This window comes from Diospyros lotus, chromosome 13 (assembly GCF_014633365.1).
Source record: "Diospyros lotus cultivar Yz01 chromosome 13, ASM1463336v1, whole genome shotgun sequence".
Lineage (NCBI taxonomy): Eukaryota > Viridiplantae > Streptophyta > Magnoliopsida > Ericales > Ebenaceae > Diospyros > Diospyros lotus.
This window is the reverse complement of record NC_068350.1, coordinates 10,391,967-10,521,970: the sequence shown is the minus strand read 5'-3', so window position 1 is coordinate 10,521,970 and position 130,004 is coordinate 10,391,967. Positions and strand designations below refer to the sequence as shown.

General features: G+C 35.5%; 5 protein-coding genes, 1 long non-coding RNA gene, 1 other non-coding gene and 1 pseudogene across 15 annotated transcripts; 4 read left to right on the top strand and 4 right to left on the bottom strand.

Moving 5' to 3' along the window:
* The first annotated feature begins 8,754 nt into the window (after positions 1 to 8,754).
* Positions 8,755 to 23,991, top strand: LOC127789293 (CASP-like protein 5B2). The gene is made up of 3 exons (XM_052318169.1): positions 8,755 to 9,281; positions 22,159 to 22,291; positions 23,505 to 23,991. Exons 1-3 carry the CDS (start codon positions 9,151 to 9,153, stop codon positions 23,703 to 23,705), a joined length of 465 nt encoding a protein of 154 aa, XP_052174129.1. The 5' UTR covers positions 8,755 to 9,150; the 3' UTR covers positions 23,706 to 23,991.
* Positions 23,992 to 24,225: 234 nt separating this feature from the next.
* Positions 24,226 to 26,665, bottom strand: LOC127789294 (wall-associated receptor kinase-like 20). The gene is given in 3 exon segments (XM_052318170.1): positions 24,226 to 25,478; positions 25,736 to 25,985; positions 25,987 to 26,665. Coding segments are annotated over 3 exon segments (1,872 nt in total). The 5' UTR covers positions 26,530 to 26,665; the 3' UTR covers positions 24,226 to 24,399.
* Positions 26,666 to 27,388: 723 nt separating this feature from the next.
* Positions 27,389 to 29,300, top strand: LOC127789295 (uncharacterized). Its single transcript, XR_008020524.1, has 3 exons — positions 27,389 to 28,448; positions 28,641 to 28,698; positions 28,869 to 29,300. It is a non-coding gene; the product is annotated as an uncharacterized LOC127789295 (long non-coding RNA).
* Positions 29,301 to 46,553: 17,253 nt separating this feature from the next.
* On the top strand, positions 46,554 to 46,660 carry LOC127789382 (small nucleolar RNA R71). The gene has a single exon (XR_008020558.1). It is a non-coding gene; the product is annotated as a small nucleolar RNA R71 (small nucleolar RNA).
* Positions 46,661 to 55,634: 8,974 nt separating this feature from the next.
* Positions 55,635 to 73,847, bottom strand: LOC127788529 (ultraviolet-B receptor UVR8-like). 6 transcript variants are annotated; one of them, XM_052316926.1, is made up of 12 exons: positions 73,491 to 73,637; positions 63,400 to 63,624; positions 62,736 to 62,809; positions 62,559 to 62,643; positions 61,992 to 62,123; positions 61,662 to 61,904; positions 61,246 to 61,491; positions 60,859 to 60,902; positions 56,838 to 57,020; positions 56,449 to 56,539; positions 56,071 to 56,114; positions 55,635 to 55,992 (listed from the first exon to the last, which is right to left on the bottom strand). In XM_052316926.1, exons 2-12 carry the CDS (start codon positions 63,407 to 63,409, stop codon positions 55,876 to 55,878), a joined length of 1,269 nt encoding a protein of 422 aa, XP_052172886.1. In that variant the 5' UTR covers positions 63,410 to 63,624; positions 73,491 to 73,637; the 3' UTR covers positions 55,635 to 55,875. The 6 variants fall into 6 exon arrangements, with proteins under 6 accessions (XP_052172886.1, XP_052172887.1, XP_052172883.1 ...); XM_052316927.1 differs by having other exon boundaries at positions 63,400 to 63,637; positions 73,491 to 73,631; XM_052316923.1 differs by lacking the exon at positions 63,400 to 63,624 and having other exon boundaries at positions 61,992 to 62,117; positions 73,491 to 73,847.
* A 14,018-nt stretch (positions 73,848 to 87,865) lies between these two features.
* LOC127788702 (thiosulfate/3-mercaptopyruvate sulfurtransferase 1, mitochondrial-like) lies at positions 87,866 to 93,011 on the bottom strand (annotated as a pseudogene).
* Positions 93,012 to 93,149: 138 nt separating this feature from the next.
* LOC127788700 (pentatricopeptide repeat-containing protein At3g20730) lies at positions 93,150 to 103,309 on the bottom strand. 4 transcript variants are annotated; one of them, XM_052317286.1, is made up of 6 exons: positions 103,146 to 103,309; positions 102,716 to 102,941; positions 97,654 to 97,906; positions 96,227 to 96,966; positions 93,802 to 95,352; positions 93,150 to 93,696 (listed from the first exon to the last, which is right to left on the bottom strand). In XM_052317286.1, exons 4-5 carry the CDS (start codon positions 96,936 to 96,938, stop codon positions 94,259 to 94,261), a joined length of 1,806 nt encoding a protein of 601 aa, XP_052173246.1. In that variant the 5' UTR covers positions 96,939 to 96,966; positions 97,654 to 97,906; positions 102,716 to 102,941; positions 103,146 to 103,309; the 3' UTR covers positions 93,150 to 93,696; positions 93,802 to 94,258. The 4 variants fall into 4 exon arrangements, 3 of the variants coding, with proteins under 3 accessions (XP_052173246.1, XP_052173248.1, XP_052173247.1); XM_052317288.1 differs by lacking the exons at positions 97,654 to 97,906; positions 103,146 to 103,309 and having other exon boundaries at positions 102,716 to 103,139; XM_052317287.1 differs by lacking the exons at positions 97,654 to 97,906; positions 102,716 to 102,941; positions 103,146 to 103,309 and having other exon boundaries at positions 96,227 to 96,985.
* An 816-nt stretch (positions 103,310 to 104,125) lies between these two features.
* Positions 104,126 to 104,647, top strand: LOC127788035 (uncharacterized). The gene has a single exon (XM_052316157.1). It carries the CDS (start codon positions 104,126 to 104,128, stop codon positions 104,645 to 104,647), a length of 522 nt encoding a protein of 173 aa, XP_052172117.1.
* The last annotated feature ends 25,357 nt before the right edge of the window (positions 104,648 to 130,004 follow it).

Genomic DNA, 130,004 nt, shown 5'->3' with positions numbered 1-130,004 from the left:
AATATGAGGAATAATATGGCTTAGCAATAGTTTTTAAGAAAAAAAAAATTTATTATCCCAAAATTGTCCTAAGTTATAACATACCCGAGAAAATGAGGTGTTACACAAACCCGCTAGTAGCCAAGAGCAGGCTACCAAGTTAATCACATGAGCCCAAGTCTCTTATACCACACCCATAGATATCATTGGCTGCACTCTCACCCTGCAATTAAAACACAATAAAAATACAATAAAACTTTTATATTTTTTTTCTTTATTTTGGTGAGAGGTTTATACTCATCAGTGTACAAGTGCAGTTGTAGCCAAATTTAAATTTGTATTTTCTGGATGAGTCCAAGTCGTTTACTGAGAGATTTATTTATAGCAAAAAAAAAAAAAAAGAATGTCACACACACGCACACGCATTTAGACGAATTGGCAACAAGATTTTTTATGGATTCTTAGATAACAGATACTAGAAAATAAAGCAAGGCAGAAGTTGAAATAAAAGCTGAATGTGAGAATATGAAATTGGATAGCACTTGAGTTAAAACAATTTCAGCATCAACCCGTTGATTCTCAAATTTTAGCAGACAAGATTAGCAAACATTAATTTAATTTCAGATATAAAGGTTTGTTATTAAATGCAATTAGAGATGATGATAGTTCTAGTTTAAGCAATCCCCATACGTGATATGTGAGATTCTAATTTAAGCAACTACCATAAATTCAATTGCAATTAATACACAAAACAGCTAAATTAATCATCCAAGTTTGGGTATGATAGCGTTTCCAGTTCTAGTAACTCTCATGCGTGACATGAAAGCTCTAAGTTAGGCTTACGTTCCAATCCAAACCTAGTGATTTCTCAATAATTAATACACACTAATATTGAAATTTAAATTAATGTCACTCATTTAAAGCGCAACTTTCTTTGAGAATCATTGGCGTTGGACATTGTTCTTGTCTTAACCCAAGATTGGATTTAGCTACTCATCTCCATTTAAAAGTTAATTGTCAAGAATTTAAATGGCGTAATTTAAATAACAGAATTTAAATGACAGGAATTAAAATAGCTGAAATTAACCGGCCATTTAGGCAATGGATAATAAAATGATAGGAATTAAAATTGCAAAAATTTAAAGACATAAATTAACCAGCTATTTAGGCGGTGGATAATAAAGTAACAATAAATGACATAAGAATTCAAGAAAAGACAGAAATAAAGTAAGATCACAAGAGAAAACAATAGAGAAAACAAGAGAAAACAAGAGCAATTCTCAAAGAGAAAATCTAAGAAAACAACTAAGATTTGATTCAATAATAATAATCACCCTTACAAGTGCAACCAAGTGAGCTATTTATAGCTCACAAGATGCAATACAAACCACACAATTTTAATTATTCAACTAAACATAATTATATCTAATGAGTACTCACACACCTAAAGTTAAATGAATTTTAGCTAAAATACACACCTAAAGTTAAATGAATTTTAGCTAAAAGGCACACTTAAAGTTAAATGGATTTTAACTAAAATACACACCTAAAATAGCACTCATAAAACAAATATAAAAAATAAAAATAGATTTCTACAATTGGGTTTTTAATTTTCATTAGGATTAAAAATGCTTGGGCCTTCATTAGGATTAAAAAATACTCGGGCCTTCTCCAAATGATGTCTTCCATAGGTTGCTCAAGTTGGGTCTTAAACATACGCTGGGCCTTGAGCCTTCAATTTAATGGGCATGTGCTGGGCCATTTCTTCATTCTAACTTGCAATTAAATGTGGGTCTTCCTTAAACTTTAATGATTTGAGCTTCCAATTTAATGGTTCACGCATGCCTGCAATTCAAATGTTATTATATATTATATATATATATTATATGTTACATATATATGCTTCACGCATGACATTCAATTTATATATTATATATTTATATATATTGTAAATAACTAGTCAATTAAACCAATTTAAAATCAAAATAAGGGTTATAATTATAACAAAATTTTACAAAATCAACCACTAATCAATCATATCCATCACCATTGTCATCATGTGCCACATCACTCACAATCTCATCAAGGTCACAAGTTGTTGTGAGTCTCAAACCCCCTAATCTTACGCATCATAAGATATAGCTGTTGTGAGCCAATTTCCACCACCACTACTACCATACAATGCATCACATAAGGAATGCAATGGTTCTTGTAGCATTACCGTGATGGCGAGGCCCCCATAAGCCAAGCATCATGCCATGCTACACTTACGCAGAAATTCACACACACAATTGCTTTAATGCATATGCTCGCCTAACATACACAAGTTAGCACTCACAAGTTAACTGTGTCATGCTAATGCTCACGCTCCCTACACATACGATACATGACCCCCCAATAAATGCAACTCATGACCCAACAGTATAATGCAAAGCAATGTAGTAACACAATGCAATATAACGTAACCACAAGCAATGTTATAACAAGTAACATTCACACATTCAATTTTTGACCATTAAGATTCTTAGCTATTTCACACAATTCAACATTTAAATAGGTTCCACCATATCTAATTGATAATTGGGTCAAGGTGGAAGCATTTGATTTCAGAATTTAAGATTGAACAAATTTTAAGGAATGAGAAAGCTACAAAGCAAGCATACATTTAAAAAGAAGCCCACAGACTCAATAGTAGACCAAATGGTTCAAATCCTATACCAAATCAAATCTTATTGAGTTAGGGTCGCAACAAAAAAAAAAATGGATCTTAATTTCGATATCGAGACAAAAAGTTATGATTTAAAGAGTACAAAATGCGCAGTCTGAAAAAAATGGATTAGTCGACTAAATCTTAGTCGACTAAAGAAATGCATTGTCGATTGAGAAGATTGCTTAGTTGACTAGGCTGAGGGCTAGCACAAAAATTTGAGAAAGCTGGCCTCTGCTGAGTGGACTAAACCCAAAGATTAGTTGACTTGACGCACACATAAAGCACAAAATAAACCCGAAACACCCTAAACCGATCACCATTAGCTTTCTAACCCACAAGTGTCATTTCTTGAATGAAAAATAGGGTGAACAAGCCCTAACAAAACTAATAACAAGACCCCATAAAAGATTTAGACAAGCCACAAGATTTAAGGATAAATGAAAATAATCACACAACCAATACAAAAATAGGTTTAACAACAAGGATATGAAAAATAAAGACATATTTTGACATTCCAACCGAGAGAAGAGAAAAACTTGCACAATATAAAAAAGTGTAAGAGGAACTTGCCTTGTTAATGAAAATCAAAGAAGAAGATAAGCCTTCTGAATGTTGAAATCCTCACTCCTTAAAGTTTCAAGCAAGTAGAAAAATGGAGGAAGAAGAAGTTGCAAATGAGGAAGAAATAAAGAAGAAAAAGAAGCAACGAGAGAGAGAGAGAGGGCAAAAATGGAAGAATGAAGAAGGAATAAGAAAGTATGGAGAAGAAAAAGGGGAAGAGTAGGTTGCCAACCACTACCTTAGAATTTACCATTTTGTCCTCCCACATAAAATACGCACACACAATCAAATGCCCATTTGAGACATTTGTTATTTTCATTTTTCATTTCTCTTTTCTTTATTCAACTCATTTATGAAATTTTCACTTTATCCTTACCTTTTTCACACACAATAAACAAACCATAAACCCTCGTTAGACCTTTCATAATTTATTTTTTTATTAATAAAATACACAAATTTATACACATGGCCTAATGCCTATTTCCCCAACCTAACTCAATGGCCCCAATATATCCTTAAACCCAATGGACTTTACAAATTTACTTCAAATAAAACACAACAAAATTTACACTCAAATTTTAAAGCCCAATCCATTAAATTAAATACATAACAATAACATATGGGCTTAGGCCCGATTGGTAACCCCTTTTTGTTAACATAATTTTTTTCCCACATATGATAATAATAACTATAATTTACCTTCATAATTTAATTACATAAATTTTTTCACATAAAAATATTTCTTAACATTTAATTTAATAGGGGCAAAATTTTTAATTTTCATAAATAAGATATTAATAAACTCCTAAACTCACTAACGAGTCGTTATAATAACAATATGATTATTTTATTATTAAAATCCTCGTATGTTTATACAAAGGCAACTCCCACAAGTCTCCTTATTCGGAAAAACATAATCGGGTTTCAAGGACCAAAAGGGGGTTAACATGTTTGATAGTACCATTATGTTCGACTGGAAGAGTCAAAGCATATCGATTTTTTCTCAAAATTGAAACGATAGTGCTTTTATTTTGCATTAGCTAATTTTTTGACCATTTCGGTCCATATTGACCAAAACGAGTCGAAATAGAAATTCCAAGTGAGATGATGGAATTGGTTTTTGTCACTCACTAGCCACTTACCAAGTTCTACTTTGACAGATAAAAAAGAAAGACGATGACAACAATATGCAAGACGATGGATGATGAAATAGTGGTGAGTAGTTGGCGACACTAGCAACAACAATGAGGCGAGGGTCGAAGATAAGGGTTTCTTCAATCTTTCACTTTTAGAATCAACTAGTGGTGAACCTGTGTGATACACGGGAGAATTTAATTTAAAAATAAAAAGTAAACTTGTTATTTTAAATAATTTTAACAGAATTGATAATTATAATTTTTTTTAATTTTCAATTATTTATCAAAATTTAAATTTAATTAATTATTCGCTATTCAATATGCTAATGGAAAACACTTTTAATTCAATGTATTGCCATTCAATATGCTAAAGAATAATTAATACATTAAGTAGGTCACTTGATAAAATACTTATAAATTTTTTTATTTATTATATTATATTTATTTATAAATAAATATTATAAAATCTATAATATATTCACTCAAAGACGTTAGTTATTTTCTATTTATTATATTATAATTATAAATATAAATTAAAAATCTTAAATATAAGTAAGAATAAGTTTTTTCAATAATAAAAAAAATTTAAAAATAAAAATTTTGATTTCTTCCCTAAACTTAAAAATGTGATATCTTAAATATTAATTAGTATTGAAAAACCCTAACATTTGACAATCTTAAATGATTTTTTATGAATTTGTTAAGATATCACATTTTCAAGACTGTAATATAATTATTAAAATAATTAATAATTAATTAATCACTACCTTTGATTTAATGCAAGTTTTTGAGGGATAAAATTCACCATTGATTGACGGTTGGCAAAATACTTTGTTTGACTATCATATTTTAATATTATATAAATATATATAGAATAAAGTTATAAAGATAATATTTTAAATAAATTGACAATTTTCTATGACTTAATTAATAGTTTAAGTTGTCTATTAATATTTCTCATAAAACTCTTGCAAATTTAATACAAATTTTAGAGGCAAAAAATAGCTTGACAGATTTTTGGAGGGAACAAAAATTTGCAAACTATTATACTTTAATATAATATATTATATATTATTATATTATACAAAGATAAAATTTTATTTAATGAATAATTTTTCGTGACTTAGTTAATACTTTAAGTGTCTATTCATATTTCTCAAAAATAATATTTATTTTTGATTAATTAATAGCATTGAAAAATTCATGCAAGTTTAATACAAATTTTAGATGTAAAAAATAGTTTGGCAAATTTTTATAGGGAAGAAATATTTGCATACTATTCTACTATATATTATACTATTCTACTATAATATATAATATTTATATTATATTATATAAAGATAGAATTTTATATAAATGAATAATTTTCTATGACTTAATTAATAGTTTAAGTGTCTATTTATATTCCCCATAAATAGTATTTATTTTTAATTGATTGATGGATTGATTAAATATTTAATATTCACATAATAATGTATTGAAAAACCAGCAGTGAAAAACTCGTGTATTTAAAATTCATTATTAATTTTACAATAATTAGTACATATTATTTCAAAACAATTGAAAGATTTAAATTATTAATGCAAATTACAAAATATAAATTATTAATGCAATAAGTACTAAATGCAAATCATTAATGCAAGTTTTGGGGGAAAACTTTATTACTACTTATTATTTCAAAGAAATTGAAAGATTTAAATTATTAATGTAAATTATAAAATACAAATTATTAATGTAATAAATATTAATTACAAATCATTAATGCAAGTTTTGGGGGAAAATTTCTTTTTTCAAGACTATTTTACTTTTATATATATAAAGATATTTATATTATATTATATAAAGATAGAATTTTATATAAATGAATAATTTTCTATGACTTAATTAATAGTTTAAGTGTCTATTCATATTACCCATAAATAGTATTTATTTTTGATTGATTGAAATTAATTAAATATTTAATATTCACATAATAATATATTGGAAAACCCATGATTAGCATTGAAAAACTCATGTATTTAAAATTCATTATTAATTTTACAATAATTAGTATATATTATTTCAAAACAATTGAAAGATTTAAATTATTAATGTAAATTACAAAATATAAATTATTAATGCAATAAGTACTAAATGTAAATTATTAATGCAAGTTTTGAGGAAAAATTTTATTACTATTTATTATTTCAAAGCAATTGAAATATTTAAATTATTAATGTAAATTACAAAATGTAAATTATTAATGCTGTAAATATTAATTACAAATCATTAATACAAGTTTTGGAGCGAAATTTCTTTTTTCAAGATTATCTTACTATCTTACTCCCACTCCCGTGTATCACACAGTACTTTTATTTTCCATTAGCTAATTTTTTGACGATTTTGGTCCATATTGACCAAAACGAGTCGAAATAGAAATTCCAAGTGAGATGATGGAATTGGTTTTTGTCACTCACTAACCACTTATCAAGTTCTACTTTGACAGACAAAAAGAAAGACAATGACAACAATATGCAAGACGATGGATGATGAAATAGTGGTGAGTAGTTGGCGACACTAGCAACAAAAATAAGGTGACGGTCGAAGATAAGGGTTTCTTCAATCTTTTCCTTTTAGAATCAATTCTCTTTCTCCTTTCTTTTTTCATTTTCAAGTTTCGACAATGGTGCAATGGCCTTTTCTAGTGTCTTGTTCTCATTTTTTTTTCTTTTGAAAATATATATTATTAATATATTAACTAGTAAGTGATTTATATATACATATATATAATATAAAAAACGAAATATCAAAACTTCTTGATATTAAAATATCTTTTTTTAATGAAAAAATTAAAACTCTTGAGTTTCACCTATGCGGCTAGTGGCATGAAGTATAGCAACAAATATTCTTATACGGTAGATCTGACAGACAACCGCCATGCTATTGTCTTTTTCTATTTTTATTTATGAAATAAATCATATATCAACAAAATTACCAAAAGAAAAAAATTGAAAAATGCTTTATTTTGTTTGAACTTTTAAGTCCATCACATCAACCTCGTATTCAGAGCCGACCCTGGCCTAGGGCTACCAGGACTCCAACCTAGAGTCCATAATTGAGGGGCCTAAAATTTTTTTAAGCTATGTATATATGTGTATGTATATGTGTATAAAAAATAAAAATTAACAAAAGAAATCTTGTCAAAAGAAAATTTCATTACTATTTTTATTTTTTAGATACATGTGATAATTATTTTTGTTTCGATTAATTATTGAGGATGAAAATATGGGTGTCAACGGTTCGGATTGGTCCAGTTCTATAAGAATCCAATAACCTAACCATTTTTAATGGTTCCAAAAAAATAAGAACCATAACTGAAACATTACATATATAAAATCAAACCATGACTAATCCGTCACATCGGATTGATTTCAGTTCGGTTTCGGTTCTATCCAATTAACATTTAGCTTTTAAACATTTTTGTAAAATATGAAATTATAAACAAATTTATTAATAACTCATAATTTCATTAATGTTTCAAGTCTTGAAGTAAAAGTAAAACAAAATAATTCATATATTATCTTATCAAATGAGATTACATCGACCATTTATTATAGCAATAGTGCATAAAAGCCTAGAAATAAAAGAGTTCATGAATCTCATTAGTTTCTTAAGAAGCGATATTATTTATGCATATGTATATATATATACCAAAAAATTATATAATATATATAAGTATAATTTCAATTCCGATTCGGTTCAAATCAAGGTTTAAAAAAAAAAATTAGTAACCAAACCAAATATATTGGTTCTTAATTTTTTAGAAGCAGAACCTAACCATTGAACCATAGAACCAATCCAAAAGGTTCGAGAGGAAGCATTTAGAGTCAAATATGCAGTTTTTATTTTTTAATGCAATGTTTATAATATAGGGTACTCTTTTTTCTTCATTAAGGGTTTTGTCTTATTGAGTTTTTCTTAAACAAGGTTTTAATGAGATCTCAAATTATTCTTCCTTATCTTTTATAAATTCTTATAATTTTAATAAAATTAATTAATTAATAATTTTTATTTAATTTATATAAAGGGTACACTTAAAAAAAATTTGCCCTGACCCTAAAACACCCAGGACGGGCTCTGCTCATATTCCATCAAGACCTAGCCATCATATTCCATCAAGACCTAGCCAATCCAGACTCGGAAGCCGATCCCAGGAGAAAATTGGCCGAACGACAGCACTGGAACATTCCCAGCTGGAGTGAGTAGTACGGTTCCAGATCCATAATAATGCAGACAAAGGGCTTACGTTAAATCATCCACGTAATAATACGGATAAAAAAGAAACTCAAAAATCACAGTGAGATCTCAGATTAAGCAAAGATTTAAACCTGCGGGCCGTCACCTGTTATTGTAATTATAATTACCCGAGGCGAGCTGAGCTCCATTTGAAAATTGTTAATGCCTCCGAATATGCAAATAATTAATCGATCGGTTTGCGATTATACTATTGTTTCGGGCTTACTTTAAGCCAACGATTCGGTCGACATGCTTCCGGTTGAACGTGACCATGAAGAATGAATCATCATCTATCTCACCTTTCTCGCGGCTGGCGTATCCAATCCAAGCCCTAATGGTTGAGATTTGATTGTTTTGGACTGAAAAAATGGAGGGGATTTCGGGAGATTTGCGTCTGTGTTGGGTTCTCAAAACTAGGGTTTGCATTAGGATCCTTCGATTTTGAGGGAGAGAGGAGAGCTTCAGAGAACAGAGAGAGGAGGGGAAGATATGAAGGAGCTCTTGGGGAGGCCGGGGACTGTAAGCGGGCTGGTGTTGAGAATAGGGCAGTGTTTCTTTGCTGCTTCTTCCATTGGGGTGATGGTCTCTGCTTTTGGCTTCTCTAGCTACACTGCCTTCTGGTACACTTTTTGTGACTTCCTTGCACTGCCTAGTGAATACTTGTAATCCTGGTCTTGTGCAATTCTGTAATTATGTTGCCAGTTATCAAAGTCTTGAGCTGGTTTTATGTTCACATTTTCGGTTCTTGTTAAAATGTGGGCGATGGGTGATTTTGAGTTTGTTTGTTTGTATGTAGAGATTCTGTGATCCAATTACTTTTGCATTGGTCTGAAATTTCATGTTTGGTTATTTGAACTTGCCACTTTTGCTGATACGGTTGGCTATATGTTCCCTTTCTTGTATTTTAGGTTTTGTTCTGGGCTTTTGGAAGAGAAAGACGACAAGAAGGGGAAATAAACTGAAGAAAAAAATGTTGGGATAGTTATTATGTTTCCCTGTTTGCTTTTGTGAAAGAAAATGACTTTATAACCTTGGATTAGGAAAGAAAATAAATGAGTGAGAATTTTCTGGATATAGGAGAAAAACAAGAGGAAAATGACTTTCTCTTCTGTCTCTTTCCCTGCCCTTCCTTTCCTTTTACACCAGTTCTAAACAGGAAGAAGGAAAATCTCTTATTCCCCCTTCTATGCCAATTCAGTTTTCTAGAAAACATAGAAACATCAACTTGCGGTTGCAATGACCTTTGTGATTTAACTGAGGCCAAAAACAGTTGGGCAGTAAGGGAGAGTTATTGATGCTATATGAAGAACAATGCTTTACGTGGCTCTGTGCTGAATTAGCGTTTTGACTTAGTACAGGCCTTTGGATCACATATGGATAGAGAAAGAAACAATCACTGACTATTAGTTCAGAGATATGGAAAGTGTTGAATTACTATCTTCCAACAATTCTGTTCTTCTTTTGTACGTGCCATCACTATGAAATCCTTATTGAGATCATAAGTTAGTGGAAATAGAAAATCATTAGCTAGTGTGCTTTCAACTACTTAGCTGCATCTGGAAATGTTTTTGCATGGTTTTTTATTTTACACGCACATATGTAGAGACACTGATGTGAAAGAGGAGACAATTTATTTTGCCACCCTGGGTTTCATTTTGACAATTAACAATCTAAAGAAGTGGGGCCAAGTGGTTACATACTGGTGCCTGCATGTGCAAGTGGATGCAGAATTGGTGGAGCATCTTTTTTGACATTGTATCCTTGATTGCTGGAGTTTATGTTTTCTTTGGCAGTCAGTTGTTGTGCTACCATTAGTTTTGAATTTGTCTTTTTATTTAGGGCTGCACCTGTCTATGAGGAGATTAAGTTGCCTTTGGAACATTGTGATTTTTTGTCTTGTGATGTAACTAGCATAAAAGGAATTTGAGAGGTTTTGAAAGAGTTGAAGTTCAAGACAGTGTGTGAACGGATATGTTGTAACACCGTGAAAATTCTTAGAATTTTGGAAGAATAAATTTTCGTGGAAATTAGTTTTTGGGATAATTAATTTCAAGAAAATGAGTGATTCACTTACCACTTGAATTTTTGAAGAGTTAATTCTCGAGACTGAGAGAATGTTGTTAAAATTCCCTTAGATGACTTAGTTGAGATTTAGGGACTGTTTCAGTTCAGAGGGACTGAAGGTTACCCTTAGTCCAGAAGACTGGAAGACCAAGGGGTGACCTTGGCGCAGCAGACCGAAGGAGAAACCCAATGGTGAGGTCAAAATGTGATCCTCTTGAAGGATGAGCCTCAACCCGACAACCAAGGCTAGGGATTTTTTAAGAACAGGCATTGTATTTAAACTCCTTGCACTGGAATGAGTCTAAAGACAACTAAATATGTTTCAAAGAAGTGGCCGTGGGGGCGATTTCCAAGGAGAAAACAATGGGCACGAGAAACAAGGAAATTGTTGGCAGATGAGATTTAAATATCTGGAAATTGTACTTTGATGAGACTTGGCCTTGAGTGAGTTGATGTGAGGCAATTAATGCTAAGAATGATAGCCTATGATGGAGAGGTAATGCTGGCCTATAATTGTGACACATAAGAAAAGGAAAAATCATGGCTTTCCCCTGGGAATACAAGGTGGTTAATTGTATTTTTCCTTGTTCAAATGTGAACGCATTTATGGTGAAGGAAAAGAGAAAAATAGGAAATTCTAATGACAAAAGCTTGGCTTGCAAGTTGCTCGTTTAGCTTTTGGTGGGTGGAGCTTGAGCTTGCAACAAGGTGTCACGACCTTAGAGGTATGTTTGTAATTGGGGAAAATTAGTTAGGTATAAGTTGTTAGGAGGGCTAACAGAAAGGGTTTAAGAGGTTCGGCGGGAAAAGGGAATGACTAACTTGTACAACAGCTAGAATGGCTGTTAGGTTAGTTAGAGGATTGATAACAGCTAGAGGCTCTATAATAGAGACCTTTTGGCAAGATGGAAAGTCATGCAATGAATAATACGTATAATCTTTTCCTTCCTCTCATTCTCTCTCTTTCCCTGTTCTCTCTCTCTCTCTTGCTAACTTTCTTTCTTTCCATCTTTCCCTTTTTGTCTATCTCTTCCTCTATCTCGTTCTTGCAATTATTGAAATTGGTCAACCCTAATAGCTTATACCTAACTAATTTTCCCCAATTACAAACATACCCCTAGGGTTGTGACAAGCCCCACCCCTTCAAAGAATTCTTGTCCTCAAGAATTCACCACAACAACTACGATTCAACCAATTCATACCTTTAATACTTGTTGCTTTCGTCTCTCTTTCTTATTCTCTTGCTTCTCCCCTTTGAGTAGTAGATGTGTAGCCGCGTTCATAACCTTTGGCTGTTTTGCCACCGCCTCAGCCCCTCCTTCAAACCCATCAGTTTGTATAAACTGCAGCTATGATCTTTTCCCAATGATCACCTTGGACTCACCTGTTTCCTCATGGAAAACATCCTTTACTTTTGCTCCTTCCCCATCAGAACCCTCCATATTCATCAGCTGTCTCGTACATTGATGGCCAGGTCTATATTTGTCTCCACACCTAAAGTATTGCCCTAATTGTCTCCTTTGCTCCAACAGATTACCCTTAGTGCCATTATTACTGAAGGTGCTTTGGCGATCTCTTGATTAGGTCATGTAAGCAAAGGCCTAGAGTTACCACTCCCATATTGCCTTGCCAATAGATTCGGCTCATAGGGAACTTCATGCTTCTTAAAAATGGCCTCTAGGGTCATTTCTTGCAGCCTCATTTTTTCTGCAGCTTGCCTCATCAATGTGGGTGTCATCATTTTTACCATGGGCCGCAATTCCTCTCTAAACCCGTTGATGAAGTTGGATACCAAGTACTTTTCGGTAAGCCCTGGTTGCACAGTGCACACCATAGACCTCAATTCCTCAAAATGGGCTTGGTATTCCACTAGAGTCCTTTGCTTCAATTTACTGAATTCCTCCACTATAGCTGCTATGCTCTTTTCCCCAAAACGCTCACATAACCCTCCGAGAATTCTGTCCAACCCCCTTGTAGCCCTTTATCTTGGATCCACCCTTGATACCAAGAGTTTGCTATATCATTTAAGTAGGCCGTAGCCAAATTGATCTTTTGCGCTTCCAAAGTCCAATGGAATTGAAAGAATCTCTCACATCTCCTTACCCATGACCTTGGCTTCTTCCCCTCAAACATAGGAATCTCCAATCTTGGTGTAGAGGTATGGGTGTGATTAAAAGGTTGCGATTCCTCACCTAGTTTTCTTGAATTGCAGCCTGATCCACTTCTTCAAGAACCCCTTGCATCCTTGAACAATGGCCCTGATGCAGCAAAATTGGATCAGATGGCTGTCTTGGTGGAAATTTCGGTGATGGTCAGAATTGGGGCAAAGAAGATAATAGGGTTAACCTGTTGTCAATCCTTTGCCCCTGCTGCGCCACCATTTCCTGACACCTTTCAGTAGCTTCTCTTTTCTTCTCCATAGCTTCTTGTTGCTTCTTCATTGCAGCTTGCATTCCATTTTGCCAAGTCCTCCCGATTTTGGCACATGGTCTCTTGGGCGTCGACCATATCGAATTCCATGGCCTCCAACCTCATCTCCAGTTGCTTCAGTCGTGTACCCTCAGTCATGACTTCTTGCTCCTCAATCACAATGGGCCCCACGATTGCTGGATCTTCCCTTCCCGCATCGGAACAACAATTACCCGCTTCTTCTGCACCCTTTCTTGCTGCTTTCGGTGCCTTCTTTGCTATCAATTCTGATCCAAGGTTGTCGGAATTTGCTTAAAAAATGGCTGAACTTCTCAGCCAATAAGCATCGGTCTTAAACTTCGGTCAAGACCAATTCTTCATCCTTCGCCTTCAACTTTTGACCCTAGCTCGTCAGAATCTACTTGGTTGTGAACGCAATTGACACCAAAAAATGCTAGCACCAACTTTGCCTTCTATTTTGACCCTAGTTTGCCTTCAATTCCGACTCAAGATCGTCGACCTTGCTTGGGAACGCAATTAGCACCCCCGAGTGCTGGAAATCAACGTACCCAGAATTGTCGGTTCGATTAATTTGGAACGCCCTTGGGTTGCGCTCTTGCTAGCGTTCGTCGACCTGACCACCCTCGTGATTGCTGCACTTGTCCTCGTCAGCTTCGCATTTCCCTTGCTAGAATCACGGTGGCAATCACTGTGATTCCATGATCGCCCACCTTTGGAATCGCAAATGAACAGTGGTTAGGAGTCTTTGAAGCCCAATCACTGTCCATGGCCACTTCCTACTTCACCTTCACCATTCGACCGAGCCTGTTGAGTTAATGACATTGACTCGCTAGAATAATTTTACTACCGTGACTGCGCCGGAATTGCTATCGCTACCAAGTTTTGATTGTCTACCCTTACCGTGATGCTACCCGTCGATCACCCCACAGTTGGTTTGTCCGTCTCTGATACCACTTTGTCATGCCCTTGAATTAGGCCTGACCGATTTCAGTAATTGCAAGAACGAGGTAAAGGGAGAGATAGACAGAGAGGGAAAGATAGAAAGAGAGAAAGTTAGCAAGAGAGAGAGAGAGAGAGAGAGAGAGAGAGCAGGGAGAGAGAGAGAACGAGAGGAAGGAAAAGATGATCCGTATTATTCATTGCATGCCTTTCCATCTTTCCAAAGGTCTCTATTATTGAGCCTCTAGCTATTATCAATCCTCTAACTAACCTAACAACCATGCTAGCTATTGTACAAGTTAGTTATTCCCTTTTCCCGCCTAACCTCTTAAACCCTTTTTGTTAGCCCTCCTAACTGCTTATACTTAACTAATTTTCCCCAATTACAAACATACCCCCAGGGTTGTGACACAAGGTTTTGGAATTGCCAGAAGGTGAGAGAAGGGGACAACAGCAACAGTGGTAACAACGGTGGATGGCGGAGGCAATGACAGTAGTGATAGCAATAGAGGTGATGGTGGTGATGGAGAAGGATGGTATAGTCAACAAAGACGGTGGAGATGAAAGCGACTGTCGATGTTGACAACAAGGGAGATGAATGAACGACAATGGCGGTAGCAATGAAGGCAAGGGAGATGACTCATATTCAAGAAAAACGACTAAGGTGAGATTCGGGATAAACGGAGGAAGGAAGAGATTGGGGATTAAACCCCAATCTTGTGTAGAGACGAAATTTTTTCTATCTGTATGTCTATCTTAGAGATGGAATTTCAAATTAGAGACAAAAATATTTCGTTTCTATCAAAAAATAAATTTATAATTTGATTGTTGAGTCATATGGGTATGTTTATATAGTACGCTTAGGGTTAATCTTATGTTAGAGTCCGTGGCTCATGACCTATTTAGTATTCTGTATCTATATAGGTGTATAGTCTATGAGTTTTAACTAATTGAATATACATACCCACAGTTAGGGTTCTCTTTCTCTCTAAGTTTCACATGGTATTAGAGCCAAAATACAAACCCTAATTGCCGCTATACAAACCCTAGCTGTCGTCGCCGTCGTTGCCTACATCACCGATGACCACCGTTGGTCGCGTTGCCGCCAACTATCACAGCCTGCCGTGTCACTACCGTCACTGCCCATTGCGTTCCTGCTGCTCACGTTGTTGGTCTACAGCAGTTCTCCATTGTCTGGCCACTGATCACATGCACAACTGTCGCCATTGCATTCGCCGGCCTCCGATCTGTTGACCCTTGGAGGCTCGTCGTCATTGTCGCCGCCATGCACCGCCTCTCTCGCACTATTCACGGAGACGTTTTTGCTCCGAATTCTCTCTCCAGTGCTCCGATCGCAACGCCGTCTTCACCGTTGGACTCGGCTCCTTTAGTCCATCCCAGTCCTAGTGGTTTCATTTCCATCCGTCGCGGTCGGTCGTCGGCTCTGCCGTCGCTCTAGTGCGCCTCCATCGCTTCATTCTCTGTGTTGTTTCTGGATCATCCAGCCTTTTTTTTTGGGGGGGGGGGGGGGGTGGGCTTATTTAACCCCTTTTGTCTCAGATTTGTTGATCTTGTAGAACTCCCTTTCATCCAACATGGCTAGTACAAGTAAATCTGGCTCCTTCTTTGGTATTCTGTCTCCTTCTCCAGCCATTGCTATTGAGAAGTTAATGGACAGTTCCAACTAAATCTCCTGATTCAAGGCAATTGAACTGTGGTGTATAGGTCAAGGTTTACATGATCATCTGACTACCAAGGCTAAGAATGTGACCATAGACAAAATTGAGTGGCAGAGAGCTGATGCTCTGTTGTGCAATCTCTCGTGGCAGTTAATTGATCATTTTCTTCATCCGATTTATACTAACTATACCGCGTGCTGTGAATTGTGGGCTCAAGCCAAGACACTATATACAAATGACTTTCAATGCCTATATTTAGTGGTGTCTAATTTGCTTAGTTTACGACAGCAGGGTCTGACTCTTCCTGATTTTCTTGGTTGGATGGCCTCTATTAAAGTTGAATTTAACTCCTTGTTACTTACTGGTAAAACCGTTGCAGAGGATCTAACTCAGCGTGATAAGTTCTTCATGGTGTCTAATCTTGTTGCCATTGCTCCTGGGCTTGCTCCTGTTTGTGATCAGATTCTTCTTAGTCCTACTGTACCTAGTATGGATGAAGTGTATTCTCGTCTTCTTCAGGTTTTATCTGTTCCTACAGTACCTACCTTTTCTATAGGTGATCATTCAGTTATGGCTTCACAAGTTCAGAGTAGTGGAGAACAGGGAGGAGATCATGGTAATCGGGGCAAACGCCCCAAGTGCGACTACTGTCACAAGTAGGGGCATACTAAGGAACAGTGTTATAAATTGCATGGTTGCTTTCCTCGTGTTAATGTTGCTCATGTTAATGGTTCTCAATCTGAGTCATTTGATGGTCATCCATCGTAATCTGTCCTTCTCATTGGGGCTGGCTATGATGAGTATCTCAAGTATAAGGCGTCTCAACAATCTTCATCCACAGTTGCTTTTATCGCCCACTCCGGTGACTCCACTGCTTGTCTCGCTCAATCATCCTCTTTAGGAGCGTGGGTCTTGGACTCAGGTGTTTCTAACCGTATCTCTGGTAATCCCATTTGTTCTCTCATTTTACTAATTCTATTTCTTTACCTTTTGTAATATTAGCCAATGGGTCCAAAGCAGTTGCTAAAGCTGTTGGCACTGCCAAACCCTTACCTTCTCTGCCTTTAGATTCTGTCCTTTATCTTTTTTATTGTCCCTTTAATCTTGTCTTTGTCAGTAAACTTACGTGTGCCTTAAATTGTTCTATCACATTTGATGACCATTCTGTTACTATCCAGGATTGTGGTATGGGACAGATGATTGGCATCAAATGTGAGTCGCATGGTCTCTATCATCTCAACCTTCCTGTATCTCCCGTTGCTTGCTCGATGACTGAGTCTTTTGCTCTTCTCCACAATCGTTTGGGACATCCTAGTTTGGCTAAGTTTCCGAAGATGGTCCCTAATTTGTCTAGTTTGTCGTCTTTTCATTGTGAGTCTTGTCGACTTGGGAAACAATCTCGCACTTTTTTTCCAAAGTGTGTCAATAATCGGGTTGTGTTCCCCTTTGCTTTAGTTCATTCCGATGTCTGGGGTCCTAGTTGTGTCGTGTCTGTTTTGGGTTTTCAATGTTTTGTAACGTTCATCAAAGATTATTTTTGTTGCACATGGTTATATTTAATGAAAAATTGTTCTGAATTATTCTCAATTTTTGAATCTTTTTGTGCTGAAATCAAGACGCAATTTCATACTTCTGTTCAACTATTGCGCAGTGACAATGTCCTTGAGTATTTTTCTGTTCCCTTTACTACCTTTATGTCTTCTCAGGGGATCTTGCATTAGTCGTCTTGTGCCTATACACCATAGTAGAATGGGGTTGTTGAGCGTAAAAATAGACATTTGATTGAAACTGCTTGCACTCTTCTTCTACATCATCATGTCCCTTTTCGCTTTTGGGCTAATGCTACCCTCACTGCTTGCTATCTCATTAACAGGATGCCCTCCTCGGTTCTTCAGCACCAGATTCCTCACTCTCTCTTCTTTCTTGATCAACTATTATATCTTCTTCCTCTTCATGTCTTTGGTTGCACTTGCTTTGTCCATAATCTGTCTCCTGGTCAGGATAAATTGTCTGCTCGGTCCATTAAGTGCATTTTTCTTGGTTACTCTCGCCTTAAGAAGAGTTATTGGTGTTATTCTCCTAACACCCGCCTTTATTTTCTTTCAGTTGATGTTACCTTCTTTGAGTCGTCTCTTTTCTACTTTTCGCCTCATTTCAAGTGTCAACCCATTTATGAGGCAATCCCTCTTCGCTCGAGTCCTCCTGCACCTATTCTCCTTATTCCTTCTTCTACCCTATTACAGGTTTATCATCGGCGTCATTAGCCTCTATCTCATCTTGGTGGAGATGTTGTTATTGAGCTTTCTCCAGTGTCTCCTATTACTTCAGTGACTCTTGCTGCCTCACATCCTGCTCCAGTCTCTCCACCTACTGCGGCCCTGCCTTCTGAGGATATGCTTCCTGTTATCCTTCGGAAAGGTACCCATTCTTCTTGCAATCCTCACCCCATTTATAATTTTCTTAGCTATTATCGTCTCTCGTCTCCTTTTTGTGCTTTTGTGTCTTCCTTATCCTTTATTTCTGGACCTAAGACTGTTAGTGAGACACTTTTTGATCTGGAGTGGCGACATGCAATGGTCGATGAGATGACTGCTTTGCGTTCCAATGGTACTTGGAATTTGGTTTCTTTACCCCTAAGGAAATCTCTTATCGGCTGTTAGTGGATCTATACTGTCAAGGTGGGTCCTGATGGGCAAGTTGATTGCCTTAAGGTTCGTTTGGTTGCCAAGGGGTATACTCAGGTTTATGGTCTTGACTATGGTGACACTTTTTCCCCTGTTGCTAAGATGTCCTCTGTGTGTTTGTTTCTCTCTATAACAGTTATGCGCCACTGGCCGTTGTATCAATTGGACATTAAGAATGCTTTCTTATATGGTGAGCTTTAGGAGGAGATTTATATAGAGCAACCTCCTGAGTTTGTTGCTCAGGGGGAGTCTAGGCTGGTTTGTAAACTCTGTCGCTCACTGTATGGGTTGAAACAGTCTCATCGAGCCTGGTTTAGTCCCTTCAGTGCTGTCATTCAGGACTTTGGTATGACTCGTAGTGAGTCTGATCATTCGATTTTTTACAAACATACATCACAAGGGAGGTGTATATAATTGGTTGTCTATGTGGATGATATTGTTATTACAAGTGATGATCTGGATGGTATTGTTCAATTGAAGATACATTTTTTCCATCATTTTTAGACTAAGGACTTGGGGTTACTTAAGTACTTTCTTGGCATAGAAGTTGCTCAGTCCAGTTCTGGTATTGTTATCTCTCAGGGAAAGTATGTGTTAGATATTCTGGAAGAAATTGGGATGCTTGATTGTAAACCTATAGATTCTCCTATGGACCTTAATGTAAAGCTCTTACTAGGACATGGGGAGCCTCTTGTAGATCCTGGGAGATACTGTAGGCTAGTTGGAAAACTTAATTATCTCACTTTCACTCGACCTGACATCTCTTTCTCAGTCAGTTTTTATAGTCTCCTCACGATAGCCATTGGAATGTGGTAGTCCGGATTCTTAAATATATTAAAGGAGCCTCAGGTAGAGGACTATTATATGAGGACAGAGCCTCAAGTAGTAGGATATTCTGACGCTGATTGGGCAAGTTCTCTCTTTGATAGACAGTTTACTTCAGGATATTGTGTTCTTGTTAGAGAAAACTTGGTATCTTGAAAAAGTAAGAAGCATGACGTTGTTGTAAGGTCGAGTGTAGAAGCAAAATATCGTGCTATGGCTTTGGCAACATGTGAATTTATTTGGTTAAAACAAATGCTTCAGGAACTCAAGTTTGGAGAGATATCATAGATGAGATTAATTTGTGACAATCAAACTGCATTACATATTGCCTCTAATTCAGTCTTTCATGAGAGGACCAAATATATCGAGATAGATTGTCACTTCATCCGAGAGAAGATTTTATTTGGTTGTATTACCACAGATTTTGTCAATTCCAATGACTAGTTAGCAGATGTCTTCACTAAGTCTCTCAGAGGTCCTCGAATTGAGTATATTTGTAGTAAACTTGGTGCATATGATATATATGTTCCATCTTGAGGGAGATTGTTGAGTTATATGGTTATGTTTATATAGTACACTTAGGGTTAATCTTATGTTAGAGCCCGTGGCCCGTTTAGTATTTTATATATATTTAGGTGTATAGTCTATGAGTTTTAATTAATTGAATATACATACCCACAGCTAGGGTTCTCTTTCTTTCTAAGTTTCACAATAATTATATGTTTAAGTAATATATTTACAAAATTAAAAATAAATTTATTTATGTATTTATCAACGAGCCTGTTCACAACCCTCTTGGTGAGTTTTTAAACAAACATGTTCACAAGTCTCTAATCAAGCATGTTCATGAGCCTTGACGAGTTGAGCTTTACTGAGCTCAAATTTAGGTCATTTACAAATCGAGTTTTAAAGTTAGGTTCAAGCTTGTCTCGCTTATTTTAAGGAATAGATTTGAACAAGGTTTTATCGAGATTAACACTGAGTAACTTGCGAACGGTTCGGCTTATTTGCAACCCTAACCCACGCAAATGCATTATGGATGCCTTTTTCTCTAGACCACTTGACAAGATTAGAACGTGGGTCTCTTGAGAAATCTTAACTGCTTAGATGTCTCCTAACTGTATCTCAAAGAGTTAAAGATTGAAAAAGAAGGCATACTATTGACAAGCAATTAGTATGAAATACTGGTTCCGGATAATTTTTTGAGCCAATCCTAACGATGATGGTTTTTGTTGTTAGTAGTGTTTGCAATTTTCTTAGAGTTCTACTACAGGCCCAGAAAGCCTCACTGAGAGGCTTATAGAATAGGGTTGAAAAGACCAAAATTCCCTCTCCCAAAATACAAATTTGCAAGGGATGCCACTGCACAGCCCAACCCTCGCCTTTCTCCTCTCTCCCTTTTCTCATGGCTGTGCGCCTAGCTCTCACCTCCCTTCTCTCATGGCCGCTCGACTGTCGACTGCCGTGCCTTGCCTCGCCGCCTCGCCAACTGTTGCTAGCGACGGTCGGCGAGGTGGCAAGGTGACGATGCTGGCGGCGAGGGGAGGCGAGGGGAGGAGGTCAGCGGTCGCGCGGCCATGTGAGAAGGGAGAGAGGAGGGAGGCGAGGGCTGGGCGCGCAGCCATAGGAGAAGGGAGAGAGGAGAGAGGCGAAGGCTGAGCGAGGGTATTTGGGTCTTTTTGACCCCATTTGGTAAGCCCGTCTGTAAGTGCATTGGGCAATGTAGAATAATCCATTTTCTTAATCATCCAATACCCTTGATGGGATGGAATGTGGGTACTTAATCACTGGCTTGTATGGAAGAACTCTTATATGATAATCTAGTATTCATGGTAGCTGGTGGCTCAATATCTGGCTGTGAAATCATTGATCTGTGTGGAACTCTTTTGCTAAAAGTTCCATAATAACTGCAACTCACTCGTAGTATGTCTTATGTTTTCATTTCAAATATGTTTTATTGTGGAATAAAGCATTAACAGTTAAAGAATTGAAATAAGCAAGATAAATTAAACTACATTCTTGAAAAGAAACAAAATAACCACCGGGGTGGTAGGCCAGTTGGTTTGAGAGTTGAATGTCCAGGTAAAGCATCAAGTGTTTGATCTTGCTTGAGAGTGTACTCTCTGTTCATGCGTGGTCCCACTCTATTACCAGTTGGGTTTAAAGGGTGAAGGGACTAATGAAGTGGCCACTGAGACCTAATAGGGGTCTGCTCAATCTTTTGGACAGTCTCCATGGTAGGTCAAGCCAGGTGATGCCATGAAATTCATAAGTCGCCCTCCAAGTCTCAACATGGAACTGACTTGGGCTACCATGGGAAGTATCCCTCAAAATTTGGCTTACCTTTCTGTTCGCTTTGCCCCCCCCCCCCCCCCCCCCCCCCAAAAAAAAAAGGAGCTGTTACATAGGGGAGAACAGCAAGTATAAGATCCACCTAGTAACTTCATATATGCAGCGCTTTTGTATTTATATTATCAGATTTGGCTTCTATAGGTTTGCTCTTTGTGATGTGGATTTTATGTAAAGATCCAATGGAGGATTCCGCCTTTGTCTTTTATGCAGTTTGCAAGATACATTTTGGAAAAGGTTTTGATGGGGTTTTATTTGGAACAGATTGGATCATAGTATCTGGCAATTAAACTTGTTCTGAATAAATTTGCTTGTGCATTCATGTGCGTCATGTTTGTCTATGTTCTCTCATGCACTTATGTGATAGTTCTGCTGCTCAAATCTTAGGGACAATAATTTCCAGTTATAAGCTTTTACAGCATATATTTGTTGATTAATTCTCTCTTGTTCTCACTTTTAATTTTTGTTGAGACGTCTTCCTGTTAATTCCACAGCACAATGTTGATCAGAGTACATGTTTGATGCAGCTATTTGATTGCGTCAATGGGGCTGCAGGTATTATGGAGCTTTGGACTTGCATGTCTTGATGTCTATGCTTTGAGGATAAAGAGAGACCTTCAAAATCCAGTCCTAGTGAGCTTGTTTGTTGTCGGCGACTGGGTATTCAATATTTCCTCAGGACTTTTGGAAGCATAGCTACTGCCGTTTTTATTGAAAATGCATGAATTTCATCATAAGATCATTGCATGATTTTACACTTGGAAACATCTATGCTGAGCTACTGTAGTCATTATATTCTCCTTAATTCTATCTTTATCTTTGCATCTTTTTTCCTTTCAGTTGCTTTGTGCCATCTCATAAATATAGCTTGTATTATTATAAGAGATCCAGTTGCTTCCTAATTTTCTGGATCTAATTAATGTTCTAAGTGAGCTTGTGGGGGCTGAGCACAGTAACCGTTCTAATTTCTTATGAGCTTTTCTTAATCTGTCTAATCAGTTCTTTAATATTCAGGTTCGTTTGTTGTTTTAGCTTTAGAAGTATTTCTTAAACCTTTGGTTGGACGTCAATTTGTGGATTCTGATGTTTGGGTCATTGAAACTCTAGTTGTAGAAGTGTTTATTAAACCTTTGACTGGGAATCAACTTGTAGATTTATTAAATCCTTGATTGGGCATCAACTTGCTTTATTGATGTTAAAGCTTGGTACCATCTCATAAATATAGCTTTTATTATTATAAGAGATCCAGTTGCTTCCTCATATTGTAGTATTCTAATTAATATTTGAAACGAATCTGTGGGGGTTCAATGCAGTAACCCTCCCAATTTCTAATAAACTTTCTTAATCCATGTCTTATCAATTCTTTGATGTCTGGGTTCATTGATGCCTTAGCTGTAGAAGTATTTATTAAACCTTTGGTTGGCCATCAACTTGTGGTTTGTAATTCTTGAGTATTCTGATGTCCTAGCTCTTTTGTCAAATTACTCTTGAATCTGGCACTTATTTTTCAGAGTGCAATACCCTTATGATTGCATAGATTAGAATCATGTTATCTGTTAAAAAGCATGACTAATTTGGTTTTTCAAACAGTTTCAACTGTCTTGTAGTTCAATTGGTGTTGTCTTCCTGTCTGTCAATTGTTGTCACACAAACCCTTCAGATTTTTATGTTCTATTCCTTTTGCTTTCTCTTTTGTAGCAGTTTTTCTTTTTCTGCTTATATTTGGAAAGCTGCCCTCTGCAGTTACATGAGTTACGACAGCATAAGGATATGAAATTTAAGCATGGAACCCCCCAAGTGACCGGTAGTGATAGGGGCTGCATTTTCGGATGTGTGTATTAATTAGGACTATAACAATTTGTTTCTCATGCAGGTGACTGCTACTCTATCACTCGCAGCTGCATGCTCATCAGCAGGAATTGCAGTTCTGTATGCAAGGGACTTGGACTTCTGCAAGGATCAAACGAATCTCCCGTGCAGCAGATTCCAGGTCTCTGTAGCTCTGGCTTTTATCACCTGGCTCCTCATTGCCATATCTTCTCATGTTATGTTTTGGATTTTAGCCTCGGTTTGATAAAAGTTTTGCTTTCTTCCGATCTCATTGCGCACATTCTTCACTGTCCTCTGTTATACATCCAATTATTTTAGCCCCATACAGCAAGCTTCTGGGAAATATCTTTTTACTTTTTTGCCTTTCAACTGCTATATGTATTTACCGTCTTGGAGCAATGGCTCTTCCAACTAAAGCAGTTGTCATGACACTCCTTCCAGCCTCATTTCTTTTGTGTAACTAAGCCAATTGAGCTAAAAAGCTTTTATAATTTTATATGCTCCTGAGATGCGGCCTCAATTCCAGCTAATACTTCTTCAAGTGACTGTAAACTGTATCAATGTACGTACTCAAGATTTTGATGGTACTTTTAGGTGAAGAAAACTTTAGTGGTGACATTCGTTGAATCTAAATCTTTGTTTTCAAAATGTGTATCATATCATGGCCATTGTTGTTCTTTTTTGTTCTCTGATTCAAAACTCTGTTTGTTCAATGATTGATATATAAATCCAGAGAAACTGGTTAAGTTGAGATTGAAAGAGAAACATGCACAACCATACCCGAAGCTTAGGAACACAAAGAGAAAGGCCTTGCAATAATCCACCTTCTGGCTTACTGCTAATTCTCAGTTTATGCCAAATGCTTTTCTACATTAGTTCTACAACTTGGGAGCTAACTTGTCAACTATTAATAAATCAACATGTTGGAGTCCTAGCTCTTAGAACCCACCCGTGACAAGACTGATAATGCACTCAATCTCCTCCACAACTTCCTTCATTGATGGCCGATTGTGCCGCCGCTCGTCCAAGCACGCTGCTGCCAAGTTCCCTAATGCCTCCATAGTCTCCAATTCAACCTTTGTGGCTCCCTCTTTCAGGTTTGAATCAACAGCCTCCATCAGCCTCTCTTCAGCCATGATCCTCTTCGTGTACACCACGAGGTTCACATTATCTTCTTCCCTATTGAAATCAATAGCCTTCTTAGAAGTCAAGAGCTCCAACATCACAACCCCAAAGCTGTAAACATCGCTCCTATCGGTCAACTGAAGGTTTAGGTAGTATTCTGGATCAAGATAGCCTAGGGTTCCCTGAGCACTGGTGTGGATATGGGTGCAGTTGGTCTCGCTAAGCTCAACCAGCCTGGAAAGCCCAAAGTCTGAAACTTTGGCGTCCAGCTTTTCATCGAGCAGGATGTTGCTCGACTTCACATCCCGGTGGTAAATGGGTGGCACCGCCGAGGAGTGGAGATATGCCAGGCCCTCGGCCGTCTGTAGGGCGATGAGGAGATGCTGCTGCCAAGTAAGCGGCTGGAGGTTGTGCTGGTGGTAGCGGTGAAGATGATCAAAGAGTGTGCCATTAGAGACATATTCATTCACCAAGAGCGGCTCCTCAAGCTCGGCACAGCAGCCGAGAAGTCGGACAAGGCTGCAGTGGTTCACCTGGCAGAGGATTCGGACCTGGACCGTGCCCTTGGTGTTGCCGGGCTTCGCTCGCTTCACGGCTGTGACTGTGCCGTCTTCGAAAATGGCTTTGTAAACCTCACGAAAGCCGCCGGAGCCGAGGAGATTGGCCTTGGAGAAGTTGTTTGTTGCCCTCTTGATCTCCTTGCCTGTGAAGATCTTGGCCGATTTTCCACTACTGTTGGCGTTTAGGATTTCTTCCCTCTCCTTGACCAGCACTTTCCGGGCTTCCTTCTTCAGTTGGCTACGGCGTCTGTAGGCTAGAAATCCTCCCAGAAATAGAAGAACGATGGCAGCCATTGAAGCTGCTGGCATACAAATCAAGCGTATATATTTTTCTCGTCAATATTTTCTCTTGCAAGAAGAATTAGGATTGTTTCAGTATACATACCGAAGATTGGCGTGTGGTTATTCTTAACCTTGCAGCCGCTCCCATGGCGACACTCTACGCCATTTACAATCATCAAAGCGTAGAATTAGAAACATCATTCATATTACTAAGAACTATCACATTGTTTAAAATTAAAATTTTAATTTGATTCAACATATATATCTCCAATAATTTTGCGGCCAAATTAAGGCTGCTGCCACTCACTTTTACAAACTCCGTAAACAGCATCCCATTGCCAGCCGGACTTGCACAAGCACCTCTTCACTTCCCCACTCGCTGGATCCGGCGAACACCTGGAGTTCCTCAGCTCCCCGCAGTCCACCGCCCACCGGCAAACTGGCTCCTGTGGCAACGCCCACTCCAGCTCCACCCTTGGAGCCGGCCACTTGACCACCGGCAAGGAAGTGTCCAAATTCACAAAGCTCTGGTACGCGGTGTAGCCGCCACCGTGAACCCCTCAGAAAATAGGAAGTCTGCGATCCCCCGGTCCTGAACGAGCAGCATATCTGGTCCCGCTTGCACGGAGAAGCCGCCGGCGTATTGTCAACGTAGGAATGGCAAATGCACGTAGATGAACAGTTTATAGGCGCTTACAGCTGCAGCATTGCGTCGGTGCAGTTCATGAGCAGAACCGTGTTGCTGCCGGTGATGTTGAATGGCAGCGAGCTGTCCAGCTGAATTCCCTGGCTGTGAAAGTCGACGGCCAGGCAGGTGTTCGGGGAGAAGCCTGGAGGACGGATGATCATCCGTTGGGTCTCCGTCTGGATGGACGTGATCATGTAGGACGATTGGCTGAGAGCATCCAGCCAGAGTGTTCCGGCGGTGCAGCGGATCTTGTAGGCTTGGTCGCCGCAGTTGGGTGCCGTGCTGAGCGGGTACGGCACGGGGGCGGCGCCGCATTTGCCGTAGCGGAGCGCCGCCCGTGCGCAGCCGAGGCATGAGAGTAACGCCGCCACGATAGCTATCAGAATGCAGTGAGGAATGGTTTGGTTCTCCATGGAGCAGCGCAAGATTGAATGATGAGCAGAGAAAGAAATGAAGGCTTCTAATATATATATATATGGGTTTTTGTGATCAAACTCTGAGTATTCCAATGCATTGAACGAAGAGAGACTGAGGAGTTGGCAATTTGGACAGTCGTCAACTCCATGACAGATTGAGGAGTCGTCTTGGTTCCTTACAAACCAGACAAACGTTTTCTCAAAAGTATACCTTGTTCATAGGAGCTTCACTCTCCCTACATATAACACAATTATTTCATTATATATACATATAGGACATGCATACATGCGCGCGCGAACATGATAATGATGATGAATCAGCATCAGCAGCAGACGAATTGGCACGATTACGATGCAATTAATATAATCTTCTTCCCTGATTCTTCTTCTTCTTCTTCTTTCTTCCTCTTCTCTGAGTCGATCGGTTCTTCTTTCTTCTACTACTTGGTTTTTTTTTTCCTTCTCTGTTGCTTTCTCTGTGTTTTAATTAGAACCCACTATTGGATGGTTGTCGGCAACAAGCTGGAGCTGGAAGGAACTGTCACCTGTGACAGATTCCAGTCGGCACCCTTTTTATTTATTTAAATTTTTGATTATTTTTTGTTTCTATTTTGATTAATAATTAACGTTTATTTTGATTTAACTAACATATAATTAAGTTAATTTAACAGAATTAGCAAAGGAGGGGTGTCTTTTCGAACACTAAACTACGAGTGCTGTTAAAAGTATTTAGAGGAATGATGACCCAAACAACAAACAACAATAACAAAGACGTGAGTGCATTTTACTCGGAATTTAAACTATATATGTGTGCTCTGCTGTTCATAGTGATTTCCTAGCTAGGGAAAAACGGAGCTTAATCCTCGTTAAGATAATAAAGAATAATTTGGGTGTGGGGGGTTGGGTTGTCATTCACGAAAATTGCATTAGAGCTTCCATCCCATGTCGATCCGTAGGAGTAGCGAGATCCAAAGTGACGCATCTGTAACTTTAGCTTCCCAAAGCTTAATCCCAGCTATCAAGATATATAAATTAATCTTATTGGCCTCATTTTAATTAGATTTGTCTTAATCAGTCTCAGTGGGGGATCAGTGCAAATGCAACGGTCTGAATTGACGAGCTTTTTGTCACATAGGGAAGCATTAATGCACCAATGCTGTGTATTTTACCAAAACTTTTGTACATAAACTCGTATATATTGGAATGGCAGTGAAGTTACAATTTTATTTTTTTAAAGATTAAATTACTAAAAACAATACTAAATTTGATGTGATTATTAATTTCATATTAAACTTTAAATGCATCGTACCTAAATACAAATATTAGAGCATTAGTTATATAAATTTATTATTAACTTTAAATGCATCTTACCTAAAAATAAAATATATTTATTAAACTTTAACCATTGTCCTGTCCCAATTTATTAGAGCAATAGTTAACATTACTCTATTGGTATATACTACACACACACAAATATCAATACATATATATAGAATTATAAGGGAAAACAAAGATCCAAAATTCGTTAAGTTTTTCGATAAATAAAAATCAAATTCATGAGTTTTGTGCTTCTTAATGTAAAAACATATACATATATAGAGTACACATATTCATACATCTAAATATATAAAACTCAACACCAATTGGTATTAAATCCCTTCTCTTTAGTTGAGTTCTATCATCTATACAATATAAAGTGGTAAACTTCAATAATATTCATAACATAAATCCATGATGTATGTAATTGTGAATTTAATTTTTAATGTTGTCTTGGAAGATGTGGGGGATAAGAAGATGGTTTTTTACTTACCTTTTTCCAATAGATGCTATCTGTATAGGAACACGTTAGAGTGTCACAACCATTTATTTTTTGCATGTTTCTTTTCTGGACAAGTTGTTTCTCTGTAAGGCGGCAGGTAAAATTTTTGTTGCTTTGGCAGTGCTGGGTGAAAGGGATTTTTTGGGTTGCCCATAGATGGAGTGATAAATCACTGTAAAATATGGTTGTCAGGCTTACTCTGCAAGTGATTGTCTATTTCTTTTGGTAAAAACTTAATAGCAGATGCTTTCATAATAATTAGTGCTCCCCTATTCAAATTGCTTATCAGATCCACACCTCTATTTGGACTCATCTATCCTCGATGTGCTTCCCTCATTCATTACAAGGTTTGGCTTTTGCTCATTACTGGCATCTTTCGTCTTCGTGTATAATCTAGCTCCTTTTCCTTTTTATTCCCGCTTTGTCTAAATGTTTTTTCAAATGCTATTGATCTTTTTTGTCTGTGAGTGTGGCTTTCATGCTGGGTTATCCCATGTTCTGCTTTGCTTTCTGGCAGTCTCTCTGTGCTGTTGTTATCATCAAGAGCAAGTTTCTCCTGTATTAGATGTCTTTGTGGGAAGAGATTGATTTCGATGCTTGGACGCACCCGCTACTTAGCCTTGGGGCCCTCTGGAGGCCTCGGGTGGACCAGTTGTTGTTTCCCTCCTCCTTTGCCCGCTTGTTCGGTGGTTTTTTAGAGACTTTCTCATGTTCTCTCGTGCCTTTCATCGATACGTGTGCTGCTACTTGTTCTCTCACATTGTATTTTCACTTTTAGTTTATTTTCTTTTCACATTGCATGTTTTGAGTAGGTAGCGGATTCGATTCCTCTTCTAGGCTAAATGTTGGTTTGGTTTTGTGTGTCTTTGCGAGGTATGCCCCGTATGTTGTTTTGTAAACTATCGTGGGTTTGGATGCCATTAGATTTTCAATCTCGATCATTTATCTCTTTTAGTTCTCCTTTTGCTTCTTTACCTCTTCGTTCTCCTTTGACTCAATCATTTATCTCTTTTAGTTCTCCTTTTGTTTCTTTCCCTCTTCATTCTCCTTTTACTTTCACAAACGGGAATCAGATGTTTTGTTTACCTAATCATATATAGAACAAAGGATTATCACGAAATAGATATTGAAAACCTTCAGCGCAGGACGTCTGATTTGGCAATTCCAAAATCTTAAGTTATTACCAGATGTTTTGTTTGCCAAACAAAATATATATAAAAACCTGGCTAGTTAAGGATGTTACAAGTTAAGAAAAAGCCAGATCTTAGACATACATAAGATCAAAAAATAATAATAACAACTAATAATAAAAAAGCAAGATCAGATTGTTATGGTGCAACTTAAATTATTAATAAGCTGAAGAAATCGATTTGGTCAAGTTGGTGCCACTTTCTGGTTGAGCACACCTTTCAAACCAAACCAGACAATTTGCATTTCCATGCTTGGTTTAATCTTTTATTCATTCATTCACTCACTTTGTGGTGGTGGGTGCTGCAGTAGTACTGGAAGAATGATATTCATGGTGTACGGAAATTTTAATTTCTTACCGGCGCGCCTTAATTAAAATTTTATCACATTATCCTTTTAAAAGATTGAGTTGTCTTTTTTTAATATTATGTAAAATATACTACTACTCGAGAACTAATACAAGAGCAGTTGAGGGTCACTGCCTCAGATTTAAAATTTAGACTTTATGGGTCACTTACCATTAGAAGACTAGACCATCAATGGTACTTTTATATTGTCAACATAACTGTTAATTTACATTATAGTAATATCCTCGTTAGGATAATATACAATTGGTGATGATAATATTAATTAATGATGATGATGGAACATAAAAAATAAAAATAAAATAATCAAGACTACGTAGCCAAAGCTACAGCCATAACATCTATCTGAAGTACCACATCGCATTCAATTAATGATTCAATCAACACCATTCAAGAAAGTTACAGTGCCTTGGGTAATTAATATACTTGTTTAATATATATATATATATACGTAGCTGTTTGTTGTTTATGATTGATTTTGTCCATTTGCCTAGTCATTTGACCTCAAATCTTAGATTTTAAGCATGAGAAGAGGCAGATGGGCCATATCCATACCATATCCAACTTTTTCTTGAGAAATTTCCTTTTTTGTTGAGTGACATGACTAAATCTTTCAAATCAAACTGATTCGATGTGTGACTATGAAAATTTTAGATAGAATATTTTTTATATGTACACACTGAGAGCTATCATTAAATAAATTTATATAATTTGTGTAAGACTTTCTCTTAACTTAATCCAATGATGCTATTCTAATACTAAAGAAAAAAAAAATCCTAAAAACAAGGAATTATGAAAATTATATTGAATGTCATATTTTTATCTTACCTTTCAAAATCTTTTTAAACCTTTTAGAATGAATTTTGTGATTAGGAGTCACCCCTTCTCATGTCGCAAAGAATTAATCAATTATTTTTAAGTTTGAAATTGATTTAAATTATTATTTTCTGAGTCGATGTTACTTAATCTGATCTTGAGAGCACATGACATTAAAAGGATTTTAAAATGTCAATCCCCCCTAATTTTTCTATTATATTTGAATTTATGATAAATAGAAATTATCTCGGGTCAAGAGTTTAATATATATATATAGAAATTGTCCTAAAATGACGACTTAATTAATAGGTCTTTGAGTGTGAATTTTAATATATTGAATAAATAATACTTACCTTTATCCTGCTTGGAGTACATCTAAGAATTCATTTTCTACCTTGAATGGATTCCTTTGCAATGTGATATATTAGATTTTTTGAAAATATGCTTGATTTGAAGATCTAATCCCTATAAGAAGTGTTTGCTAAGTTAGTTATATAGTCAAAATCAAATGTACAAATTAACTAAACATAACTTCTAACGTGACCCTAGTAACACTAATAACATGACTTTCTAAAAATAAATGTTTCCATTTTGCTTAAGATCTTCAATCTCTATCTTATTAATATAAAAATTAAAGTTTATGAGTCTAATTAATGGCTCAAATTAATTCCAACATATCGTTATTAGTGTCATCTTTCTTGTAATAATTAATATATAGCTAACTAGATATTTGTCCCAATTATTCATATATATTGACGACAATTAATGAAGACAGGCATAGAATCTTGATCTTTTTGCATATGCTAAATTTTTCACTCAATTATGAAATTCAAATATTGCCTTTCTTGGAAATTAAACCCACTAATTAATTTAGAAACAAATTTGATTACAAAAAGGAAGACTTTCTAGTTTTTTTTTTTTTTCTTAAGGATAAGGAATTCGCAGTGTCACAGAAGGATTCATTGCTTCTGGTTTTAAAGAGTTTCAGGTATATTGGTAGACAATTATGATAGCAACAGTTATTAGTTCATACCTTAATATAATAAAAGCTAAGATCTAGGTATATAGCACGATGGAAATGAACAAAACCAAATTAAAAGAAAGAAGAATTCCAAGACCAGCAACAATTGGAGATTTGATATACAATTTCCAACTCAATGGCCCCTTTGGCGGGCCATATGCCAACAACACAAGATTTTCTCACATAATACAAGCAATATTGGTCATTTATTTACCCAAAACCTATATATATATATATATATAATATTATTCATTTGCTTCACAATTCAATCAATTTGCACTGAAGAGCATATATATATATATATGGTCTTCGTGGTTATCCACTCTTATTGAAAAGGAAAGAGAAGAAACAGGAAAATGATTACACACAGAATGAAGTCCGAGTTGATGACATATATAGCCCACCATGTTTGACAAACTTACGGCGCCGTCAGCTTTCTTCCAGCCCGCAATTGCAGAAACAAACATTAATTAAGGTTATCAGTTACTAATTCGATCGGGTGATCGTCAAGCAACCACTCGACGGCGAGCCGGCGACTGGGCAGCAGCGGAAATGCTCATCTGAGGGGCGGAGGGAGGTGGTGCGCAGTCCGGCCGGAGAAGTTGCATATCGGGTGACTGGAAGCTACCGGAATCACCGCCGGGAAGTCTGGAGTAGGAAGCAGAAGGCGAATCGTTTAGCCAGCTGGTGGATCCGACGTAGTCAGGTTTCTTGAATTGCATTATGGCTCTGTACACCAATGGAATAAGGCCCTCCATTTCTAAGAGTGCCGAGATATTACTGGACATTTCAGAGAGAGAGAGAGAGAGATTTGGTGTGTTAATTGGATAGATCAGTTTGATTCAAGGGGTGGAAATAGTGTAAAAGAGGGGTTTTTTTAGGGTGGGGGGTTGGGGGGTGTTGGAGGGAGAGAGGTCGTGACGTGGCGAAATGGGTTGGACGCCAGCTGTTTACGCTTAGCCAATGGAAGATGGTGTGGGAGGAGACTTGAGGGAAACCAGCATGAAGACATTCAATTAAAAAATATATACATGAAAGCTCTGTCTAAACCACATCCACCTTCGTCCAAATCTCACTCAAATATTATGCATTTTTTATTCTGTAAATTAATCTGGTTATTAAGTATAGAACTAAAGACTAGTGGCTATGGGTTCTAAGACGGTGAGATTATATTTTCTTCTACTTCTTTCAACCTTTATCAATACTTTATCTATATTTTTTAAAATAAAATACATTTAATATATATTGAGATTTGATAGAAAAATAGAAACATCTTTAATATTTAAGAAATGATAATAATCTTTTCTAACTTTAGAACCCTATCTTTGTTTAAATTGTTGATATGGAAAAACTACCCTCCTATTTTTCCCCTTATCAAACCTCTACCTCCTATTTTTCCCCTTATCAAACCTCTATTGTTGAACGAATCAAAATTTGATAGTTCATAGATAGTTTTCTCTCTCTAGTTTGATAATAGCTAAATATTGTCGAATAATAGAGAGAGAGCATGGGAAAGAGAAAATATAAAAGTATTTTTATTATATTAAAATTTTAATATTTATAAAGTAATGATAGGGGAAAAGTGTAGATAGAGTTATAATGAGTAAAGTTTCTGTCCTTTTTTAAATATAACGAGTGTTTGTCTTTTTATCAAATCTCAAGAATGTTAAAAATGTAATTTAATATTTTTTTATAGCTTTAGTCAATTTTTCATATAGGGAGGTTTATTTTTAGTATTTTGAGTTTTTATAGTTTACTTTTTTAAAATGACTCTTTTTATTTAATGGAAAGTTTGAATTAGCTGGCTTTAATGTTAAATTTAAACAATGACAAATGGAACTAGATTGGGTAAACTATAGTATTAGCTCTTGAATTTTGTATTTTATAACAAATTAATTATTTTATTTTAATTTTTGTCACCATAACCACTAAAATTTAATTTTTGTCATAATTTTTGTTAAGGAAAACGAATGTAATATACATTAATAAAAACTTGAAAATTACTTGATTGTAGTGTTAATTGTAGCATTAAGTGATTTTTAGAAATAATTTACATTAATATAATTTCATTAGTTTTCGTTAATAGAACTTGAGAAGAAATATTCAAAAATCAGATTGAATTATAATAAAAAATAAATTTTAATAACTGCCATAACAAAACTTAAAGTACAATAACTATTTTATTTATCATGAAGTATAAAGTTTAAAAACTAGTAGTGTTATTTATCCAAAATAATTTATAGAGTTGTAATAAAAAAAAGATTATAAGAGTCATATACCAAAATAAAGTTACAAGAGACTTAATAAAGGCTCTTAATTTAATAATAGAGGGGATTGTTTAGAAAAGAGTGCGAGGTCCTAATAAATTACAAAAAAATTAAATAAAAAATATGTAAAAATAGTCTGAATTGCAAATAGGAGAGGTGAAATTTACCCTTTATTTATTTATTTATTTATTGACATATGCTTAAGCTGTGTTATCGAGTAAGGATTGGTGGAGATAACACTTAAGAAAGATAGAACTTTGAAAGTAAAATATGATTTATTAAATATTTATGTATTAAAAAAGTAATGTTAATTATTGTCAAATGATAATAAGTGTATTTTATTTTTAGATAAAGTACATTTATTGTATTTTTTTAGTATTCAATTAGTTTAATTAATTCATGATAAATTAATGTATCTCATTTTAAAATATTTAATTAACTAATAAAATTATTTGTACGTTGAAAACAAAATATAATAAAAATACCTTATTTAAAAATGGAATACAATTATTACCCTTAACCATGGGCATTACTTTTAAGAAAATATTAATTAAATCACCTATATCTATTCTATTATATAAGCATACACACCATTTTGGTGTTAAATTATGCTAATAAAGTAACTTTTTAAAGTACTCTTGAAATATTTTAGTTAAAAGAACAAAATATTTTTGTGTAAATAATTAAGATTTGAATTCAAGAGATTTTATATTTAACATAGAAATAATTTAAAATTAATTTTACCACTATACTAAATTAAATTCATCTTTACATAAATATTGTTTAAAAAAGCTAAAAATCTAAACATTAATGGTCAAGTACATCTTTTAGCTTGCACATGCATAGGACTGATCACACCTCTAATAGTATTTTATATGTAAATACTAATTGGACACTCGAAAGTGGCATTTGGTGTGACACTTCTACATTGATGCATTAGATTGTGTATCTAATTAATGTATTTATACAATACACTAATATAAGAGTATTACACCAAATATCTCTCTGGAATGTTCAAGTGACATTTTCATATTTCGGGTTTATTGTTCAAACTCTGTGTATCGTTTTCCTGGTAGATGTTAGAAGATCTATATGTACATATATATATATATATAGATATAGATATATAGGCATGCAGGTTGTTTCTTGGTGTAACAGGTTATCTAAGGCAAAACTAATAATTGAATAACTAAGTTAGGTTAGTTCATCTGTAACTCTTCAACAAGCTGGCTCTTGTGGATTTAGCAAAACCAAGCCAAGCCATCCAAAATCATGAAGTTACAAGTAATTAAAATGTGCAATTAAGATCTTAACTTTTAGGATTTAGCTTAAGGTGGTGAACACAACGTGCATTATTGCATGTTTTGCTTTTGGCAGTTGAGCTACAGCTTTCACTGAATGTATTCTGATAATGAGCAACTTGGAGAAAACTTCGATGGATGCATTCTACCTTGTTTAGGAATATTATTTATATAAAGACAATGAACTGCCACCAAATGCCTTATCCAAACCTAGAAATCAGTATAATCTTTTGTTTGGAAGATTGGAAACATAAAATAGCTAGGAATATATATGGAGGAGTGAAGAGAATTGTCTAGGTCGACTGTGAAACTAATTAGTTATTTAGACATGTGTAGTGAGGGTGTTTAGATACATGCATGCAAAAGTGCTTATGGTGTAGTTAGTATGTGCCATTAAAACATTTACTCCGGTAAACAAACTCAAACGCCAGGCTTTACAATTCTCAACATCGATCTGTGTGTAATGAGTATATATAAGAGGTCTATAAATATACCCAGATGGTTCGTATGCTTGAATTCTCTTATCTTTACTACACGATATATAATTGTATTCAAGCCCACCATTCTTTTGCCGACATCTTTGCCCTCATTAGCTCTAATCAACTTTATCTTATTCGAATTTGTGGGGTCTTCTCTTTGTTGGTAGTGGTTATTGGGATTGTAGTTTTATTTTTATGGGTTTGGTTTGTGGTTTGTAGTGCCTTTATACGTCCGTTTTAATTAACTACGTCCAGCACAATTGTCTTGTTATTGTGGTGTTGACCTTATATGGTTTTCTTAACAAAGAAAACAAATAAGGAAAAAGAAAATTTTGATCTTTTCTTCAAATGAAAAACTAGTGATCTTTAGGTTTCTTTCTTTCGATCATTGCCTTAATTGACAATGTTAGTACATATTTCAGAAATATTATTAAACACAAATATGCATGTCCCCTTTTTATTGGTGACACTGTCACGGCAGTTTGGAAGTGAAGGTAAGAGTACTTTATCATTCTAAGAGCGTGTTTGATTGTAAGTATGAAATTTGTATGAAAAAAAAATGAGTTCTAAGTAATTGAATTGCCTAAAAATAATTTGTATAGAAATTGTCAATTAACAGTGTTTGATTGACTTAATTTTTTACCTAGAATTTGTTATACTATTCTAAGTTTAGAAACTATTTTTCCATGAAAAATATTCTTTTTTTCATGAAAAGTGTATCTATTTTTAACTTAAAATTTGAAATAGGCTCCATTCATATGAATAATTCATCACAAAAAAAAAAAAAAAATCATTAAAGCCCAAAATTCACAAAAAAATAGAAAAAAAAATAATAATAATAAAAAATATTGAAGAAGCTGCAGCTGCCTCAATTGTGGGTCAACTACAGGCTTTGGAAGTTGGAACATGGAAGGATTGAGAGTTGAGAGTTGCGAGGGTGGGAATACCAAGAAAGAGAAGAAATCGAGAAAATCATCAAGGATTGAGCCTACAAGTGTCTTCTTCTTCTTCTTGAATCGCTTCTTCCCCTTATAAAAACAAAACCCCAGAAATTCAGAAATTGAAAATTATTTAAGATGAGTGAAAGAAACCCATCTGGAGGAGCAGTGCAAGGAGGATGATTGTGTCGGAGGGGTGACAACCATTTTTCATGAAGAAGATGAAGATGCGCCGGTGGTCTGAAACTCGGAGATGGTGACGAACACGAACTTTGATCCGGACTTCGACGAAGATGGCGACGAAGCCGAAGTTGGAGCTCATCTTCGGCGGTGGATGGCCACGAACTGGAAGCCAGAATTGTTCTTTTGTGGAGATGGCAACGAACACCAAGTTTGATGCTTCCAACCTCAGCTTCACCGACCGCCAACCGTTGGCCTTTCTTCTTCTCCTTCACGCTTCCCCTCAACTTCGCGAATTGCAGTTTCTTGGAATTTCTTTTCCAACACCCTCCCCTAAGAATTTCTTTTCCAGCAAAAGTGAGTAAAAACCATCACGTGACCATCAAGTGGGAATGTAATTTACCTAGAAAATTAGGCAATCAAACACTACAAAAGCTAGAATTTATATGAAAAATGGACATTTTCCATAGAAAATGTGGCCAATCAAATAGGCCCTAATTGTAATTGGGTTTATCGCTTGGAGTTTGAGTCCTACTTCTAATGTCAAGACCTAATTAATTTATGTAAATTCAGGAATCTAAATATATTTTGAATTCTTGAACCATTTCTTGTTCTAGAGGTACATACATATTCTATCGATCTTCTGCAATTATAATATGTATAAGATAGGAGGAGTCATAATTTTGATTTAGTGGGGTGAAATTAAATATAAAAAATATAATTTTAAAAATACGATAATAATGATAATATTAAAATAAAAAAAAATTACAATTGCTTCTTATGACTTTTCATATTAAAAACTGCAATTGTTCAAGAAAATTATCTTAATTATTTGAATCTTTAGACTTGTCATGACCACAAAAGACTAGTTCTTTCCTTAGAAGAAGTCGAACACAATTAATTGATACATTTAAACAAATTTGATAATCACACAGTATTTGTTCTAACTATCTGAAGAAAATTATCTCAATATTTTGCTTTTGATTCATTAAGGTTCCACAATTGTTTCGAGTTTAATTGTGTGCACTATTAGCATCTTCAACATGAATATAAAATCTATCTTTTTTAAAAAAAAAAATATTGAACCCTTCTTTCACAAAAGAATCACCATCTCATTGTTCCCCATTATTTGTTTTAAAAAGATAACAACATAAGCAAAATACAACATCTTTTCTTATACTATATTCCAACCAATCACCAAATTCATTAAACTGAGCTAAAATGAATCGTCTTGATTTCGAGACTAACACAGACTTCTTTGCAAGTAGGCTTTTTTAATTTGATCTCGAAAATTAACATTATAATCTATTATTATAGTTCTTAGCTTAGGATTCATAGGAAGTTATGCAACATCAATTTACTCAATACTTGCTTTGTTAATTTGTTCATTTTCTTCATTATAAATTTCCTTCATACTTGCTTTCTTTGCTTCAGAATTTTCTTCAATACTTAGCTTTATTTGCATCATCAATGTAAAAAAAATAAAATTATGAGCAAATTATAAAAAATGCTGTGATGGTTACTGTTACCCAGAAAAATACCCAAGAGGAGGTGAATTGGGTTTTTTTTTTAAAAATAATAATTTTAACTCTTTTAAAAACTCTTAAATTTGTGATCTTAATATGTGGTGATTGCAGTAGGATTAATAACAATAAAATCACACAACCACAAAAGAACAAGAGAAATTTATAGAGGTTCGGTTCAAACTTAGTTTGAGACTCTCAAGATTTAGCTTGAGGTTCCACTAAGGAGAATCAATACTAGCTTTTAATTGGAGCTAGAACTAATATACAATACCTTGCTTAAGCAAGAACCACTAGCATACTAGTAGCAAATATAATACTCTCACATAACAAGCGAGTAAAAATAACAAACTTACAACCAGAGACAATAGCAAACAAGTCACCAACGGTTGATAATTTCACCAACCAACACACTTTTAGCACTTCGAACATTCTCACTCTTGTTTGAATGCTCTATCAAGTTTGTTCTATATTGAGCCTCCATACTTACAATATATATATACATCTTCTAAACATACTAGCTATTAAAGAAAATGGTTAATATGAAGTTTGAAATTCAAAAAATGTTTAGACTTTTTCAAATAATAAGAAAACATATTTCACCTTTAATTCAAAGTAAATTTACTTTTTGCATGAAAAATTAATATTTGAAAATTTAAATATAAGTTTTTGAGACATAAGTTTTTAAAACAAGAAAACATGTCTAAAAGCAATTCTTCTTTAATTCAAAATAAATTTATACTTTTTGCATGAGTAAGAGAAAATATGTTTAAAAATAATTCTCCTTTAATTCAATATTTGAAAATTCAAATATAAGCTTTTGAGACATAAATGATTGAAACAAGAAAACATGTCTAGAAACAATTCTCTTTTAATTCAAAATAAATTTACTTTTTGCATGATAAAGAAATACATATATCAAGATATAAAAATTTAAATTAAGCTTTTGAGACATAAATTATTAAAACAAGAAAATATGTTTAAAGATAATTGTCCGCCTATTCTATCCCGTAAGTGGACGGATTGTGACAAGTAATATAGTGATGAATAGAGTGTCGTATCCACGAGGACTAACTTTTGACGTTTACTCTAACTGATTTAACCTTAATCTAACACACACATTGATATAACTATTAACAATGACTTCAACTGTAATGAAAACTATTTTACTAATAAAAGATGCAACTAGAAAAATTTATTTGATTAATTAAAATTCACAAGACTAAGGTACTAGGGCTTGTGAATCCACTGTCGGCCTTCTATGATTCAATTATTCATTACTCGGATCTTTCTATTCCTTATCATATGTTGAAAATCGATGATCCAATTACAACCAAAAGCCTCTCCCAATGGTCATTCGATTCTATGTATATATATGAGATTAACTATCTCCAGTTAACCTTCAAACATATAAACATGCATTCAATCACAGTGATCATCACAAAATGATTTCATAGGGCATAACGGTATCTCTACCTATTATAGGACCCTACGTTGTTTGCTACCATGTCTAATCCGTATTGAATCTCTTGAAAACAATACAAATCACAAGTATGTTTCAATGGTGATCAGGCATCAAAACAACATTATGAACATAACAAACAATCAACTCGAATAAATAAGAAAATAGCAAACCAAGTAACTTTAAATCAAACCATTAGAAGTCGAGATTTCATCATTCACCCTAGCTTTAAACAGTTAGCAATGCATTCTTACAATCAAAAGAAAAAGAAAAGAGTTGGAATCCATAGCAAGGATTTGAGAAAGAAAAGAAAAATACAACCCAAGAGTATAGTCTTCAATCTTCCATCGGCTCCTCCTCCATCCAAAAACTCCCCAAATCCCTCAAGAATAAGTCTTTATATAGTGTTATTTAGGTTATTAAAGTCGTGCATAGTAAAAACTCTCGTTTCACATTGATTTGGATGGAGACGGGCCGAAATCGCACTTTGAATATAAGTTCATAACTCTACCACAGTCCTACTGCGGTGTGCTTGTTGCTACAGACCCCTGAGCTCTAGATAGCAATTCCTAAAACAGTCTTACAGCGGTATGCATTTCGCTGTAAGATCGTGAGCTCTAAAAACTAATTCTTATAGCGGTCCTACAGTGGAATGCATACCACTGTAGGCCACTAGATTTTTTCCTTAGCCTCTTTCTTCTTCGGCTTCCACTTTTCGCTCTTATTCCACTTTCACTTTTTCCACCTCATTTCGAGTTGATAGCTAACCATGCCTTCAAGTTTTATTTCCACTCCTATCATGCACCGAAATCGTTTCTTTTTGCTCTATGTCCGCTTTGCATGTGATGTGTACCTATATTGACAATATTGAGCCCAAAATGAGTAGCAATCATGTTCATTGAATACTTAAATGCTAACCTTGGACAACTAAATAAGAGTGCAAAATATACTGATCAAACACCCCCAAACTTAGCCTCTTGGTCGTCCCGAACAAGATTATCACTCACGCACACGTTGGATAGCCTTCCCATTAGTCTCAGATTTTGGTATCTTTCAAAATTCACAATGAGTTATCAAGTAATGCTCCACCATAGTTTTGGACTCATTCCATGCTTGACGTGTGTGTGTGCATAGTTGGATTCTTTATCACGCATCAGATTGTTGCTATCCAACCCTTCAATGGTCATGTTTTCCTTTCCTTCTTATGACTTGCACTCCACCCCCAAACTTAATACTTTTATTCAATCCTTAGGTATCCTATGGTTACTCTCAGTTACATTTCTATTTTATTTATTTATTTTTTAGTCTAGTTGGGTCTAGCTAGAGATAATGCTACCTCGGTTGGTGAAGGTTCTCCTTCATTTTGAGTGCTTTGACATTCCAACCTCTACCAAGCAGTCAAACCCACTAGTTTTCTTCATCCTCCACAATATAGGTGTCAACACAATCATCCTTTGCTTTTTTCTTTTTATTTTTTTATTTTTTTAGCAAAGCCTCTCCCCATTAAGCTTTCTAGAAGAATCTTGTAGCGAGCTTTTAGCTGATGACTCCCAAGTCAGATGACCTTAGGGCACTAGGTGTTGAGACACCCCTACGTGTTGGAAATGTATGCCCTAAAGACACGTTTTGTTTAATTTATGGTAATGATGTTTCTTTTATTTAGTTTATGGCACATATATTAATTGCATTTAATTGTTGGAAAGGTGTCCATGCTATTAAGTAAGTGATTCATGTGATGGGTCGTTCTTCACAGTTAGGCATGAATCATGGGTACTTAATAAGTAAGAAAATATAACTCTTGATCTTTTGATAGAACTGGGCATTCTATCATGATAAGATCATTGTGCAATAGATCCTAATGGAGGATGGCTTGCCTTAGCCAGTAAACAGTCCGTTTACTCTAATTGTACAAGCGCATTTGGAATGCGTAGAGTGGACCTGTGATAGAAGCTAATGACAAAGTACTAATTATCATGGAGCTAGTCTATCACTGCTACTACGTGGACGAGTACTCTAATACTTGAGTATTAGTTGGTGGTCTAGTGAACCTAGAGCTATATTCTTAGATTCATTGTAGGTGAGGTCTATCAAAGATCAATATCCTTTTGAGTTGGGAGTATGGTTTCTAATTAGCTAAGACAGACTAATACAAGATAGTTTCTGTGATTCACCCCCTTGTGATTGTCCAAGAATAATCGAATAATCCAGGGCCCTGGGAACGTGACTTAAGAGTGTGTGCTTCTGGGTAGCTCCCAGTGATAAGCAAGTACATTCGAGTAGTCACGGATTATTGGACTAGTGATCTAAGGATGGTAGAAGTCATTTAGAAAGGTGTTAGTACATTATTCCTTTCTAAATGATGGGTGTTACGCAGAGGGGTATTTTCGTCATTACACTAGTAGGTCAAGGACATGGCATATGCAAAATTATTCGTGGGGTCAGTGTTACCATATGGTGATAGTTGGAACACTTAGAATGACAAAATATAGCTACTAGGTAGCAGGGATATTTTGGTCATTTTAGTAGCCGTGAATAATTTGTCTTTTGGTCCCCGGGGTAGCTCGATGTAACTCATGTATTTTTTAATACATTTGGCTTGTTGGATGAATTACATTGAGAGAGAATTATTTTATTCAGAATGGTCCATTGGGCTAGAATAAAATAATAGTTCATTAGGGTTTTTAATTAATTAATTGGGCTAACCCAATTAGAAAATTAATTAAAAGGTCTTGGCCCATTAGGGTTTGGCCCACTAGGGTTTTAACCCTAGGGTTCTCCCTATATATATCTCTCTTTAGTTGTTTTTTCATCTAAGTCGTTTTTCGTTCTTCTTCACCGAAGAGAGGCCACGAGTTCGAGTCATACTCCGGAAGATCGAAAGGGGGCGTTTGAGTTCTGATGCGACGGAGCCGAAGGCTAGCAGGACAGCCGTCGTCTCCTCCACGCGAAGAAGCTCCCATCGCTCCATTCCGTCCGGTAATCCGCCGTAAAAGTAAGTCTCCTAGACTCTAACCAATACGAGGATCGTTTTTATTTTAAAACGCTTCCGTTGCATGCTTTTGATCCTCGTTCATGATCCTTCACTACGAACTTAATCACCCGATTCAACTGGGCTACGAAGAAAGGTGCATAATATATATATATGATGATTGGTATAGTGTGCATGACATAACAATAGGGGGATAAGATTTCTAGCCTTTGGTCATTGCTCAGTTTCCATTAGTTTGTCTACACACTCCACAAAAATTTTAAACATGCACGGAATCAACACATTCCTTAGTAGACACTACCATAGCTTGACCTTTCCTAAACTTTTTTTTTAAATGAGTTACAATACTAGGTCGAAGGAGAGAGTTCACTAGCCATCTAGGTAAGTGTATTCAACCTATGCAATGTGTAACTCGACACACGTGCTCAATAGAAGTCATCACATGGACATATGAGTAATTCAAATAATGTGAGGGGCATCACTATCAATTACTCTATGAATCATAAAATACCATGTAGTTTTCATTATTGCTGGTAGAGCTATCCAACCATTTATATATATATATATATTATTAAAGCATCATCTCAACAAAATAGAAGACATCACACCCCAATGGAGTGAACCCTCCCCCAAACTTAAATGAGACATTGTCCCAATGGAACAAAGAGAAAAAAAAAGAAATAGTGTACCCGGTGCACAATGAATGTGTGATGGCAGATAGATCAACATGTGCTTGTTTTGAGGTATTAGAACTTTTGGCCATGGCTTTGCCCTTGCAAGCAGTTGGTGTAAGATGGGTCTTCAACGGCATTATCACTTCCGAAAATGTACCTATAATGCACAAATTTGAACATGAAAGAGTAACAATGAATAGGAACGACATGAAATAGGCAGAGTCACATGGATGCCCAAACTCCCCCCCAAACTTAAACCTCAAAATCCCTAACTTAAGGTGCAATGTGCAGGTGAACATTGGTTGGGGCATTTTATCAAACACTTAGTATGCATGTTGTATATAAACACATGAAATAGGGTATTTAAGGTGCTAGAAACCCCTCAAGAAAAAACCACAAATTCCTTCACCTATGCACATACAATCATTCCCCAACTCCCATTCATACACCATCATAGCTGAAAAATGAACAACAATGCAAAGATTTCCCCAAAACATAAAGTTTCACAATACATACCGTAGCAATCCAAGAATGTAAGGTTGGAATGTGCGATTTGGGGATGAAATCAATGCGTCAAATGTACGATGGATTGGAGGGTAGATTGAAGGTTTGGTGGAGCGGATTTTTGGAGAGACTGAGAGAAAAGGTGACACAAATGAAAGGAGGGGTCGATTTTAATAAACCAACCCGTACCGCGGTCCTACCGTGACATGCTTGTCGCGGTGAGACCGTGAGCAACAATAAGCCTTTTCTTACCGCGATCCTACCACATCATGCTTACCGCGGTTGGACCGTGAGCAACAACAAGCACTTTATAATGCACTTGGGTCATACCATGCTTATCGCGGTTCAACCCCGAGCTTAAGAACACCTTTTTTTTTTACCAACTCAAATGATGACCTCAATATTGTTGTTTTTATGCACAAAACAATTCCTAAAAAAATGACACTCTAACCTAACTCAAAATCAAATAAACCAAATGCAAGAAAGCAAAAAAAAAAATGCAGAATGACAATAAATGAAAGGGTGAGAAAATTGAGTTGCCTCCCAATAAACGCTTGTTTAAAGTTGTTAACTTGACTTTGTCTCCATCTTTAAGGAGGCTTGAATCCTTCTTCTATCAACATTTTATGGGTGCCAATTAATGGACTTATTGCTTGAATGTTAGAAACTTTCAATCCAATCCCTTTTTTTTGTTCTCTCAACACCCTTACCAACTTTTCCTTTTCATAACTTGGCGGTTTGGCTTTTAAAGAAGAAGACACATTCAAATAACACAATTTGTCTCTTTTGGATGGACAACCTTTTTGCTTCTCTCCCAAAGAACCCACGTCCACGACCTTGTTCTTGGCATTCAAAATTTGTTTCTACTAATCAAAAGAGTTAGTAATGCAAGTTTTTGTAGGGTCATCGGGTCTCTCTACCAAATCAACAATGTCATCTCTCATTAAGACTTCTTTTTCGTTGCCATTAGAATATTTCATAGCCTTAAATAGATTAAATGTAACCGTCTCATCATAAATTCTAAGGCTAAGTGTTCCTTGCTGGACATCAATCAAAACTCTCTTTGTGGCAAGAAAAGGTCTTCCTAAAATTAAAGGCATATCATAATCTTCTTCCATATCTAGAACAAAGAAGTCAACAGGAAAAATAAATTTATCCACTTTTACCAAAACGTCTTTCACTACTCCCCTCGAATATTTGATACTTCTATCAGCCAATTAAAGAGAAATAGTGGTGGGTGTTGGTTCTTTTAATCCAAGTTTCCTAAAAATAGGAAATGGCATCAAGTTTATGCTTGCACCAAGGTCACAAAAAACTTTATCAAAATTAATTTCACCAATAGTGCAAAGAATAGAAAAGTTCCCTAGATTGTTGAGTTTTGGTGAAGCTTATTCTGTAAGATGGCTGAACACTCCTCCGTTAGGTTGACTGATTCATTCTCCTCTAGTTTCCTCTTATTTGATAAGATTTCCTTCATGAATTTCACATAGCTAGACATTTGAGTTAGAGCATTAGCAAATGGGATGTTTATGTGGAGCTTCTTGAACACCTCTAGGAACTTCTCAAATTGCTTATCCAGTTTGTGTTTGCGCAACCTCTGAGGGAATGGAATTGGAAGAACATACAGCTTAATTGGTGGCAGAGCAACCTTTTTTTCAACTGCTACTTCGAGCTCATCATCTTGATCAATTATCTCGTTAGTTGTACCATTTTCTTTTGCCACACTGGGTCTCTTAACATGGATTTTTGGCAGCTGCACCTCGCTCCTTGTTGTGATGGCATTAACTTGCTCATTTGGGTTAACTTCCGTATTACTTGGCCATGTGTCCGATTGCCTTTCAGTGATAAGTTTTGCTAGCTGCCCAATTTGATTTTCTATATTCTTAATGGTTGCATCGGTTCGGTCACTTCATTCTTGAAGCTTTGAGACTGCTTCTTCCCATCTTCCTTTTTCTTCTTGTGGTCTTCCCATTTTTGGTGGATTTTGATTATTCTAATTGTTTCCATAGGAAAAGTTAGGATGGTTTCTCCAGCTAGGATTGTACGTCTGAGAAAATTGGATTATTTTGTTGTCACTGAAAATTTTGTTGACATTGAAAGTTCTGTGCATATGCAACATGCTCTGTGAAAGAAGGATCCGTGATGACTAGTGAACATTCGGATGACAAATGATTTGCTCCACAAGTTACACAAATAGGATGAGATCCTTACACCATATTAGCAGATGAGGAGTATTTGAATGCTTCCATCTGTTTTGGCAAATCATCAATCATAGCTAGCATTAAAGTACTCACATCCACTTCATGCACTCCTACTACTCTTTTATTTGAATTCTTATTCGACCACATTACAAACTACTCACTCATTGTTTCAAAAAGATCATGAAGTTGCCCGGCTGATTTATTTCAAATAGAACCACCTGTTGTAGAGTCCACCGCTGAACGATTGTAAGGAGTTAAACCAGCGTAAAAATATGATTTTGGGCTGGCAATGGAAAACCATGACTTGGACACTTCCTCAAAAACTCTTTGAACCATTCCTATGCCTCATGAAAATTTTCTAATTTGGCTTGTTGGAAGGTTGAAATTTCATGCTTGAACTTGTTGATCTTAGCTGGTGGAAAATATTTCAACATAAACTTCTGAACCAAATCCGCTCATGTAGTAATGTCGCCAGCTGGTAATGAATGCGACCACTCCCAAGCTTTGTCTTTCAAAGTGTGAGGAAAAAGGCGCATCTTGAGTGCCTCTTCATTAATTCCTTGCTACTTGAAATTTCCACAATACTCCAGAAACCGAGACAAGTGGTAGTGTGGATTTTCCTTGCTCATTCCATAAAAAAGTATGTTGTTGGCGAAGAGATTGATCACATCCAGCCTCAACTGAAAGTTTTCATGCCTGTAAGGAGGATAGATTATGCTTGATCGGTTCTCAATCATTGGGGGCATCATGAAGTCTCCTATCAGAATGTCTCTTTTGTTAACTTCAACGGGCTGTGCCATTTGAATGAGTTGATTAGCGTTGTCACCCATATTATTCAGTTGCTCTTCCCTCTTTGCTCTCTGTTCACAACGTCTTTGATGGAACGTTCTTTCTATCTCAGGATCGAACTCACAAATATCCAAATGTTCTGAACAGCTCATGCACTATTTCAATCCCTGCACACACACAAATTGAAATAGCTCAACCCAGAAAATAATGAGAATAAAATTTGACGGTTAAAGCTAATATCAATCAAAGTAATAATCAAAAGAGCTAGTCCCTAACAACGGTGCCAAAAACTTATCCAGCTATTCTATCCTGCAAGTGGACGGATCGTGACAAGTAATATAGTGATGAATAGAGTGTCGTACTCACGATGACTAACTTTTGATATTTGCTCTAACTGATTTAATCTTAACCTAACACACACATTGATATAGCTATTAACAATGACTTCTATTGTAATGAAAACTATTTTACTAATAAAAGATGCAACTAGAACAATTTCTTTGATTTAAAACTCACAAGACTAAGGCACTAGGGCTTGTGAATCCACTGTTGGTCTTCTATGATTCAATTATTCATTACTCGGATCTTCCTATTCCTTATCTTAGGTTGAAAATTGACGATCCAATTATAACCAAAAGACTCTCTCGGTGGTCATTTGGTTCTATGTATATATATGAGATTAACTATCTCTAGTCAACCTTCATACATATAAACATGCATTCAATCACGGTGATCATCACAAAATGATTTCATAGGGCATAATAGTATCTCTACCTATTATAGGACCCTACGTTGTTTGCTACCATGTCTAATACGTACTAAATCTCTCGAAAGCAATACAAATCACAAGTATGTTTCAATGGTGATCAGGCATCAAAACAACATTATGAACATAACAAACAATCAACCCGAATGAATAAAAAAATAACAAACCGAGTAACTTTAAATCAAACCATTAGAAGTCGAGATTTCATCATTCACTTTAGCTATAAACACTTAACAATTCATTCTTGCAATCAAAAGAAAAAAAAAAGAGTTGGAATCCATAGTAAGGATTTGAGAAAGAAAAGAAAAATACAACCCAAAAGTATAGTCTTCAATCTTCTATCGGCTCCTCCTTCATCCAAAAACTCCCCAAATCCCTCAAGAATAAGTCTTTATATAGTGTTTTTTAGAGTATTAAATTCATGCACAGTAAAAACTCTCGTTTCACATTGATTTAGACGGAGACGGGCCGAAATCGCGTTCTAAATTGAAGTTCAGAACTCTACCGTAGTCCTACCGCGGTATGCTTGTTGCTGCAGACCCGTGAGCTCCAAATATCAATTCCTAAAGCAGTCTTACAGCGGTATGCATTCCGCTATAAGACCGTGAGCTCCATAAACTAATTCTTATAGCGGTCCTACAGTGGAATGTATACTACTGTAGGCCACTAGATTTCTTCCTTAGCCTCTTTCTTCTTCGCCTTCCACTTTTCGCTCTTGTTCCACTTTCACTTTCTCCACCTCATTTCGAGTTGATTGCTAACCATGCCTTCAAGTTTTATTTCCATTCCTATTATGCACCAAAATCATTTCTTTTTGCTCCATGTCCACTTTGCATGTGATGTGTACCTATATTGACAATATTGAGCCCAAAATGAGTAGCAACCATATTTATTGAATAATTAAATGCTAAGATTGGACAACTAAATAAGAGTGCAAAATATATTGATCAACAATTCACCTTTAATTCAAAATAAATTTACTTTTTATATGAGTAGAAAATACATTTATCTCATAAAAATATTTTTTTTAATCATCAAAACTTAATTAATATAAGCAAGTTTGCTCAACAGTTACTACTGGGCCATTATATACTTGTTTTTTTTTCAATACTTACTTTTTTTTTTATTTCTAATAGTAAAATATAATATAATATTTTTATTTTTAATAATAAATTATTGTAAAAAAATAAAATTTAAAAAAAAAATCTGACACAATAGGGACAATTGGGCCTCACGTGGCTTCGCCCCTGCTCACCACTTGCAAAGATTAATATTGAAGCAATCCTGGTGCAGGCCAAGCAAATTAAAATAACTGGGTATGGAAGTTTATATTTGAAATTTGGTGAAACAAAAGATGTCACAATTACCAACTAGTAGGATTCTAAGACTCGACAAGCAATTTTTCTTCAATTCTAGAGAATTAAGGTAGAATTTGGGAAGAATATGATATATATATATAGAGAGAGAGAGAGAGAGAGAATGTATGAGAGAGAAATTGGGAGAGAGAGAATGTCTAAAATATCTAAATTTTGTTAGAATCTCCCTCTTACCTACTGGCTCAACTATCTATATATATCCAAACCACTACACGATACAATTCAAGCAACAGCTTGAATGTACAATTGTCTATAGCTAAATTACCAAAAAAAAAAAAAGAATTAAGGAAAATGAAATAGGAATCCCTTTATAGAATATGAAGGTTCCTAATAAATACCCCTCCTTTTAAAATTTCTTATCCTCAACAAACAGACAGCAACCTAGCAGCTTGAGGAAATAAAGTTAGCGATTCCGATAGGTATTCTCGTGTATTATTATCCGAGTGTAGGTGAGTCCATTTCACCAACACCTACGTTATAGGAGCACTATGCTTGAAGATGACGCTCTTTTCCAAAATCAGAGCCGGCTCCATTGGGGGTGAAGGTTCACAAACAAAAGTAGGCAGGGGTGAACTAACCTGCTAAACTCCTACCGATCTCTTAAGCGTAAAGACATGAAACACCAGATGAATTTGACTAGTAGGAGGCAACCAGAGCTTATATGCCATTGCCCATAGAATTTAAGACTGAGTTTGGAAATTGGCCTGTGGAGAAAATCTTCTAGTGAGAATTTTTCAACTTTAGATATACCATATCCCCCACCTTAAACTTCCATTCATTTCTTTTTCTATTAGCAAACCATTTCATTCTATTTTGAGCAGTTGCTAACTCTTTATGTAGCATATGTAGAATTTCTTGTCATTACTGTAAATGTGAATCCACTGCAACTACTGTTATAGATTCCAAGGTGGCAGGTAGGAAAGAGGGCTTGTATCCGTATAGGGCCTCAAATGGAGACATCGTGGTAGAGTTGTGATGATAAGAGTTATACCACCATTGAGCTAATGAAAGCCACTTATGCTAGCCCCTAGGTTGTACAAAGCAAAGATAACATACGTCAGTCTCCAAGTATTGATTCATTTGTTCTGTTTGTCCATCAGATCCGAGGTGGTATACGGTACACATCTGCTGTTTTACTCCCAAAGCTCTAAAGAGTTCCTACCACAACAAACTCATAAAAACTTGGTCCCAATTTGAAATAATGGACTATGGCACTCCATAAAGCTTAACCACATTATCTAAAAATGTCTTGGCCACCTCCTATATTATAAACTGGTGCGAAAGACTTAGAAAATGAATAAATTTGGTAAACTGATCTACCACCACTAGGACATGGTCCTTGCCCTCTGATTTAGGTAGACCTTCCACAAAATCCACAGATATGCTTACCCAAGCCTACGGCGTTAATGCCAATGGCTACAATAACCTATGAGCAGTCACTCATGTTACACCTCTAACACACCTCATAGGCCTGCAAAAAGTCTATCACTAACTTTTTTAGATTTGGTAGTAAAATAGCTTATTTACCTTATGATAGGTTTTCTGCATACCCAAGTGACCTCCCAAGGGGGACCCATGTAGGAACTATTGGGTTTTATGCTTAAATTGGTCACAATCCCCTATCACTATCCTTCCTTGAAATCACATTAGGCCATTGGTTATTGTATACCATGGTCGACCAGAGGGATCAATAACTAGGTGTTCCAGCAAGTCTTTAGTACAAGAGGCCATCTCATAGTTGGTTGTAACCTCTTGTAACCAATCTGGAATGACAACAAAGGCTATGATGGCTCCATTTTCAAGGTATCAAAATAGGGCATTTCAAGATATCAAAATAGGGCATTTGCAGTCAGGTTCTCTTTTCCTTTTCTAAATTGTGTAGTCTAAGCCCAACAATTTGGTCTTCCATTTCCCTTGGAGCTGGGTTTGTCATTTTTGTTATATCAAATATTTCAAACTCTCATAATCAATTTGAATGATGAACAAATTTCCTTCGAGATAATGTCTCCCTTATCAATTGTAATGAGTACAACCAACTACTCCTTATCATAAACACTTAAACCCCAAGTGTTTTGGAGCTAAGGTCTAGCTTATAAAAGTAATAGGATGGCCCTTTTGCATCAGAGCAACCCAAATTCCATGATTACTGGCATCCGTTTCTAACACAAAGGGTTTACCAAAATCTGGTAGAGCCAAAATAGAGGCTTCACACATGGCCCGCTTCATTTTAACAAAGCATCCTTTATCTATGCATTCCAACAAAAGCTATCATTTTTCAATAAATCAATCAAAAGATGACTAATGGCACCATTGTCTTTGACAAACCTTCTGTAGTAACCAGTGAACCCCAAAAACCCTCTCACATCCTTGATAGTAATGAGTTTAGGCTAATCAAGCATGGCAGCCACCTTTTTAGGGTCTGTACTTACCCTTGATTTGAAATGATATGCCCCAAGTTGGGCAAAGTCACACTTTGACTTCTTAACATACATACAATTGATTGAGTCGAAGAACCTCAAATGTAGTTCTTAGGTAGGCAATATGTTGAGAAAAGGTGGAACTATACACTAGGATGTCATCAAAAAAGACTAGGATGAATATCTACATGTATGGCTTGAAGATTTGGTTAATGAGGGATTGAAAAGTGGCTGAAGCATTGGTTAGCCCAAATGGCATAACCTTAAATTCATAGTGCCCATGATAGGTAGAAAAAGTCATTTGTGTATGTCTTCCAATTTCATTCTTATTTGATGATAATCAGCTTTAGGGTCAAGTTTAGAAAAAAAAAAACAAAGGCATGCTTGAGCTCATCCAAGAGGTCTTCTATAATGGGAATAGGAAAGTAGTCCTTGATGGTTATGACATTCAATTGACAATAGTTAACATACAATCGCCAAGAACCATCATTCTTTTTGACAAGAAGTATGGATGAAGCAAAGGGGCTATGGCTAGGTTGAATGATAGGTTGCTGCAACATGTCTTTTACCAATCTCTCGATTTCAAATTTTTGTCTTGGAGGATATCTATGCTTGGGGCTAGTTGCTGATAATCACCCTCATCTCCCATGTATACTCCTACATGCCTTCTATTTCCTCTTTGGCTTGTATTGAGAATAACTGTGCCACCTACATCAGCTTATTCTTCAATAACTTCTACAATTTCTTCTTGGTAATCATTTTACATAAGCCTATTTCGAGGTTGCCAACAAGGGTCAGTTTCTTCCTATTCCTTTCAAAGGTGACCTCCAACTTATTAAAATCAAAGCTGATTGGACTTATGGTCTTCGTTCAATCTACCCCCAAACACTATATCACATCCTCCCAATTTCAACACCCTCAGGTCTATCACAAATTGTTCCCCCTACATATCCCATTGGAAATCAACACAAGCAAACTCACTAGTCATTTTCTCCCCATTAGCCACAGTCACTAACAATGGTTGTGTAGTGGTGAGTTGGCATCCTAGTTTTTGTGCTTACATCCAAGAAACTATGCATGCTTTCGCTATCAATCAACACCACCAACTTGTGATTTTGAGCCTTCCCTTTCACCTTAATGATTTTACTGTTAGTTAATCCCCTCAAGGCATTTAAGGATATTTGACCATCACCAATCTCCTCAAAATCTACCTCTGCTACTGGAGTTTCCTCTACTTCCTCTATTTTCTCATCTCTTTCCAGCATTAGCAAATGCTTTTTACATTGATGGCTTGAAACATATTTGTCCCCACACTTGTAACATAGGCTAGCTTGTCTCCTTTATTCCACCATTATCAATCTACTTGTTGCAGGTTGATTCAACATAGCCATTGGTTGTTGTACAATGTCCTTGTTGGCTCTCGGATTCACTATCGATGTTTGGCCTCCTTACTAACTTGAATTCATGTGTATCCCTTTCCAAGGATTTTTCTGTTTTTGTTTTTCATTATGGCTTCCACTAATAATTCCTATAACCTTGCGTTATCCACTGCTTGTTTGACAATCCTTGGATGAAGCATCTTGATTGTTGGTCGTAACTCTTTGCTCAAGCCATTAATGAAGCTTGAGACAAAGTACGCCTTAGTTAAATGTGGATTGAGGTTAGGCATCAAGGACTTCCAAGTCCTCAAATTCACCTGATATTGTTAGGTTAAACCCTATTGTCTTAGTTTGTTAAATTCTTTGACTATATCTGTCATGCTCATATCTCCAAATCTGCCACATAATTCTTCAACAAAATATGCCCAATTGTTATTACATTGCACTTGGACCCAACTCTGAAACCATGAGTCTATATACTGTTAAAATATGCAGAGGTCAGGTTGATCCTCTACTCTTCCAATATTCGATATAGCGAGAAGAGTTTCTCACTATGTCGAATCCACCATCTCGGGTTCTCCTCTTCGAACATCGAAAGGTCTAGCTTTGGCATGGGAAAGTACGATGAGTTATGCATCTTTGGTAACTCATTGCTTGCCAACAGTCTTTTCCTTCAAATTATCTCTAGTTGCAATAGGTTTCACCTCTAGTTCTTCGAAACTCGAGCTGGTCCAAATCCTAGGAGGATCAGATTAGTCTGTTCCCTAAGAGGAAAATCAGGCAACAACCTCACTTGGTTCTGTTGAGCAAACATCAGCATGAAATTTCGTATTCAGTCATGAATTTGATTACCAACTTCCTCGCTTAAAGTACTAACCTTTATGGGTGTCTACATTGCCTTTGCACACATGTTTCTTTTCATCGCATCGACCTTCTGCTCCATCATCTCTTCTATCACTCATTCTTGACCTTGCAACTCCGATATAGAGGCGATCACCTATAATAGTTACAACTCCATCTGTTTCATCAAGGTACCAACCACCATTCATGTCGTTGATTGATTCTAGAACTAAGCTGAGAATCGTTGCTTTGATACCAATTGTCAGGATTCGACAAGCAATTCTTCTGCAATTATAGGAAATTAAAGAAAAATTTGGGATGAAAAGGATAGAAGAACAAAGAAGAAAGAGAATGTCTTAAATATTTGAATTCTACTAGGATCTCCTCCTTAGCTGACTTAGCTATCTATATATATTCAAGGTACTACAGGGTACAATTCAAGCAGCAGCTTGAAGGTACAACTGCCTATAGCTGAATTATAAAAAAAAAAAAAAAAGGAATAAGGAAAATGAAATATGAATCCCTTTATAGAATATGAGAGTTCCTGACACAAACATATTGATACTGCTGCCTATAGCTATGGGGATGTAAATGGCCTTAATTAGCTTTATTTATATTCAACTTAAAAAGATAATTTATAAGATCCAGTTATATTCTTATTTTTACATAACCTCGTGTAAAAAGATTAATTGGGATTTATTAAAAGCCCATTTCATTGTCTTGAAATCTATGCGCAGGACAAAAGGATAAGAGCACAAGATCAATTACCAATTAACTTAATCCAAAGGAGATTAAAATTATAACAAGGGATCAAAAAATTTTTATGAATTGGAATTAGATGAGTTTACTCAAACTACATTACCTCAACCATGGCTAAGAAAGTAAATAGAAAAAGTATATTGCAAATGGCTGGTAGCACCATCGTTGCTCAAAATGTAGCTAGTACGTAGTCATTTAAATTAATAAAGTCTTGCCAATATTCTTTTTTTTTTCTTTATGACTCAGGTGTTCAAATTTCGTTTGATTAATCCTGGGGAAAGCAGTCTCCCCTTGATTCGTCTTTCAAGTAAATTCAGATACAGTCACAATTTATACACATCTGGAGTAGACTTTCAAAAAATGACTATTCTCTTTGTGGGCTCCACCTTTATATTGTGCAGACAAAATTTTTAAAAAGACGACAAAGCGCATCATGACCCTACCTCTAAATGAGTGACTTGCCTTTCAATTAATGCTATTTTCCAACAATAATTATTTCTTCTAAAACTATAAGAATTCGAACTTTCAACACCCCTATTATTCTCATTATGCATATATAACATTAAGATAGAAAGGGAATTGACAATGCATGTCCAGTGTCTTGCAATGGTGAACAATGAACATGAACACACTCAATAAACAACTTAGGTTAAAACAATAATTTTACTTAAACATAGGGTAAAACTGGTGTTTTACACCAGTCCACTCGTCCCATATATAGCATTATTTTGTTGAGTTATATAAAAACCACAACAATAATTTTACTTAACAAAATTCTCCTTTATTCTATCTTTAAAACTCCTTTTAATAACGTCTGCTAACTTAAAACATAAAAAATCTTTGCAATTTGGAAGCTTTACAATAATTATTTCATTGCAGATTTACTACGCATTCCAATCACTTAGAACACTAATCAAGTGTCCATTAGCTCGCTACAATCCACATCACCCTCATCCATCCCAACTACTACGTTTGCTAAGTGAACATATTTTTACATCGTCAAAAATAAAATAAAATACATCAGGCTGCTACAGTGCTCGCCCGTCTCATTTTGTTACGGGTTAAAAGACATGGATCTTTATTTATGTACAAAATTCAGGCAAGTTGAATGAACGCTAAAATATCATTTCACAGATACACCAATCTGCAAAATGTAAGGAAAAGAAAGCTCAAAGGCGAAAGTTCAGATGCAATGTTACATAGAGCAGCAGCAGAATGATACAAGCAAGTTGCTATCCTAACAAAACTGTGCCCGCCCCTCCTTCCCTGTGCGCTTCCCCGTTACAACATTTAAGTTTCGGCCAGCAGTAGGGTGTGCCACCAACCACAGGCCAGATTCTTAGGCACATAGCCTTCTATTGGAACTTCTGAAGGAATGTTCCAATCAACTGGTTCACCCACGCCAAGCTGCAAAGACGAGCAAGAAGCGATATAATTATTTAGAAAGTTTAGGTAATCATTGGCATGATGGGTTAAAGTTCACACCTGACCATACTTGTTCCACCCCCAGCTATACACTTTTCCATCCTCTTCAAAAACCACAAGCAGATAGAAACATCAGATCAGGTATTCGTGTGACTATTTCATACTCAATGGTTTAGATAGATTAGTTTGTAATTGTGATTTCCTCTTAAGTTTAGCTCTGTGCAATGTATTTTTCCCTCTTCCGTATTGTTTTGTTATCAACTATAAACAAATCCCTCCCAACACACCACCCACCCACCCCACAAAAAAAAAAAAACTAACAGGAGATACGTGTCTTATGGTAAAATCTTGTGAGGAAATAGATGGAAGAGTTCATTGATCCTGGTTCTACTAGGTGCATACATTTCCTCGAGACTAGGACGTTAGTTGGAGTCCTACCTGTGAGTATGGCACTATGACGAGCTCCACAGGATACTACTTTGGCTCGTTTATTTTCCAGTGATGGGACATTCAAAAGCCGGGGTAGATCCTGTGGTACGCAAAGCAACGGTCACGGTGAATATAAATTTCTGTAGCCTCTTAGAAATGAAGTCTTAAAGATAAAAGGGAAATGAACACAATGTATTAAATCTTGAAGATTGTGTCCGCCTAAATTACAAAAAGATTGAGCAGCCCAGGTGATCTGACGGTAGATTATATGGTTAATTGGTTATATGGTTGGAGTACTACCTTGATGGTCATGACCGCTTATTATATTTGCCAGTTAGAAAATAACATAAAAGGCTCTTGTACGGGTTAACATTAGGTAGATGGCATCAATAGTATACCTCAGACTGATCACTACCAGTTCCCAATTGTCCAAACTGGTTTCCACCAAAGGCATGCACTCGACCTTCAACTGATATGCACAATGTGTGCCATAGTCCAGCAGCTATTCCTTTTATTTTAGTGCCCAAAAGAGAAGATACACAAGTTGGTTTCAGCACATCATTTGTATCCCCTTGCCCACACTGTATTACACACAAAGAAGAGACAGAGAAGAAAAATCATTTGAAAATCGTAACAAAGATCCAACAACAAAGACAACAATTTTGTTTCCAACTAGAACAGGCTTCAGAATAGGAAGCAACATAATTGCAACTAGTCCATTGAGTCGAAGCCTGTTTCTACACCTCAAATAAATTGTTCATACCACTGAGAAGAACGAAGGACCAAAGAAAAGAAGATAATGGCAATGGGATGAAGAGTAAGAAATAAAACCATCACTTCTCTAGTTCCATTGCTTCAAGAGTAATCCAAAGCCTAAACTCAGTACGTATTCCACTGACAATGGAGAGTTTGGTTTGGCAATAAATACCATCCCTTCCAAGTACATAACAGGGAGGCAGCTGATTTTTCATTTAATCTAGCTTTTTTAGCATAAATGCAATGACATTCCATTTCTATACTCATCCAAACAACTTCAAGGAGAAAACATTAACACTTAAAACACCTACACATGCTAAATTTTCAGAGAAATCCTGCTGACCTAGTGTTTTTTTTTTTAATCTATGAAGATAGTCAAGTTTCATGAAGCATAATTAGCACAAGTAATAGAATACCAGATTTTGAGAAGCATAGAATCGATGATGCCAGACAAAGGCTAAACATTCATGTAACAGTCAGGAATGCTGTGACCATAGAAAGGCTACAACAGTATCAGTAAAATAACTTGTACAGGAAAAAAAGCTTGATTCTTGACTGTAGAAGGTTTTATTTCTTAAACTATATCACATAATTCATTCTATTCAAGCATCCACATAACGATAGCTGGCAAGGCTTATGTGATGCTGCCAAGAACAAGAGTCCCAATAATGTATAACAGAATCAAGTGAGGAAACCATCCTACTTTCCCATGGTAAGCAGCGCTTGACATAATATTGCCTGGCCCATCTATAGGAGCAAAGAGTGCATGATATAATATTGTCTAGCTCATTTGCTAATAAAATAAGCTTTTAAAGCAACCATGAGCAACATTCATACGAGTCTGCTACATTTGAGGTTCAATTCTTTGTCTCCAAGAGATAAAAGCAAGGTAAGAGACATTGATAACTTCTATCTCTTTTTGTTTGAGTCTCCACATAGTGTTGCCTGAGATGGGAGTGGGAGCAGGAGCTTAATAAATGTGGTCCACCCATCGCTGGGAGGCTTCTTCATACAATCATTCTAATTCATAGCCACATCAATGAGCTGTGACAAAATCACCTTCCTTCAAAGTTCTTCTGTTAGAACTTTAGGATAAAGAAATTATTGAGATTAACACAAGGTTTAGAGGTACATAAACGCTTCTTGAATATAGTTGAAGCCTCTCCCTGACCAAATGGAAGAAATAATCGCAGCACTATCTCTGGGATTCAACTAGGCCCACACTGAGTGTGTACATCAAAGGGAATTATTCTTCTCTAATTGCACTAATCATCTCCAATTGATGTCTCAAAGGTGCAAAGAGATAAAAACGTTGTATCAAAACTAGAAGACTTACTTCTCATTGTTTGACTTGATGTCCTGGAGAGACAACTTAGGTCCCCCTTTATAGACCTCCAAAGAAAGCAAAAGCCAAAAGCCTTCTTGAAATTAATACAAGAATATATCTACGCAAGTATAGAAAAATGTCCAAGAACTGAAAACAGATATTTGACCAAATTCATTTTAGAAAACCGAGTACATGAATTCATTTCTTTTCTTGAAAATATTATGAACTCAGAATTGTTGGAAATTGGAAAGCCATTTTAATTGTATGAGTTTTGGAACACATTCCAACAGCTTCATACCTTATGAACAAATTTGAAGTTCGAAAATTAGTTACTGGTAAGATTATACCTCCAAGACACTTGCTAATCACCTTGAACCCTGTCTTGCAGTTCTATTTGCTTATGTGGTAAGTGTTTTGATTCTCTTTTACTACTAGGTAATTTTGTGTTATTGTTGCTTGAGCTTTTTTACTTTTTCCACTCCTTTATCAATATTCTGTAAGGATATAGGTGAACAATCCCATGGAGATTCTATACAGTTAAAGTTGGATTGTGCAACGGCAATCATTTTAGCAAAATCCACATGTAATGAAACTTTTTGTTGGGTCCCATCACTTTTTTTAATCCCAAAGAATGAACAACATACATGTGATTAGGGATGTATGGTAGGAGACATCATGTCAATCTAAACCAGACAGACATGTTATAGACAAAAGAGACATCCCTCTTTTCTTTTTTAACTGTTGTGAGGGCAACACTGTACATAAAAGAAGCGCCTTAATGGGGAAAACACTACCAAGTATTTAAAATAGAAAAAAAATCCCTCTAACCAGAAAAGTAAGGAAATAAGAATGCTTCCATTGAGAAAAGCAATAAAACTTACAAAAGCTCTCTCTCTCTCTCTCTCTCTCAAATATTCCACTAAATACAAAAGGGAATAGGAAACCAAAACCTATAACACCATGACTAGGACAAACCTGACCCTAATAAAATAAACACCAAACATCAAAGCTAGAATAACCCATCGAACACCAAAAGAGAGAGGAAACGACTCCAAATACACAGGTCATTGAACCATGTACAAGTAAATGACCAACCGGTTCCCCATTCATTTACAGATATAACACCAATTAATCACAAAAAAAACCCTCTTCCTCAAATTGGCAGCCGTAAGAATCACACCAAGTGTAGCAATTCAAATGACAAAGACCACTCTGGGAGGAGTTTTCAACTTCCATAATAATTTCCAAGGGAAATACAATTGAACTTTATAAAAAAGAGCTTCATAAAAAACATTGACGGATAGTTCCCTGATCTGATGGGTTCCAAACCTATTTTCTTTCTCCAATGCAACCTCGGAGTGAGACTGAAGGCACCCAAAATAACCAAAATGTAGAATCAAATTCACACTAGGGAAGATTGGGCCTAGAAAGAGTGGGGAACAAACCAGACTACCCAAGCTGAGCCTGAAGTGACTATTCACACAGGCCAATATATTGCAAGATGACAGATACAGAAGGGCTGAGCCTAAAGCACAGGCCAATATATTGCTAGATGACAGATACAGATTTGAGAATGACAAAAAAGGGGCATCTTGTTTATCTAATATCTTTCCATGGTCTAAAGTTTCTTGTTTATCTTGTTTTATTAACAAAAAGGAACCTATTTGTTTCTATTAGATTATATATAACCCTCTATGGATGTGGTCCTGCGGACTATTGCAAGGATCTGGAATTCGTAAGTGCAAGTTTAACTCTCCAGTCCATCAGATATGTGAATTAGGACATTAAAGCCCGGTTGTCAAAGTCACTCTATCTTGGGGAAAAAGTAATGTTTCCAGACGTCGTATTTCCTATATGGAAAGTCTATCTTCTTTCAGATGTGTCAATCTTGCAGAGAGAGATATAACTGGAGTAATTAATCTGGAGACAATACTGTTTCTGTTTATTCAGATAGAAATACTCACTTTAACTGCAAGCATCTCCCAACAAAGGTACAGACAGCAATATTATACCCTTGCATGGTATGCTACCTTTGAGAGTACGTGCCAGCGGCTACATTTGACCAGCCTAATTCCCTAATGTTCTCCACATCCTAGGCTCTCTCAATACTGTTTGATGCATATTTGTTCATCTGGTAACCATTCCAGACCACTACAAATTGACAAGAAAGGTTAAGCCAGACATCCATTCTGTTCTTTATTTTAATAATGAGACTTTCCATAACACCATACAAACAACTCTCAAATTGGAAAAAAAACTCAGAACTAAAGATAGTAATACAGTTATTGAATCTATCACAGCACATATGTTAGACCAACTGATTTACAGAAGCTCACCTGTCCATAAAGTCCCCATCCAAAAGTAAGCAGCGCTCCAGCATCTGAGCATGAAAAAATTGATAAATAGAAGGAGATCAGCACATGGATAAATGAAATAGTTACAATAAATTTGAACTGAACAAGTTCACAAAAATTGCTAAGATGCAGTTGTTAAGTTGTGGAGCAGGTTAATGAAATGGGATGGATAATTTCATCAAGGGTAAAATATAACAAAACAATAAGCAGCTCAAAAAAAATATTAATAAAGAAAAAAACCAACAGCAAGTCCATTGCAAAAGGTGAAATGCACAATCCAGGATCATCTTCAAAATAAGGAAGAAAAGGTAAAAAGAAAACCAGAAAATCATCCAATGCGACTGTTAATAACAAGTTTCAATTGCTTACCAGTTATTACTGCACTATGCCGACCTCCACAAGCAATGAACTTTATGTATGTTCCTGAAGCTTTAAGTGTCCGAGTTGTTGAACCCACGCTTCCATGCTTAACTACTGAATACCTATCTTTTTCAAGAGAGGATGGCTCCGTACAAGGTATTAGATGAGGATAAGACACCATTTTTATACGAGAACCCAAACCTAGCTGGCCTTCACCTCCATAGCCCCAACCCCACACCTGTCCCACATCTGAAACTTCGGTAAAAACATGATGCATCAGGAGTCTTGCTTTACATTAAAGATCTGCCATAGCTTCGTACTTCTTATGACCTACAAAACTATATTGTGTAACCACAAAGAATATGCGCTTGACCTAAAACCTGTCCTTTGTGGGTTGCAGTACCCAGGAGAAAAAGGAAATTTACCTGAAAGAGCTAAAGTATGACGGCCACCAGCAGCAACAGATGTAATTTTTACTCCTGGATCCAGAGTTACAAGACAAGGTGGTGCTGAGAGAGTTTCATCAGCAGATGTCGAGCTTTCAGGTTCTTCTTTACTGGATGCTATTCTTCTTCGCTTTATTCTTTCCTCTCCAGACTTTCTAATCTCAGGACTGTATTCTGTGGCTGTGGCAGTATTTTCTTTTGATCCTTGAGACTCTGAACTTGCTGAAAGAGACAAAGACACTATATTAGTCTCTCAAAATTCAGAAGTTCTACAGTCTTTCATAGGTAAGTATGTTGTCATCAACTTACCTTGGTCATTCAGGACGGGACTTTGCTTTCCATAACTTTCCTTCTCAGAGCTTCCTCCAGAAGAAAAATCACAGACAAATTTCCCTGATGGAACACATTCCTTCCAACCCCATGTGTATACTTCACCTGTATCTATGTGTGGAGGATTCAAAACAGCATGAGATTACAAGGCTCTGAAATGTAGATAGACAAATAATCTGATCAAATCTATGTTATTTTCCTCTTCCTTCTTTTCTTTTTTTTTAGCATTGCTTCACAACTCAATTCAATTCAATTATACTCAATTCAATTCTATAAAGCCTTTTCCACCTACTTTGCAGCATATCAAACATATTACAAATTTAATATAACTTAATTTGTTCTCTGACAGAATGGAAAAAACAGAAGAAAACAAAAAACTAATTCTTTGTATTGATGTAATTTACAACAAGAGGAAAATCCTTTTCCACTGAAGTGGGATTATTTTAACAGAAATGCTCAATTAAGTTATATCCACTTCTCCAGAGTTTGTGGAAAAAAAGCATGACAAAAAGTTAGGTACATACAGAAAATTATGAGTAATGGTACCTGTTACTGAAACACAGTGGGCCCAACCAGCTGCTGCCTTCACTATAGGAGCTTCAGTTGGAAGTTGAAATGGTTCTGGAGTTTCCTTAACAAGGGTAGTGGGATAGAAGATGCAAAATCAATTCAAATAGAAGTAAAGAGAAAAGGAGTTAATAGATTACAGGGTTACTGCAGTACCCCATGCTTCCCTGAAGTCAGATAGCTTTGACCTTGATCATCTGATGAACCCCAAGTTAAGACTTTCCCTTTTTCTGATTAAAAAATTAATAACAAAGGAAGAACAAGTTATTATCAACGAAAAAGTTTTGCCAAAAGAAGACCTTTGGAAGAAAGTAAAAGTTCAAATAAGCAACACAAAAAGTTTTATTTTCCATGATTCAATAATTTTTCATTCAACTTTGTTTTAGTTCTTGGAGTAGTACAAAAGTTTTATTTTAAACACAATCTATGAAAAGGTAGTAAATACAGATTTCCTTTCCTAGTAGTTTCAAGCAAGGCCTAGTTGTTCAAAATATGTAATGTGTACCTAAAAACCAGAAGGAGGTGGTAGAAGTATTTGTCAGCTTGTCGAATGGAAAAAGGAAAACCATTGTAATGTATTTTTAGCACATTGCTAGTATAAAAATCTAGTTACTTAAACTGGATTTCAAAGGAAGCAAGCTTCAAGGCTATGGCAGTAGCTGACAAGTTAGCAAAATGGTTTCAATTCACAAGAGATGAGTTTTCTCAAACATTTAAAGCAATGCACAAGTTAACTGAGATTGCTTCTCTTTTCGTATAGATAATCATACAAATGCAGAACTTTGAACAGTTCATGAGGTTGGCAAATTTTAGGATGTACCCTTTGACATGGTTCTGACCTTTTGTCAGTTCCCCAACCTACTGAAATTAAGAGCTTCTATGATCCTCAGATGTTGTATTGTGCAGCCTCATCAACCAATCCATGAGTATTTTTCTTAGAATAGGAATTTGAGTTTATTGCTCTTTATCTGCTACAGTTTTGTACGGTTATACCTTGGTATTCTTCTCTTGTATGGCTTCCCAGTTCTCACCACATAGTATCATCCTGGCAAACAGATCTATTACAGTAAAAGCAAATATATAAAGTGGTGGATTATCAGCATGTGTCAACTAGGAATCTGGTTGCACAATTGGATTAAGTAGGTAGCATGATTCGATAATAACCTAGGAACATGATAATGCTAGAGAAATAGGCTTGTCAGGAGGTAAAGGCGTAGGAGAGAACATATTAATTCAGCATAAAGGCATACTTTGGAAGATAGAAATTAAAGTAAGAAGTGGTAGGTGATAACTTGCAAGCTTCATTTGTTTTTTAAGTTCATTAAGTGACCTGGTGGATTCTTTTCAAATTGCTGTAATTATCGTGATGGCTTTTTGAGAAAGGTAACACATCCAGATTCATGGGAGCTACCATTTTCTTGTACACCACCTAACATCCATATTTGTCCTTTGTGACTACAAATAACTTGTAATTTCCATCTGTCTGCCTTAATCTAATCATTCAGTTCCCAAATTTCATTGGGCATTCCCAGTGCACAAGACTTCCTGCTTTATGAGGGTCATGGGAAGGTCATTTTTGTATGCTACCTTACCTAGCTTTGCAAGGAGGCTAGGCTATTTCGACACCTTAGACCCATGACCTTTCAATAAGAAAGGAGCAACCTTACCGTTACCAAGGCTCATCCTATGCCCAAATTCATCAAAATGATTTTTGTTGCCCCGATAAGGAGAAATTAATCAAATATTATTTAGGGGATCTCACCCCTAATCAGGCTTGTAGATGTAAGAATAAATATTAAGTTTAGGGCTACCTTGATGCTTGCTTAATAATTCTAGAAATATCATTGAATCTCAGTTTGCAAAGGTAATTGATGACCAACTTATTAACTCTAGACCTTAAAGAACTTTTAATACATCAGTCATGGAACCAAAAATAGTCCAGCACTTCAGCCCAGCCTAACGGTGATAAAACAACTTCTTATGGTCTTACATCATGTAAACAGTACCCTGCCTCGGAGAGCGATTTTAGGGCCTCAGCCCCTTTGGACTAAGGTGGGATCATCATAGGCAAATAAGCTTGAGATCTTACCTTAAGTCCTCAAGCGACCTTTCTTCTTTATTTTTCTTAAGTGAGTCAAAACTCAAAAACAAAATTTAGAATACATCATCATATTTAGACGTGACATTAGAGCTATCAGGTACACCCAAGGTTCGAGGTGGGTGCTACAATCTTCATAGCATGTCAACCAAGGAAATCTAGATAGTAAAATTATCATCTGTACCAACATGTCAAGCATTAATCCCACTATGTGGAGTTGGCACAATTGTCACTTGTACAATTAAAAGAAAATGATTATTTCCATATTATAATTTATCTATGCTTCACTTTAACAATGTGTTAATGAGACAGAGCCACAGAGGTGTAAGGCATAACTTAAAATCAGAGCATCACATTTACATTAATACTGAGCTCCCAACCACATTCACCAATAAGCAATGCAGATACTTCCTAGATTTCAGTGCCAAACAATTCCTAGAAAAATTCTCTTCAATATGTTTATCTCCTTTCAATCAATTGCTCTCAACATTAAGCTTTACTGGCCTACAGACATAGCGTGTAGCGCATGTGTGAAAAAACACACTAAAATAAACTCTTGAAAGAGCAAACTTCAATGGCCGAAGCTTGACTTTCAAAAAGACGCAAAAACAAAACTGTTTTGCTAAGAAAACCCAAATAGGTTGTTGAAACTTGATTGAGAAACACTTGATTACAAACTCTAGATCTTAGATATATTTATAGTATTTAGCTAATCCAAATCAATCTAATATTTGTAAACAAAATCCAACTAGAATTCTAATAGAAATAAAACCCTAATCAAACATGAAGTAGAATCCTAAATCAAGTAGAATCTTAAAACATATGAAGTATTAAAATACTATTCTGACGCTACTGTTCCGGTATGGTTGGGTCGGCCATGGGCCAAGTCTTGATTGGTGACCGCATCATTCACCTCCACTTGAAAAAATATTCGACCTTGAATTTTGATCCGAGTAGGACAAATTCACGTCTGGTAAGTACAAAGAGAGATTAGCCACATTAAATGTTTGGAAATACCCATATGATTAGGCAAATCCACAACATAAGCATTATCATTTATCTTCTTTATAATCTTGTAAGGATCATACTTCTTTGGCTTAAGTTTGTTCTATTGTCCTGCTGGAATCCATTCCTTCTTCAAGAATATCATGACTTTATCTCTAATCTCAACTATCTTATGCTTCCTATAGTTGTTGCCTTGTACTTCTTATTTGTGCAACTTTTGCTTGACATCTTCTTGAACCGCTTGAACTTTTCTGCTAAGAGAACATGAGCAAAGACATTCCTCCCCCTCTTAGCCTTATCTTTGTTAGCATGGGTCCAACCATCGCCATGTTTGTTGCTTTCTGCCTCCATTGTATTATTACTGTTAGATTGAGGATGTTGAACATTCCATTTTGAGCGCTTTTCTAATCTAGTAGATCTTATCACAGGTCCTTCTCCTTTCATAAACTTTTTTGATTTTGACTTCTCAACAACTTCTGAATTCATCTGTAGATTTTTCTTGTCTGGAGAAGCATTCTTTTGCAACTGTTTCGAATAAAGGCTTATTCCATAACTACCAACAGTCTCTCCATCACTTAAAATATTGATACTTGAATCCTCCTCTGGTCTAAGCACTTGATCAACTTAGCAGCAGCTGTTACAACATTCTTAATTTCGGAATTTAATTTCAGATTAATATCAAATGTAGTTGCACTACCCGAGTTGACTAGCCTAGGAGATCCAACACTCCTATCCACAAAGAGACCTATGTGACTATCTTGCTTTTGCAATTGCGAAGATGAATATGTTCCTATTGCCTGTGATTCAACCATGCCAGAGCTTGAATAAACTGTAGAAGGATTTGCTACCATAACCTCCATCTCCTTTACAGTTGCAAGCCGATCAGAAGAAACACCACTATCCTTGGGTTGCGAAGCAATGCCTGATCCCTCGAGACTAGAAAATACCCCCGTATGAGTCAATAACCTTGGAGTTTCTATCATGTTAGCAGCATAAATCAAACCTGAGTTTGCAAACGTTGAGGTTGCTGGGACAACATAATCTTCAAAATCAAGCTCCAAACTCATCGAAAAGTCATTCTTTAGTTTATACTCATCGTTTCCCCAATGGTTGTGTTGTTGCGCATTCCTCCTAACCCCTTTACCACTAGGGTTGGCTATCATAAGACCAAGATCATCCTTATCGTCGCTATCATCCATCATTGGTCTTCTAGGATTAATGAGGACAGGATTAATGGCTGATCTTCTCGGTTTAACGTAGCCAGCTTGATTCATGCCATTAGTCCAGTTCCGATTATCCTTAACTCGTTGTAAAATGCCCAATTGGTTGTGGATTCGCTCCAATTGTCACTCCATTGTACGAATTATTTCCCATTGTTCTTCGATTGCTCTCCAAACCACGGGCAGCCCCTGATCACCGTCATGAGGCTGGTTGCTACTGTTACCTTCAAGATTGTCCATCTGATTAGTTGATGAACCGCTCTGATACCACCTGACGCAACGTACAGCGCGTATGTGAAAAAACTACTAGAGATATGCTCAAATTAAGGAAGATTTGGCTTTGATCCTAGAATATTCTAGGATTTATGTTTTATGTAAATATTAAGTAAATATAGTATGTAAAAGATGTAAATTAGGATGTTGTCTATATTTAGTTTATTTCTTTCCTTCTTTGTTCATAATCCTCTCTTTAAAAGAGGATGTTGTTCTTGCTTAGTTGAATCAATTAAGCTATATTATCCTTGATTATTTCTAAGATGGTATTAGAGCCTCAGATTAAATCTCAGCCATCCATTACCTAGGCCCTTAGCCCTTTGCCATAACTCATGACCATCGGAGCCTCTCTTTTAGCCGCTGAAGCTCGAAGCTGGCCACTTTCAGTCAAACAGTTGCGGCCACCCAGATCGCCCAGCCGTCACTGATCTCGGGTCTACTAGTCGCTGCTACCCAAGATCTTTTCTACCTCCTGTGAGTGCAAGTTTTCTTTGGGCGAGATCGTTTCAATCGCCAGATCGTTTCAGGAAGGTGACGCCCACTTCGATTGGGTCGATTGTGCTTGCTTCAGCCACCGATTGCTTGCGGCCTCTCTGCCTTGACCGCCTACTGCTTGCTTCAACCACCAATTGCTTGCAGCCTCTCTGCCTTGACCTCCTACTGCTTGTTGGGATCTTACATCGGCAGCCATCTCCCAGATCTTGGTAACCCTATTTTTCTCCTTGTTTTTTTCCACTCCCAAGTGATAAGCTATGTCGGAAGTTACTTCTGAAACTACTCTAAACCCTACCGTTGCCATCCAAACAAAAATTCCAGCAACCCAGCCAAACCATTCTAGCACCCATTCTATCCAAATCACCACCATTTGTTTAAATGGTGATAATTTTCTTCACTGGTCTCAATCTGTCTGGATATATATCCGCGGGCAAGGAAAAATTGGCTACATCACTGGAGACAAAAAGGAACCTGCAATGGATGACCCAGCACACTCCATTTGGGATGCTGAAAACTCTATGGTCATGACATGGCTGGTCAATTCTATGGATAAAGATATTAGTTCCAATTATATGTGTTATCCTACTGCTAAGGAATCATGGGATAATGTAAATCAGATGTACTCTGACCTAGGTAACCAATCTTAGGTTTTTGAGTTAACTCTGAAGTTGAGAGAGATTAGGCAAGGAGATGACTCTGTTACTAAGTAGTTCCATTCTTTAAAGAAATTGTGGCAAGATCTTGACCTCTTCAACACTTATGAGTGGAAATCTACTAAAGATTGCATTGCAATCACCACAAGAAAATGGTTGAAGATGGTTGTATTTACAAGTTTCTTGTTGGTCTTAATATCGAGTTTGATGAGGTGCGAGGATTATTGGCCGATCTCCCCTTCCTCCTATTGGTGAAGTATTTGTTGAGGTTAGAAGGGAAGAAAGCCGAAGGAATGTCATGCTTGGCAAAAAAACTACTGGTGAGTCGATTGAAAATTCTGCGTTGTTTACTGATTCTACTGCCTTTAAGGCTGCAAATTACTAGCATAGGAGCAATGAACAGCCTCGAGTCTGGTGTGACCATTGCAACAAGCCACACCATACTTGTGAGACCTACTGGAAAATTCATGGCAAACCTGCCAATTGGAAGAGCAACAAGCAAGGAGACAAGGGCAACAACCATGGGGTCCCTACTGCGAATGAGGTTGACACAAGTCCCTTCAACAAAGAGCAAATTGATCAACTCTTGAAGCTGTTACAATCCAGTTCCTCATCTGGTATTCTTAGTGTTTCCTTGGCACACACAGGTAGAAAACCTAAAGCTCTTTCTTATCTACATTCCTCTCCATGGGTTATTGATTGTGGAGCCTTTGATCATATGACTAGTTCTCCTTATTTATTTAATACCTATCATCCTTGCTCTGACAATGAAAAAATCAGAATTGCCGATGGAAGTTTTTCATCTATTGCAAGAAAAGGAATTATTAAACTAACAATTAATCTCAATTCTATCCTTCATGTTCCTAACTTGGCCTGCAATCTTTTGTCTATTAATAAACTTTGCAAAGATTCTAACTGTTGTGTTACCTTTTTTGAATCTCATTGTGAATTTCAGGACCAGAACTTGGGGACAATGATTGGGCGTGCTAGGATGATTGAAGGTCTTTACTACTTTGATGAAATCTCGTTTGGTAATAAAAAAGCTCAGGGCTTTAATAGTACTAGTTCAATTCCTGTTCACGATACAATTATGCTATGGCATCTTAGACTAGGACATCCTAGTTTTGCCTATTTGAAACGTTTATTTTCTGAATTATTTAAAGAAATGGATTGTTCTTCTTTTCAATGTGAAAGTTGCATCTTAGCAAAAAATCATCGTTCTACATATTTACCAAAACCCTACCAAGCATCCAAACTTTTTTATATAATTCATAGTGATGTTTGGGGTCCCTCTAAAATTTCTACTCTATCTAGAAAAAAATGGTATGTTTCCTTTATAGACGATCATACCCGTTTGTGTTGGGTTTATTTGATGCACAAAAAATCTGAAGTGGAATATTTATTCAAAAACTTTTACACTATGATTGAAAACCATTTTCAAACCAAAATTGACATTTTACACTCTGACAATGGCATCGAGTATTTTAATGAACACTTGGGGGATTTTTTGAAAACCAAAGGTATTCACCACCAATCTACTTGTCGACATACTCCTCAACAAAATGGCATTGCTGAACGTAAAAATAAACATTTATAGCACGTGTCATCATGTTTTCTATGCATATTCCAAAATACTTATGGGGTGAAGCTGTTTTAATGGCATCATATTTGATAAACAGGATGCCTACTAAAGTTAAAGTACCAAACACCCCTTGAGTGTCTAAAGGACTTTTTGGATGTACTGTATATGTTCATATCCCTGCTCAATTTCGCTCAAAACTTGACCCTCGGGCTATCAAATGTGTTTTCTTGGGCTATACCTCTCAAAAAAAGGGCTATAAGTGTTATGATCCTCTCACAAAAAGGATCTACGTGAATATGGATGTCTCCTTTGTTGAAAACAAACCCTATTTTTCCAAAAAATTCCTTCAAGGGGGAGAAACATGAAGATAAAGACAATTTTTGGGATGTTTCTGTCCCTCTTCCAAGCGCAATCTGTCCTACTCAGGAATCGCATGTTTCTGATAATGGTCACTTAGGAGATTCTGGTTTTTTGATGCCAAGTAAAGGGGTTTCTCGAGCAGGGGGAGAATTACTACAAACTGATCATCATGATCTAAATTATGAGCTTCAGGTTTATACCAGAAAGAGATTTCATCAAATGAACAAAGACTTGAATGTTAATTCTGCACAAAACCAGTCTGAAAACCCGAGAAATGGCACTATAAGTTCAGGAAATCCCACTTCAACATTTAGTCCACGTCCTTCCACTTTACCTAATAGTTCTCAAGTAGATTCTTTAACTATTTTCAATCATTTACTTACTATTTCTGATCTTGATGTTCCTATAACAATTAGAAAAGGTGTTAGAAGTTGCACTAAATATCCTATTGCTAAATATCTCTCCTACCACAAACTATCAAAGAATCATAAGTCTTTCACATATAGGATTTCACACTTGTTTGTGCCAAGGAATATACAGGAAGCTTTGGATGATCCAAAATGGAAATTAGTAGTTATAGAGGAGATGAATGCTCTAAGAAGAAGTGGCACTTGGGAGATAGTTAACCTGCCCAAAGACAAAAAAGTAGTAGAGTATAAATGGGTGTTTACAATAAAATGTAAGGCGGACTGGAGTGTTGATAGGTACAAAGCCAGACCGGTGGCTAAAGGCTTCACCCAGACTTATGGGATTGATTATTAGGAGACCTTTGCACCTGTTGCAAAAATAAACTCTATTAGAATCCTATTGTCTCTTGCAGTAAATTCAGATTGGCCTCTACACCAACTTAATGTCAAAAATGCATTTCTTAATGGTGATTTTGAAGAGGAGGTCTTCATGAGCTTGCCACCAGGATTCGAAAATAAACTTGGGAGTGACAAAGTATGTAGACTAAAGAAATCCCTGTATGGTCTCAAACAGTCCCCAAGAGCATGGTTCGAACGCTTTGGAAAGGCAGTTACCAGTTATGGCTTCCTTCAAAGTCAGGCAGATCACACTATATTTTATAAACACTCAAAATATGACATTATTTTAACTGGTAATGATGAGACAGAATTAGCAGTCCTCAAGCAGAAACTTGCAAAAGAGTTCCAAATCAAGGACCTGGGGATCCTAAAATATTTCCTTGGAATGGAGTTTGCAAGATCCAAAGAAGGCATCTTTGTTAATAAGAGAAAATATGTTCTTGACCTTCTTGGAGAAACAGGTTTACTCGGTTGCAGTGTCAGAAACTCCCATCGAGCCTAATGTGAAACTATATGCTGCCAAAGCTGAAGAAGTAAAGGACAGGGAACAATATCAGAGACTTGTGGGCAGATTAATCTACTTGTCTCATACGCGACCTGACATTGCTTTTGCAGGTAAGTATGGTGAGTCAATTCATGCACTCACTAGGGCTAGAGCATTTTGAAGCAGTCTACAGAATCCTAAGATATCTGAAAGGGACTCCTGGAACAGGCTTACTGTTCAAGAAACATGGCCATCTGCAAGTTGAGCTCTACACTGATGTAGATTGGGCAGGAAGTGTTAATGATAGAAGATCTGCTTCAGGCTACTGTTCTTTTGTTGGGGAAACCTAGTCATCTAGCGAAGCAAAAAATAAAATGTGGTGGCTAGAAGTAGTGCAGAAGCAGAGTTCAGAGTTGTTGCTCATGGAATTTGTGAGGGAATGTGGATCAAAAGAATACTTGAAGAACTGAAGTTTCCTCAGTCGAAACCGATAAAAGTCTATTGTGACAACAAGGCTGTCATCTCTATTTCTCATAATCCGGTGTTACATGATCGTACAAAATATATAGAAGTGGACAAACATTTCATCAAGGAGAAGCTCGATGGTGGAATAATATGCATGCCATATCTTAAAACAACTGAACAAATTGCTGATGTTCTAACTAAGGGTCTTCACAAGAAGCAATTTGATAAACTTATTCGCAAGCTAACTATAGAAGACATCTACAAGCCAGCTTGAGGGGGAGTGCTGGAAATATGCTCAAATTAAGTAAGATTTGGCTTTGATCCTAGAATATTCTAAGATTTATGTTTTATGTAAATATAGTAAGTAAAAGAAGTAAATTAGGATGCTGTCTATATTTAGTTTATTTCTTTCCTTTTTTGTTCATAATCCTCTCTTTAAAAAGGATGTTGTTCTTGCTTAGTTGAATCAATCAAGCTATATTATCCTTGATTATTTCTAAGAAAAACATACCAAGATAAACCTTTGAAAGAGTAAACTTCAGTGGCCGAAACTTGGCTTTCAAGAAGACGCAAAAACAAGACTATTTTGCTAAGAAAACCCAAATAGGTTGCTGAAATTTGATTAAAAAAAACTTGATTACAAACTCTAGATCCTAGGCATATTTATAGTATTTGGCTAATATAAATCCATCTAATATTTGTAAACAAAATCCAACTAGAATCCTAATAAAAATAAAACCCTAATCAAACATGAAGTAGAATCCTAAATCAAATAAAAATATGAAGTAGAATCCTAAATCAAGTAGAATCTTAAAACATATGAAGTATTAAAATACTATTATGACGCTACTATTCTGATGATACTGTTCCGGTTTGGTTGGGTGAGACTTGGGCCGAGTCTTGATTGGTGACCGCATCACTTACTATAATCATGCAAGATAAATCCTTACACTCGGAAAAAAATCAAGAAATTTCCTCCAGAAAATTGCCGCTTCAACCTGCATTATATTCTCTATTTCTTTCCTTTTCCTACTGTTTCTCAGCAGCCAAACGTAATTTTGGACTTGACAAGAAAATGATGTGCCCGCTGAATTCCAGAGAAAACAGTGTATCTTTAACCCCAGCCAGGCTAGACAATATGCAAAAGTGGAAAGAAAAAATAAAGAGAATAAATGAAGTTCACGTCTACGTTCTCTCGCTTTCTACAGCTCAGTAAACTACTTTTACGAACCAAACAGATGCAGGACAGATCTGAGACGATATCAAGCTTTATTGAATCAATAACCAAATTTAACGAAATGCTACATCAGTTCTAGTAGAGAAAAAAGCTTTCTTTACAGGCAAACACTGAAAAGAAACAAACCAAAGAAGATTTAAACATCTCAAGCCAAGAGTTCCGTTAATAACCCAGATTTAACAAAACAGAGAAGAATAATACAAAAGGGAACAACTCAACTATCGGAGAATTACCTGAAATGGCCATGGCGAATCCACATCCACCACCACAGACGTCCTTCCATGAATCACCAGTCGCCGGAAACCGCACGGACGCAGGCGAAAGCAGCGGCGATCGCTGCGGCGAAGCTCCGGGAAGATATCCCCACATCAACACCACAGCCTCGTTGGCCTTCTCCATATTCTCTTCCTTTCCACTTCCATTCATTGCTTTCTCAGATCACCGAAACCGGGACCAGCAAAACCAGAGATCTCCGAAATCCGCTTCACTTTCCGATACCTCACGGCTCCTCCTTTCTGGCTTGGCTTTCGAGTTGCTTCCGGAAGCATATGGAAGCAACCGACTATTTGTTTTATGATTTACTCCTAAGAAAAATGGCGTAAAAAAATGAGCGTATCATTTCCAAGCTTTTCGTACGTGCCACGTAGGATGGCGGATGGTCCAAGGAAAACACGTGTTATCTTCAGGTCCTCTTGAGCACTATTATATTGTGAGCCACGAGTTCCTCGAAGTTTCTGGAAAAAAATTGTAAGCGCCAGTGGGAGTTAGTCGTGCGTGCTGGCGTGGCACCAGCGTGTTTTATTTTCGTGATCTGTTCCGTTTCAGATCGACGGCTGTGGGAGTGCCAGCGCATGGGACAATATCCTATGCATAAGACACAATGGCACTGCCCATTGCCTATTCGAGTCAGGGGCTGAAGTGTCATGTGGTGGTAAATTTTTAATTATATATGTATAATTAATATGAACAAATATGTTTGAATTTCATTCTTAAAAAAACTAAATTTCTATATAAACAAACCACTTAACTATAGACCCTGGCCAATAAATTAAATTAGAGTTGACAAATGGGTAGGTCGGGCCGATCTAACTTGCCTCTTGCTTAACTCACTCATTTGGTGGGTGAAGTCAAATTTAATCTACAAGAGAGATGGGTCAAGCCGAGCAACGGGAATTGGGGACCTAGCATGGCCCTAAGCCCCTTAATATATGAACCAAGGCAGGACGGGTTGTGGGCCATTGATTTTTAAATATTTTTTTATTTTTTTCTTAAATGTAATAAATATTTTTCAAAATATATTTATAAATAATTACAAGTGATTGTCGATTTTGTATTTTTCAATATTCATCTCTTTGAAAAGCATCCAACTCCTTCATATGCTAAAAATATGGGCAGGCTGCAAAAAACTACTCTTGGGGTTGTCTTCGAGGGCATTCCAATGTTTAAGTGGTTTCAATAACAAACATATATTAATATGAAAATAAATAATAAGTTATTAAATATTTTTTAAGTGTTGCCCAATCTCCTTGATTCCTTCAAACGGTACAAGTACCTATAAGACTTCGATACTTAAGTTAGTATGATTTGAAGAAAAAATAATAAAATCTAAAATACGAGAAAATAATTTACTATTAAAATACATAAAAAATCTCAAACTAATAATTGTTGGGCGTATTCCCTTTAAAAGGAAATATCATTGTGCTATGGATGGCCTTGCACTATTATTATGTTATGATTCAGTAGATTCATTATACAAATCTATCTCTTGTTCGTCAAATTCAGTATCCAACCAATCCTTAAAACATATACACATTTCTAGTATCGTATGTTACAATCTCGATCTCTTTGGGTTGAACACCTTATTTTCTTCAGAAAAAGTTGATTTCGATGACACTGCGAACACTGGGAGGGTTAGTAAATGTCGGGCCATGGCAGCCAACACCGAATACGTGTGTTGATTTTGACGCCACCATGACAAAATATCAAATGTATTAATTTGGTCATCAAAAAATAAATATCTCCTATTTATATAGAATTCAAGTTCATTAAACCTACTAGATGTTTGTGGACCGCCCTTTGATTTTTTCAATTTGAGGTATATGGACCACCCCTATTTTAAGAATCCCTTAGAAGTCCTTATGAAGAAGAATTTTCACTACTTAGTTTATTACCAAGACAGAACTCATGTAAATTATACATTTCAAAAATTAAATTTCAAACTTTTATTTTATTTCTTGTGTGTCAACCCCATAGTCGTTTTGTAAAACTCCAAAAAATATTCAACACCTTTCCACTTTTGTGTGGGATCTATTACAGCTACCATAAGATATAATAGCGGTATATTAGTCTAATATTTTCTTCTTCTTTTTTTTTTTTTTTTTTTGAATCCTTATGCTCTGCAAAACAACTAACAATAGGAAAGATTTCAAAAATAAAAATATGTTTGGTAGGATATTTACAACCAGAAATTTTTTTTGTTGCACTATAAAATGTTTCTAATATATACATAATAACATTTAGTTATTCTCAATCACTATCCCTTAGTTGCCATGCTTCTACCATTTTCCTATTAAAAAATAATTCAAATTGTTGTCTATATGATTTAGTTTTTTGTAACAACAAATAAGTTGAATTCCACCTACTTTGAACATATGTTGGAAATCTTTTATATGGTAAGCCAAATCCATTAACAAGTTGTTTCCACTCTCGGGAACGGGATTCACTACATTGAATTAAAGTCAAAACACCCCTTATTTTAGCTAATGTTTCATTATATACTTGTAAATCATCCTGTACACATAAGTTTAAAATATGACATGCACGTCTATTGTGAAATAATTGTCCATCTAAAATTAATGGAAGTTTGCGTTTTAGTCGTTTAATGGCAGAGCTATTATTACTCGCATTATCAAATGAGATTGTCATTATTTTATCACTAATATTATTATTATAACTGTTCTCTCTAATTTTACTTGCAATTAAATTACCTCTATGTTATTCTACTAATTCTATGAATCAAATTATTATTATTATTTTTTGAATTTTTCATTATTCATCAATCCAATGTATGGTGACACATATATAGTAGTTATTTGTCATAACATCATACCAAATGTTTGACGTTAATGTCATCCTTCAATTAAATGCATTAAATATATTTTTCAATTGTTCTAAATATTCTAGATATACCCTCATCGCTTCATTTTTTATAGTCTTTTGTGAAAAACCCTAGCTGCAGGTTGTAATGCATTTTTACAATACCATTTAAACATTGCGTTCTCCCCAAATAAAAAAGAAGATTCAGTTTTAATTATTAGTTTTGTTAAACTAGATTTATCAAGTTCTCCACTATATCAAAAATCAAACCATTATCTTATTGCAATTGTGTCGGAGTGGCGTCCAGGTCGCCATTATCATATTTTAAGGCATGTCTCATCAAGTGTCCAGTCCCACCCCCTGGTTGGCATGAGTAGTCTTTTTTTGCAAAATTTACATAAAGTTATTTGACTCTTCCTAACTATATTAATGATCTCGAACACCTGCGAACACATTATTAGTTCTTTGTCGCTTGGAGTTGCTTTGTGAGCTGAATGGATCCTCATTCAATTGTTTTGAGGATGTATGACCCTCATTTGGTGAGGGTTGCTCAATTGGTAGAGATGGGGGGTTAACAAACATTTGCATATTAGAATCTTGTGATTTGGGAGGTTATGTTTCTAATTCAGTAAATGATGGGTGTGACCATGCTCATTGACTGCCACTCCAATCGTTAAAAAAATCATGGGGGAGTGGTCTCATTGGGGATGAAATAGAAGGTCGTTGGGGGTTTGCAGAAGATGTATTGGCTCTAGGGGGCTCCATGGAAAAAGCACTGCGAGAATTATTTATGTGAGTAATGAGGAAGCGACAAATGGAAGACATGGTTGTAAATGTAGAGTAATGAAACCAATCAAAAATATTGAAACACTAGAAAGTATAGTAATTAACAAAATAGTAACAGAGCATGACAACTTATAAAATAGTGTATCAGCAAGAGAGTAAAATAGTAAAAGCAATTTTTGTAATTGAACAACTTCAATAATCGCTTATATAGAGACGCAAACATTTGAACGTTTGCAATATGAAATGATTCCTGCAACTTTCTCAATTTAAAATTTCAATTTGATTCCCCCATTTCAAATTCCCTACCATATTTCCTACCATCAAGTTCAAATAAGGGTTGAATCATGGGAGCCTAGAAAATGCTTGAAAATCTTATCGGATATTATGAAAATTTAAACTTTGAATTTTCAAGTGATCAAAATCACTACAAAAGCCATCAATTTAATGCCATGGTTCCTTGCCATATTCTCTGTTGTCAAATTCAAGTTGGGGTTGAATCATGGGAGACTAGAAAATGCTTGAAAATCTTATTAGATACATTATAAAAAAATTGATTTTTCACATAGGTTTTTTTACAGCAGTTTCTAAAACCGCCACAAAATACGTTTTTTGCGGCGGTTTTTTTTAACATTTAGTGGCAATTTTCAAAAAATCGTCGCTAAATTCAAAAAATAAATAATTAATTAAAAAATTAAATTAAAATTTTCGACGATTTTAGAAAAACTATGGCTATTTTCAAATAAAATTAAATAATTAAATTAATATTTACGACAATTTTAAAAAATCGTCGCAAAATACAATTTTTTTAATCAATTTAGTGGCGACTTTTAGAAACCGTCACTAAATTTAAAAAATAATTAAATAAAAATAAAATTAATATTTGCTGCAATTTTTAAAACCGTCACAAAATATAATTTTTTAATCAATTTAGCAGTTATTTTTAGAAATCGCCGCTAAATTCAAAAATAATTAAATAATTAAAAAATAAAAATTTATTAAAAATTTAATTTTAAAAAAATAAAAAAACATACAGCAAAATTTTAATAATTTTAAAATAAAATTTTAAAAAAATATATAAAATCTTCATTTTATTTTTTAATCAATTAATTTATTTAATCTAACCTAATTAATTTATTTAAAATTTATTCCATTATCCTTTTAAAAAATAATCCATTAATTTATATTTTTTAATTTATTTTTAATTTATATTAAAAAATATAGAATATAATTCTGAAAAATGGGATTGGTTTAGTATATAATTTATATGCATGAATATTTAATAAGAAGACTTCACATATCAGATGGTTTCTCGCGTACAAGAGGTTGTGGGTTCCAATCTAGGAAAGAGAGAGGCTAGGGCCAGGCGCAAGCATGTGGGTCCGTGGTCGGGCACTCAACATTGTCGTTTACTTGTGCACTGGTGTGGTAAATAGCGGCGGTTGGTTTTAAAATTGTCGCTAAAATTCTAAAATTTTGAATTTTTTGCAAATTAAATATTTTGCGATTGTTTTGTAGCTGTTTCTAACACAGCCGCTAAATATTTTAAAAATTACTGCTAAATCACTTAGTTTGCGGCGGTTACTCATGCGGTTGCTGAAAACCGTCGCTAAATGTTTCGCAACGCTTGATATAACGTCGGTTTTCAAAATTGCCACTAAATTACTTTAACAGCCACAAAATCCAAAAAAATCGCTGCAAAATGCAAAAAAAAATCGCCGCTAAATGCTGATTTTTTTGTAGTGACTAAAAATTCAAACTTTGAATTTCAAAGTGATCAGAATCACTGCAAAAGCCATCAAGTTGATGCCATGGTTCCCTGCTATATTTCCTACCATCAAATTCAAATGGGGGTTGAATCATGGGAGTCTAGAAAATGATTGAAAATCTTATTGGATACTATGAAAATTCAAACTTTGAATTTCAAAGTGATCAAAATCACTACAAAAGCCATCAACTTGATGCCATGGTTCCTTGCTATATTCCCTGCCATCAAATTCAAGTAGAGGGTTGAATCATGAGAGCCTAGAAAATGCTTGAAAATCTTATTGGATACTATGAAAATTCAAAGTGATCAGAATTTTGTCGGGCTGGGCCATTTTGGTGGGTTGAGCCAAGCCAAGCTACCGGCGACAAAGCACTGCCTTGGTATAGCCCTCATTCTTCGGGCTGGGCTGGGCAGGCCCATGGACCGTCCGACCCATTTGCCAACTCTAGATTAGATTCATAAGATTTAAATTTGTTTGAATCCACATCTATCTATAATGTGGACTATATCTAGATTAATTGCATAAATATTTACTATAAAATTAAATTTTTATATTTTTAAATTGCAATATTTAATTACATATTTTTAAAATTATCTTATTCTCATGTGTATTTGTTAAAATATTTATACATACATACATTTATTTGTAAGCATACATACACATGTATGTAATACATATATAGTATATGTGTGATGTTATCAAACTATAACAATTAAATTTATTTGTCTTACAATCAGGTAAAGAAAAATCCTTCACAGCAACTGAGGGTTTGAGATGTTGTAGGCGAGGTCAATCGAGTCTAGATCAAATCCTCAATCCTAGAAGGCAGGTGTTTCAAGAGCCCGAATGGGGTCTTTGTGGCCTTCAGGGTTGCTAGCCCAGAAAAGTCTTTGGGGAGTAGAGGTTTCAGGCTAACCCTGAAGGGTCTTCAAAGAATTGCTCTTACCTTGGTTTGCGAACACAAAGGAAGTTAGAAAAGTACACGTAGAGACTCCCCCACGCGAGCCCTCTAATGCCTAAGTCAAACAAAAATTAGAGATGTATGTGCAAAAGTATGCAAATGTATATTCAATGGGTGTCTTAAGATGTATTCCAATGTCTCGAAAAGTAGGGTAATGGTTGATGGGTCTTAGAAAGGGAAATGGTAGAGTCCATGTAACGCCCCGCTTTCTCGAGCGCGTCATAAATTGGGACAATTCTGGGACAATAAATTTTTTTCCTTTCAAACTAATCCTAAATCACATCATTCCTCGAATCCATCCTAGAATTCCCATTCATTTATCTCGAAAGAAAATCATTATATACATCAAATGTGGAAGTAAAGATCGAACCTGATATCTTAACATTGATCATAAATCAATCATCGTTCCTCAACATAACTTAATACATAGCATAAGTTATCAACTAACATTAACCCTGAATAAGATTATACATCATTATTCTTTAAAACATTCAGAATTCAAAGTAGCAGAACTTAAATACATGGGCTATATAACATAAATTTCATTTCTCATGCACTCTGCTAAGTGTTATTTCATGTCTCATTTATCCTCGTATCTGCTACAATCTCCATCTGGAACGTTTGAATATTCTAGGGGCAAAACCCAAGTTAGATGATGAATCATCTAAGTAAGGGTACAGAAAACATATTTCGTGCATGAATGCAATGTCTTACTCATCGTAAGGGTTAACTGCACCCCTTCATGCTACTCACCATTTTTGCGGCCACCTCTTTCAAAATCGGGGTGTATGGGTGCACCCTTCGTAAAGCAGCGGTGCCAGTTCGTACTCCTTACGGCCACAATGTGCGTGATCATTGATATCAACGTGTACATATGCATTTTATAACATGTCATGTATGCAGTCTACGTGATGGATACGTATCAAAGTATGTTAATATGATGAAAGCATCCCCAAAGATCGGGATTTGAAACATAAATCATCCACAACCAACCATTTTCTATAAAACTAAATCCAATTAGGAAGTACCACTTATCTCGATATTCGTGCCTTGCCTCGAAATACGTGCATCGCCTCGATTTGCTTGCCAACCTCAAAATTCGCACAAGTCTCTTCAACTTTAAGCTCAAAGAATCATAATCACCATATTTATTTAAATAAGTATTAAAACTTATTTTTCCATAATTTCTTGGATTTTCTTTATTTTTCTCCCTATTTCTTCCTATTTTTTCTCAATAAATCCAAACTAAATATTTCTCAATTATTTCCTCGAATATTTTACTATGAAAATTCATAAAATAATATTCTTGAATTTCTGGAATTTTCTAAAAAATTTTACTTACCTTAACTTAGCATATTCGGTTTCCTCGGTATGCATGTCCTGATCTCGAAACGCGTTGTTGCCTCCCTCGTCGACCATTGCCGCCTCCCCCGACCGCTACATCGCTCGCCGCCACGAGCTGCCATCACAGCAGGGTCCCTTGCCTCGCAACAGGCCACGAAGCTCGTGGCCATGGCCGCTTGGAAGCTTGCGGCTACCTCCACGACCACCATCGCGCACCACTGCCTCGGCCGACCTCTGATTGCTGGCTGCTCGATTGCCCCCTTGCTGTCCGGCATCTAGAGCTCGCGGCCATGGCTACCATGGCCACAACTTTGCTGCTTCTGGCCATTCCTGTGGCTTCAGCTCTCTCTCTCTCTCTTGTTGCTTTGATGCCTCTCAATCGACCAAGACCATTGCCAATTTATAGTCTCCACTGCCTTGGCCGCTATTCCATTCGAATACATATATATATATATTATACATCATATTAATTACTCAATCCCTTAAATTTTGCTGCCATATCTTCCTCAAATCCAGCTGCAATTATCTTCCTCAAATTCCTGTTACCATTATCTTCCAATTTGCAGCAAAATCTCGACCAAAAAGATGGCCTCACACGCAATTCTCTAATTACAATTACGCCATTAAATCTCAAATTAATTTGCATCCCAATATCGAAAATGCATAATTAATAATTCTACTCGATAAAGATGATTTCGTCTCAGTATCCTTACCGGGCTATCGTTTCATCTTGAAACCACTGAAGGGTTGCTCATTACGAAAAATCAGAGCCCCTTCAGGCTTCCGGTGACTTCCCGAAAGTCCCCTACGACAATTCAGTTTTACAGCCTAATTAACAGCTATATTTTAACTGTACCGAAAATTATTCCCGATCCGATTTCTCTCGATACAATAAATCCTATCTCAAAACGCTCAACGAGACCATATCATTTTTCTTAGACAATTTCACTCCGAGGCATTCCCTCCAATCGATTCGGTACGTATAACTACTATCAAACCAATTTTTCGGTATTCTAAACTTGCCTAAATTACATGGCAATGTTACAAAAATATGGGTTCTTACAGTCCGAATGATTCTTGAAGGTCTAAAAAAGATCATTTTGAGAGGCACATATTTATAGACACTAGGTGGGGCCCGCGATCGAGTCTTTAGACTCTTTTGAGGAATGTACCGGGTGAGGCCAAAAGGCCTAGAGATGTCTTCAAAGCCAAAACGCCCCGATAAGTATCTCCAGGTGGCTCAAAGAGGTCTTCGGGGCCATTGGGAATCCTTCGTCTTAAAGACTTTAAAGGAGTTTCCGGACTTATGCAAATAAGGTTAGACCATCTCGGGGGACCTTCTAGAGGGCCCGAGTGACATCTGTCTCGAAGATTCTCCAGGGAGTTCAGATTCAACAAGAGATTTGCTTATGACTTAAGGCATTTTTAGAACACCCCACAACAATATGAATATGTACATTGTATATATACATGCAATTATGTATATATATACGCATTATATGTGTACTTATGTTTATATATATTTAATTTTGTACTCAACCATATAGATAATTAAATGATACATGTATGTATATATGTGTGTGTCTATATATATATGGCATTAGGCATAAATATGCTTTACAACTCTTTCCTTAAAGTTTTCTAATCCCCTCCCCAACTTAAAAGTGGATCTATTATGTCCCGAACTTTCAATTTTGATACAATCACACATCTCATATCTCAAATGAGTGCGCATGAGATACACGTGCACTGTCAGTGGGTCACTAGCAAGGGAGGGGGGGAGGAAATAGAGATCATCGACGATGGATAAAGAGGAAATAGAGGTCGCTGGCAAGGAAATGGGGGAAGGAAACAAAGGTTGAAAGTGGGAGGACAATGATCGACTGATGGAGCTTCCTCGTGTCGATGACCAACAGATGTTTCTCTTCACTTGGTGGGTCGTTTGACCAAGGCAAGAAAGGCGATGAGTGGGTAAATCGACCGATGGGTCAGTCAGCTAAGGCAAGAATGACAATGGGTGGGTCAATCGGCCGATGGGTTAGTGGGCCAAGGCTATAGAGTCAATGGGTTAGTCGACGCGAGGTTAGTCGATTAGCGACGCAAGGAAATGTGAAACAAAGGTCAATCGGCGGTGTAAGGAAAGAGGAAACAGAGGTTAGTCGTCAGCACATGGAAGAGACACATGTTGGTTGTCGGTGTAAGGAAGCTTCGTCGGTCGATCATCGTCCTCCCACCTTCGACCCCTGTTCCTCCTCCTTTCCTCTATGACAATCTCTATTTTCTCTCCCCCTTTGCCGGCAACCCACTAACAATGTGTGTGTATCTCACGCATACTCATTTGAGAGATAAGGTGCGTGATAGTACTAAAATTGAGAATTTATGGGTATGATAGGTCTATTTTAAATTGGGGGGCCAAATGATTATAAGATAAGAGTTAGAGGGCATATTTATGCCTTATGACATATATAAACACTAAAGAAAGTTTAAAAATAGATCTCAAGGATCTTGTCCAAATCCATTAAATCAGCTCATTTTAAACTTGATCTAATCCAGTGGAGATCCAATCTATTGATAAGCCTAATTATATCTGTCAATTTAGATTTTTTTACCCTTATTTGTAACACTTTCATCTTAATTTCATAATTAAAAGCACCAACTCCACAGATCTATTACAAATTGTATGTTAAATAAAAAATATTAAAGCTGTCAATAAAACTCTAAAACCAATTCAAATCAATAGGATTCATTTTAGTTTTTTCTAATTTAATTTTGATTAGAAGAGTCTAATTTTCCAAACTCGATTGACATTGACTTAATATTAAGATATGTTATCATGTTTAAGAATTCAACTACACTCAACTCTTCTAAACAAAGTAATAACATGTTATTATATTAAAAATTAAAATACTAGCAGCACTTAAGTAAAAATATGAAACATAAAAATTATAAAATAAAGTTTATATACTTATACTAAGACATATATATCGAGCAAAATAAACTAAGTTAGAACTTAGTTACTAGTTAATGGAAAAGAAATGAAAGTAATTGGTTTCTGATGCACTCTTAAGGCAAATAGTGATCTCTTAATGTATAGGCATTTTTTTAAATAAGAAAAATATTAGATGATTAGTTTGGAGATGGGACCATGCTATTGATATGTCAATGGGTTATATCTTGTGTTACACACATACGTATAAATGATAAAAATATATCTTGCGTCTCATCGTATCTTTTCACCTCGCACCGCCTCATCGCTTTGGGTGAGGGATAGTTTAGTCATGTATCTTACTGTCTCGCCTCATCACTTTAAATGAAGATGTATTTTTATTATTTTATATATATCACATAATTTAAGATGCAATCCAAATATATCAATACAGCATTTTTGTTCGAGAACATGATACTGATTTCAAGAGTTTTTTTATAAGGTTGAACAAGTTGACAGACAAATTTATAGAATGAGGGCTAAAAGATTAACATACTTTTACCTACATGGTATTGAAAAAAATACAATATAATATGAATAAGGACATTTTAATTTTTTTAGCTCTTATTTTGTAAATTTATCTATTAACCTCTCTTACTTTGAACAATTTTTTCAGGTTTCAAATTAAATTACTTGGCTTCCGCTTGGTGACTGACACGTGCAGGGGGGGGGGACGTGTTATGTTGGCAATCAGTGCTTGTTTTTGGCACCTGGTCAGTGGCCTGGCCCCCAAAACTTGGGGCCCACCGCCCACAAAATTTATACCTAGTTTCCAGTATTGATTTACATGATGGCTGGTCCTGTCATGGCCAGATAAGATTAAAGGGAGTGACATAATACTTGAAATAATTAATACTGTATGGCATCGCATTTAGCATGGATTGATTTGTTATTCTTAACCATGGTTTAGTTTGGGAGTGGGATTGATGGGATTTGAAAGGCAGATAATCGTCCAAATTCAAGATTTGTTTGTATTCTTTTTATATAGTTGTTACATTTGAGATTGTTTTAAGTAATTAATTTTCAAACTCAAATCCATCTCAAATTGTCCCTTCTTATAAAAGAAAAGAAGATCAGTAGGGTTTTATTTATTTTTATTAAATTCTCTAAACTCAAGTTAGTCACTATAATATAATAAGAGTGTAAATAATAACATACATCACCTGTTAAATACTATACTATTATATCAATGGTTCTTGTTAAGAGAATGGTCGCGAGAACGATTAAGATGAAATCACATAATTAGTTTAACTGAGATTTATTAAATAGGTCAAGAAGACCAATTACATGCAATAAACTATCAATTGAAGGATTTGTAGGTGATCCAAACTCCTTTTGAGTCTTTTTATCTTGGGGCTCAACTTTCAAGATTAGATTAATTTGAATTTTCAAGATTATATGACATTTTAAGATGTTTATAATAAAAAATAAATAAATATAATAATATAAATAGAGAAAGTAGAAGAAGAAGAAGAAAAAGCATAAAAAAAGAAAATAAAAAACATGATAAAAGCAAAAAGAGTGACTTAATACAAGGGTTGTTGTATATAAATTAAAAAAAATCCATTTGAAACAATTTGTATATACGAAAGAGTTTAGTAGAGGGTCCTGTCCTTACTAGCGACCTATTTAGGGGTGGATATGGTTTGATTTTTTTCTAAACACAAAATTTAAACCAAATCAGTCCATTTAATTTTATCAAAATACTCAAATTGAGTTCTTAAAAAACTGAGAAGTTTGGATAAAGAGTTTTAGATGTTCACCAAATATGATGCTATTACAAGAACATACATTAATATAATAACAAGCCAAACAAGACATAGAGAAGGTGTTACAAACAGACTAGAAGATGAAGTTCAAAAATTAAAATTGGAAAGACGAGTATCGTGGAGGCTTGAGGGAAAGATAATTGGAGACGAGTGTCAATGACTCGACGGATGGCTGATTTGGGAAGCACAAATTAAGCCTCTCAATTGGTGATGGACGTAATTTGAGAGAGACCTAACCTAGGGTAAGGGTTTTCTTTGAAAAGACTAAAATTAGTAAAGATCTAAATAAAACATGTTATGCTTTGGTTCAAAAATATAGTTCATTGGGACAAATTTTTTTTTTTTTAAACTTTGATTCAATCTCTTATTCGACTAAATTGAATTGAACCAAGTTCTTTTGATTTTTTTACAAAATCAAACCGAAGCAAATTTTATAAAGTGTTTTTCCATTAGAATTTAATCAACATGTCTCTCCATCAGAATTTCATCGAGTGCTAGTTTAGATATAAAAGATTATTGTTGCTTCATAAAAAGGAAAAATTCACACGACCATTTTGTTTACTTGTGCAAGTGATTTGTGTTTTATTCGACATGTAGTGATAAGATAAAGGACCTCATCTATAAGAAAATTACTTCCGATGCCTCTTTGATTGGGGCAAGTCAAGTAAGGGTGTGTAGTATTTTGTTTAAATTGAAATAATCAAATCGAATCGAATGAGTCAAAATTGTTGATTCAATTCGGTTCATGTTGTAGGTTAGTTCGATTTGATTTTCAATTTTGGTAATTTTAATTTGGTTTAATTTTCGTATCGAAATAATAAAACCAATCAAAATGTCAAAAGACGTCGTTTTTAACCAATAATTCCACATACTAGAAAAAGACTATTCAACTTCAACTTTAAGCAGCTTATTTAAGAAATTTAACTTTAATAGTTTTGAATTTGAGTTTCGACCCTTCTCTTTTTCTTTTAACCCTTTCTTTTTGCTCCAAATCTCCAATAGACCCTAACCCCTCTGGCTTTCCCCTTTCTCTTTGCTCCAACCAATGGCTGACCTTGACCTTTCCCCTTTCTCTTTACTTCGATCAGCGACCAACCCTGATTCGTCCCCTTCCTCTTTGGTTCAACTAGCGACCGACCCTAACCCTTTCTCTTCCTTTTTGCCCTTATTTCTGGCCTTCTACCTTTTGATTCCTTCTGACCAACTGCTGACAATGACCTTGACTTTTCCCTTTTCTCCGATCGATCTTGACCACGACGAGCCTAACCCTTCTCAAGTACTAATGCTCACTTATTCTACACTTCTACTAAACATGTGTCATTTTTTGTGATTGATTATTGACTTAATTTCCAATTTCTTACATTAGCTTTTTTGGTTAGTTCAATTTTTCGTGTTTTTTTAATTTTTTAATTTTTTCAACTTAAACATCTATTTAGTCAGTTGCTCGAATTTCAACAATATTTCAATCTATTCAATTGATTCAATTATCGAACTAATTAAATGCTTACCCCTAAAATCAAGGGAAAAATCTTGAGAGACAGACAGATTGACAGACAGGTTTACAGAATGAGGGATAAAAGATTAAAATGACATCGCCTACATTGTATTGCATTTTTTCTAATATAATATGGATAAGGACATTTTAATCTTTTAACTCTTATTCTGTAAACTTATCTGTCAACTTATTTGATCCGGATTCAAAGCCAGGTTCCTTAAAATATGATTTATTGCTCCTAGGAAACAAACTACTAATTAAACATATGTACACGGTATAGCTAGTCTTCGGCGGTCAAGAAACCAAGGGTGTCAATAATGTTTCGGTTACTGTTTCAACTACTTTTTGGAATTATATATAAATACATTATATATATATATAAAACATATGTACATGAATATAAAAAACAGCCGCACAAATAATTCTGTTGGTGGCTGTATAACTAATCAAAGGATAGAGCTCAACAAAGAACCAATAGTTAGACAGGTCCGTGATGCTAAACTTAATTGGGATTAAGATTTTTATCAAGTTTGAAGCAAATAAGTTGACCTCTGTCATGCATAAATTCTTGCTCCAACATTTGGAATTGCATGGATGGCAAAAAACAACAGAAAATTCTTTACCTGGGGGAAAGGAATGCACTTGCTGCCTGGTATATGACCACTTCTTAATTCCTTTTCGAGGTTCTGGTGCAACTCCATCAAACCTTCAAAGGATTGAAATCAAACAAGTGATTCCTACCATGCATCAGAATGCTTTTTAAAAAGAACCCAATTTCCATCCTTCACCTAGCTTAGAAGGTAAAATCTAGCCTTCACGTAAACCAGAAAAAATGGTAGGACAAACTTCTGCAATTATACAATCAAGAATATTTGTGAAGATCATCATGTAGGTAATTTCACTAGCTAGTTGGCTGTTAATTAAGCTGTTAAAATTCAAACAGACAATAACCATTCCCTCCATTTATTTGTGAACACCTAAATTGCTGATAAATCAATAATAGGAAATATTAGATATACCTGGCCTTTGAACGGGCATCAATGTGTTGATGTGTTTTGTCCTCAATGTTTTGTAAGATCTGAACACATCATGCGAAATAAGTTGTGATATATCAAAGAGTAAGCATCTAGACTAAAATCAATCCAATAATGAAAATTCTCTACGAGGAGATTAAATTTCAGTCATTGTGAGAGTATTAATGAATCTCAACTTTATTAATGAATCATTATTAAATTTCAGTCTCCTCTGCCAGCACCATTACAGAGTATTAATGAACCTCAACTTTATTTACTTAAAAATTCTGTTAAATGCATGATGATGGCTTTTTGACAAAAGCTGTTACTTATAGCCTCATGACTTCACTTTTTTATGGTGCTCAGCTGTTATGCCAAAGATAGCATATTTTGTTTTAAGGATCACTAAAAAGTTTTTCTTTTAAGTACCAAATGCATCTTCCATTTCCTATACCGAAGATCGGAAAGTGACAACAATGGCATTCTTATCTGGGTTAAATATACATATTACATACCAACTATGCCATTGTTTTCAGCAGAAGTGAAGAGAAACCACATTATTTCTGCTTGAAGAATAAAGCCTAACATGTTGATGGCACTCTCCCCAGTTTCCTTAGATTGGATGAATACTGCTTCCAGTAAAAGCAATTATTACCGAAACATTTTGTCAGCCAAATTTTGGTGTAAAATCCTAAAGAAGCAAAAAATGCATTGGTTTCCAAAGAAATACAAAAAAGTTGCTGACTCCATGGTAAGGTTTAAAGACTATAGTTAATAGTAGCACTAGCAGGAATATACACAGCTGATATATTTTATCCCTTTCCAGTCACAAATCATAGTCATGAAAAATAGATGAAACAGGAAACACATATTTTTGTAAAAAAAATAAAGGCTTGTTAATTTTGAAGAAATGTGCCTGTTGGAATGTCCAGATGAAATGGGGCCGAAATTTGGTCTGAAATTTTGTTGGGCCAACCTGCAATAGCCAGATCCATTAAACATCTATTCAGGCAATAGAAATTCAAATACAAAAATAAAAAATAAAAAATAAAAGAAGTGATGATATAAAAGGACATATGCATGAAAGAGAGACTGCGGCCAAAGAATACATTTAAAAGCTTAAAAATAAAATAAAATACCTAAAATATATTAACACAAGTTCCAGTCTTAATTTGAGTATAGTTGGTGTCAATTACATAAAGTTGGTATCAATGTAACTTCAAACGATTTGCATATCTACAAAATAATCAATACCCAGAAAGTCTAGGAGATAAGCAGAACAGTCCACAGCATAAGAGGCATGCCTTAGACAAGAAGAAACTGTATTTGCCTTTCCCTGAAAGAGGTTTAGGGGAGTTAGGGCAAAGGGGTAGGAGATATCCTGATTATAACTGTTCTAAAAAATATCCTAATTCAGAGTTCCATAAGCTTTCTGTTTCTGACATACTCACTAAGATCTTGTGTTAACAATGCTAAACTAAAGTAACCAAGGAAAAAGCATATCCAGAAATATTTGTCTTACATAAGGTATGTATAAAAACATTATGTACAGAGCCTGAAATAAGCCAAATAATACTCATGCAAAAAAAAAAAAAAAAGCTTGCATCCTGGATGAATGGCAGACTAAAAATAAAAACAGCAATTATCTTGAATAAATAGGCTTACTGCTAGTCCATGATATACTCTCTGTACAGCCTTGTTGGCTGCATTCATTTTCATAATGGCATCACTAGAAGCACTAGATTCAACATCAAAGCCCGAAGCACGCCATCTTGGCAAGCCTCCATCTAACACCCAGACTTTGCCATGCCCAAAAACTCTGAACATCCTGTTAATTCAATTACACGCACTCGTTATCATATTAAATCATAGACCTTGGGAACATGATATTATAAAAAGTTAAAATGGTAACAACTTTGGATCTTGAATACTAGAGATGCCACTCACCACCAAACTCGAGCTGCACTGAAAATTCCCTTCCCATTGTAAACAACAACGCCATCTTTATTCTCAATACCAAGTGCTGAAACAGCAGCAGCAAAGGCTCCTTCTGATGGCAGCATGTGTGGCAACTGAGACAGACTAATTAATGTGTAAGGGAAAGTGGCATGTCGCAAATATAATTTGGAGTAAATGCTTCAAAGTAATTTCACTTCTTTTATGATAATTATCATTTCCAAAGCACTTAAAACACAAAAGCATAGAAAGAACCATCTTACGTCAGTAGTTTGATCTGATATCATGTCTATGTCAAAGAAAAAGGCACCAGGAATGTGGGCAACCTGTTCTAGCAACACCATATACAGCCCAAATTAAAATAATAATAATATTAGCAGAGGGAAACCAACCCCACCTAGTGGGATTAAGACTTTGTGTTTGTTTTATTCTTGTAACCAAAATTGAAAAGAAAGGAACCAGGATAAAACTCACATAAGGACTTTTAATATGGTATCCGAGAATAATAGATGCTCAAGATGAATGGTTTTTGAATATCATGTAAGCCCTTAACTCCAATAATTGGATTTTTAATGACATGATTTGCATAAAGAATGTTTATTCAATAACAAAGAAAAAAAGAAATGCTCAAATGAATATACAGTGTTTTAACATCATTTCAGTGTTCAAGAAGGCAGCTACCGTGAATTCATGCCAATCGGCATCCTAGGTGCCGTCCCCGATTAAGCCCCACTCCCCCTCCACCTCCGCTACCACCGGCATTGTCGATCCAACCGTCGCCGCCGTCGGCGGAGCTGGATCCAAGCTTCTCAACGTCCATACAAGTGCAAAACAGATCATTCTCCGACCCGATCTCGTCGAAGCTCCCCGGCGGGCCATCAAAGGGGTTGGAGATGAGATCTAGGTCGTCAGGTAGGTGGAAGTTCATCTCGGAGTGGGCTCACCGGTGGTGAGCGGCCTTGAAGATGCCGGAGGGGTTCCCAAAGGATGCTATGGGAAGCTTAGGAATACTTTGGGAGGCAGAATTAGGGTTTGAATTGGAGAGATCTTGCATTTTGACGGCCCCGCCTAGGCAACCTAAGCGCTAGGCCCCAGTTTGGTGCTCAATTAGCGCCTAACGTGTTTTAGAACACTGCATTATTTAAAGAAGAAATCGAAGCAAACTAGTTCAAGAAAAAACCAAAGGAATACCTGATGCTCTTCAAATGGATTAAATGAGTCATTTCGTATGAAGATAAGACAAATTTAGGGTTTAGAGTGTATCCAACAATACTAGTAAATGTGCTTGTGCTTGCTTGCCATCCTGTCCCTGGAGATTAAAAATCAAATAACTCTGCCATACATGCCTCCAAACTTAGACCTAATAGTTGAGGATTGAAGGAGGTGAGTGTTAATAAGCAAGGGTACTAAAAGTGTGCATTCAATTCAAGTTTGGATGCTCTAATTTTGATGAAAAGGGAGTTGAGCTTTGATAATTAACAAAATTTTCAAAACTCTATACAAGAATATTATTCATTCAGAACACACAAGAAAGAAGCGTGTTTTACTAAGTTTTTTGTAGTCTTCATCAATACACTGCTCATTTCCTTCAACTCTAACTAAGTTGTTAAAAACCACCAACATACATCTTGTCATGTCCCAGTACCCATTCCAATCACATGCTACCTTCACTGTCTGCCTACCAATAACTATATTAGTTTTAGTTGCACTTTATTCCCAAGAAACCTACACACGATTCCACAATTAACACAAATCCAACTATTGTTCTCCTGCTATTAAGAATGTTGATGCTAGACAACAAGGGTTCACAAAACACCATCAGGTACACCTTCTGGGAAGCTTGCTCTTTTCCTCCAAATGTAAGGGAACCCTCCACATTTCATCTCACTTTTCAACTTCCCCCTCTAGTTTAGAGTTATTTTCGATCAATTTAGCTTGGTACCTTCATTGCCTTGGTAATCATAAGCAAATAAGCAATCACATTTTGTTTTGTCACAGGTTGAACAACATCAGCCTCGCCATTGGTACTGGTTCAGGTACTTCCCGCGTAAGCATAAATCTACTTGAGAAAACATAATCACAATACCATAATAATGAAGAACATGTAATATAAATTCTTAATTGTATGATGCAGTAGATATTAATTAACTAAAAGAGCACAAGAAGCATCATAACAGATTACGAGACATACAATTCCAGAGGTAAGAACCTCCATGAAACTTTCACCTTGCATTGGCAATACTTGCTAAAAAAACATTAACTACAAGGTGCAAATATTTATTGGGTTTCACAACCTAAAACCAAACAACAAGCCAATTATCCACTTCCATGTAAACATGCCATTCTTTTTTGCTTCATCCACAACTCACATAATATTTCAATCATGTTCTGATTATTTCATCATCTTCAGAGGCTGTCATTTACTGGATATGGAGAAGAAAGATGCAGAGGCAAACAAACGAAAAACACAAAAATATTTTGCCCAGTGTGGGAAATCCACAGCTGCACTGCAAAGTTTAAAAAAACAATAGAGCTTAACTTTATTCTTAAACAAGCAACTTCTGGTTATCCAAGAGAGAGAGAGAGAGAGAGAGAGACCAACTTCTAATGGTAGAAATGTAGAAAATTATTTCATAACTTGGTAACTAAATGGTAACGCCAATATCTAAAGAGTAAAGATTGCTTGCCTTCTACACTTGCTACATCATCCAAAGCTGAACTTTCAAATAATCCATGCTTCATAACTTCAATGAATCCAATACATAGAGGATTGGTGCCCATGAACATTAAGCAAGAAAAGAAAGAGCAGCAAGGAGAATGCATACAAGCTCCTAAGATAATAATCTGATCTAGTACGAGGCCATGAATCCAACAGGGCTAAGACCCTTTCCTGTACATTGGCAATCAAATATTACCTACATCTTGGGAGCCAAAAACAGCATAGAGAAATAAAGGGCATCTTTTGGTGCTGCTTAAAAAAAGGATGCAAGTCTGTCAGAACATGGACTTCCTCCTTAGCTTCAGCATCTTAATTCTGGAGGTCCACTCTATTTGGTTCTCTTCTCTTCACTGATTATGCAAAGCAACAGAGGCTGCTGGGCCAGCAGAGCATTGATGTTGGGTCCCTGCCAAGGATGCAAAACAAGCAATGCCACTGCCAATTGGTAGAAATCGAATCCAATTGAAATGGTATGTTGCTTTCTTGCAGCACTTTGTTGAAGAAAATGGACCGAATATCGTATAAAGAAAGAAACCTTCATCAAGAAACTGCATTATGGGACCAAAACAATTAGTAGTAATTAGCAGATGATAATAGGTGGGAAAAAATAAAACGAAAAAGTCTGATAACAGAAGGACTACAATGATAGATACCTGGTATCCAAAGTGCTCAGGAATTGTGTATGCACATTCTCCTTTTCAGGTTCTGTCAATAACGTGACACCTTTTACAATTTTGTAGTTCTCTGTCAACTGATCAGAAACATTCATTGAGTGGCACTAAATAATTGCCAATGCCTGCATTTCCAGCCAGAAGAACTCATGGGTTTGCCAGAAAAGAGCCAAATCATAGAGGACAGCAAAACCAAGGGATTAAGGACCATAACAACAACAAATTAAGCCTTAATCCCACTAGGTGGAGTTGGCTACATGAATTCTAGCTCCTCAATCAGTGATCAAGGATCACAATGGTTGATAATTGCATTGTGTCAAATGGCAATATAAAAGTCATGTTCTGCTTAACCTTGTCAATAGGTATTGACACAAGCCAAAGAGCATCCAAAGAACTCTATCATCTGGAAAACCAAGCTTCTCCAAGTAATTTTAGTATTTCAACTTGGCTGCAAAAGAGCCAGTCTTGTATATGCAGACCAAGAAAGGCTGTATCCAGGATCCTTTTTAAGCCTTCTCTTCTTTATTAATTTCCTTGTGCTCCAAACACTGTCCCAAAAGCCAGCTGTAGCATATATGCTTGCTAAAACCACATAGCTGACTGACTTCCTTGGGTTTATATTAAACAAATGCCTAGCTGCTACTTCTCCAAGAGATAGGTCACCATGGATGCTACATGCTCCAAGGATGGCCCCCCAAAGTGAGGCATTGGGCTTAATATTCATCTGCCTTATTAGATTATAAGCTTCTTCTAGCTGCCCTCCACGTGCAAGGAGGTCCACCACACAACAATAGTGCTCAGCTCTTGGCAAGATGTTGTATTTGCTAATCATGTCATTGAAGCATTCCCATCCTTCATTAGTCAAACCAGCATGACTGCAAGCAAAGAGAAGAGTCAGGAATGTCACGTCATTTGGCTTCACTTTTTCATATTCCATCTTCTTGAATAGGGAAATTGCCTTGAGCCCATAACCATGCTTCCCAAATCCACCAATCAGAGATGTCCATGAGACAACATTTTTCTTCTCCATCTCACAGAAAACACGTTCAGCGTCTCCAATTTCTCCAGATTTTGAGTACATATCAATTAGAGCATTATCCATGGCCAAATCATGAATGGACTGACACTTCAATACCAAGGCATGAATTTGCCTTCCCAAGTCCAGAAATGCCATATTGGCACATATATTAAGTACAGAGCAAAGCATAATATTGTCAACTCCCATACACAACTGATGTATTTCCTTGAAGAGATCAAAGATACCTCTACTATAGATACCTTCACGAGCATATCCAGTGATCAATGCGGTGCAAGATACTGTATCTTTTTTAAGCATACTCCTGTAAACATGATCTGCAATCCTAACACTCCCACATTTTGCATAAGCATCAATCAGTGATCCAGTCAAAACATTGTGTGAACCAAAACCCAGTTGGACAATGAATCCATGTATTTGGATGACCTTGACCAATCCACTTTCTCCCTCAGCAGCTTTGATAACACTAGCCAAGGTAAAGCAATCAGGCAGCATGCCTAGTAAAATTTGGATTTGGAACAAGGACAAGAAAAAAATCACAAATGCAAAACACTATTCATGAAACAAAAGTGCTAGTTATTAATAATGGAATTTATATTTTCCTCTAATCCATAATCCGTGATATCACGTGGCAGTAACCAGTGAAGAATGCTGAGTGCATATTAAGGATTAAACGAACAAACTGTATTATGATTAGTGTTCAAACAGAAATATATATTTTTGATATAAAAAATTCAGTAAAGATAAATAAATAACAAACAAACAAATATAACTAGAACATGGATGATTATGAGGTTGCCAAGAGAACAAGTTGGATCCTTGCAAGTATGCCAGAAATTATTTTTAGAAAGCCAGTGTGTTTAAAGAAAATAAGAAAAAGGCTTATTGGAATGGACCGTTACTTTAAAGACCACCCATTTTGCAAACAACTAAAATGAGAAGAGGCTTCACTTATTTTAGTGGGAAATAATGAACAAAAGAATCTGCTGAATAATCTTCTTGATGCAAAAAGGAATGATTAGGGTAGAGAGTGTGCTGGTGAGTTTTAGTGGACCTATTATCAGAACCCTTAGTTCGTCATACTCTGAGAGCCCGAGGTTTTTTCCCATGTTCACAGAAATGTTTTCAAGTTATTTTTCGGGCATAACTAAATCCATTTATGAGTTTCCATTAAAAGTCCATTTAGTTTTTCTTCATATAGCTATTAATATCTTAGATTTTGTGAGTTAGAGTGTTGCATTCTTAGAAATATGTCCATGACACCCCTCTGATTACACAAATATCAATCTATATCAAAATAATACTGGACAAAGCAAGAATAGTAATGACCAAAACTTAAAAATTTATTTCTTCAATAATGTACAACAATACCTCCTCTCAGCAGTGAACGGAACAACAGAAATGCATCATCTACAAAACCCTGAACCGCATACCCACCAATCATTGCATTCCAAGAAACAAGATCCCTCTCTAACATTGAATCAAAGATGTAGCAAGCATCCTCCATTTTTCCACACTTCGAATGCAAATCTATCAATGCACTCTGCACAAAGAGATTGTGAACAAATCTACTCTTTTGAATACATCCCTGAATTTGCACTCCTCTATTCAAGCACCCCATACTAGAACACCCCCTCAAAGCGCTCCCATATGTAAACTGATTAGCCATAACACCTGCCCTATGCATCGCTGAGAACACTACAAAAGCTTCCTCTGGGTATCCGTTTTGAGTATATCCAGAGACCAAAGCTGTCCAAGCAACCACACTCCTCTCAGGCATTCTATCAAACACCATGCGAGAGGTGCCTATGTCGCCGAGCTTCAAGTACAAAATGATCAGCTGCGTGTTCAAATACGAGCTTGAATGAAATCCGTTTGTTATGAGACGGCCGTGAACCAAACGGCCTTCTTCATTGGCTTTTCTCTCGATGCATAGCTGCAAAACTGTTGAGTACAGAGAACGCTCTGATTGAGTTGGATTAGAGAAGATGAGCTTCAGAGCATCTTGCAATCTTCCCAAGCCACAAAGCGAGTGGACAGCAGGCTTCAGTGAAGTGGATAATTTGTTGAGTTGGTTGATCATTTCTGGGAGATTCAGATTGACTTCATGCCTGTGCTTATACAATACGAAGATTTTTCACGTTCGTAAGAGGTAGGTTGCACAAAAAGGGAAAACGGATCCTATACGAAATAGAAATAACATTTAAAAAAAAAAAAAGTAAAAAATGAAAACTTGTTATAAAGGCCTTTTATAAGCAAAAAAAATAATTATTAACAAAAAAAAATATAAAGGTCCTTTTATAAATATAATTTTTAATATAAAAAATTATAAAAATAATTATTTAATCTAAAAATAAACATAAATTCTATAATATACTCAAATAATCATAAACGTATTTTTTATAAGTATTACATATATTAACAATCAATACTCTATTAACATAATAAGTATTACATACACAATTATAAGAATTATATACTATTAGAATTGTTATATTGTTCGGTGACAATAATTTTAGAGACCGGGTGTGGGGCCCATGGAGGTGGTGGGGCTCATACACGACCCCCCGCCTCTAACTGGCGTCAGACAACATAAATGTTTATACAATCATACACACATATATATATATTACATACATAATATTGAATTAAAAAAATAAGTATTATATACAGTTATATATGATCCATTCATAAATTCACATAGTATATATGCATGCATTATATATTTATATAACAAAAATCAATACAAGATAATATTATACATACATAATAAATAAAAAACTGAAATAAGTACATACAAATAGAGAAGTTAGATGGTCGTCGTCGGTCGTCGATTGCTAATTGATGAGCCAACTCAACCAAACCTTTTGTGTTTGTGAATCGACGGCGACACCAATCAATCGGAGTTGTGAATCAATTCATGTTGCACGAAAACGGTGGCACCGAGGATTAAACGAAGATTCGTGTTTATGAATCGACGACGGCTCAGCCCATTACAATCGAAGTTATGAATTGACGGTAGCGTTGGGCGTTGAGCATCGAGCAATAGGGCTGCAAAAGGGGAATGATGATAAGGGATGGTCACTTTGTAGCGAATTAATAAGGACTGGTTAAAGACAGATTTAATCTCTTTAGTCTGACAGTTCCAACACTTTCAACTTATTATGAAATGGCCAAATGTTTCTGAAGTTGCAATAACGGCCTCAAAAAGTTTTTAGGTGTTTCGAAAAACGAAATGTTTTAAAAAAGTTGAAACGGCGCCTCCAAGACATTTTTGTGTATCATAGGTTATCAGAACCCTTAGACTGCGTTCTCTTTACTTTCAATTTTCAATTTTGAGTTTTGAATTCATTTTCAATTTTCTGTCTTACTAGTTTATTTTTAGAAAATTAAAAACGTGTTCTCTTTGAAATTTTGAAAATAATTTTTTAGTGATATTTTATTTAATAAATTTGATTATTCAGTAAATTAAAAATATTTAATGTTAATATATTATTAAAAAAATATATACATTTTAAAATTAATGAATTTTTTAATATTTTTTCCCATTACAATAATAAAATATGATAAATAAATAAATAAATGTGTTTTAAGTTTAGAGTTTGTTTTAAATGAAAACACTCAAAACAACTTTTTGTTGTTTTGAGTTTTCTTTACAATTTTTTTGTTTTGTTTTCAAAAATACATTTTTAAAAATAGCAAAGATAACGCGCTTTCATTATTTTAGAAAATCGAAAACTAAAAATGACTTGAAAACAATAAAGAAAATGTAAACTTAGTTTGTCATATTCTGAGGGTCAAAGTTTTCTTCGATATTCACATAAATATTTTTGAAATATCTTTTGAGCATATATCTAAATCCAATTATCAATTCTCATTAAAGTCCATTTAATTTTTCTTCGTATAGCTATTAATATCTTAGATGTTGTGAGTTGAGTCTTGCATTCTTAAAAATATGTTCATGACACCTCCTTAATTACACAAATACCAATTTGTGTCAAAATAATACCGGACAAAGTAAGAATAATAATAATGAAAACTTAAAAATTCATTTCTTCAATAAGGTACAACAATACTTACTCTCAGCAGTGAACAAAACAATAAAAATGCATCATCTACGAGACTTTGAATCGCATACCTACCAATCATTGCATTTCAAGAAACAAGATCCCTTTCCGACATTAAATCAAAGATGTAGCAAGCATCCTTTATCTTTCTACACTTCGAATTCAAATCTATCAATGCACCATGCATAAAGAGATTATGAAAGGGGCGAATTTAGGGGGGGATTGCATTTCAAGAAACAAGATCCCCCTTCGACATTGAATCAAAGATGTAGCAAGCATCCTTTATCTTTCTACACTTCGAATTCAAATCTATCAATGCACCATGCATAAAGAGATTGTGAATAGGGGCGAATTTAGGGGGGGCGGGGGAGGGCTGATATGCAAATTTGTAAGGCAAATTTGGCCCATTTGAGAGGAGGAGGGTTGAAATGGCTTATAGATTTCGGGGCTAGCCTTCTCCCAAATCTGTTCCTAGATTCGCCTCTGATTGTGAACAAATCTTTTCTTTTGAATAAATCTTTGAATTTGCACTCCTTTATTCAAGCACTTCATATTATAACATCCCTTCAAAACGCTCCCATAAGTAAATTGATTAGCCATAGCATTTGTCTTGTGCATCGCTAAGAACACTACAATAGCTTTTTTCGAGTATCAATTTTGAGTATATCCAAAGATAAAAAAAAATCTAAAATCTTGTAAAGAAAAAAAATTAATTAAATTATCTATTGATTGAAAGAGGCAAAAAAAAAAACAAAAAACAAAAAAGAGAATACATATTTGTCCCAATGGAAAAGATAATGAAAATTATAATAACAATAATGAATTTGGCATTAGGTAAAAAAAGGATATTTGACAATTCAAATATACACATGGCACAATATGATCTTCAAAATTGTAGGAAAAGGACTATAGTTAAATACAAGTAGATTTGCTTCTTTTTTTTTTTTGTTAAGCTGAGAGTTCAATTCTCAACTTTTAGAGACCTCTTATAAATTAAAAAAAAAAAAAATGTTCTTTCTAATGGTTATAATTGAAATAAAAATGAATTTGAAAACAAATACTTTGGCAAGCTTTCCAAGCAACCACACTTCTCTCAGGCATTCTATCAAACACCATTCTGGAGGTGCCTATGTCGCTAAGCTTCAAGTACAAAAAGATCATCTGCGTGTTCAAATACAAGCTTGAATGAAATCCCGAATCCGTTTGTTATGAGACGACTGTGAACAAAACGGCCTTTTTCATTCGCTTTTCTCTCGATGCATAGCTGTAAAATTGTTGAGTACAGAGAACGCTCAGATTGAGTTGGATTAGAGAAGATGAGCTTCAGAGCATCTTGCAATCTTCCCAAATCACAAAGCGAGTCGACAGCGGGCTTCAGTGAAGTGGATAATTTATTGAGTTGGTTGATCATTTCTGGGAGATTCAGATTGACTTAATGCCTATTTTTTCACATCCGTAACAATTAGATTGAAGGAAAACGAAAATAAAAAATAAATATGATACAAAATAAAAATAAAAAATGATATTTTTCAAACAAGTAAGAAATGTAAATGTAAGAAAATGTGTAAATAAAAAAAATATAGGAGTTTTTTTGTAAATATAATTTTTAACATAAAAAATTATAAAAAAATAGTTATTCAATTTTAAAATAAACATAAATTTCACAATGCATTTAAATAAATATAAATATAAGTTTTATAAGTATTATATATATTCACATACATTAATAGTCAATACTCTATAAGTATTACATATATTCACATAATAAGTATTATATACATAAATATAAATATTACATACTCTGTATTACATACATAGTATTAAATTAGAAAAATAAATATTACACAATTATACACTATACATTTACTGAATCACTGATTCACATAATATATATACATGCACGATACATTCATATAACATAAATCAATACATACAGATAATATATATACATATGTAATAAAGTACAAAACTAAAATAAATATATACAAAGGGAAAAGTTGGATGATCGCCATCAGTAGTTGATTTTTGATCAACGAGCCAACTCAGTCAAATCCTTTGTGTTTGTGGATCAACAACAATACCAATCAATTAGAATTGTGAATTGATGACGCCACTAAGTAATAAGAGTTGTGAATTGATACATGTTGTACAGAAATGACAGCATTGAGCATTGAAACGTGTTAGTTTGTGTTTGTGAATTGACGATGACACTGAGCATTGAGCAATTAGGTAATAAGGGGGAACAATTTCAAAGGGACAGTCACTAAGGCAGCCAATTAATATATGATGGTTAAAGATATAATTTGTTGTCTCTAATCTCGTTGGTTGATGGGAATGCGTTTCCAAAGCGGAAATGCATTTCCAATATTTTTAAGTTATTACGAAATAGTCCCAAAGAGTTTTTGAAATTACAAAAATAACTTAAAAATATTTTTCGACATTTTTCAAAAGACAACATTTCAAAAATGTCGAAATGGTGTCTCTGAGACGTTTCCATGCATCATAGCTCTATTTCCCTCTCTCAGGCCGACTAGAAACCATAATAAGAGATGTTGAGATGAAAATAAGATGATGATGACGAGTCTAGATCTGCCATTCTTATTTTATGTCCCCTTAGTTATTTCTCTAATAAAAATAAGTCATATCACCAAATTAATACATATCATCAAATAGTAATTATTTCAAAAAATTTATATAACCAAACAAAAATGACGTGTGTTAATGTAGTGTGTCGAATTTCACGTCGATTTGCCGGGAGAGAGATCTTGGGTATATTAGTCTAGGCTAGGCAACAACCTTTGAAGGTAGTTGCCTAGGCTGTGACAGTATAGTATTAGAGCTGACCCACTGGTCCAGCAGTGTTGGGGATCGTGCAGTAGGGACACTACATATTCTGGGAGGGGGATAGAGCGTGTGTTACTGTAGCGTGTCGAATCCCACATCGGTTTAACAGAGGAGAGATTCTAGTTATATTAGTTTGAGCTAGGCAGCAACATATTGAAAATGGTTGTCTAAGTTGTGACAGTATGGTATTAGAGCTAATCCATTGATCTAACAATGGTGGGAGTCGTGCAATGGGGACATTGCACATCCCAAGAGAAGGATGGGGCGTGTATTACTGTAACGTGTCGAATCTCACATCAATTCGCTAGGGAGGAAGATCTTGAGCGTATTAGTTTGGGGTATGCAACAATCTTTGAAGGCATTGCCTAGGCTATGACAATTTCTATAATTTTTTTATTTAATCACTATTTGATGATGTTTATTAATTTGGTAAATGATTTATTTTTATTGAAGAGATAACTAAGGAGACGTGAAATAGAAACAACAAATCTGGACTCTATGACAAAGTTGCCTTCTCTGTGACCCGACCGCCACCTTCTCTCCATCAAGACCAACTGCCCCTCCGCAATTTCCTTTTCACTCTCTCTAAATCAATCTTACACTATGAAACCCAATCTAAAGGGGGGATTTCTCAATTGGGGTTTCATTTAATTGAGGTGGATTTCACTCGACCTTGAGCAACCTGAATCGAGATGGAATTTTCCTACAACCCCCAATTCTGATAATTGCAGTTGTGTTCTTGACTAGGGTTACAGCGACATTGAATATTCTATTGTCATCATCTTTGATACGCTTCTTCCTATCATCTTCGATTGTGGTTTGAGAGAGAGAGAGAGAGAGAGAGAGTTATATAATTTTGGATGAATTTTTATACTGAAATTTAGGAAAGAATAATTTATAATTTCAGGCTAGATAACAGATTAACAAGGTTAGAAATAATCAGACTCACGAGGATATTGAGATTGCCGGCAAACATAGAGGAGATCGTTTTCATCAGCTTCTCACGTTCGGATCCAGAGAACACATCGGAAATGGATCCCGTCATAGCAAACCCCTTGCTCCTGCATTCTGCCAAGCACTGGTCCATCCATCCATCAAACTCGCCCTGTTTACGGGAACACGTGTGAACCTGAACCTTTGCTCCAAACTATGCCACTTCTTCCACCATCGCTTTCCTAATTGATCAAAACACGAAATCAACATCAAAAGTCTTGAATCAGTGGTGCATCCATATATATAGAAATGGAATCTCAATATTTCGATCTAGTCTGTCTGTCTGTCTGGTGTACATCAACTGAAAGAAATAACGAAATCTGCAATTTCAAACCAAGATACCATATAAAAAAATAAAATAAAAAGAAAGGTTCAAGAGTTAATACTCGGATCGATCATGCTCCTCCAATCAAGATGCAATCTTATAAAATGAATAAGTAAAATGCATCACGGCCATCAATTGTTTGGAGCTTTAGCAACAATGGTGAGTTTTTAATATTTTTTTTTAGATTTCAATTGGAAAGGGCGGCTCCTAATCTAAATAATGAGGTAGGTGGCCCATTTCCCTACCTAAGGTTGAGACCTTTGTTTGGTTGGTTATGGTGGCAAGGTGCATTCTAAGGAATTTTTTTATTTTTGTTTTAAAAAAGGGCATTATTGATGAGGATGAACTTCTTTGTCTACTTTCTCTCATGATTGCTTTTATCTTATTTCTTTGTTGGTGATTTTAAAGAATTGGTCCCTGTCGAGGTCATTAGGCCATCTCCAACCACACTACTTATCCCACTCCATATTATATTATAAATAATTCACTCCCTATTCTGATTTTTCCTAAAAAATTGTGTGTGCTCCAACCACACTCCCTATCTCACTCTTTATTCCATTCCCTATCTCACTTATTTATTAAAATTTTTTAATTCTATTTATTTTACCTCACTTATAATTTTTATTACTATAAAATTTATTAGTTATTTGATAATTTAATAATAAATATGACGGTAATAGATTTTTATAATATTTAATATATTTATAAATAAATTTACTAATATTTTTTAAAAACGATTATTTAACAAAATTAATTAAAATATTTTCATAATTAAAAAATTAATATTTTAAATAACAGTCATATTCCAACATCTATGTTCTAATGGAATATTACAACGGTCATATTCTAAACAGCTATATTTTATTGAAAGATTCCAACAACGGTCATATTTCAACTGCTATATTCCCCTGAAATATTCTAACAACGGTCATATTCCTATGCCTTATAAATAGATGATCCATTGGGTCAAAAAATTTACAATCCACAAATCTACAACACCAACTGCCATCACCAATCTTCAATAATCTCGTTTCAGCCATCATGTTCAACAACATCCGTATGTTCATTCGAATGATCCATGAAGAAGTTGAAGATGATGAAGAGGATGAGGCTATTGCTACAACTTTAGTTGAACAGTATCCTCAACATATGGATCACAACTCTTTTTCACATCACGGTGGATCCGTGTTAAACCACCGTATCATCAATCGCAGCAGAGCTGAAGGTCATGAGAGGCTTTATCGTGATTATTTTGCAGATTCACCAACATATCCATCACAATTATTTTACAGAAGGTTTCATAAGCATCGATCATTATTTCTACGAATTCAAGGAGCAATTAAAACACATGATCAATATTTTGTTCAAAGATTTGATGCTGTAGGAGTTCCCAGATTATCATCACTCCAAAAAATGACAGTTGCATTAAGGATGCTCGCATATGGATCACCTGTAGATGCTGTGGATGAATATGTTAGGATTGATGAAAGTACAACAATAGAGAGTTTGAAGAGGTTTACGAAAATAGTAGTTGAAGTATTTGGAGAGCAATATTTGAGGTGATCAAATAATAGTGATATTGCAAGGTTGATGAGCGTGGCCGAGAAGTGTGGGTTTCCAAGTATGTTGGGTAGCATTGATTGCATGCATTGGAAGTAGAAAAATTATCCAACTGCATGGCATGGAATGTATACAAGTCATGCTTGTGAACCAACGATTATTTTGGAAGCAATAGCTTCTTATGATATGTGGATATGGCATGCCTTTTTTAGATTACCGGGATCATTAAACGATATTAATGTGCTAGATAGATTCCATGTATTCTCTGAATTAGCAGAAGGTTGCGGTCCTGAAGTTTCGTATACTATCAATGGACATGAATATACCATGGGATTTTTGTAGGCTCTTGTACATTTCTATTGCCTCAGAAATCTAGACAATTAAATAATAATGTTAATAAAATAATGACTAGCAACATGATATTAATAATTATCAAACATCAAATAACGACAGAGGTTACCTTATTTTGTTATGTTGTTCCACTTTGATTTCTACCATCTATTTGGTTATAGTATCTAGAAAATTTGCTCACAGCAAGTTGAATTGTAGACCAACAATGCATCAACGAATTGAGATTTTGATCAAATTCAAACTCTTTATATTGATTGAAATAAGCACGAATCATTTCCCAATACCTTTGTTTTGTTTGATCATTACCATGTGTAGCATCCGTACTAATATTTAGCCATGCTGATAAGAGCATTAAATCCTCTCGCATTGAGAAATTTCTTGTTCATGGCTTTCTTTGAGTATTGAGTTCAGATGTATTAGGTTATGATGGAGTGGCAGCGATATTACATACTGGTCATAAAGATTCAGGTTATCGTTCAACAAATTTGTGTAATATGGTTCATTATCTCTCTCCATGTTAAACAAAAGCTAATTGGTCAAACTGCGTAAAAAAATCACAAAAATAAATACTCTCCTTGTGATACAATAAACTACTATTTTAAATATCACATTAAATAATTTAATCGAGTAACTTTAAAATCCATTTTTAGGATCAATTTCAAAACAATTACCGTGTAAATAATTCAATTTAAATAACTCAAAATTGATTATTTATTAAGAAATTCAATTTGATACAAACAAAATCTCACTGTGTGCGTTGTAGATGAAGTTCAATATAATATTAACAACTTCTTAATATTATAGAAAGTAAACAAAATCAAACCAAATCCCAAAACAATGAATAAATTTCAATAACATACAACTGTTGAGCACAGCGGAAGACTTAAATAGACAAATTATAAGAAACCTATTTCAGAATCCAAAAGCTTTGATAGAACAAAAAATATTCACCATACTCATGCAATCAAATGAAAGCAAACAGAACGGAAAAATAGAAATGAACAAGGGACACAATAGAATTACCGTGGTTCACCCAAATGGGCTACGTTCACGTTGAACTCAGGAAGAAAAAGCTTACTGCACTTAATCAAGTAGGGTTACAAAATCCAACCATACAAACTATACATCACTGGTTCGTCTAAACAAAATAGCCTCATACTCATCAAATATTGATTAGAAGCAAACCCAGAACCAACGATTACAACAAGAACAGAGATACAAGAACAAAGACGATGCTCACCCAAGAATGAGAACCTCTCCCGATTGATCTCCCTCTTTTCCCCCTTTCTTTTTTGCGATTTTTCCTATCTACTTACCATCCCGAGGCACTGTTGAATTTATATGAAAGTTGAACGGCTGAGATAGGATCTGGTAAAGGCAGCATCGATGGCCATCAATTAATCATAGAACACGAATGACAGAAAGGCAATAAGGACAAGCAAAAGGGCGTTGGGCAGAGCAAGGATAATCAAGAGGCGCCGGATAGAGAGGAGAGGCCCTTGATGGTTGCAACGTGGTCCTCCATCAACCGTCCATATGGACTGCTGAGGTTGCCAACTTTGCCCTCCAATCAAGACAGCATAGTTTTGATGCTTCACCCACAACAATCTCCACCTTGAAGCATCAAGAGGGGAATGAACCCAATACCTAGAAGATAGTGCAACATGCTTCAATTTCTTACCATCATCACTCTTGTCAGTTGGAGGATTAACTAACTTCAATGTGCAGCAAACTCAAGCAATGCTTGAACTTGGTTGCAGTCAAAGTCTTGGTTCCCATATCAGCTGGATTATCCTCGGTAGAAACCTTTTTAATAATCACAGTTCCATTTCTTACCAGTTCTCGGACAAAGTGATACTTTACCTCAACGTGCTTAGTCCTCTCATGATATATCGGATTTTTACAGAGGTGGATAACACTTTGACCATCCGAGAATACCACCACTTTGCTTTGAAGCAAATTGATTTCCCTCAGGAGGCCTTGAAGCCATATGGCTTCTTTAAAGGCATCAGTGATTGCCACGTATTCTGCCTTAGTGGAAGACAATGCAACCAGAGGCTACAATTGTGACTTCCAGCTGATGCAGTTACCTCCCAATGTGAAGACGTAAGCTATAGTGGATTTCCTAGAGTCTTTATCACCTGCAAAATCTGAATCTACGTATCCCACAAGATCAAGATTATCATATCTTCTTTCATAACACAAACCAATGTCAATAGAACCATTTATATATCTAAACAAGTATTTCAAGGCATCCCAATGAGGTTTCCCAAGGTTTGACATGTATTTACTTAGTAAGGAAATTGAATGAGCAAGGTCAGGCCTGGTACTAATCATAGAATACATAATAGTTCCTATGGCATTTGCATAAGGTACATTTTCCATCTTAATGATTTCAGAATTTGAAGTGGACATTGAGCTTTTGAAAGCAAGAAATGACCAGCTAAAGGAACCGATACAGGTTTACAATTATTCATACCAAATCTTTGCACAGCCTTTAACAAGTAATCATGTTGCTGTATTTTTAAACTGAAATTGCTTCTATTTCTTTCTATTTTCATTTCTAGAATTTTCTTAGCATGCTCTAAGTCCTTCATGTCAAATTTCATATTTAACATAGATTTTAATTCACTGATTTTGGACTTGGATTTGCTAATTAACAGAATATCATTTACATATAGCAGCAAATAAATAGGAATATCAGAAAGGGTGAAATAGAAACAATTATCATACTAACTTCTAATAAAGCCAGTTTTTGAACCAAAATGGTCAAATTTCTTATACCATTGTCTAGGTGACTGTTTTAGGCCATACAATGATTTCTTTAATAAACAAACATGCTGAGGTTTAATTGAGTCAATACATCCAACATGTTGAACCATATATATTTGTTCATCCAAATCACCATGCAGGAAGGCAGTTTTAACATCTAGTTGTTCAAGTTCTAAATCAAAATGAATAGTAACAACAAGCATTAAATGGATAGTTTTAAACTTGACAACTGGAGAAAAAATTTCATTATAATCTATTCCCTCTCTTTGGGTGAAACCCTTGGCAACTAACCTTGCTTTGTATTTAATAGGTTCAGAGGGTGACATACCTTCCTTTAATTTGTACAGCCACTTACATTGAATCAACTTTTGATTCTTTGGTCTGGGAACAAGTTCCCAGGTTCTATTTGTAGCAAGGGATGCCATTTCTTCATCCATGGCTTGCTGCCATCTAACACTGTCTTGAGAGTTAACAGCCTCCTTATAAGTAGAAGGCTCATTATCTCTCAATTCATAACCTACAACCAGAGCATAGTACACTAAATCTGAATAAGCATACCTAGAGGGTGGTCTTACCACCCTCCTCCTCCTATCTCTGGCTAGTTGATAGTCACTAAGATCCTGTTGGGGAACACTGGTTTGTTCCTTCTCAATCTCAGGGTTGTCTGTTTGTTCCTCTTGATCAGAATTATGATAAGAGGTATGGTTAGTAGAGGATGAAACATTTCCCAAATCTGGTTCAAATGTGGCTGGAGCACCAGACGTGTTATTTCCCACAGTTGGTTGCTCCACCTGAATTTGAGTATCCTCTAGAATAGTATGATCATCTAGTTTTCTCTTATCATTAGATTCTTCTGTATTTGTTATCTTACAAGGGAATTTAGATTCATTGAATATGACATCTCTACTAATGATTATCTTAACTCCACCTGAATGTCTATCCCACAGCCTATATCCCTTAGTACCTTCTTAGTAGCCTACAAACACACATTTTTTGGATCTGGGTTCTAACTTTCCTTTAGATTGATGAGCATATGCCTCACAACCAAAAATCTTAAGTATTCAAAATTTACTTTCTTACCAGTTCACATTTCTTCAGGGTATTTAAAATTTAGGACTGTTGAAGGGCTTCTATTGATTAAATAAGATGCAATTGAAAGAACCTCACCCCAAAAGGATTTAGGCATACTTGAGGTAAATAGAAGGCACCTAACTTTTTCAAGTAGGGTCCTATTCATTCTTTTAGCCACCCCATTTTGTTGGGGTGTATTCCTAACTGTCTTATGCCTAAGTATGCCTTATGAATTACAATATGCATCAAATTCTCTGTTACAGAATTCCAATCCATTATTTGTCCTTAACACTTTAATCTTCTTATCAGTTTGATTTTCTACCAAAGTTTTCCATGTTTTAAAATTTTCCAATGTCTGATCCTTGGTTTTTAGTAAGAATACCCAAACTTTTCTAATGTAATCATCTATAATGGAAAGGAAATACATGTTACCACCATGGGAGGGAACCTGGGAAGGTCCCCACAAATCAGCATGCAAGTATTCTAGGCATACCTTCGCCATGTGAGTCCCTTGATGGAAACTCAACTTGTGTTGCTTACCCAGAATACATGGCTCACAAAAATCCAAGGATTCGACAGACACCGGTCCAAGGTAGCCTTGGTTTTTTAGTGCCTGCAGACCTTTCAGGCTCATGTGACCAAGTCTCAAGTGCCATAGATCTGTCTCATCAGATTTTATAATGCAAGTAGAATGCATATTAACAGAATGATGGTAGCAACCATTTAAAATATACAAACCATGTTTCTTGGTGCCAGACAGGATTTGATTATCACCTTTAAGAACATGCATGAAACCATTCTCTACTTTATATAAAAAAACCTAACTCATCAAGAGTGCCTAGAGATATTAAGTTTCTCTTTAAGCCTGGTACATACCTTACATCAGTTAGAATTCTTACTTTGTTATCATGCAGTTTTAATGGTATATTACCAATTCCTTGTACACTACATGATTGATTATTTCCCATATGAACTGTACCAGTTTCCTTTTGCTTAAAGTTTTGAAACCATTCTCTATTAGGGCAAATATGAAAAGAACAACTGGAATCCATTACCCATTCATTTTCAATAGATGAGTTAGAGACATTAAGAACTCCAGCTAAACAGTTTGAACTACCTGCATTTACATTTGTGTTACCCCCCTATTTTTGTTTCCTAATAAAATCATAACAATATTTTTTCATATGTCCCTATTTCCCACAATGGTAGCACTTCCATTTTGTTTGTTTCTATTTTCCCTTCTTATCTTTTTTCTTTCCTTTAAGCCCCGTTCCACTAGATTGATCACCATTCCCTATGTGATTTTTTTTTATCACTTTTAGCTTTCACAAATAGATTATTACCAGATTTCTTTGATGTATTTAATTCAAGTTTTCTTGCTTTAATACCCGAGATTACAAGATCTAAGCTAGGAACTATACCAGTATAACGTAATGCATGTTTAACAATAACATATTCATTAGGCAGAGAATTCAATAAAATCATTGCCTCACTGGTGTCTCCCAGTGCTTGGTCTGTACCTCTTAACAATAGAGCTAATCTAGTAAATTCATCTACATTTTCATCCATTGATTTAAAGGTATCCATTTTGAAGTTAAACAACATGCCTTTTAAATATACAAGATTAGGAGCAGTCATAACAGAAAATAGAGAATCAAGCTTATTCCAGAGATCAATAGGGTTAGACATACCATCTACCTTTCGTATGACGCTGTCATCGAGATGAAGAAAAATGAGGTTGTAAGCCTCCTCTCTGATTTCCCCAGTTCAAGTGATCTGGTTTATAAACCATTTTCGATCATCTGGTTCTAGTGCTATCATCACTTTGTGATGAGAGAGAAGGACTCTTATCTTCTTTTTCCAATTACCGAAGTCTCATTTCCCATCAAATATTCCGATTTCAAATTGGGTGACTCCATCTTCGCTTTGCACGAAGGTAACCTAGACCTTTAGATTAAGACTCTCTCAGCACACACCCACTGACCGAGAATCAAAGAAACCCTAGAGCCTCGGTTTGCTTTACAGAGCAAATAACAAAGAACACCCAAACCCTAGAAATCGAACAACTTGGATTTTGACCCAAACCCTAGAACACAATTTATATAACCATGCTCTAATACCATTGTTGAGCACAGCGGAAGACTCAAACAGATGGATTACAAGAAACCTATTTCAGAATCCAAAAGCTTCGACAGAACAAAAAATATTCACTACACTCATGCAATCAAATGAAAGCAAACAGAACGGAAAAACAAAAATGAACAAGGGACACAACAGATTTATCGTGGTTCACCTAAATGGGCTACATCCACGTTGAGCTCAGGAAAAAAGAGCTCACTACACTAAATAGAGTAGGGTTACAAAATCCAACCATACAAACTATACATCACTGGTTCGTCTAAACAAAATAGCCTCACAATCATCAAATGTTGATTAGAAGCAAACCTAGAACCAACGATTACAACAAGAACAGAGATACAAGAACAAAGACGATGCTCACCCAAGAATGAGAACCTCTCCCGATTGATCTCCCTCTTTTCCCCATTTCTTTTATGCGATTTTTTCTATCTACTTACTATCCCGAGGCACTGTTGAATTTATATGAGAGTTGAACGGATGAGATAGGATCTGGTAAAGGCAACATCGATGGCCATCAATTAATTGTAGAGCACGATTAACAGAAAGGCAATAAGGACAAGCAAAAGGGCATCGGGCAAAGCAAGGACAATCAAGAGGTGTCAGAAAGAGAGGAGAGGCCCTTGATGGTTGCAACGTGGCCCTCTATCAGTCGTCCATATGGACTGCTGAGGTTGCCAACTTTTCCCTCCAATCAAGATGGCAACGTTTTGATGCTTCACCTACAACAATACAAAACTTAATGTGTGTGCGTTGCAGATGGCGCAAACCCAAAAGGAAAACCCAGAAGGAAGAAGGAGCTCTCACCGCTGCTAGAAGAGGGAACTAGCACGGCCGTTGCTCCGTCTTCTCAGTGCATCATTGCTGCTCCTTCTTCTCCACACGCCATTGCTGGCTCCTTTTTCTCTATGCACCGTCGCTGCTTCTTCTTCACATGCTGTCGTCGCCGCTCCTGTTGCTGAATCTTTTCTCCGCTGCTGCTGTTCTTCTTCGAATATGAGATTGAAAATAGAGTGTTGAGCTTCAAATTTCAGAAGCAAATAGAGCCGTTGAGAAATATAGGGAGAAAAATATGGCTCCTCAACTGTAGGGAGCCATTTTAAGCTCCACAAAAATTTGAGAAGTGATTTGACAAGTAAGGAGTAGCGTTGGAGCAAAAATTTGGAGAAATGCTCTCCAAATTTTAACTTAGGGATGATGCTCCCTCTGTGTTGGAGATGGCCTTAGGGGTTGCTATTTCTTGGTCTCCTCCTCCGATCGGGTCCTTGGAAATGGAATGTGAATGGGTCATCTCTTGGAAAACCAGCCTCATTTGGTATTGGCGGGGTTCTTAGGGACTAAGAGGGTAAATTCTTATGCCTTTGGCTTGTGTTATCAGTGTTTTAGATTTAAATGAAGCCAAATTACTTATAGTTTTAAAGGCCATACAACTTTTTCATTCAAGTATCGACTTGAAGGAGTGAACGATCATCATTGAATCAATTTCAACAAATGTTGTTAAATAGGTATCAAATTCGTTACAAATTGCAATTTATTGAAATTTAAAAAAAAAATTATTTTAGGTCATATTCTCACCAAGTCCTGGACATTGGTTATTTTCTCTCATGGTCTTAGAGAAGCAAATTTAGTGGTGGATGCATTGACAAAAATGGCTATTTCTAGAAATGATAATTTCATGGCTTGGGTTTGGGGAACGATTTCTTAGCTCGTCTTTGTGTTTTGAGGACATGGTTTCTAGGGAATCTATACGAGATGGAAGACTTTTAGTAGAGATCGCGACCCCTACTAAAGATGGAAAATACTCCCACTAATTGTTTTAGTGAGAGTCAGCTTGTGTTGGACGGAGTGTCATTATAGAAGTTGTCATAAATTCAATTAGTGGTAGTTAAAATTATTGAAAATAAAAAATTCAACATATGGGGTCATAATTGTAGTTTTAAATGTGTAATGCTATCTTAAAGTATAACCAATTAAAAATGATCTATAAAATTTAATTTTTTTGTGTTATTGGGTATCAAATTATCATAGAATTAATGTGTAGAGACAGAAGTTGTATTTCGAAATTGATGAAGTGCCAATTTTGAAATACTAAAAATTGTTAACTGCTAAAAGCAATTATATATGGGTCATGGTCCCTAATTGTACGATAGTTTTTTAATCTCTTTGCATTCCCATCATTAGAGAAATTCCAAGGAACTTACGTATCAATTGAAAGATTAAAAATTCTGTTATGATCAATCATAACAATGGGTATAGATACGCTTCCCCAATGGATACAACTCGTTTTGGGGAATGATTTCTTAGCTCGTCTTTGTGTTTTGAGGACATGGTTTCTAGGGAACCTATACGAGATGGAAGACTTTTAATGGAGGTCGCAACCCCCACTAAAGGTGGCAAATACTCCCATTAATTGTTTTAGTGGGAGTCAGCTTGTGCTAGACGGAGTGTCATTACAGAACTTGTCATAAATTCAAATAGTGGTAGTCAAGATTGTTGAAAATAAAAAATTCAACATGTGGGGTCACAAATGTGCAATGCTATCTTAAAGTTTAATTTTTTGAGTTATTGAGTATTAAATTATTATGAAATTAATGTGTAGAAACAAAAGTTATATTTCTAAATTGATGAGGGGCTAATTTGAAAATACTAAAAATTGTTAACTGCTAAAAGCAATTATATATGGGTCATGGTCCCTAATTGTACGGCATTTTTTTAATCTCTCTACATCCCCATCATCAAAGAAAGTCTAAGTGAACTACGTATCAATTGAAAGATCAAAAAATTCGTTTTGATCAATCATAACAATGGATACAGGTACGTTTCTGTCTATTATTTTATTTATTCTTGGTGATTTGACATGAATGTTCTTGGGATTTGGGTGATAGTTTTTCACAAAGATTTATTTCTCACCAACAAAGATTGTTCTTGTCACTAAAGAGATAATATTAGTGGAGGCTAAGTATGGCCTCAACTAAAACTTATATTAGTGGAGTTCAAAGATAGCCCCTACTAAAAATAATATTAGTGGAACCCTATTAAGGCCTTCTCTAAAACTCACCTTACTGACAGTTAACTTAGGCTTCCAATAAAGACAATTACATTAATGGCCTCCACTAAAACCCATATTCGTGGGGACCCTAAATAGCCTCCACTAAAAACAATATCACTGGGCCCCATTTGAGATCTCCACTAAAACTCACATTAGTGGAAGCCAATCCCAATCTCCAATAAAAATAATATTAGTGGAAACTGCTTCTAACCTCCACTAAAACTCAGATTAGTAGAGGCCAACTTTAATTTCTAATAAAAATAATATTAGTGGAGACCATTGGCATCCTTCACTAAAAATAGTTTTAGTTCAATAGTAGCAACTTATTGTCACTAAATATTCAATTAGTTGCCACTAATACTTTATTAGTGAAGGTTGAAGCCTCCACTAAAATTTTATTAGTGATAGCCTTGACCTCCACTAAAAGTTGCACCTTCACACAACTCAAATCAAAAGTAAATTTATTTTATAAAACCACCTATAAAACATACAATCAAACAAACAACCTATAAAACAAAACCAAACAACTTTTCCATGACACTATCAAACCTAAACATCAAATCCCACAAAAGATTCATATTCAAGTAAAACAATACAACACAAAATATAAAACATTCATCTTTTTCACATACAAAAACAGATTTTGTTTCTATCACGAATTACTATATTAGATCTAATATCTTCCAACATATCATGGAGTTTTTTATACTCCTCTTCATTTATTTTCTAGTTTTCTTCATTTTTTTTCCACCTCTTCGTTTCTTTTCCACTCCTCTTCCACCACTTCTTTTAATTGGGTCACTTCTTGCTTTAGTTGTTCATTACATTGTTTTGAAATATTCAATTGATCCATAAGCACAACACGTGTTGGAAGTTTCCCACAAATGGAACTAGGTGTGGGGTCTAGTCTGTAGCCTCGTACATGCCCATGTCTTTCTTGACTAATAATGTGAAAAAATAGAATCTTGTGTTGTCAGATCAGAAGATTGTCCCTCAACCTAGCTAGACAATATTTGATATTGTTCTTACAAAAAAAAAAAAAAAAAATGCAACACAACAATTAAGTTTTCTCCAAAAAATTAAGTTAAATAAAAAGACAAATGCACTCTATCAAATACAATGCATATTGTAATCTTCATTACATTGATAACCTTGAATATAACATATTACCACTACTTCTTGCAGGCCGCATCACCCATCTTTTTGTTTATGTGTCATGGAAAACATCTTCCATCGACGTGGCTCGCAACCTTCTTTCTTCACCTGAATGAATGATTGAAAATGAATATATTAAAACTAATTCTAATGAACCTTGACAAATTTTTTAAAGATGATTTTACCAAAAATAATGCTCAGAAAATAAAATAGTTATAAGTAGAAGTACCAAAACAATGCTTACAGTAGATACCTCCTCAGCTCATATACGGGTAAAACTCTTTGTACCTGTAATTTTGTTCATCTTTTGTTTTGATATGTTATTCTTGTTTTGTACACATAAAACTTGTGTATGAATATAAATATATGAAGAACAAAAAAAATAAAGAAATTGAAAAGAGACATACTTGATATTCTAGTGTACCCAGCAAATGAACAAACGGTATCCATTGGTCTCGATTGATAAATTCAGGACAATCTACAATTGTAACGATCTGTTAGTGGGTCTGGGAGTTATTAATATGTTATTTATGGGCATTAGAAATTTTTTCCTATTAAATTAAATGTTGAGGAATATTTTTAGTGGAAAAATTTATGTAGGTAAATTATGGGTTTAATTTAATGGATTGGACTTTGAAATTGGGTTGAGGCCAAGTGTAAATTTTGTTGTGATTTATGGGAAGTGAAGTTGTAAGGCCCATTAGGCCCTAAGATGGGTGGGCCATTTTGTTTAATTGGGCCATTGATTTGGGCTTAGGCCTATGTGTATAAAAGGGTGGAATTATAATTAAATGAAAATGAGAATTTGTGGTAATTACAAAAAGAGGCATTACTTTATGGAAAAAGGTGAGGAAAAATGGGAAAATTCATGATTTGGAGAGATTAAAGAAAAGAGGAAAGAAAGAAATGAGAAAATGCAAATGACGATAAGGGGCATGAGGATATTTTTATGTGTGTGTATGAGGTAGGGGCAAAATTAGAATTTGGAGAGGGGGTGGTTGGAGAAGGGACATGTAGCCCATCTCCCCCATTCCTTCTTGCTTCTTTAATAATTTTCTTCTCTCTTTCCTTTCCGATTCTCTTGCTCTCCCTCTTGTGCATATCTTCTTTTTCCCCTTCATTTTTCTTCTTCTATTCTCTTCATTTATTGCTCTTGGTTGGTGTTCAAGTGAAGATTTGCAGATTTTTGGGAGTATTTTTCATCTCTTGGAGTTGCTCCATTTAAGGCAAGTTCTTCTTACACTCTTATTTTATTTTGTGCAAGCTTTCCTTATTTTCCATTGTGATGTCGAAATGTTTCATGGTTCTTGGTCCCCTTATTGATAAAAAATATTTTTGGTATCAGTTATACATTTTCTTCGAACCGTATGTTATGTCAAAACTTTTGTTGGGTCTTGGTGTTAGTCTCGTTGGGGCTTGTTCACCCCATTTTTTATTCAAGGAATGACATTTGTGGGTTAGGAAGCTAGTGGTGGTTGTTTTGGGTCCATTTCGTGTGTTCTGTGTGCGTTGAATCGACTAATTTTGAGGTTTAGTTGACTCAACAGAGGCCTGTATTCTTAGATTTTGGTGCCAACCCTCAGCCCGGTCGACTAATCAATTTGCTCATTCGACTAAGTAAAAGTCGACTATTCCTTCCAAAAGTCGACTATTCTCTTTTTTTAGTACTGCGCATGTTGCGCTATTTTAACCATAACTTTTGATCTAGAAGTCAAAATTGAGATCCGTTTAAAGCGTCATAATCTAGATTTCGAGGGAATCGATTTGATATATAATACCATATACTTTGATTATGATTTGAGTTGGTCAAAGATTTCCTCAATCCAAATTAAGCATGATTGTTGATCTAAGTTGCTATTAATTGCTTCCTCTAGCATCACTCAACCCTCCAAAATGCTAGGATGTGATTGAAGATTTGCATATGTGCATGCATGGGCTCATGAGTTAATATGTTATTGAAATGTTTAAATGTGCATGATGTTCATGATGTGTACATTTCTATAATGGAGCATGTATGTTATATTTATGTGAGATCCCATGAGCATTGCATGGCATTATGATTTGCGCCCTATTACTATTATTTTGGTGTGGCAGCTATGTTTCGCAGATGAGGAAAGAAAAGGATATCCTATGAAGCGCTTGACGCGGGTGAGGTGGCCATATAGCCCGGTAGGCCATGCTTAAGCCAATGAATGGCACATTGATTTATATATATATGTATGCATACATGCATGTGAATAAATGGATTTGAGAGCCGAGGTGATCCATGTATATGGAAGGCCGTGTGAGCCAATGCAATCTATGGAGGTCTATGTTATTATTGGAAATGAAATGTTGTATAAATCTATAATGGTGATGGTATGGATTGGTATTAATAATGGGAATTGAATGATGGGTTTTAAATTGTATTGGGAAATCAGGTGTACTCTATTTCTGTTATCCATCCATTCATTCTTGTTTCCGTAATTATATATGTATACTTGTCGAGCCTTATGGCTCACTTTGAAGAATGTGTGTTGATGAAACATAAGAAAATGTATTCCTTCGAGGATGTTGTTGTCTAGACTAGAAGGCATGAACCCAATGATTGTTTAGATGTCTGGTAATGATTTTCTTTGGCTTTGAGTTATTCATGCCTTCATATATAATTCTATGGATACCTCTCTTTGCTATATACTTATTGAGCCTTGTGGCTCACTTTGTTTCTTTTGTCATTCCAGGGGAGTGGAAGATAGATATTGGGGCAAGATTTGGTTAAATGTGTACAGAGATGTCTCAGCCTCAAGATCCGTGGGTGTAATGTTGAGGGCAAGAAATAGAGGGTTTATTTTGTTTTAAAAACCTTAGTACCCTTTTATTTTGAAAATATATGGGCAGTAAGCCCAAGATGATGATGTAATGAATGTGATAATTTATTTTGGCTCCTATTATTGATGAGCAAATTTGGAAATTTTTTTTTTTTTGTAAATTTTGAGTGATTTTGTATATGTATCCATCTTGAATGGACTTTCTCTCAGACTTCCTATGCTAGTAGAAAAATTCAAGAGCTGGCCCTGACAACAATCCTTTCTTCATCATTGATATGAGGGTCATAATGTTTTGATTTTAATTTATACCTGTGATTTGCGAACTTTTTTTTATATTTTGAAATATCCATTTTTTTTATTCTAAGTCTCCTCAAATTGGAATTTGTCCCACGAAAATGAGAGAAAATTTATTAACTAAAACAACTCATATATAAGTTTATGAATATAAACTATAATTTAATTTTAATAATATATAATATTTATTAATCTTACCAATGGTGCTGCACACATCTTTTCCTTGTTTTCATTTAGAATGTCTTCCCAACATTTAAATGTAACTGGCACATTGTCACAATTTCTAACAAGTTTATCAAGATAATTTGTGAAAACATTACCATTGTCACCAACAACTTAACCATGGTTGTTAAACTCTGATGACAATTCTTAACCAACTCCTAGTGTTGTTATTTTGAGACTTTTTGTCTTTCCTCGTGTTTTATTGTTTGTATTCGATGATTCTACATTTTATATATGTATATAGTTATATATTGAAACTAAAATGGGTAATTATTAGAAATCGTATAAAAAATATACAAAATATAAAAGAATCTAAATGAAAGAAAATTGTAAAAGTTATATTATCAGAACAACTTTATTCAATAGAAGATGTACCAATCGACAAAAGTGATGATGAAGACTCCATGGTAATTATATAAGTTACAATATGAAAGTGATACACCAAATTGAAAAGGAAAAGACAAATAAAGATTTTTATACAATTATTTGTTCAAGTAGACAAACAAAAGTAAATAATTTATAAGAAACATTCACAAATGACCATTACAAAACAATAAATTTGAAACCATTACGAATCATTAAAGTTGAAACCATTACAAATCATTAAATTCATGAAACCAAGTCATTCAAACATATCATAGATGGCCAACAAATAAATAATTTTATACAATTATTTGTTCAAATAGACAAACAAAAGTAAATAATTTATAAGAAACATTCATACACCATTACAAAACATTAAATTTGAAACCATTACAAATCATTAAAGTTGAAACCATTACAAACCATTAAATTTATGAAACCAAGTCATTCAAACATATCAAGATCATCATCACTTGCAATTATTTTTTTCTTGCCCTTCCCTTCTCTAATTTTCTTGAGATTATGTCTATTTCGCTTTATTTCTTGTATAGTTACATCATCTTGACATGCAATTTTAGCTAGAATATCACTTTTATGACATGCAAAAGCATCTTCATGAGAATCCTCAACAAGGTTTGAATGCTGAATGATGCATGTTTGGTCCTGTTGATATGGTTCATATCATTTACTTTAGCAACACGCATATCGTAAAAATTGTGAGATAGTGATTTTTGAACAATTTGTCAATTGGAATCCCCTATATCCTTAACATAATACACTTGTTCTACTTGAGATGCAAGAATAAATGGTTCATTAGTTTGTAAAGATTGAGCGACATTTACACAAGTAATTCATATGCATCAGCCTTGATGCCTCTTCCTTGACTATGCACATCTCTTCAATTACATTCAAACAAGATAACTCGATTCCTGCTCATATATATTGCAACTATAATATCCACTAGAATAATATTCAACATTGCCAATGGTTGGATTATTGTCTCGTGCACTTACAAAATTTGTTGTTTCTCCTACCACAACACCACTATTTTGAATTTTCAATTCATTCTCACGATCTCAAGTGCAAAATCAAAAACCATTTACAACCTAACCTTTATAAGACATTGCATTTTGGTCAAGGCCTCGAGCAAGTGACAATAATTGGTCAGACACTCCTTCACTATTTGAATTGTGCATTTTAGTCACCTATTCAGTACAAACATAAAAAAATATAAAAATTAATACATAAACTAATAAATTTATAAAGCATCACTAATGTCATTTTGTGCAAATGTTTGCAATACTTGAATTTCAAACCACTTTGCAAAATCTCTATTTTGAATAGTATGCACATATCTTAGGTAAACATGTGGTAAGGAACAAACTAACAACTGTTTATGTTCTCTATAAGAAAAGTACGCTATGTATAATAAGGCTAATAAAAAAAAAAGACAAAACTAAAAACTTAAAAATAGATAATTTTCACTTACTCGATGAATGGCCGAACTTCATAATAATTTTTTAAAATATAAAGATGAGTTTGCAACCATTCATCCCTTGTAAGCTCACGTGAGTTTGCTTTTCCTAAAGCACACCTCGTTTTGATAAAAACAAATACTCATTTAGTACTTGATTCTCCAACCTCCCCATCATAATTTCTTTCAACACTATAAATTTAGTTTCAATTTTATCCAAATACTTAGAACAAAATATTAAGCATTTGTCTGCAAAATAACCTTTTGCAATTGAACCTTTCGAATGGCTTTTATTATGCACATAAGATTTCAACGTATGCAAGTACCTATATAAATCATATAGAAGAAACTTGAGTGATGAAATATACCTTTTGAACCCTACAAAAATAAATAATTTGAGTAATAACAAGCAAATCTTTCAATTGGGTACATCCACCTATACTGTACCAGTCCTACGATCATAGCTTCACTAGGTAAATGAATAGGTAAGTGCTCCATAATATTGAAGAATGTTGGGATAAAGATCCATTCCAATTTACAAAGAGTTTATGTGATTTCCATGTCAAGTTGATGTAGTCTTTCAACTCTTAATACTTTAGAATACAACTCCCTAAAAAAGTTGCTTAGGTCAATCAATGACCCACGAACATCTTTGGGTAAAAAATTTCATATAGCTATAGGGAGTAATCGTTGCATTAGAATATGACAATCATGACTTTTCAAAGCTAAAATTTTGTGTTCCTTGATATTTACACGTGTTAGAATTGTGGTTACATTGGGATAAGTTTTCTAATGATAAGATAAGTGTTTAGAATTTGAATTTGTTTCAAATTCATAAGCATTTGAATTTTAACAAGATAATGGGATAAGTGATTGGAATTTAAGTTAGATTCAAATTCTTACTTGTTTGAATTTTAAAGAAATATGCCTATACATATCTATATCTGTGTGATTCCTATAAATATGCATAAAATCTAATGAAAAATATACAACAATCAGAATCAATTTCTAGTCGCTTATATACTGTCTTCGACATCATTTGTCACAGCCTGCCTCCCGGACGCTGCTCGTGCACAAAGAGGATCAGTGAGAGAGCCATTACTTAGATGATATCGAATAATAACACAAGGAAAAATACACTCACAACCCTTATTGAAACCATACCTTTTCCTATCATTCATCATAACATAACATCAATCATACCCTCTTTCCTGTTACTCATCATAACATAACATCATAATCTGCTGCGGTTGTGGGCCACTTCCATGACATACGTTTAGTGGTGGGCCACACCAACCCGTGGGCCATTTCCACACCATACGTTTCGTGGTGGGCGCCACCCATCACCCATACTCATTATTATTTAAAATCGCACATTCTCACTATGTAATGTAACAAATAGGAAATGCAATGGATTTTGCAGCATAAACATGATGACAAGGCCCCTATAAACCAAGCATCAAGCCATGCTACGCCCACATAGGAATTCACACATGCGATATGCTCTAAATGCACCGACTCATTTAGAGTACTCAAGTTGGCTCTTAGACCAACTGGGTTATGTAAATGCTCACACATCCCATCACACACAAAGCATGTCCCCCAAGTGATTGTAACTCAGTCCCATGCAGCACACATATCATGATATGCACAAAGTCAAGGCGGGAATAAGGAAGTACCATCTCTTCTGGCCTGTTTAGCGCTTATCCTAGCAGCTGATGACTGGCGCCCATACATCTAGCCATCGGCTGCCATCACCAACGGTTGACAATCAGTGGCTTTGTACCCCATACCCTTGAGACACACATAAACACTATTAACTTTATATCTTCTAGACTTAGCATCACATAACATTGCCCCATAACTCTTCATGTACATAGCCATATAACATCATGATACCATTCTCATTCCTATCTCTTTTCAAACATAGAAAACTGTCTCAGTACACATCATACCCATCACCACACTCTTCTCATTTAGACTCTTAACATAGCTCCATTATGCCATAATCAACTTTTCTAAGAACCTAGCCCTAACGAATTCGACATCATTCCCAAAGGAAGCGGAGCGATATAAGGCCCCGTGACGGACGTGATGAAAGATACCAAGACATCACTTCCTAACTTATTTCATTAGCAATAAACCCATTAATAAAATATAAGGCACATGATGGTTGCCACACGGATTTATATTATTAATGTGTGGAACTGAGTCATGGTGAGGGAGGGAATAAAATATGAGAAACCACAGAGACTCAAGTAAAAATTAAAGAACGTAGGGTGAGGGTTAGGAGCTTACCTTTATTTGCCTAATTCTTGCCCTTTTCGCACTCCCGCTGCAAAGTAAAATATTCTACAGACAGTAATTAAATTACAACTTAATAAAATAATTAGATTTATCTGTGTAAAATCCATAATTTACATACATGAAATTCTCAATAATTTACTTGGTTATGTTTAACACCAAATACTGCCCGGATTCTTATTTTTCTCGAATTTTCCTCCATTTTTTCTAGATTTCCTTATTTCTTATTTTTCTTTTTATTTTTTTCCCTTTCTTCTTCTTCTTCTTCTTCTTTTTTTTTTTTTTTTTTTCTTTTTTCCCTGTTCATCTTCATCTTTCTTCTTTGCGCGGCCGCTCCGGTGCTCCAGCCTGGCCACCCCTTGCCAGCCACCACTGCTGCTAGATCCGTCGTTGATTGCTGCGTCGACCACTGTGCGACCAGCGCCACCGGCTGCCACCACCACATCCGGCTTCCCTGCTCGCAACCGGCTCGTGCGCACAGCGTTGCCATTGTTGCTTGGCCTCCAACCACCACGCCCATCGCTACGGCTTACCACTGCCGCCTTCTATAGCCGTCAGACGTCCCTCATTGTTGTTACCAGCTCCATCGTCACCTACCGCTCCTCGTCGCTATAACCGACCAGCCCCTGGCCGGCCACCTCCAACGCCTCAGGTCGTCGCCTTTGGCCAGCCCTCTCTCCCGAGCCTTCTTTCTCTCTTCCAATCTCTCTTTCCTCTCCCAATCTCTCGACTCCTTTGTTCTCCTGAGCTCACCCTTTCTCTTTTCTCTATTTTCAACGAAAATTGCCCCCTATAGCATGCTTGGGGGCCACGCACCTATACATATATATATGTGTATATATTAATTAATTAATTTAATTTAATTTACTCATTTGTTATTATTATTAGCATTATCCTTATTATTATTATTATTATTATTATTATTATTATTATTATTATTATTATTATTATTGTTATTATGACTATCATCATCATCATCATCATCATTATTATTATGATTATTATTACTATTATTATTATTTTTATTTTTATTTTTATTACGGTTATTATTATCTTTAGTATTATTTATCTCCCTTAAATCTTCAAATACTCAACATTGATCTCAAATACCATAACTGAATAACTATTATTGTCTCCAAAATTTTGGGATGCTACATTATCATTCGAGTCTTGGATGGACAAGGGTGGACGAATAAGAAAGCTTTTATAGTTTTCTTCCACGGAGGTCACTAGACAAATCAGTTTCAATTATTCTGCTACGATCCAAGATTTTTACATACCGTTTGCAATTTTATTAAAAGTTCTACAACACATCTAGAGATGTTTGACGAGTAACCATCAAGAACTTTTATGTCTTTCAAAAATTCACACATAATCAATTTTTCCTTCAAAGATAAATCATAGCATGCTGGAGGTAGTGTACCATCATTTTCATTGACAATGTGAAGTTGCTATCTAAAACCCATTTCTATCAATCCATGCGAGCTTTCTTTCCATCTATTATTTTACCCTCAATATGCATTATTGTACCAATCACATTATCACATACGTTCTTCTCAATATGCATAATATCCGGATTGTGTCATAACAATAGATTTTTCTAAGAAGGTAAATCAAAGAAAATACTTTTTTTTCTTCCATTGGTTCACACAATCATCACTTGGATTATTTGAAATATTTATCTTCTTTTTCTCTTTTTCAAGATATTTCAATTGCTCCAACACATCATCTCTAGACAATTGCTGAGGCTTTCTTCTTTGCTCCATTTTACCATCAAATTGAGATTTATTACTTTGCCACTTATGATCTTCTGGTAAACATCGTTAATGCCCCATATAACAAAATTTTCTCCCATTGTTTAACCATTGAGAACAAGTATATTTGTTATAACACGGGCAATCCCATTTTTCTTTCCTACTATATCCAGATAGATTAACAACACGAATAAACCCATTTTCATTGATTGTCCACAATAAAGCTACATGCATTTGAAAATTCTACTTTTTTGAGGCATTATATGTTTGGAGGCCAAACTCCCATAACTCTTTTAATTCTTCAATTAGTGGTTGTAAAAATAGATTAATATCATTTCTAGGTGCCCTTTGGACCTAGAATAAGTAAAGGCATCATGAAATAAGGTTGTTTCATGCACATCCAAAGTGGCAGGTTATATGGAATCAGGATGATAGGCTATGTACTATGTGCAATGCTCATAGATCCAAATGGATTAAACCCATCAGTTGTCAACTAAAGTCTAACATTGCGTGGCTCCAATGTAAAAGAGGGATACAACTCATTTAACCTTTTCCAAGCTTGAGAATCTGCTAGATGACACAATAACCCATCCTTGACACGTTTCTCTTCATGCCATAGCATATTAAAAGAAGTTTTTGATGACATATATAATCTTTGGAGCCTTAGAGTCAATGGAAAATACCTAAGAGTTTTCATGGGTGTTTTCTTTTGATGCCTTTCATCTTTACCTGCCATTAGTTTCGATCTAGATTTGAAACATTTGATACATTCATTCTTGTTTGCATGCTCTTTTCTGAATAGTATACAATTATTTGGACATACATCAATCTTCACATCAGCAAGACCCAAATCTCGAATAAATTTTCTAGCCTCATAATAAGAACTTGACATAGTTTCAGTCACTGGAAACACATTTAATCAACTCTAGCAACATGTCAAATGAGTTATTACTCCATCCATTTATGCATTTCAAGTGTTACAATTTCACAAGAAATGAAAGTTTTGACGCATGGGTACATCCAATATATAGTGGTTTCTCAGAATCAAACAACAACTTATAAAATTCCTTTGCACTCTCAGTAGGCTCCACATGAGACGTAGAATTAACACTCATATCCTCTCCCATATTAGACCTTCCAAAAGCATCTTCTAGCATTTGGTGTATATCATCATCAATGGTCTCATGGCTCGTCCCTACCTCATTAAATATATCCTCCCCATGAAAGTACATTTAACATAGTTTTTGACAATTCCATGTTAAACTAAATGAAATTTCACATCATCATTACTTTTGTGACATGTATTGCTGCAGTTGATGCAAAGACATAAGACTTTTTCTTTATGAGGTGGAGGACCAAATGCGGATTCCAAGAAAGCTTCAACACCATCCAAATATTCATTACATAATCTATCCTTTAATTGCATCCAACTCCTATCAAAATATTCATTATTAATTTAAGGGTACATTTTTACACGCAATTATTTCCATACGCCCCCAACTATGAAAAGATACCATATATCTATACAAATATATATATTAACACAAGTCAGACTCTAAATTTTAGTAAAAAAAATAAATATATAACTGTATGATAGGAAAGGTACGAGACAAGACCATGTAACTTTTCTGTAGAACTTTAGTGAAAAATGCGAGTGGCATAGGATAAGAGGAGACAAGTCTCGACGGCAACAATCAAATTACTCGTTTGTAATAAAAATGTACATATCAAGTTGTAAAAATAGTTTTATTTTATAAAAAATAAGAACTAAACTATTCGCAAATGACTCTTACTTAATTTTTGAAAAAAAGAAAAATCTCTTATACTCTGAAACAACTTTTTCTACTATGAAGGGTACAAGGAGGCATTTGAGCGACCACTCTCCATCAAGAAGATCATCACATCGCCACATTAATAAAAATAAAAATTCCCCTGTTTAATGTTCATAGTTGTGTCATCATACAGTATGAGGTATTTTTATCTTTGTCTAATCTTCTTTGTCTTTTGGCTTTAAGTAATTTTTAGTGGCTTATGTAACCAATGCATGGAGAAACTCCATCAATCTTTTTTTTTTTTCTTTTATTGAAAAAAATAAAGCATAATAGAAACTCTTATAAGATGAGTGGATAGAGATGGACATAAAACAAGATTAAATGAACATGATAATAGAAACAAAAACAAGAAAAAATGTCAGCTTAAGGTTGCAGCGAGGAAAAAACACATATTTGGAGATGAAACTAATCTCAAGGTTTGCAACGAGAAAGAAGAATAATGGCTAGCTACTTGATCTAGAGATGAACGATAAGCAGCAGATCTTGAGTGATGGATGCTGACAATGAGAAATGGTAGCGAAGAAGGGAGAAAAAGTTGTATCCACATCCATGAGACACCTAATGAAACTAGACAAATTGAGTTACTCAAGGACAGGAACAACAAGAAAAAAAATACCTCAAACCTGAAGATGGATGAGATCAATGTTTGGACATTGGACGAGCTACTTGTCAAAAATCGATGCCAACTCCAATGCCAATCTGTCCCTCGTTTGATCTCTCTCTCTCTCTCTGCAAATAGGGTTTGGGGTTTTTGGAAAGAAAGTGTTTGTTGGGAGTGAATACAAGCATCCCTTGCCTATTAATTTGCTTATTTTTTTAAATATTTAATTATTAAATATTAATCATATTTGTTGGTTAAATAAAAAATAAAAATAAACAAACTATTAATATATTTTTTATGAATGTAGTTAATTAAAATTTCATTTAATAAAAATTTTTTATGGAATTTTTTTGATCATTTTTTAAAAAGTTATAAATACAATTTTTTGTAAAAAAATTATTATTTATAGTCTCAAAATATTTTTTTAATGATTTTTTTAGTCAAAATGTTGACTAATAAAAGTTATAAAAAGAAAATGAATTTATTAAAATTATAATTTTATTCAATAATGATAGAAAAGTAATATATTAATGATGATATTTTAATCTGTCATTAAAAATAAGATTATTAAGAGGGGAGTTACTTTACATCATTAATAATATTGTCTTAACCACAAATGTTAGTGAAGGCCAAAAGTTAGTCGCCACTAAAAAGGTCTATTAGCGAGAGTCACACCATGACTCCAACTAAATTATGACCATTAGTGGGACCAAATGTTAGTCTTCACTAAAAAGATCAATTAGTGAAGGCCACATTGTGGCTCCAACTAAAATATGACCATTAGTGGAGTTTTTTCACATGCCTCCACTAAAAATACCAATTAATAGTGAAGACTAATGTTGGTTGCTACTAAATAGGTTCATTAGTGAAGACCACACCGTGACTCCATCTAAAATGTGACCATTAGTATAGGCTTTTTACAAATACCAACTAATAGTGGGAACTTGATGGGAAAAAGAGAGTAACCAAAGATTCACCTGCTCTCCTTATTTGATTGAACTTGTGAGGAGTGAACACAATGGCACAACAAACACCACAATATATGGAACACAAAAATAAGTTAAACAAGAATAAAACAATCAACACGCCCCTTCCAATGTGAAAGGGTAAAAACCACGAGACCTAATGGTCCACTCCAAAACTCCACTATGAAATAAGAACCAAAAGTGATTGTTCAACAATAGTAGCAGGTATACAACCTCAAATTAGCTAGCTATCATGAACAACTTCAAAGCATAACACAAAAGAGAGATTAGAGAGATATCATTGAAATTAGGTTGTTGTTTTAGAGTGCAAAATTAGAGTTGTAGAGCTCAAATAAACGATCCAACCATGCAACTTGAATTTCTAGATGTCTTCTGTCTTCTGACAAAAAATTAGCCCAATCGGACCATGGATGACCTTCAATTTGTAGATGATCAAAACTTGTTTGCTACTCTTCAACCCAAAAAATTCCAAATAGTAAACACTCTGTTCAAAGACCAATAACCGGTGCTTCAAACCTCAAAATGTTAATCCGACTATTCAAAATGAAGAATGAAATGTATTCTATAAAATGACCAAAAATCAACAAGATCGGACCACAGATGATTCCTTAACCAATCACTTAATCAAACCTATACACTCCACGCACCTCTTCTCAAACTCTCTTTTTGTTAAAAACTGTTGCACACACACACTCTTGTCTTTTTATATTGAAATTTTAGAAAAACCCTAAGGGCCTTGGGCTTCTTGCTCATGGGCCAAATAAATTATGGGCTTCTTCACATAGGAAGGGACAAAAAAAACCCAACAATTCTCCCTTCCGACTATGTGGAGGATTTTTCTATTCCTGCAACGGAACAACAAAACTCAAACTTCCCTCTTGGTAACGCTTTTGTCATCATATCAGAAGCATTATCATCAGTGTGAACCTTATCAAATTCTAACAGCTTAGCATCTAAAACATCTCATATCCAATGATATTGTAACGACCCTAAAGTGAGCCTAGATGTTTTAATACTTAACGTTAATTTAATGGCCTTTTAAATGTGGGTCTTTTAATACTTGATGGTAAATCTCCTTGATGGTATAACAATAATTTTAGATTGGTATAATTTTATTTTATGGTTCATGTAATTGAGAAAATAAGTATATGGATATAATTTTTAATAGAACTGGAAATAATGAAATGGGATTCAGTTAATTAGTTAATAAGTCCATGGGTTTATCAGGTGGGCTATATAGTTGTTGGGTTGGGCTTGGTCCCAATGGTAAAGGAATTTAAATTTTTATGTGAATAAGAAAAAAAGAAAAATTTAAAATAAGGATATGTGTCAAATACCAAAAATGCCCTAAAAAGCTGGTCTGTTATCAAAAAAGGTAGGGGCAATTGAGTAAGGCTGGCATGAAGACTTGGTGCCATAGCCACCATTTTCTTACACGCAGTGTGTGTGTTTCCATTTCAGTGCAATGGCCTAATCCCTTTTGCCTCTCCACTGTTCGATTACTCTTTTTTCCTCACCCCCCATGTGTTCTTCTTATACTTCATTTTCTCCTCCTTGTGGTATCATCTCATCTGTATATCTTTCTCTGCCATTGAAGCTCAACAAAGAGAAGGCTCAGTCAACCTCAGGCAAGTTCTTTCTGCCTTCTCATTCACATTCTGTAATCCTTGTATACTTTATCTCTTCTTGAGCGATTGTTCGTTGCTTAGACGATTGTAAATGTACACACACACACACACACATATCCATTTTCCTGCCTCTGTGAGTAAATTCTTCTTTTTCTTCCTCTTGTTATAGCATCCTTGTTTTTCTTTTGAAATTTCTCTTAAGCTTCTTGCTGTCCCTTGATGTGTCGAAATGGGGTTTGATTTACTCCTGAGTTTATTTCTGGAATGACCTACTTTTATTTAATACAAGAGTCTGTGAGGTAAGTAAATGTTATACATATATATATATATATATAGTAGATATGAGCATGGCCCAGCTCCATCTTGTTCTGTTCCAAACAAAATCCACATATATACATATATACGAACAACCATTGTTGCCCAGCCGAGTGACCCAGTTTTATATCTATATATATACATATACGAACAGCCTCCATTGATGGCCCAACTGAGTGACCCACATATATATCTCTATACATATACGTACCCGATCAACTCCACTGTTATCCTAGCTGAGTGACC

Bases quoted from the DNA above. Each gene is read 5' to 3' on its own strand.
- LOC127789293 (XM_052318169.1), top strand. From the start codon at position 9,151: ATGAAGGAGCTCTTGGGGAGGCCGGGGACTGTAAGCGGGCTGGTGTTG. The intron at 9,282-22,158 runs GTACACTTTTTG...TGTTTGATGCAG, and splicing joins TCTAGCTACACTGCCTTCTG to CTATTTGATTGCGTCAATGG. The intron at 22,292-23,504 runs GTATTCAATATT...TTTCTCATGCAG, and splicing joins TGTTTGTTGTCGGCGACTGG to GTGACTGCTACTCTATCACT.
- LOC127788529 (XM_052316921.1), bottom strand. From the start codon at position 73,683: ATGAATGGAAGTGGAAAGGAAGAGAATATGGAGAAGGCCAACGAGGCT. The intron at 62,810-73,490 runs GTAATTCTCCGA...TTTTTTAATCAG, and splicing joins ATTCGCCATGGCCATTTCAG to AAAAAGGGAAAGTCTTAACT. The intron at 55,993-56,070 runs GTGTGAACTTTA...TCGTCTTTGCAG, and splicing joins GGTGGAACAAGTATGGTCAG to CTTGGCGTGGGTGAACCAGT.
- LOC127788700 (XM_052317286.1), bottom strand. From the start codon at position 96,938: ATGATCAACCAACTCAACAAATTATCCACTTCACTGAAGCCTGCTGTC. The intron at 95,353-96,226 runs GTATTGTTGTAC...AAATTTTACTAG, and splicing joins CCGTTCACTGCTGAGAGGAG to GCATGCTGCCTGATTGCTTT.
- LOC127788035 (XM_052316157.1), top strand. From the start codon at position 104,126: ATGTTCAACAACATCCGTATGTTCATTCGAATGATCCATGAAGAAGTT.